This window comes from Loxodonta africana, chromosome 19, assembly GCF_030014295.1.
Source record: "Loxodonta africana isolate mLoxAfr1 chromosome 19, mLoxAfr1.hap2, whole genome shotgun sequence".
NCBI lineage: Eukaryota > Metazoa > Chordata > Mammalia > Proboscidea > Elephantidae > Loxodonta > Loxodonta africana.
Genome location: NC_087360.1, coordinates 80253891 through 80380369, shown reverse-complemented (window position 1 = coordinate 80380369; position 126479 = coordinate 80253891). Strand labels below are relative to the sequence as shown.

The 126479-nt window shown below is 41.9% G+C and overlaps 2 protein-coding genes across 2 annotated transcripts; both read left to right on the top strand.

Moving 5' to 3' along the window:
- Nucleotides 1-25786: 25786 nt before the first annotated feature.
- On the top strand, nt 25787-66065 carry FAM149A (family with sequence similarity 149 member A). The gene is made up of 14 exons (XM_010592567.3): nt 25787-25833; nt 28610-28720; nt 29194-29326; nt 39330-39472; nt 40732-40860; nt 42046-42216; nt 42770-42960; nt 44169-44314; nt 50961-51064; nt 52100-52306; nt 57863-57980; nt 60302-60430; nt 60526-60604; nt 63272-66065. Exons 1-14 carry the CDS (start codon nt 25823-25825, stop codon nt 63343-63345), a joined length of 1746 nt encoding a protein of 581 aa, XP_010590869.2. The 5' UTR covers nt 25787-25822; the 3' UTR covers nt 63346-66065.
- Nucleotides 66066-70575: 4510 nt separating this feature from the next.
- LOC100661067 (cytochrome P450 4V2) lies at nt 70576-113061 on the top strand. Its single transcript, XM_023551193.2, has 11 exons — nt 70576-71263; nt 78538-78650; nt 80275-80360; nt 81143-81333; nt 81714-81783; nt 99308-99434; nt 102569-102757; nt 105442-105544; nt 108859-108993; nt 109088-109267; nt 110284-113061. Exons 1-11 carry the CDS (start codon nt 70576-70578, stop codon nt 110454-110456), a joined length of 2055 nt encoding a protein of 684 aa, XP_023406961.2. The 3' UTR covers nt 110457-113061.
- The last annotated feature ends 13418 nt before the right edge of the window (nt 113062-126479 follow it).

Here is a 126479-nt window from a genome sequence, read left to right as displayed (position 1 = left end):
TAAAACACACAATCCCGAAGGTTTGTTTATTCAATAACAGACATGTCCATCCCCTTTCCCTGCCCTAAATCAGAAAATACATCTCTTGAGATCAAAACAGAAAGCTTCCTCCAAACATTGTTGTTGTGGTTAGGTGCCCTTGAGTCTGTTCCAACTCACAGAGACCCCACATAAAAAAAAAAAATACAACAGAACAAAACACTGCTTGGTCCTGCGCCATCCTCACAATCATTGCTGTGTTTGAGCCCACTGTAGCAGCCACTGTGTGAATCCATCTCATTAAGGGTCTTCCTCTTTTCCCCTGAACAGTAATGGATAAATACTGTCAATATCTTAGTTTTTAACCTTGCTCAAAATTGACACCGTACCCTTCCAGGCATTTACACTCACACTCTTTTCCTTTCACGTACATTTCTCCAGAGGAAGTAAAAAGCAGCTTAATCTGCTTAGTAAAAAACAAAGCTTCATACTTGTCTTCGGGCTTTTGTATCCAGTTAGTTCGATTGTAGTTTGGGTTTCGGTTATAAAGTCTCCAGGTTCACTCCAATAGATAATTAAACATTTACACTGCCATTTGAATTTTACTAGCTTGCCTCTTTTTTTTGCCTCACAGATCCCAACCTCCTTTCTAAGTTCTTGAATGAGGCACCTCGCGGTTGTTCTGTAGGTCGTCTACAGCGGCACACGGAGAAGACACTGGGATGGGGGAACTGCGCCGCTGTTTGAAGCCCTGGTGGCGCAGTGCTTAAGACCTTGGCTGCTAAACCAAAAAGGTCAGCAGTTCAAATCCACCAGCAGCTCCTTGGAAACCCCATGAGGGCAGTGCTACTCTGTCCTACAGGGTCGCTATGAGTCGGTACCGACAGGACGGCACCAAACAACAACGATCTGTATACACCTTTTATACTCACCTCCCATCATGTCCGAGAGCTGGCCATCTCTCTGACCCTGGCACATTCGACTTTGTCAGACTAGATAAATTCCAGAGCCTTTTGGAGTCAGGATAATCTTTCCCACCGCTATGCCCAAATCCCTCCCTACTCAGCGGAGAGCCTGGCGAACCTGGTGACCCTCAAAGAGAGATGGGGAAATTGGAAGACTGTTCCTTTAAGGCCTGAATCCAGGAGGGGAGCCGGTATCTACTGTGGGCACAGCCCGGAGCAGCAGTCCGCGGCCCAATTAGCAGTGAGCTTAGCAGGGTTTTTGTTTAGCTTAGCAACCGCCCGCGCGTCCCCGGGGCCCGTCGGGGTGGCTCCTGCCGAGCCGCTGTCTCGGCTCCAGCCGGGTGCGCTGGCAGCCACGCACGTCGCCTCCCCGGGCTGCCGGACCCTTGTCCCTCGGGGCACGGGAGGGCTTGCTCCCCCGCAGGGTGGCCTGCGCGCACACAGCCCTCCGGAGCGCACGGGCGGCGGGGAAGGTCAGTCCGGGCCGGTGCGGGGCTGCGGCGCCCCGGGTGGAGAGACAGCCGGGGGTGCTTGGGGCTCCCGGCTCCGCGGCGCGTGGGGGGCCTGCGACTCTCGCCCCTGCCCAGGGCCGCCGCGCCCCTGTCCGGGTGCATGGGGCCCCGCCGCCGGGCTCTCGGTGGTCTTGAGATTCCGGCAGCAGCGGGGACATTTCCAGGGCCGAGGCATGAAGGTCGCTGTGTTGGACCTTGGGTCTTTCTTTGCCAAAATCTTCAAGACCTCGACGGCGCCTCCGGCGGTCCCCTCGCCGGTCGCCTCCTCCAGCCAGTCCGGGGTCGGGGCCTCCGCAGGGCCGCTGGGCTCTGGCCCCGACACGTCCCGGAGCATGGCCCCGACCCTCACGCCCTTTCCGGCCCTGGTGCCCGGCTCCCCCTCGGTCTGGCGGGAGCCTCCCGCCGCGCTCCGTCCTGCGCTCACCGCCTCCGGCCTCAGGGCCTCGGCCGCCAGGCGCGCGGCAGAAGCAGTGGGGGCAGCCCTCTCTCTGCCCAGTAGTCCGAGAGCCGCCAAAGCCCAGCCCCTGCCCGTGCCCCTGCCGCAGCCCCTGCCGCAGCCCCTGCCCCAGCCCCAGCCCCTGCCCCTGCCCCTGCCCCTGCTCCCCGCCACCGAGGGCTGCAGCGCCACGGGCTCCCCCGCTCACCTTGCGGCCTTGGCGCGGCCAACCCCGGGAGCCGGCGGGGTCTGGGCGGCGCTGCCGTCCCTCGAGGACGTCGCGACCACCACCACCATCATCAGCAGCAGCAGCAGTTTAGCCACGAGCCCACGGAACCTCCGCCAGCCTGGCTGCGGAGAGCGAGACCCCAGCTCTTGGTTGCCCCCCGGCACCGGACCCAAAACCCTGTTCTTCACCCTGCCGGACATCGGCGAGGAGTGGGCCTCAGACAGTGACTCCGAGGATGGCGGAGAAGGGTGAGTAGGCGCAGGGTCCAGGGAAGTCTGTTTCTCTCGGGGACCTGCCACCCCTCGGTCTGCCACATCCACCTTGCCAGGCGCCCGCTGGAAAATCCGCTGTTTGCAATTCTTTCCAGTGACCACTCTGGGCGCCCTGCTGGCAGTTTTCCAGGGTCCTTATTCTTTGGCTTCCCGGTCTTTTCAAACACAAACTGTGACACCCGTTTGCTCAGTTTTCTGAGTTAATGCTCTGCTGTTTACCAGCAGAGAGGGAGGGGAGAGGAGGCAGGACTTGAAGGAAAGGAGGACAGAATTTTGTTTCTCTTCCAGCTGAACCAGGGACGCTTAGGTCGCTTGTTAGTCTGACTTTCTCAAGGACTTTTAAAGGAGCCCTAGACCCCTTCCTCCGCCGCAGAATATGGCAGGTGTGTGGGGTAACCGAATACACACGTTGGCAGCTGTGATTTTGGGACTCAGTGTGCCTTTCTCCTTTCGGAGGACCAGTCTCAATTCTTATAACAATGGAATGGGCTTGCTTTGTGCGACAGCTAGTTCATTGACATATACATAACGTCATCTGACACAAATGGAATTTGTAATCCTTAGGATGCCGTGAGTCAGAATCCACTGGAAAGCAGTGGGTTTGTGTGCTCATTTACCTCCAGGTTCTTAAATTCTTGCTAGAGCGCCCTTGGGTCCTCTAGAAACCTTGGCTGATTTGGTTGAAATGGTTCCATTTGGGATTGGAGCATACTTCCCTCAAGACACACACACACATATTCACACACAAACACACATGAGCACACACACACACCCATTCCCACACATACATACACCACACACACGCCCATTCCTACACATACACACATCACACACACACGTACACACACATACACACACACACGTACTTGCATACACATCCATACACACACAGACCACACACAGACACACGGGAACACACATCACACATGTGGACACACACGCACATACATTCACACACAAACACACATACACACACTCACACATGTACATGCATACACACACAGACCACACACAGACACACAGGAACACACATCACACGTATGGACACACACATACACATACACACTACCTTTTCTTCAAGAGCAAGGATGAGAACCTCACTGATGGGAAGTGTGCATTCTAGAACTGAGGTGCACACATTCGTAAGTATAAGCAAACTTTTCATCCTTCTGAATCTACAGAAGATAGTAAAATGGTCAAAGCAGACCAGACAGGCCCATTCCCAGGTGAAGTTTCTGCGCTGTAATCTGGTGAGGGAAAATTAACCAACCCTAGTAATAGAGACAACCCCCTCCCCCCAAAAAAGCCTTCCTAAAGAAGTTTCACATTAGTACTGACACTCACTCATTCACAATGTAAGTGATCACATTTTCACAGAACTGCTTGCCTGGCCCTCGTCTTAATGCTGAAACAAGCAGTTAAGTAATGGTAAGTTATTTATTTTCATTTAAAGCATTGTATTATGAAGTACATTTATTAACTGACTTTTTTCCCTAAGGAACATCAATTGCATTTGGTTAAGTGGCTAGAATATCTATGCCTCAGGAATTAGTCCTTTGTTACCGGCTACTGGTCCTTAACATTTATACAGTTAATGTTTTATGAGGAAACAGCTCTACGCGCTGACCTTAAACTCTAGTCTCAGTGCCTTTTACAAATATCGGCACAGCCAGTAAAAGGACTGGTGCTGGTTTCAATTCTTGACCACCTCAGCCCATTTTAAAAATTGTTTAGTAGCTATCTTCTGAATAGCACTGCATTTAGCATTATTCACATAAGAGACTACTCTGCATTTTAAAAACACTTTCATTCTTGCTGAGAATGGAGGCATTGACTCTTAGGTAATTGGCATGAGAGGTATCAGGAATATTCCTGACTCTGTGTGTGTGTGCACAGCGGGCCGCAGACAGCGGGGCCGCAGACAGCGGGGCCGCAGACAGCGGGGCCGCAGACAGCGGGGCCGCAGACAGCGGGGCCGCAGACAGCGGGGCCGCAGACAGCGGGCCGCAGACAGCGGGGCCGCAGACAGCGGGGCCGCAGACAGCGGGGGCCGCAGACAGCGGGGCCCGCAGACAGCGGGGCCGCAGACAGCGGGGCCGCAGACAGCGGGCCGCAGACAGTGGGGCTGCAGACAAGCCCTCCAGAAAGCATTTTTTCTTTTTAGATACACGAATACTCATTCCCGTTTTCTCCTTATACCCCATTCATTTTTTTTTTTTAATCACTAAAATTTATAAAGAGACAAGCCGGAAAGAAGGAAAAATTCAAGTGATTTTCCTCAGTCACTGTAGATTGTTTGCACGTAGAATTATGTCGATTCCCTCCTGAGTCTCTGTGGTGGTGATTTACAACACTGAATAAACAAACATCATAAAGACAGCAGACTTAAAGTATACCCGTAGCATCTCATCTTCAGTCAGCAGAGGACGCTGCGGTTAGCCTAAAAACAAAACAAGCAACGACGAAAACCTATTGTCATCTAGTCGATTCCAACTCATAGCGACCCTATAGGACAGAGGAGGCCTGCCCGCATAGAGTTTCCAAGGAGCGGCTGGTGGATTTGAACTGCCAGTCTCTGGGTTATTGGCCAAGCTCTGAACCCCTGCAGCACCAGGGCTCCATTGCTAAGGTCACAGTGGTGTGGAAGCATGGCGTGGCTCACTGCAAAGCTTGCCTGCTGGCTGGCAGTGCAATGAACTGGAGGGCTCACCTCTCAATTCATCTGACGTTCGGACAGCATAGAACAGTGGTTAAGCCGGTGGACTTTGGAATCAGACTAATTAGGTTCTAATCTCAAACCATCGGTTAGCTATGTAATTTATGGCAAAGTATTTAATTTTTCAAAGCCTGAGCATCCTTCCTAATACAATGGAGATGATAATAATACTTTCCTCATAGGGATGTGTCTTAGTCACCTAGTGCTGCTATAACAGAAATACCACAAGTAGATGACTTCAACAAAGGGAAGTTCATTTCCTCACAATAAAGTGGGGCAAAATTCAAATTCAGGGCATCAGCTGCAGGGGAAGGCTTTCTCTGTCAGCCTCGTCAATCTTCCCCTGTGCAGGGACCCTGGATCCAAAGGATGCACTCTGCTCCTGGTAGTGCTTTCTTGCTGGTATGAGGTCCCCAACTCTCTGCTTGCTTCCCTTTCCTTTTTATCTCTTGAGAGAGAAAAGGTGGTACAGGCCAAGCCTGAGGGAAATGCCCTTTACATTGGATCAGGGAAGTGACCTGGGTAAGGGTGTGACGATCCCACCCTAATCCTCTTTAACGTAAAATTACGAACACAAAATGAAGACAACCACACAACACTGGGAATCATGGCCTAGCCAAATTGACACGTATTTTTGGTGGGACACGACTTAATCCATGACAGGATGTTTCAAAAACTACCATATTACTAAATGAAGTGCCTAACACTTGAAAAAACACTTAAAAATGTTAGCTATGCTTGTTATGGAGCCCTGGTGGTGCAGTGGTTAGGAGTGTGGCTACTGACCAACAGGTGGGCAGTTTGAATCCACCAGCTGCTCCTTGGAAACCCTATGGAGCAGTTCTACTGTGTCCTATAGGGTCGGTCCTATAGCTGGAATCGACTCTGCTTATTGGCACAGAAGTGAAAATTGAGAGCACGTTTCATTAAAAGGAGCTTTCTTGGTAAAGAATAAGAAAAAATGATTCCTTTATCTTTGTAATGTGACTGTAATAAATGACATCTTTTAGTTCAGTTATTTAGGAGAACAAATTATAGAACTCTTTAATCTTTCATCATTGTGGTCCCTCCATGATTTATAGAAGATAAAGGTTGGCTCAGTTAGCATCACCAATGAGTGCTATATTAACAGTTAGAAGAAAATGCATCAACCACGGTCGGACGTAACCTAACTTTTAGAGACGATACAGAATAATCGGTGTATCTCAGACCATACATAATGGACCCTTTATACAGCTTTTGTCCTTTCCTACCCCTAATCCTGGGATTTATATTCACACCTTATGCCGTTTACTTCACTGTAAATGCTTTATTTTCCTCTGACACTTAGGGCAGCGCATGTCACAAAAGGCGTTTAATAAGTATTTATTAAATGAATGAACGAACGAGTGAATGAATGAAAATATTTTCTTCTCCATGTACTCCACCTTTCTGGCTCCAACTCCCTAATCTCGTAAAAATCTAGAGGCAATTCTGCGTGTCCTTCTTTGGGAATAATTGTCTTGGGCCTTTTTGTTTCATTGTCTTTGAGTTTTCCCAAAGTCAGTAGTGCTTTCTGCTGGGACGTTGCATTCCCCCAGGGATGGCTGGTAAGCTCAGTTTGCAATTCTGTGTGACTACTACTTTCTGTTGTGATCACATGACTGTTCCTGCCATTAACAACAGCGATGAATTTGAACTGTCTGTCCATGTCTAACATTTGCTTAAACCCATGAAAATAATTTTGTTTTATTCAATAATTTCTTAGCTTTAAATTACCCCCTTAATTTTGATAACTTAATTTTGGTATATTATTTAAAATTATTTAAAATCTCAAAAATTATATCCGGGCTAGTAATCGTATTTTTTTTTTTTTTGCTGTGTATATTTAAATAACACCTTTTTTTCCCCTAATAGCCAATGTTGTATCAAAACAAAAAACAAAAAAACACCTTTGCCATCAAGTCAATTCCGACTCATAGTGGCCCTATAGGACAGAGTACAACTGCCCCATAGTATTTCCAAGGAGTAGCTAGTGGATTCGAACTGCTGACCTTTTGGTTGGCAGCCAAGCTCTTAACCAAGGCCAGCCAATATGTATAACCCATTAAAAAAAAAAAATTGCCATCAAATTGATTCTGACTCATAGCAACCCTACAGGACAGAGTAGAACTGCCCCACAGAGTTTCCAAGGAGTGCCTGGTGGATTTGAACTGCCGACCTTTCGGTTAGCAGCTGTAGCCCTTAGCCACTATGCCCCTAGGCTTTCTGCCAACATGTATAAAAACCAAAAAAAAAAAAAAAAAAGATCCAAACCCACTGCCGTCGAGTTGATTTCAACTTATAGTGACCCTATAGGACAGAGTAGAACTGCCCCATAGAGTTTCCAAGGAGTTGACTTGAGAGCACAGGGTTTTTTTTTTACAGTGTCTCTATGAGTCAGAATTAACTTATTGGCAACAGGTTTGGTCTTCATAGTTCTATAATCGTAATTTATTGTTGGTGTGGTTGTTGTTAGGTGCTGTCAAGTCAGTTCCAACTCACAGAGATGCTATGGACAACAGAACAAAACACTGCCCAGTCCTGTGCCATGCCCACAGTTGTTGTTATGCTTGAGCCCATCGTTGCAGCCGCTGTGTCAATCCATCTCATTGAGGGTCTTCGTCTTTTTCGCTGACCCTGTACTTTACCAAGCATGATGTCCTTCTCCAGGGACCGATCCCTCCTGACAACATGTCCAAAGTATGTAAGACGCAGTCTTACCATCCTTGCTTCCAAGGAGCATTCTGGCTGTAATTCTTCCAAGACAGTAATCATAATAAAAAAAATCATAAAAGCTAGTCTGAATTAGTAATCAGAGCACAGATTTGGAATCAGGTTGATTTTGATTCAAATCTCACCCTATAATTGAAATTACAGAATACTAAGAATACCTATTAACATTAACTTTGGGTACTTAACCTCTTTAAGCCTTACTTTCTCAACCTGTTCAAAATGATAATTGTAAGGATTAAAAGAGATGATATATATGAATTTCTCTCTATGGTGCCTGGCACATTGGCACTCAATAAATAATACCTGTTACTATTATTAAGATTCCTGGGGAGCACAAGTGGTTTCTCTCAGCTACTAACCTAAAGGTTAGCAGTTTGAACCCACTCAGCGACTCTACAGAATAAAGGCCTGGACATCTGCTCCCATAAAGATCACAGCCTAGAAAACCCTATGAAGCCCTTCTACTTTGTAACACGTGAGACCCCCATGAGTCAGAATCAATTTGACGGCAGTGGGTTTGTCTAAAAGGCTGGTTGCTATTGTTATTTATGATGGTAATTACTCTAAGTATATTTTATATATCACCCATAATCAGCATCCTTTGTACAAAGTACAGTTTGTTTCTATGACTTGCAGTGAAGGTTAGTATATTATTTTCCAAACATTTATTTTCGGCCTGTATTTAGCAAATATCTATTATAAGGCATAAAACTATGTTTTTTGAGTGATCAGAGAAATAAATGGAAATGAATTTTATTATCAAAGAGTAGGAAAAATAAGATGAATCCCCAGGAGAGATTTCAGACGAATTGCCATGGGTGAGTAGTTCAGACAGAAATGAGCAGAGATTATGCTGCGGGGAAGGGGGGAGTGCGTCAGAGGTTTGGATTCTGTGTTTGTTTTCTGGTGCAGTTGTAACAAGGTACCACAAACTGAGCGCCTTACAAGAACAGAAACTTATTTTCTCACAGTTCTCAAGGCTAGTAGTCTGAATTCAGGGCATCAACGGGGCCATGCCCTCTCTCCAAAGGCTCTGGAGGAAGATAGCTTCTTGTCTTTCTCAGCTTCTGGTCACCTCAGACGTTCTTTTATAGGCAGCTGTAGCAAAACTCCGTAGTCACATGACTGTCTTCCCTCTGTGTGTCTCTTCTCTTTTGTATAGATACAGCTATGACTGGATTTCCCCTCTGTAACACATGGGGTCTCCATGAGTTGGATGTGGCAACAGGTTTGGTTTTTTGGTTTATGATGGATTAGGACCTACTCTACTTGGATAACCTCATGTTAACTTAACTGATAACATCTTCAAAGATCTTATTTTCAAACAAGATCATGTCCACAGGTACAAGGGGTCAGGACTTCAACATATTGTTTTTTGGGGACATGACTAATTCCACACCAGGTCCTGACAAATGTATAAAATGAGGACACACAGAGATTTAGGTTGGAGCTTGGGAGGACACTCTAGGAGAATAGAACTGTGTGAACAAAAGCATGGAGGTATAAAAACACATGTCATGTCAGGAGTTCAACTTTTTAGGAACACAGAATTTGCAAAAAGGGCTTATGAGAAAACCGAGGAGAGCCTTGGGTACTAGTCTCTGTTTAGTAAACACAGGAAAAGCCACTGAACATTTTAAGGAGAGAAGTGGCTGAGCAGAACTGAGCTTTAGAAGTGTTAAACTAATGCATAAGAGAGAGGAAAAGAAGAGGGGCAGTAAGGATCCTCCAGGAGTACAGTAGATGAGAGATATAGAACCCAGGAACAAAGATTGAGGAAATAGATATTGAGAAGATAAATATCACAGGATTTGGCAACACCTTGGTGAGATTGAAGAGAGAAAAAGGAAGGAGAGCTTAGGATGATTTTATAAGTAGATTTCCTGTGTTTGGGAGGAGAATGCCATCAATAAATTGGAAAACATAGAAGTGAGTTTGTCAGGTACGTAAGAAATTTACTCTGGGATACGTTGAGTTGAGGTCATAAGAAAACTTTTTGAGAATGTGTCAGGAAAGGAGCTAGATACTCATGAGTACAATTTGGGGGAAAAATGAGGACTGGAGATATATATAAATTCGTCAGCCTTCTATATTCAGCTGATGGTGAATATGTGTAGCAATTACAAATTACTGTAGCAAATTTGAGTGTTTAAGATACATAGTTTTTTTTTTTTTGGTTGCTACTGTGTTTTAAGATCTTCTAAAATTGGCTGTGTCTCCTCTCTCTACACTAGACCAGTGCTTCTCCACAAGTTAGTTACCTTCTATCAGTTACCTTTTACCAGTTCACGTTAAGTACAGAAAGTGAGAATGAGCATTACCACCACATAGCAATTGACAAAGTAACTTTGTCTATTGAATATAATAATAATTGCATTTGTACTTTGTAAATCTTTTTTTCTCCATTTTATTTTACTAGTGATTTATTTTTACTGTATTTTTTGAAGTATCTATCTAAAATGGGTTGGATTAAAAAAAAATGGTCTGATGCTACAGACAATTTGAAAAGCACTGAGGTAGATTTCACTTGGATCCCTTTTGACCACAAAGAGCAAAAAATTTCCAGCCACCAAAAGAGAAGAAACCAGACATATGATTAAACTGCCTTTTCACTCTCCTTAAAATACAGGGCTAAACAATATTCAAATGGTGTCCTATGATTGAAGACGAGATTTATTTAAATTGCTCAAATGATGCAGAGCTGAGAGCGATGTCTGTGTGCCAAGAATCCAGTTTCAAAGGAGATGTTTCTGGTGCTTATTATTGCTTTTCTCAGAGTTAAAATTGTTAACCAGCAACTGCATCGCATCACACCTCTCATAATTCATTCACAATCCTCAATGGTAGCTTCTTGCGTAACTTACCAACAAGGATAAATTCTAAACAAAGATGAACTGGTAACAGGAAACTTATAAACATGACATACTATCTTCTCTTTTGGCCAGTCTATAATCTATCCTTAGGAAGGGTCCTTTGCTTAAGGTTACTAAAAAAAAAAAATACTAGGTGATCATAATTTATTAATCCTTTCTGTATACCATAGATGAGATCAGTGGCCTCATGCCCTATGAGGGGATCTTCCCATATTTAAATTTAATTTCTATGTCAAGCTCACATTCCCTAAAGGTATTAGAAAATAACACTTAGTTACCTGGAGATTATCCCAGCTTTATGTTGAACGTGCAGACCTGGTGGCACAGTGGTTAAGAGCTCAGCTGCTAACCAAAAGGTCAGCAGTTCAAATCCATCAGCTACTCCTTGGAAGCCCTATGGGGCAGTTTTACTCTGTCCTATAGGGTTGCTGTGAGTTGGAATTGATTCTACACCAATGAGTTTTTTTTTTTTTTTAAATATTGACTTGAGCCCCATTCTGGTGGGCTTACCTAGGGCCAGGACACTCAGTGGTGGGGAGAGCCCACTGGTTCCGTTGCCTCTGTCCCTGCTGGCATCACTGAATCATCCATGACCCCATCTTGTCTTTCGTCTCCTGTACCTATCCATGAGGAGGGCCCTTCAAGCTAGGAATCTCCCCCTTCCTTCCTGGTACTTGTGGGGGCCCCTGGAATCAGCCTGCTGCTCCCATGCCAATGTGCAAGGACATGGGACCTCCAGGAGGACACCCACAGCCCTGTGTGCTTTACACACATGGATCCCACCACCTTATCCAAGCTCTACTGAAGGACCACGACACAAGTCTCCTGATCCCTTATCCACAAACCTATCTCAGGTCGGCCTCCACCTACCACCCCAGCTCACCTGGATTTTGTGCCTGTAGGAGGCCCTCTAGGAGCTCCCTGGCTCTGAACAGCTGACCCAGGACCCGGCTGGCCCACAGGGCACCGCTGCAGGATTGGAAAGGATGTTCCATCCTCTAGGAGGTCCATTCCTGTGCTGTGGTGCATACCAAGAGGAGGGCTGGCTAGATTTCAGCCCCCAGTGGACCTCTTGGCAGGGCGCAGTGGGTAGGACACCGTGGTCTCCATGGAGTGTTTTCTCTTGCAGTAGACTCTCAAGGCACACACCCCATTCCCTAACCTCCCAACCTCAGTTCAACCCACAGAGCCCAGATTCCCTTTCTTGGAGACCTAGAAAAGCCTGTGCCCACAGAATCTCTCCACTCCAGGGACTTCGGTTCTCTTCTGAGGGTAGTGATGCACGTTCCCTCTCTCGTGCATCCATCCCTTCCTCTTTGTTCTATGCAAAAAAAAAAAAAAAAAAAAATCACACAGCTCCTGTAACTTTAGCTTTTTTAAAAACATAAAAAGCGGGGGGAAAATCAACCCTGTTTTCTGAAGTAATAAACAAAAGAAACAAAAACTTTGCATTACTAAATGTGAGAAGGGATAGAGGAAAATGAAAACACTAGGAAAAATTAAACAGTTAACACTGAAGACACACTAACTCGTATCCTTCACACACAGAGCACCCTTGCTTCTCCCTTATGAGCACAGTGCAGATACTTCACACGCACAGAGCACCCTTGCTTCTCCCTTATGAGCACAGTGCAGATACTTCACACGCACAGAGCACCCTTGCTTCTCCCTTATGAGCACAGTGCAGATACTTCACACGCACAGAGCACCCTTGCTTCTCCCTTATGAGCACAGTGCAGATACTTCACACGCACAGAGCACCCTTGCTTCTCCCTTATGAGCACAGTGCAGATACTTCACACACACAGAGCACCCTTGCTTCTCCCTTATGAGCACAGTGCAGATACTTCACACACACAGAGCACCCTTGCTTCTCCCCTATGAGCACAGTGCAGATACTTCACATGCACAGAGCACCCTTGCTTCTCCCTTATGAGCACAGTGCAGATACTTCACACACACAGAGCACCCTTTCTTCTTCCCTATGAGCACAGTGCAGATACTTCACACACACAGAGCACCCTTTCTTCTTCCCTATGAACACAGTGCAGATACTTCACACACACAGAGCACCCTTGCTTCTTTCTTATGAGTACAGTGCAGATACTTCACACACACAGAGCACCCTTGCTTCTCCCTTATGAGTACAGTGCAGGTACTTCACACACACAGAGCACCCTTTCTTCTCCCCTATGAGCACAGTGCAGATACTTCACACACACAGAGCACCCTTGCTTCTCCCTTATGAGCACAGTGCAGATACTTCACACACACAGAGCACCCTTTCTTCTTCCCTATGAGCACAGTGCAGATACTTCACACACACAGAGCACCCTTGCTTCTCCCTTATGAGTACAGTGCAGATACTTCACACACACAGAGCACCCTTGCTTCTCCCTTATGAGCACAGTGCAGATACTTCACACACACAGAGCACCCTTTCTTCTTCCCTATGAGCACAGTGCAGATACTTCACACACACAGAGCACCCTTGCTTCTCCCTTATGAGTACAGTGCAGATACTTCACACACACAGAGCACCCTTGCTTCTCCCTTATGAGCACAGTGCAGATACTTCACACACACAGAGCACCCTTTCTTCTTCCCTATGAGCACAGTGCAGATACTTCACACACACAGAGCACCCTTTCTTCTCCCCTATGAGCACAGTGCAGATACTTGACACACACAGAGCACCCTTTCTTCTCCCCTATGAGCACAGTGCAGATACTTTACACACACACAGCACACTTTCTTCTCCCTTATGAGCACAGTGCAGATACTTCACACACACAGAGCACCCTTTCTTCTCCCTTATGAGCACAGTGCAGATACTTCACACACACAGAGCATCCTTTCTTCTCCCTTATGAGTGCAGCAGTGCAGGTATTTGTCTCATTCAGCAACAGCCAAACCATATACCTCTTTGAATGTACAACTTTACAACCTTTAGGCAACAGTTTCAAAAGTTACACAGACCCTTCATGGTACTGATAATATTATGTATTATACAGACACTTTTTTAATAGAACATGATTCATTAAATACTATGAGACAAAACACACAAAAGTTGCCCCATTTTTCTTGAGATGTAGAAATAGTCAATCAAGACAACATGCTCAGTGAAGCACAAAAATGAATAAAGCCTTTGCAATGATTAAAGATCCAGGTTAATTCCCGTTTTTAGGGAACTCAGAAAAGAAGCTGATGTTCTTTGGATATCATAAGAAAAACATCCAGACTAGGAGTTTCCAAAGTGTTTAATGAGCAGATTATGAAAGCTAAGTTGAATTAAATAAAATATTCCCCTCATAAGTAATAGATGTAAGCATATGAGGGGAATATTTTATGTAATTCAACTTAGCCTTCATATCTATATATTTTTTCTTCACAGAATCATTGTCCCCTTAAATTATTTCCAAATAGTGTGGAAGTTCTTTATAATGCCAGTAATGAGGAGGAGGACAGACCGCACCTGGGAAGCTCACTGTTTATATCATATTACTTTCACTATTTCCTGTTTGGAAACCCTGGTGGTGCAGTGGTTAAGAGCTATGGCTGCTAACCCTATGGAAACCCTATGGAAACCCTATGGAAACCCTATGGAAACCCTATGGAAACCCTATGGAGCTGTTCTACTCTGTCCTACGGGGTCGCTATTAGTTGGAATCAACTTGATGGTCGTGAGTTTAGGTCTTGGTTTATTTGCTATTTATTACATCATTACCACTAATAATTACATTTCAGGGAATGTCACCAGGCTCACAGAAGATTAAAATAGGTATTTATGTAAAATGCAACATTTAATTCAAATTCCTAATATTGTATAGCGATTTTGTAAAAATGATCCGTGTATAAGCAAGACACTTTGAAATCCAGTTAGAACAAGAGTCAACATTAAATAAAGTGAACCACCCCCCTGCCTAAAAGACAGTTTATTTCTAAATTAATGCTTAAAAAATAAATCCCAGGGAACTTTAATTTTAGTATGTGAAATAAACATTAAAGAAATAGGTGATATATTATCAAGATAAAGTTGACCTCAGTCAGATCTTTGCATTATTTACCAGTTTAGACATTTTTGTCGACATGTTTCACTGGCTGATGTGAGCTTTGCTCAAAGACGTATTATTCTACAAAGCCAACTTTGTGGGCATTTAAAATAACAGCTGATATTTATTCAGGGCTTACTACGTGCCAGATGCTGCTTCAGTGTTCCATAGACATTATCATGAATCCCCAAACTACCATATAAGATAGGAATTTTATTTCCATTTTACCAATTTGGAAACTGAGATTCAGCAATGAATTTAGAATTAGCCTAAATCCACAAAATGTGAGATTCAAACCTAGAACAGCTTATCTACTGTATTTTTGTGCAGATAATGCACATTTTCTATGTTTGTTTGCCAGCTGTGCCCTCCCCTCACAAGGTTTTTCATAATCGTGATGTTAACTTTTTTATTTTTAACAGCAACATGTAAAAAAATTGTCAGAGTGGCACTTGTGAAAATACCTTGTAGGGGAGGGCGTGGTTGGCAAGCAAATGTAGAAGATGTGCATTACTTGTGTAAAAATATGGCATAGCCTCTACACGTATGTGCAGTCAAGTTTTTTTTTTTTTTAACACATTGGTTAAGAGGATAATGAGGATTAAAATCGACTTATAAGGTAATTATGGTATTTCTTCCTAGAACAAACCTACCTTAAGGAATTATACTTCTTGTAGTAAAAATATGTTTTAAAAATAAACATCATGCTAATAAGTAATCTAGGAGCCTTGGTGGTGCAGTTTTTAAACATTTGGCTGCTAACCAAAAGGTCAGCAGTTCGAATCCACCAGCCACTCCTTGGGAACCCTGAGTGGCTGTTCTACTCTGTCCTATAGAGTCGCTATGAGTAGGAATCAACTTGATGGCAATGGGTTTGGTTTGGTTTTTAATAAGTAATCTAAAAGTATCTTCCTCAGAATAATGCTGTTATGGGCTGTACTTACAGTTCAGCTTTGTCATTCTGAGGTGCAGATAGCAAATGAACTGCAAAATCAGGACTTTGAAAAACACAACATTCATTTCATCAACCCTCTTCTAGTGTCATTATATAATTATGTTACTCATCAATTGTTTTGTGTATGTTCAATGGCAAATTGAATATTTTAGTCAGACCAGTAAGGCATGTAATGAACAAGCACTATCTTAATAGACAAACAGGAGAAGCAGCAATTAGATATGGCACTTGTGGGAGGAAAGGCTATATACCTGCACACTAGCATTTTTAATTAGAGGTTTCCACGTAAGGGTTTAGAAGAGCCTTATGATTAAATATTGACAACTATAATCGTTGCCAGGCACTAAGATTCATGTTTATCTAAAGAGTATGTGTCTTTCACATAACATCTAACATTTTGGACCTTTCTTGCCTAGTCTAGTGATATCTTACACAAGTGATGTAATTTCAAGGATTTAAGAAAATCTAGCAAACAGATATTTGTTATTTTAATGTTTCACTGAAGTGATAATTTTTAGATTAATTATTAACCTCAATTCCTTACAAAGAAATTCCTTGTAATAGAGTATATCAAAATTAAATTGAAAAATATCATTGGACTCTATTTTTAAAGAAACAAAAGAAGGACTGCTGACAATTACTGAATTCCAGTGTATGCAAACATTTATTGTGACCATTTTAACAGGCTGCCTTATACACACCCTACTCGGTCTCTAGTTACAGAAATGAACCTTGTGTGGCTGTCCTATGCCCAGCAGTTGTCTGAGAAGCTCTGGATCCCTTCCTGCCCTTGCTTCTCCCTCATTGAAGATGTACTTCTGATCCTTTAGTCTTTGCCCTGGCCTCTGTAGGGTTGCTATGAGTTGGAATTGACCCAACCACAATGGGTTTGTAGTGCAGTTTAAACTTGGACTTGATGAGTAAATTTGGCTTTAGATTTAATCCTCAAAGCCCTGAAAACCTGGCTTAAACACCCTTAGCCCCTGTGCTTATGATTTCTCCTCTTGGATTGTCTGTTAACTGTGTTGACCAGCCTAGAACCAGCCCCTGTGGTCCTACTGACCTCTTTGCTGATGCCAGAGGACTAGGTACAAATGCCAGTTTTCCTTTTTTACCCTTCATTAAATGACCACTCATTTCAATGATACCTTCATCTTAAGTGGCAATTCTGCCATAACAGAATCCAGTTGTGCTGGCTCACAGGAGCCGACTGTGTGCAGGTCCTTCCACTCCACACTTAGTGGCATCACACTGGTAGCTTAAAATCTACCCTGGTGGCAGTATTAGCACCCTGTTGTTGTTAGGTGCTATCGACTTGGCTCTGACTCATAGCGACCCTGTGCACAACAGAACAAAACACTGCCCGACCCTGTGCCATCCTCACAATCGTTGGTATGTTTGAGCCCATTGTTGCAGCCACTGTGTCAAGCCATCTCGTGGAGGACCTCCTTCTTTTTCACTAAGGGCCACAGTGGACATAATATCCATTATGTTTCCAGAGATCGTGGTTTTTGTGAATTCAAGGTTGATACTTCAGTCAGGTTAGAATTAGAATGTTTGTTAGCTCATTTGGTTAATACTGACAATTTGAGTTCAGTTTCTAACGTTGTGGTGTGTATGTGTGTGCATGGGTGAACCTGAACGCACCTCTCAGCCCTGTGTCTGCTGTCCTGGTTGGAAGCCTCTGTTTTTGCACCAAGCTGACCATGACGTAGGATGCAGCCTGCTCTCACCATGAAGAATTAGTGAATTATTCTTGTATTAAAGCATTAGGAAAACGTGTGTTTTACTGAAGGTTCCCCCTCAGGAGATGCATGGAGACTTTTATGTCATACACTCACAATATTTCCCTGCAAAAATCTGCCTGGTTTTATTTCCAGCAGTGGCATACTGGAGTGTTTCAGACCAACCTCTAGCTGAGAGCAGCTAGAAAAACTGGACCAAAAAATAAATAAGTAAATAAATAAAGGAAAAAGGAAACTACTGAAGCCCAGTTTTAAACCTCCTCAATTCTTGATTAGATTAAGGTGATCTGGTATTGTTGTAGCCCCTGGCCTAGTTGGCTGTAAGAAGCAAATTTAATCCCCTCTGAGTTTAAGCTGTCACCAACAACTGAGTATTGTTTACAACACACAATTTTTTTTTTTTTTTTTTGACTGTAAAGAACAAAAGTTTATTTTCTCACAGTTCAGAAGGTTAGGACTCTGAATTCAGGGCACCAGCTCTAGCGGAAGGCTCTCTCTGTCAGCTCTGGGGGAAGATAAGATCCTTGTCTATTTCCGGCTCTGTAGCCCCAAAGTTCCTCCTTTTCTTGGTGATCTTCATGTGGCATCTATCTTTCCCCGTTTATGCTCGCTTGTCTCTGTGTCTGTGCTGCTCCGTGTAACTTGATCAGGTTTGAGACACACCTTGTACTGAGACGGCCTCACTAGCATAACAAAGAAAACCCTATTTCCAAACAGGATTACAGCCACAGGTATAGAGGTTAGATTTCCAACCCACATATTTTTGGAGGACACAGTTCAATCCATTACGGCGTGTAGAGATGAGACTCCAACTTAGCCCTCCGCCAACTCCGAATAGCGACTCAGCCGAGTCCTCCTCAGCGGCTTGTAAGCTGGGCCCACACTGACTCTGGGACTAGAGGCTGCTTTGCCTGTTTGGTTGGTTTGTGGTGTTGATGTTTTTATTTTTTTAGTATGAGAAAGTTAGTAAAGGGAGATGGCTTTCCTTGTAGAAAACAAAACTGAAAACCGAACCACAACACACACAATTTAAATATAAAAATAAAGAAACATTCAAAACAGAAGTGTCTGTACATGTAAACATTAATTAAAAGAAAGCTGGTGTAGTTTTTTTAGAATCTGAGTAGACTTTAAGAGCATTTGTGGAGATAATGAGGACCAGTTCATCAAGATAAAAGGGCAAATCTACTAGGAGATATGAAAATTTTAAATTTATAGACACCAATAACACAGTTTCAAAAACATGCAAAGCAACAATTGATGGAACTAAAAGAAGAAATAAATCCAAAATTGTAGTAAAAGATTTTAACATTCAGCAGTAACTGATAGAAGACATCCAGACAAATTCGAACAACACAATAATTAATTGATATCAAATTTCATTATAAAGCTACAGTAAATAATACAGTCTGTTACATAGTTCAGTAACACATAATAGAGAAGCTAGGAACAGACCTGTGTGTAGGGATGGTTGATTGATACAAAGTTGGCATTGAAGATACAGGTGAAAAGATGGTCTTTTCAATATGTGCTGGAGAATCAATTTTATATCCATAAAGAAATGAGAAGCTTGATCACGTATGTAACGCTATACACAGAAATCTATTGCATGTGGGTTGTAGCTTGTGAGTCAGTTAAGGGGAAGGTAAAACAATGAAGCTCTTAGGAAACATCGGAGATTATCTTCATGGCTTAGGGCAGGCGAAGATCTCTTCGATAGGGCCAAAAAGTGCTATCAAAAAAAGATGGATAAATTGTGCTGAATTAAAGTGAAGAACTCCTGTTAATTGAAAGAAACCGTTGACTGGTAGATTTATAATTACCCCAAGCAGGCTTCATGAGTCCAGCTGGCCTTGGAATTGAAATTAATTATTGGAGAAGAGGTCCTTTGGACTTAGTTTTTGAGTTGAATTTTGCTTCTGTTCTGGCTTTATTTATTATCTCTGTAAAAGGTTGGAACGCAGAACCTTAAATAGCTTCAGGTTAAGGGTGAAAAATACAAACAGTGTTTTCTCAGCAGAGACCTAGTGATGTTAACTATTCATCAGATTACCTTGAAACAATATCATTTTCTTATTTATGCTGCATCTTAACAAACGGCAAATCTTTAAAGCCCTATTTTCCATTCTGGAATATTAAGCTATCACTATTGAAAAAAAAACTTTATTTCAAAATCAGGAGTTACTGAATTTGATTTACTCTCAGATGCTATTAATTGTAAGATACTATTATTTTGTATCCATTTAAAAAGAAAATGTTGCCATTTGATCTACCATCCAATGCTTTCTTATCACTTAGCATTTTATTCTTACTGAAAGGGCTTTTTAGATTTAATCAGATTTTTAACTCTGTGCCTATATGAAAAGAAAAATGTAGGTGAAATAAATTCCTAAAACTTGTTAATGTTCAAAGACTGACCCCTTTGAATCACTTTTTTCTCAGTATTGTTGAGGCCTTTGATTTTCCAGGTAGTATCATTTCCTGTGCCTTCAAAGCACAGCTGAAGCAGAGTTTTTAGTAAGAATCCATTAAGTTAACAGAATGTTATTGGTGCTGAGTTTTTAAGGTGGCTTTGCAGGCCCTCTGGGTGGTGTAACAGTTAAGGATCTAGGCTGCTAAGCAAAAGGTTGGAGGTTCAAGTCCACCAAGAGGTGCCTCGGAAGAAGCACCTGGCGACCAGCCATTAAAAACCCTGCGGAGCACATTTCTACAGACATGAGGTCGCCTTGATTTGGAGGAGGTCTTTTCATTAACATTCCCTAAGCAGGAGTTGGAGCCGTGGTGGTACAGTGGTTAATAGCTTGGCTGCTGACCAGCAGGTCTGCAGGTCCAATCCACCAGATGTTCCTTGGAAACCCTATAGGGCAGTTCTACTGTGTCCCGCAGGGTTGCTGTGAGTCGGCATTGACCCCGCAGCAACAGGTGTGTTGTGTGTGTTGCAGGAGCCAATGAGAGCAATTGTGGTTTGGTGATAGACCCAGGTAGTGGAACGAAGATACACTAAACACTAAATCTAGCAAAAAAACATTTCTTGCATCAAAATCCATTGCAGCGAGTTTTTTTTTTAAAGGTGGCAAAAGAGGGTAAAGGGTGCCATCTAGTCTCATAAAGGCAATATTACATGCCAACGTTTCAATCCCAAAGAGTCAAATATGGTGGCCCAATGGTTAAATACTGGCCTAAAGGATGGCAGCGACTGGAACCCAGCCAGAGACACCCTGAAAGGCAGGCTTGGGGATCTGCTCCTGAAAGGTCACACCCTAAAAAACCCTATGATGCAGTGCTACTCTGCACACGTGGGGTCACCATGAGTCAGAATGGATTCCACTGCAAATAACACCACCAGCGTGTACCTTGCTTTACACAGATTGTGCCTGTGAGAGGTTCATATAAGTCAACTTGATGTTATTACTTAATGTCAGGTATTAGTTACTATTATTTATTGGAATCCCGTAAACAGTTTCCTTATAGATTTCAGCACTTAAGTAATTTGTTCAGTTTTATGTTAAAATAATAATTCTATACTTTTTATTATTTTATGTAAGCTTCAAATTTCATAATTTACCTAATACTTTGTAAGTTTTTTATATGCTTACATTAAAATAAGAAAGCATGACATGGATTTATTGCCTTTTTCTGAAAGCAGTAACTGATTTATAAAATATATTTGTGTATATTAAAAAAGAAATAAACCAGTTGCCAGCAAGTTGATTTTGACCCATAGCAACCCTATAGGACAGAGTAGAGCTGCCCCCTAGGTTTCTACAGAGCAGCTGGTAGATTTGAACTGTCGACAATGTGTTTAGCAGCCGAGTACTTAACTGCTGCACAAAAGAGCTTAAAGCAAACATTCTTAAAATAAACTATTTATTGCGGAATAGTTTTAGATTTTCAGAAAAGTTGCAAAGCAAGTACAGAGAACTCCCATATACCCTACACTCAGGTTCCTCTATTGCCACCATCTTATGCTGCTGTGGTAATTTATTACAACTAATTAACCAACATTGATAAACTATTAACTAAAAGCCACATTTCATTCCAATTTCACCAGTTTCCCCCATTGTCCTTCCTCTGTTCCAGGATTCCATCCAGGACTCCATACTACACTGAGCCCTTATGTCTCCTTAGTTTCCTCTGGTCTGAGACAATTTTTCAGACTCGCTTTTGATGGCCTTGACATTTGGAGCCCTGGTGGCTCATCGGTTAAGAGCTCAGCTGCTAACCCAAAGCTCAGTGGTTCAAATCCACCAGCTGCTCCTTGAACACCCTCTGGGGCAGTTCTATTCTGTCCTGTGGGGTCGCTATGTGTTGGAATTGACTCGACAGCAACGGGTTTGGTTTTGGTTTTTTTCTGGTCATGAATTTTGTAGACTGTCCCTCATTGGGGTTTGTCTGAGTTTTTCTCATAATTAGACTGAGGTTGTGGGTTTTTGAGGGGAAAGTGACAGAGATAACATGCCATTTTCATCACATCACATCAACAGTACCAAAAACCAAACCTGTTGCCAACAAGTTGATTCCGACTCATAGCGACCCTATAGGACAGAGTAGAGCTGTGCCAAAGGGTTTCCGAGGGTGTAATCTTTACGGCAGCAGACTGCCACATCTTTCTCCCTCAGAGCGGCTGGTGGGTTTGAACTTAACCACTGCACCACCAGGGCTCCTACTGATATGACTTGTCACTGTTGATGTTGACCTTGATCACCTAGTGTTTTTCAGGTTTCTCCACTGTAAAGTGCCTTTTCCCCCTTGTGAAGCACAGCCCACACTCAAGGCTGGAAGCAGGGGTACTAAGCTCCACCTCCTGGAGGCTGTGGGCTAACGCAGAGACTCTTATCCTTATTTCAGGAGTTGAGATTAAGGTCTCCCCCGAAATTACTGTGATTACTAATCCCAAGGCCCTTCTGTTGGAATGCAAAACACTCAAACAATATTACAGAAATAGTTACTTGGCTTGTTCAGACTTCAAAAAGATTTAAAGGTGCCCCTCACAGATGCTCTCAGTTAAACAATGCCTTTAAAGATCTTGAGGGTGTTGTCCTACAGCAGCCTCAAAGGTGCCCCCAGGTAGAAAGGGCTAGTCTCAGGAAGAAAGTGACGTATGACCGATGGAGCTGACAACAACAAAATTCAGAGAAAACCACGGAGTTTGTCAGAGAATTACACGGTGGAGTGTTGGAACACAGACTTCTGGACCCTTCCTTCCCAACCTTCTCAGGAAAGAAGCAGGCTGAGGAGGTCGCTCTTTGGCAAACATGGGCCACCTCTTACTCCTGAGGGTGAGTCAGAGGGTGGGCCCAAGAACCCAGAAGAGATAGCTAAGCGCTGGGAGGGGCAGGGAGCAGACGTGGGCCCTAATCGAGGAAAACAACTTGAGTCTGCTTGGATTCCTTGGGCCTCCCGCTGCCCCCGTTTTTGAACAGTGTATCAGTCGCAGTTGTCCGGCCGCCCTCTCCGCTCGGTTTGTTGGAGGTGTGGGAGGTAGCTGCATTGCCCCTTTAGTTCACAGGACTTCAGATCCAGGGGAGGAGTCCCTGAGGAGCCACATCTGCACGTGATTTAGGTGGAACGTTTAGGGTTCTTGAGAGGACTGAGTGCTTTATGCATGTGGGAGTAATGAAAATAATTTGTGGGGCAGGTTATGACGGATTGAAGATGGCTGCAAATTATTTGACATGCTTCCCATTGAGAAACAAACAAACAAAACTCCAACTAGTTACCATCAATTCAACTCGGACTCAAGGTGACCCCATGTGTGTCAGAAAAGAGCTGTGCTCCATCCGTATGTTTTCCAATGGCAGATCTTTTGCAAGTAGATTGCCAGGTCTTTCTTCCAAGGCACCCCTGGGCAGACTTGAGCTACCAACCTCTCGGTTGGCAGCCAAGTGCTTAATTGTTTGTGCGACCCAGGGAAACTTCCCATTGAGAGGTGGGATCAATTTTCCTTCCCTTTGATTCTGGGGTGGGCCGTGACTGCTTTGACAATGAAGTGCAGTGGACCTGACAGGTCCAGGTCGGCTTTTACAAGGACTGGCAGCTTCCGCCTTTGTCTCTTGGAGTCCGGAGCTGCCATGTTGGAATTCTGACCACTCAGCTAGAGGGACCACTTGGGGAGGTCTGAGACCGCCTGGTGAGGGACTGTGTCCTGGCTGAGCCCGGCCTTCCAGCCATCCCCTCCAAGTTGCCAGATGCCTGAGTGAAGCCTTCTTGGACCCTCCAGCCCAGCCCAGTGGCCAGCTAAATACACCCACTGGCTTTAGCCCACGCCACGTGGAGTGGAAGGATCACTTATCCAAGTTTCGCCCAAATTTCTGGATTCTGTGGATTGGGAACAAAACAAAATGATTGTTTCAATCCACTAAGTTTGGGGCAGTTTATTATTTAAAAATAGATACCTGCAATAAATCACATCCTAGGTGTGTGACCTTGGACTTGTTGCTTACGGTCACTGACTTTCAGTATCTTCATCTATGTAGCACTGGGTATTAAAAAATTAAGCAAAATAATGTATGTAAAACTGTTGGTGTTATGTTTGGATCATAATGTCTTTTTCACTTTCTTGTGTTTTCCCATCACCTCCCCCCTCCCCTTTGCAATATAATGTTATAAGGTGTGTGTTTACTTCAGGTACTATCAGTTTTATATATGCAAATTAATAATAATAAATCAATGAGATTAAATGTTCACACATGTAATCTCATTATTTTTAGAATGTACAACCACTGATGTATAAAAACAGTGTATAAAACTGATTATTTATAAAAGTGGTGAAAAGCCCAGTATCCTTAGTTCCAGAAACAGATTACCGTTTTTGTTATGGGTGGTATTTACTTATCGTCATTTTAGCTGTTATTCCAGTTTGTCCATAGAAGTCACATGCAAAGTAAGTTAACTGGATTTTTCACTAACAAGTCAGGTGATTATGGTTCGCTTCTGTAAATTAATGCAGGTGCTGAACGGGAGAAATAGGTGGGCTTCTCTGTACCTGGATTAGACTTAGGTGGCCTCAGGTCCCCAGGCAGAATGTATATAGCAGGAAGGGGCTGGAAAATGTACTAGCATACATGTTACGAATTATAAATACCATTCCGTGGGGGCAAAGCGTGTCATGTGCAGCGTTAGCCCCTAGATACAGTCATTGAAAATGTGTACTTGGGGCAGTAGCAATGACCACAATCTCCCCCCTCACTATTTTTTAGTTTATGGAAATGATGGTTGGTGACTTTGCTATCCCACAAGGCAGAGTACAATGACTGTGGTTCCCGGTATACTGTAATTGTAAACAGGCACTTATTAATAAAACAAAATATTTAAACCAAGTAAGCTCTCTGTTTGCTGAAAAGTTGTCGAGTTGTATGAGATGACATCTATCTGAAGATGGAGGGTAGGACATGGAAGGATATGGATTTTTCGTGCATAATTAAGCCTAGATTTACCGGTAATGTAGTTTGCACCTTGCGCTCACCACTCCCAGGCTTCACTTACTTTATTTTTTAACCTCAATCTCCCAAACTCAACCTACAAATGCTTTGCTAGTATGGGGAGGGGGAGGGTGAAGCTAGGTGAAATCGTTGTGTATCTTCGCCTTTTTTTCCTGTGAATTAATGTTCTATTTAGAAGAATTAAGGGCGGCAAACACCTGCCTGGATAGACCCTCTCGCCCAGACAGACCCTGAGCAAGGGGTGGGAAGGTCAGACCCGCGCGCTGGGGGTCCAGACGGGGCTGGCGGGCGGGCACTAAGAGGCCGGCTGACCTCCGGCCAGAGCTCGGGTCAGTGGAAATCTGGCCTCGGGCGGGGAAGGTGGAAACTCGTGCTTTTCCGGAGGTCTGGGCCTGGGAAAGCCGCACCCGGAAAGAAGGGAGGGAGACGAGCCGAGGTTTGGAGGAGGGGGAGCCGGTGACCACGCAGCCGCCCAGCCCAGTGGCCAGGGCGCCCTAGCCAGGGGAGGGAGAGGAAAGGGGAGCGCCGAGGGGACGCGAGGGTAGCCTCAGCGCCGGAACCTGGCCTTGGAGAGGCAGCAGGATCTGGGGGGACGGCTTGCGGGGCGCCCTGCCAGCAGCCGCGCCCATGGGCCGCGCAGACCCGGCGGGGAGCGCCCCCGGCCGCGCCCCTGGAGGCTCGCGGTTCCCAGGCCCGGCTGGGCTGCCTGTGCAGAGCTAGCGGGGCTGGGGGCGCAGGGCCGGGCCGGCGAGGGGCCGAGCCCCCGGGGGCGCGGGGGCGCCCGGCCACCAGCTGCCTGCGTGGGGCCCGCGCACGGTGTCCCGGCCCGGGGGCGCCCAGGCCTCGAGGCGCGGAGAGGGGCCCCGGGGACGCGAGCCAAGGCCTGGGGCTGATGGTGATTGGGTAAGTGCTGGTCTGGGAAGTCGGTGGGATAAGCAGAGGCCCTGGATTTTCTGTCATGTCCTGTATTTGTAAGATGGGTGCCTGCTTGGTGCCTGCCTGCAAGCCGGAGCGCCTCTGGTCTGGGTTTCTGTGATGCATTCATGAAATCTTGCGAGCTGACATCATGGGGCCTGGCCTCAAGCGAAGTCACTCACTTGCTCTGAGGAGCCTTCACGGTGTCTGAATGACTCCTCCAGTCCTGAGAGTCTCGGTTGCTGGTGGTCGTGTTTGCATTAAGTCAGATCAATACTAGTGTTTTACGTGGAAAAGAGCGCGTCCTGTGGTCGCTCTGGGGTGCCCTCAGCGCTGTAGGCCACACAACCGGGAAAACCATCCTTCCCCTCAGCCCCTTCTCATTAGAGAACACATTCCAGAGTCAGGGCGTCCTTTCCAGCAGAAATGCAACATTTTGAAAACCGTGGTCGCGATTTATTAGTTGAATTGGTGTAGGGCAAAGTGTCAGAGGGTGACCGTTATCAAGAGGCAAAGAAAGTAAAACTGTATGAGCAGCCGGCTCCTTGACAAACAGAAAGGCGTGGTGCTGGGACAGTGTGACCCAGCCTCTGCTTTGATGCGCCCCAGGAGTGGTCAGATGTAGGTCAGAGGTTGTGTCTTCAGTCTAGAGGTAAGGGGACCAGGGGCCTGTCCCCAGAGGAACAACCTTAAATGTGCTGACTTGCAGTTTTTAATTTCATCTAAATTTACGCGACATGGAAGAGAACTCGTATAAAGGTGATATATGTCTATGCCTTATGTAAAATAAAATAAGCTGAATAGACATCAGAAACTCTGGTGGTGTAGTTGTTAAGGGCTCCTGCTGCTAACCAAAAGGTTGGCAGTTCAAATCCATCAGGTGTTCCCTGGAAACTCTATGGGGCAGTTCTCTGACCTATAGGGTCACTATGAGTTGGAATCGACTGGACGGCAACGGGTTTGGTTTTCTTGGTTTTTAATAGACATTACACTGCACTAGAGTTTTTATAAAGTATTTATAGGGCCCATCCTGTGCAATGTGAGTGCTTTCTTACACTGTATGGCTTGTAGAAGAGTTGGTAGTTGACAGGGAATTAAATATTTTCAGCATTACACACGGAGTAACAAACAGCACGATGCTTGGTTAGAAGATGGAGAAACCAAAGGACCAAAGCAAGATATTAAAAAATAGAAAAAATGTTAACTTCATAGCTTCTGTTTTAAATCCACAGTGTCAATGACTTGTGGTTCCTGAAGAGACTTGAGGTCCAGGTGGCCTGAGTCCCAGGACCATCTCCACCCCTAACTTTTTGTGATCTCGGGCTGTCATTGAGCTTTGGGGCTCCGTTTCTTCTTCACCCAGTTTCTTCGGAGTTACTCTGAGTTACTTTTTGAAGACAGTAACCTGTGTTATTATTCAGTCACATGTAAATTTTTTCTGTGATATCCTTTCTTGACCTTAGAATTACCTGGTTGTACTTAAGACATGTAAGCAATAAGAAGAGGAAAAAATAATATATTTCTGTTATTCTCTCTTGTACAAGACATGTCTGTGCAAGGCAGAGGTTCCCACTAACCTCTGTTCGTAGTAATTAATTTCTTTTTAAATATGCCTTTGTTATAGCATACTAAACGTGTATAATTAAGCGTAGAGCTTATTCTCTTGTGTTAATAGTTTTTAAAACTCCATTTAGATGCAAAAATACAAATGCTGAAAATCAGGTACCATTTTAATTGAAAGCAAAAGCAGACTTTTTTTTTTTTTTTAAATGCGTACTGGTGTGTCTTTCTTAGGAATATTCACTAGAGGTTCTTCAGTTTGCTGCCTTATTGTATTTCCCATACAAATAAAACGTATCTTAAAAAGTTAATATACGTTTCGTTTGTATGGGAAATACAATACCTATTAAAAGAATAGAAATTGTTTACTGTCAAATGTTAGGAAAGTATTTTGTCTAAAGGGAAGTAAATGTTTTAAGGGTTCATTGAAAGGGCACTCTAATGATTAACACTAACTGGGTTGACCAGCAAAGTTAATAGTTTATTTTAATCTAGAGAGTTATTTTGTTTTAGTTGCCATTAATTTTAATATTCTGAAACTCTGTAAAGCTCAGGATACATATCACACATGTGCAAACTGAGTTCAATGCCTGCGTGGCTTCAGTCACTTCCTTTATTATGCGCGTTTAGTGATTCAGAGGAATTTGATATACCTCGGAATTTATGTGGAACTAACAGTTTTTCAGGGAGAGCAGGTTGGTTTGGCAAATACAGAGTACAAGAGTGCCTGGTCATGGGGCAGGTGGGAGCCAAAGCCCACCTGTGTTGTCCTTGCCGAGCCCAGAGCTATGGATGGAGGCCGTGTGCACCTGGTGTTTTGCACGACTTTTCCTTCTTTGGCAAAGTCATGTACCATTTCACAGAAAGTTTTTGTGTTTTGTTTTAATTCATGTAAAGATGCATGTAGGTTCATGGCAACCTTGATTCTAAGAAAAATAAAACTGGTGAGATCCTAAGGCTCAGTTTCTTGAGTGTATAAGCGTTGTGTGTGTGTAGTATGTATATGGTGTGAGTGTGTGTGGTGTATGTATGGTGTATGTATGTGGGGTGTGTGGGGTGTATTGTGGTATGTGTGTACTTAGGGTGACGTGACAGGAGGAGAGGTGCAGCTTTATACAAAAGGAAATTTTAAAAAGCACTGACGAATAAAATTTTATTATCACATTAGAGAGACTCTTCATATTTCTGTTATTTTATTTTTCAGAAGAGGACTGTCAAAAGGGTCTGGAAAGCACAGTTTTGCTGTGAAAAGCAAAGATCCTTTACCTGTACATTTTACAAGAAATGTGCAGAAAGCCATTGATAAATATACATGGTAAGAATTAATCCATTAAATGCTTCTGATTACAAAATTAAAAAAAAAAGGCCGTAACTAATATTGAAGAGGCCCTGCTGGCACAGTGGTTAAAGCGCTCTCCTGCTAACTGGCGGTCAGCGGATTGCTCCCACCAGCTTCTCCACAGAAGATGTGGTAGTCTGTTTCTGTAAAGATTTTAGCCGTGGAAGCCCTGGGGGGCAGTTCTGTTCTGTTCTGTAGGGTCGCTGGGAGTCGGAATGGACTCCGCGGCAATGGGTAATATGGGAAGCACAATCAGGGATTGATTGGCCGTGGATTTTTAAAATTGAAAAGTGGTTTTATTCTTAGCCTAGGGAAAAGTGTACTCATAAATATTTTAAAATTAGTATACTGTGAAATCCACAAATGTGTTTAAAGAAGTAAGCCAGTTACAGTATAACCTCTCCCTGGTGGTCAGTGTTCCTCTTGTACACTAAGGCTTGTCCCTGCAGTGAATCCGTGTCATCGCTCTCCTCCAGTGGAGCTGCCACGCCCACAGACGCACACCACTCCTGGTCTGGGACACAGAGTTCTACCACTGGCTTGTCTACGGAAAGAAGCTCGATTTACTCTTGGAGAGATGATGTATGTATGATGTTACCAATTAGAAAAGCAAAGAGTTTTTACTGTTAGAAAAAATTTTACATGAGGAAAACATAAAAGGAAAAAAATCACTCATAACCCCATAACCCCTTGTTGTAGCTGTCAATAATTTTTTTTCCTCTCCCCTCACCCCAGCATCCCCAAGTATTTTATATATGATTTCTTATATGCTTTCTATGCCTGGAAATTCAGGATGTTGTTGTTGGTTAGTTGCCATCAAGTCAATTCTGACTCATGGAAATTCAAGATAGACCCAACAATGAGGAGCTCAAAAGTTTTGGGAAAGTAAAAAGTGTGAGATATCACCATGATTGGGTCTATTTTCCCCACTAGTCTAAGCCAGATATCTTACTTTCATCTTCTAACTCTTGCTGAAGCTATTAACTTTAACCCGTCTTTTGTTTTTTGTGGGAGTGGGATTCTCACCTGGGTGAACTTCAGTCCACCTCTCAGGCATTTGTGAGGAGCTGCACTGAATTCATGGTCTCCTCTCTATCCAGGGACGTTTCCCTGAGAACCCTGGGTGGGACTCAGCCTTGTGTGGGCCCCTGTCAGGGGAGCCTCTACTACAGCGAAGCCTGCTATTTTAACACCTTCTCGTTTGCATTCTGCTTTTCTTTGCCTTCTTTTTTATTTTTTAAATAATTTTTATTGTGCTTTAAGTGAAAGTTTACAAATCAAGTCAGTCTGTCACATAAAAACTTACATACACCTTGCTACTTACTCCCAATTACTCTCCCCACAATGAGACAGCCTGCTCCCTCCTTCCACTCTCTCTTTTTGTGTATATTTTGCCAGCCTCCAAGCCCTTCTACCCTCCCATCTCCCCTCCAGGCAGGAGATGCCAATATAGTCTCAAGTGTCCACCAGATCCAAGTAGCTCACTCCTCACCAGCATCCTTCTCCAACCCATTGTCTAGTCCAATCCATGTCTGAAGAGTTGGCTTTGGGAATGGTTCCTGTCCTGGGCCAACAGAAGGCTTGGGGGCCATGACCACCGGGATCCTTCTAGTCTCAGTCCAACCATTAGGTCTGGTCTTTTTGTGAGATTTTGGGGTCTGCATCCCACTGTTCTCCTACTCCCTCAGGGCTGCTCTGTTGTGTTTTCTGTCAGGGCAGTCATCGGTTGTGGCCGGGCACCATCTAGTTCTTCTGGTCTCAGGATGATGTAGTCTCTGGTTCATGTAGCCCTTTCTGTCTCTTGGGCTCTTAATTACCTTTATTCTCCTTTGATCCAGGTGGGTTGAGACTCATTGATGCATCTTAGATGACTGCTTGCTAGCGTTTAAGACCCCAGACGCCACTCTTCAAAGTGGGATGCAGAACATTTTCTTAATAGATTTTATTTTGCAATTTGACTTAGATGTCCCCTGAAACCATGGTCCCCAAGCCCCTGTCCCTGCTTCGCTGACCTTCAAAGCATTCAGTTTATTCAGGAAACTTGTTTGCTTTTGGTTTAGTCCAGTTGTGCTGACCTCCTCTGTATTGAGTGTTGTCCTTCCCTTCACCTAAAGTAGTTCTTATCTACTATCTAATTATTAAATATCCCTCTCCCACCCTCCCTCGCTCCCCTCTCTCGTAATCACAAAGGATTGTGTTCTTCTCAGTTTAAACTATTTCTCAAGATCTTATAAAGGTGGTCTTATACAATATTTGTCCTTTTGCAACTGAGTAATTTCACTCAGCATAATGACTTCCAGGTTCCTCCATGTTATGAAATGTTTCACAGATTCCTCACTGTTCTTTATCGATGTGTAGTATTCCATTGTGTGAATATACCATAATTTATTTATCCATTCATCTGTTGTTGGGCACCTTGATTGCTTCCATCTTTTTGCTATTGTAAACAGTGCTTCATTAAGCATGGGTGTGCATATATCTGTTCATGTAAAGGCTCTTATTTCTCTAGGATATATTCCAAGGAGTGGGATTGCTGGATCATATGGTAGTTCTGTTTCTAAAGTGGTTGCACCATTTTGCATTCCCACCAGCAGTGTTTAAGTGTTCCAATCTCTCCACAGCCTCTCCAACATTTATTATTTTGTGTTTTTTGAATTAATGCCAGCCTTGTTGGAGTGAGATGGAATCTCATTGTAGTTTTGATTCGCATTTCTGTAATGGCTAGTGATCGAGAGCATTTCTTCATATGTCTGTTAGCCACCTGAATGTCTTCTTTAGTGAAGTGCCTGTTCATATCCTTTGCCCATTTTTTAATTGGGTTGTTTGTCTTTTTGTGGTTGAGTTTTAGCAGAATCATGTATGTTTTAGAGATCAGGTGCTGGTCGGAGATGTCATAGCTGAAAATTTTTTCCCAGTCTGTTAGTGGTCTTTTTACTTTTTTGGTGAAGTCTTTAGCTGAGCACAGGTGTTTGATTTTTAGGAGCTCCCAGTTATCTGGTTTCTCTTCAGCATTTCCAGTAATGTTTTGTATTCTGTTTATGCCTTGTATTAGGGCTCCTAACGTTGTCCCTATTTTTTCTTCCATGATCTTTATTGTTTTAAACTTTATATTTAGGTCTTTGATCCATTTGGAGTTAGTTTTTGTGCATGGAGTGAGGTATGGGTCCTGTTTCATTTTTTTGCAGATGGGTATCCAGTTATGCTGGCACCATTTGTTGAAAAAACTATCTTTTCCCCAATTGACTGACACTGGGCCTCTTTCAAATATCAACTGCTCATATGTGGTTGGATTTATATCTGAGTTCTCAATTCTGTTCCATTGGTCTATGTGCCTGTCATTGTACCAGTACCAGGCTGTTTTGACTATTGTGGCAGTCTAATAGGTTCTAAAATCAGGTACAGTGAGGCCTCCCACTTTGTTCTTCTTTTTCAGTAATGCTTTACTTATCCAGGGCTTTTTTCTCTTCCATATGAAGTTGGTGATTTGTTTCTCCATCTCCTTAAAAAAAATGTCATTGGAATTTGGATCGGAAGTGCATTGTATGCATAGATGGCTTTTGGTAGAATAGACATTTTTACAATGTTAAGTCTTCCTATCCACTAGCAAGGTATGTTTTTCTACTTATGTAGGTCCCTTTTGGGACTTTGTAGTACCTTGTAGTTTTCTTTGTATAGGTCTTTTACATCTTTGGTAAGATTTATTCCTAAGCATTTTATCTTCTTGGGGGCTACTGTGAATGGTATTGATTTGGTGATTTCCTCTTCCATGTTCTTTTTTGTTAGTGTAGAGGAATCCAACTGATTTTTGTATGTTTATCTTGTAACCTGATACTCTGCTGAACTCTTCTATTATATTCAGTAGTTTTCTGGAGGATTCCTTAGGGTTTTCTGTGTATAAGATCATGTTGTCTGCAAGTAGAGATACTTTTATTCTTCCTTGCCAGTCTGGATGCCCTTTATTTCTTTGTCTAGCCTAATTACTCTGGCTAGGACCTCCAGCACAATGTTGAATAAGAGTGGTGATAAGGGGCATCCTTGTCTGGTTTCTGTTCTCAAGGGAAATGCTTTCAGGCTCTCTCCATTTAGGATGATGCTGGCTGTTGGCATTGTATAAGTGCCCTTTATTATGTTGAGGAATTTTCCTTCTATTCCTATTTTGGTGAGAGTTTTTATCATGAATGGGTGTTGGACTTTGTCAAGTGCCTTTTCTGCACCAATTGATAAAATCATGTGGTTTTCGTCTTTTATTTATATGGTGGATTACATTAATTGTTTTTCTAATATTGAACCATCCTTGCATACCTAGTATAATTCCCAGTTGGTCATAGCAGATTATTTTTTTGATATGTTGTTGAATTCTATTGGCTAGAATTTTGTTGAGGATTTTTTCATCTATGTTCATGAGGGATATAAAAAAAAATTTTTTTAGGGGGGGATATCGGTCTGTAATTTTCTTTTTTTGTGCTGTCTTTAGCTGGTTTTGGTATTGGGGTATGGTGGCTTCATAAAATGAGTTAGGGAGTATTCCATCCTTTTCTGTGCTTTGAAATACCTTCAGAAGTAGTGGTGTTAACTCTTCTGTCAAAGTTGGGCAGAACTCTGTAGTGAAGCCATCTGGGCCAGGGCTTTTTTTTGTTGGGAGTTTTTTGATTACCTTTTCAATCTCTTTTTTTGTTATGGGTCTGTTTAGTTGTTCTACTTCTGTTTGTGTTAGTTTACGTAGGTAGTGTGTTTCTAGGAATTCATCCATTTCTTCTAGGTTTTCAAATTTGTTAGAGTACAATTTTTCATAGTAATCTGTTATGATTCTTTTAATTTCAGTTGGGTCTGTTGTGATATGGCCTGTTTCATTTCTTATTTGGGTTATTTATTTCCTTTCCTGTATTTCTTTAGTCAGTTTGGCCAATGGTTTATCAATTTTATTAATTTTTTCAAAGAACCAGCTTTTGGCCTTGTTAACTCTTTCAATTTTTTTTCTGTTCTCTAATTGATTTAATTCTGCTCTAAGTTTTTATTTGTTTTCTTCCAGTGCTTGACAGTTTCTTTTGTTGCTTTCTTTCTATTTGTTCTAGCCGTAGGGACAGTTCTCTGATTTTGGCTCTTCTTTATGTATGTGTGCATTTATTGATATAAATTGACCTCTGAGCACTGCTTTTGCTGTGTCCCAAAGGTTTTGATAGGAAGTGTTTTCAGTCTCACTGCATTCTATGAATTTCTTTATTCCTCCTTAATGTCTTCTATAACTCAGTCTTTTTTGAGCAGGGTATTGTTCAGTTTCCAAGTATTCGATTTCTTTTCCCTGGTTTTTCTGTTATTGATTTCTACTTTTATTGCCTTATGGTCTGAGCAGATGCTTTGTAATATTTCGATGTTTTGGATTCTGCAAAGGCTTGTTTTATGACCTAATATGTGATGTATTCTAGAGAATGTTCCATGTGCACTAGAAAATAAAGTGTACTTTGGAGTGTCCTATATAAGTCTATGAAGTCAAGTTGGTTGATCATAGCAATTAGATCTTCCGTGTCTCTATTGAGCTTCTTACTGGATGTCCTATCCTTCACCGAAAGTGGTGTGTTGAAGTCTCCTACTATAATTGTGGAGGTGTCTATCTCACTTTTCAATTCTGTTATAGTTTGTTTTATGTATCTTGCAGCCCTGTTATTGGGTGCATAGATATTTAATATGGTTATATCTTCCTGGTCAATTGTCCCTTTAATCTTTAGATAGTGCCCTTCTCGAGCCTTTGTGGTGGATTTAACTTTAAAGTCTATTTTGTCAGAAATTGATATTGCCACTCCTGCTCTTTTTTGATTGTTTTTTGTTTGATGTATTTTTTTCCATTCATTGAGTTTTAGTTTATTTGTGTCTCTAAGTCTAAGGTGTGTCTCTTGTGAACAGCATATAGACGGATCGTGTTTTTTTTATCCAGTCTGCAACTCTCTGTCTCTTTATTGGTGCATTTAGTCTATTTACATTCAGCGTAATTATAGATAAGTATGAGTTTAGTGCTGTCATTTTGATGCCTTTTGTGTGTGTGTTGTTGACAATTTCATTTTTCCACCTACTTTTTTGTGCTGAGAAGTTTTTCTTTGTAAATGCATGTTCCTTATTTTCATAGTAGTTGAATTTATGTTTGCTGAGTCGTTATGTTTATCTTGGTTTTAATTTGAAGTATGGAATTGTTAGACCTCTTTGTGGTTACCTTAATATTTACCCCTATTTTTCTAAGTAAAAACCTAACTTGTATCGCCCTATATAGCCTTGGTTTCCTCTCCATATGGAAGATCTATGCCTCCTGTATTTAGTCTCTCTTTTTTTTTTTTTTTTTATTATTTTAATCTTTTACGTAATGACAGCAATGATTCCCTGTTTTGTGCATTTTTTAAAAATTAATCTCATTTTGTTTTTGTGATTTCCCTATCTGAGTTGATATCAGGATGTTCTGTTCTGTGACCTTGTGTTATGTTGGTATCTGATATTATTGATTTTCTGACCAAAAAATTTCCTTTAGTAATTCTGGTAGCTTTGGTTTGGTTTTTGCAAATTCTCTAAGCTTGTGTTTATCTGTAAATGTCTTAATTTCACCTTCATATTTGAGATAGAATTTTGCTGGTTATATGATTCTTGGCTGGCAGTTTTTCTCCTTCAGTGCTCTATATATGTCATCCCATTGCCTTCTTGCCTGCATAGTTTCTGCCAAGTAGTCTGAACTTATTGATTCTCCTTTGTAAGTGACTTTTTGTTTATCCCTGGCTGCTTTTAAAATTTTTTCTTTATCTTTGTTTTTGGCAAGTTTGATATTAACATGTCTTGGTGACTTTCCTTTGGGATCTGTCTTGTATGGGGTTTGATGAGCATCTCGGATAATCCTTTCATCTTTCATGATACCAGGAAAGTTGTCTGCCAACAGATCTTCAACTGTTCTCTCTGTATTTTCTGATATCCCTCCCTGTTCTGGAACTTCAGTTACACATAAGTTATTCTTCTTGGTAGAGTCCCACATGATTCTTAGGTTTCTTCATTTTTTTTTATTCTTTTATCTGATTTTTCTCCAACGATTTTTTTATATTGGTGTCAATTGCCTTATCCTCCATCTCCCCAACTATGCATTCCAATTGCTCTATTCTGCTCCTCTGACTTCCTATTGAGTTGTCTAATTCTGTAATTTTATTGTTAATCTTTTGAATTTCTGAATGCTGTCTCTCTGTGGATTCTTGCAGCTTACTAAATTTTTCACTATGTTCTTGAATAATCTTTTTGATTTCTTCAGCTGCTTTATCTGTGTGTTCCTTGGCTTTTTCTGTAGATTGCCTTATTTCATTTCTGAGGTCATCCCTGATGTCTTGAAGCATTCTGTATATTAGTTTTTTATATTCTACATCTGGCAATTCCAGAAATGTATCTTCATCTAGGAAAGATTTTGATTCTTTGATTTGGGGGTTTGTAGAAGCAATCGTGGTCTGCTTCTTTCTGTGATTTGTTATCAACTGCTGTCTCCGAGCCATCTATAAGATATTGTAATGATTTCTTTTATATTTGCTCACTGAGTCTTATCTTCTTGTTTTGTTTTGTTTCGATACGCCCAGATGAGCTACTAGATTGCGCTATCTTGATTCTTGTAGGCTTTGAATCACTTATGTCCTGTTACCAGCTGTTTTGAGCTGTTACCAGGTATATGAGCGTATGAGTCCATTCACTATTTTTGAATAGAATCAGCTCACGTGTCCTCATAGTGGGTCACCTAGTGTGTGGTGTAGGCTCTCACCTATTAACTTAGAGGAGTAGTGGTGATGGTTGTATGCACCAGTTTCTAGTAGTGGCAGGGGGTCACACTCTGAGGAGGGCAGGCTGCTGACAGCCTTCCATAAGTGCCAGTGAGGTAGGATTGTCTCTATTTTCTAGAGCACTCTGGTGGATGGGCTCTGCAGCTGTACCTTAGGCACCCAATGCTTGTACCTCTAAAGATTGGTAGGTGTCACTATCCTCAGACCCCTTTAGCAGGTGGCTAGGTGGTGTGGGTGGAGCCTCAGCCCTCAGTTCCCTGCTGTGGATCATTGAGGGCTGTGTTTAATAGGTAGAGAGGTATCTGACCTCCAAAACTTGCCTTTCCACTGCTCGGCTAAAACAATTATAGTCAGATCTCTTTCGGAATTGCCTTTGCATTGTAATAGCCACCTGGTTCCCTGTAGGGGTGAAAGCCAAAGACTGTGGATCTCTTCTGCCTGGATGGAGCTGGTTCTGTATTGTTATTCCAGTTTAGGGAAATCAGGGAAGGATTTTTCCCCTGATTGTTAATTGCTGCTTTTCTCAGGCCAGGAGAATGGGTTAGAAAAGAAAAAAAAGCAAAAAAATCTGCAGAGCACTTCAGTCCCTGCCCCAGGGAATTCCAATGTTAATGAAGCCAACTGGGGCAGGGAGGGGAAGGATTAGATAGCTAGAGGAGAGTAGTGCAGCAACATAGACAAAGTTACTTATCTTGTTTGGTGAGGACTGTTTTATCTGAGATTCCAGAGGGGTGTGTAGCCTGTGTGCACTGGCTGGGTCCCCGCCCAGATTGCCCCAGAGGGTTAGGGCTGCATCCCATGCTTGCGCCATCTCAGGAAGCCATGATCAGCCCCTCCGCACTTTGTCCAAAACCCAATGCCAAGGTCTCCTGGGTGGGTCGCTGTGCTCCAGGCTCTAAAACCAGTCACTGCTTCCCTGTGATTTTTTGTTCCCCTGTCAGCCACGTCGGTGTGCCGCCTGTGTGCGCTGGCTGGGTCCCCACTGAGGTTGCTCCAGGCAGTTAGGGCTGTGTCCCGTGCTTGCCTCATCTCAGTAAGCCGCGATCAGCCCCACCACTCTGGCACCAGGGAACCGCAAGGGCTCTAGGCTGTGGCTCAGCGTGCCAGCTCCGGAAGTGGTCACTGCTTCAGCGTGTGGCTTTTCGCTCCCCTGTCACTCAGGTCAACTCCTTAGTTCTGTGTTTGATGGTCAGGTTTCATAGTTGCTCATGTATGAAATTGATTACCTTGTTTTTTCAAGTCTTTGTTGCAAGAGGGATCAGTGGAAGCATCTGCCTAGTCAGCCATCTTGGTCCTGGCTCTCTTTGCCTTCTTTAAAATCATCTCTCCACTTCTCATAGTCCACCTGGGTCTACTTTCTCTTTTAGTCCTAACGGTGATTCTCAAATGGTCATAAGGGGAGTCTGGAAGGGGATCAGTTCAGAATCACTCAGAGGAGGTTTTTAAACTACATGTGACTTCCTTATTTCTGACAAACTGCTTCTATTCCACACCCTCAGCCCACTCACACCCTTATTTCTCAGGGATATTCTGATGGGAAGAAGACTGAAAACCATTATTTCACACTGTCCAAATTCTATAAATTTTCAATGTAATTACTCAGGGAGATTCTTATGACTTGCATTTGTAGCATCTAAAATATTCCAGACATCATAATTGCTTTTAATTTTTTATTTATTTTTTGATAGGTAATATTTAAAAAAAAACCAAAATGCTGAAGGTGGAGAAATGAAAATACCACCTCTCCCTTGCCCCAGCCACTCAGTTCCCTCCAGGACACACATGGAGTTATTAAAAAAAAAAAACTTTTTTTTTTTTTTGGAGTTATTAGTTGCCCCTTATTTGCATTTTAAAAGAGAGCATTCAACTCCTTTGTAATCTGGAAATTCAGTTTTTTATCAATTTGAGGAAAGATGTAGCATAGGAAATATTGAAAAACATTTCGATGAAAATTAGCCTGAATTGCCTATTTGGGTCACATCTGCTAGACTGAATATTTGCTTAGTTGTCTGGAGTCGTGGAGTAGATTTCAGGTCTCCAGGCCTGTGCAAGAAAGCTTGGCTGGGGTCCGTGCCTGCGTGGTGCTGGCTCTCCAACTGTAGTAATGTGTGTGTACTCCTCATGGGCTGTGACTTCCCTGAAAGGCCTGTGGGACTGTTACCTTTCAGCCAAGGAGAGCATCTAGACAGGCCAAAGGGTTTTCTTACCTACAGTTCACTGCAGCCCAGAGCAAGAGCCTCTTGAGGCCTGACAGGAAAAATGAACACTCTGACTTCATCCTAATCATTAAGCTATTATTTACTAATTATATTTCAATTTATATATTGTATCATTTAATTGATTCATAATTATCATAAGTATCAAGCAATCTAAAGTTATTAAGATAATTGGGGATTACTTTCTTCATTGATTCTTCATTCTACAAAAGTAATTACCTTCTCATTGGTGTTATCACAAGAAAAAAAAATACCTTGTATTCTACAGTCATGCTTAGGTATGCCAGACACGAGTCTAGGAAGGACAAGTGTGTGTGTGTATGTGTGTGTGTGTGCACATCTCACAACATGTGGTGGAAATTACCTCTTTTTCACAGTTAAAGAAACTGAGGCTGAGAGTGAAATGCAATTTATTGTAAGAGTAGGAATCTGAACACTGTTGTATCTGATTGCAAAGTCCACATTCTTTTCATCCTGTCATGCCCCCTCCTATGTAATGGGTTACATTAATGTGTAAGTGCCCTGATCCGAAAGCCTGTATTTCCAGTTTTCAGTCTTGTGGCTAAATATGCATTTCCGTTTCAGGAATTTGACAAAGCCAACACACAGAAAGTGCAGCAGCTCTTCTGGGAGGTCGAGGAAATGTTATTTGAAGGGAGAGTAAGCGCTCAGACCCAGAACCTCCTGGGTGAATGCAGCGAGTGGGCCGCAAGGTCCCTGCACCTGAGGTAGGGAACAGTTAGTAGTAATTCTCTGGTGTGGGTTTTGAACCACCCACGCCTGACTTGGATTTATAATCAATACATTGTGACTGAAAGTACAGTCAAAATATGCAGCCACTGAGAAATCACATCCTTTCTTAGGGTGTCTGAGGAAATGTGAAACATTCCAGTACTCAAGAGCATTTTAATTTCTGAGAAATAAATCTAGCTCATCCTCTGAATGGCGTTGCGTAGGTAACAAAAGCAAGAGCGACAGAATGAACTTATGTGAACAACAGATGCTGGTCCTTGGTGCTGAGAGCAGTTTAGGGGAGAATGATTGGACAGATGACTCTTACATTCCTTATGTAGGGAGCATAATGTACGATCCTTGTGTAGGAGATGCCATGTTTTTGATACCAAAGATAGAGAACGGAGATTTGGCATAAAGGGAAGCTTTTATTCCTTCAATTGGCTAGCCAACCTACTTAGGAGAAAATCCATCTCAGCTGTGCGAAGGTTCCATGTCTTATATTTGGGTGAACAATTTAGAACACTCATACAAATACAGATGAATGTTCTCGTTGGTTACCTCAACCGGGTAACTTTTTTTTTTTTATCTTGACTATGTACTTTTTCTTCTTTTTAATCCTGCCATAAACTCCCTGCCTTAAAGAATATAGCATGTCTGGGGGTTGTTCAGTGAATACTAATTGTCGATGCTTACTTGTCTGAGAATAACGTGTTCACCAAAATGCGAGGGTCAGACCTGCCCTGTCAGAGTTGTCTTACCCACTAAGATAAAAATGAAGGGGTGAGGGTGGAAAAAGAAAGATGGCAAGGTGCAGAAGCCCAGTGTATGTATTAATATCCTTTTCTTCATTATGTGTAACATTCGATAACATTTATAGAGCACTTCTGTGTGCTCATTATGGCCCAGACATGTGACATACCTTCTCTCTACGTACATCCTACCAGGTAACTATATTATTATTCCATTTTGCAGACAAAACCAAACAAACAAATGGAAACAGTGGCTAAGAGGAGCAGAGAGCTTTGCCTACTGTCAGTCAGTGTTAGGGACTGTTGGTAACAGGTCTGTTTCCCCCCCACAAAGCCTGTGCTGTCTGTGTGACACCACCTGCTTCTCATGGACCAGTCTGTACCTTATCACTTCACACATGCCATCAGAATCATTATTTTATCCTACTTTTAAAATCTCAAGACATCTTTCCCTTTTCCAGTCAAAATCATTAGTAGCTTTTTTTTGTCTTTTTACCTTGCAGAGTGTTAGGAAGACAGCTCATCCCGCCAGCTGATGAAGGCTTCCAGCATTTCCGGGGCTGTGGGCCTAGTAGTCCTGTAGCCCACAAAGCCTTGCTTGAGGCCTGTGAGCGCAGCAGCAACATCAGAGAGTACGTCTCACGAAAAGTGTTTCTAACCGTATTTATTTATGCTTTTTCATGTTTTTCTCACCCACAGCCTTGTCTCTGCCTATTTTGTTTTTTTTTTAGTTTTTATTGTGCTTTAAGTGAAAGTTTACAAATCAAGTCAGTCTCTCACATGAAAACTTATATACACCTTGCTGCATACTCCCAATTACTCTCCCCCTAATGAGACAGCCCACTCCCTCCCTCCACTCTCTCTTTTCGTGTCCACTTCCCCTGCTTCTAACCCCCTCCACCCTCTCATCTCCCCTCCAGGCAGGAGATGCCAACATAGTCTCAAGTGTCCACCTGATCCAAGAAGCTCCCTCCTCACCAGCATCCCTCTCCAACCCATTGTCCAGTCCAGTCCATGTCTGAAGAGTTACCTTTGGGAATGGTTCCTGTCCTGGGCCAATAAAAGGTCTGGGGGCCATAACCACTGGGGTCCTTCTAGTCTCAGTCAGACCATTAAGTGTGGTCTTTTTATGAGAATTTGGGGTCTGCATCCCACTGCTGTCCTGCTCCCTCAGGGGATCTCTGTTTTGTGCCCTGTCACAGCAGTCATCGGTTGTAGCCAGGCATCTCCACCTGTTTTTAAACTTAGATTAAAATGAAGGGCAGGTACATAGCATTTTTATCACAAGCTGCTTCTGATTCTAAATTTATCATAGATGCTAACTTTTGGTCACTTACCCAGTGTGCCACCGGGGCTCCATATGCATATATTTATTTGCAAAGAAGTTAACGTCATCTTCCATTCCAAAGGCGCTGTGAAAGGCAGGCTAGGTGCAGAATCAAAACCTGCCTCCTTGTGATGAGTCCTCAGCCTCAAGGCAGTAAAGGAAGAAGAAATAAGGCTGAGTCCTGCTTTCCTTTGCTCACTTAGAGATTTCGATGGATCTCTCTGTACTTGCACACACTTGTTTCCTGGTTTCCATCACTGCAAAGAGGATACGAACTCAGAATAATGTATGCTTTCAAGAAATTCAGTCATGTCTGTGTCAAAATGTTGTTTTTAAGGATGTGAATTTTGTCAAAAGTAACATTTAATGATTTTTAATTTGGGGTGCTACAATGTTTGCGTAATTTAAAGATCAGCCACGGCGGTGGTGATCCTATGTGATCACTGTGATGCTCCACAGCCTCCCATGTAGAACCCGCTTCCCCCCACAGACTCTGCATCTCCGGCTCACAGATCCTGCTGGCGGCACCCTCAGCTCCTGCTCTGCTGGGGGCTGAGAGCACAGGGATCCCTGACCTGGGGGTGTGTTCACTTCTGGAAGAAGAGGTTTATGATGTGGATGGAAAGATTGAGGAGTATTTCGCTTTTGATGGAAAAGAAGAGTAAGTAGAATTTGATTTGATGTTATTTTCTGATATAAAAGTAATATTAAGTTACTTGGCATTTATTTTTATTATATGCTCATTGAGGGTATTGTGTATCTTTTACTTACACAAAAGTCCACTCTTTTGAGTGTAATGTCCTCCTGAGAGTTTTTAGATTACCAGCAGGAAGTATATATTCGAGAGCACTGCATCTCCTCCTTTTTGACAACATGGCACAGAGAGAAAACGAGAATATGTGCCACCATGCTGGTGTCAGGGACTCAGGGACACTATGCCTGGCTTGAGGGCAGAGGGAAATTCCAGTCTTTGCACTGCTAAGTGAATATTTGGTTCTTAATCAGAATCTCTGAATATTTTTTAATAAAAATTTGCCACTTGATTGAAAACTGGTGTATTAAATAACAAGTTTCTAATTTAAAAAATAATGTATTTATTTACATGTATAGATGTATGTATGCGCATGCGTGTTAGATAGCTCGATTGACAGATAGCATTATTTTAACTTTAACCATTGATACTTTTAGTGATTAGAATGAGTCTTTATCCTCAGTGACGATGAACATCTTGGGCATAAAAAAGTTCACCGTGGAAGAAAGTGGTGTAAACATGGGCTTCCTCCCATCTCCCCTCACGACTGTGTCAGAGATGCGGTAGCTGCAGAGGTCTTTGATCATGTCTGGAGAAATGTGGTAGAGTTACTGGAAGGTCTGGTCAGAAGCCACTGGGAAACCACACTGCCAGGTACTTACATGTAGGATTTGGCAAAGAGAAAAGAAAAAACAAACCCTCCTCCTCAGCTTTTGCCATCCACCTTGGACTTGTCCAGGACATGATCGGGATGAGAAAGGAGGCAGGTTTTCTGATTAAAGATTCACAGCCCACCCTGGGGGTGCAGTGATAAAGAGCCGTGGCTGTGAACCAAAAGGTCAGCAGTTCAAATCCACCAGGTGCTCCTTGGAAACCGTATGGGGCAGTTCTACTCTGTCCTATAGGGTCACGATGAGTCAGAATCACAAAGTGATCTTTAATCATGTCGTAAAGACATTATTGCTTTTTTGAATTATAAAAAAGATACATATTCACTCGGAAAAATCTGTATGGCGTAGAAACACGTAATAAAGAAGAGAGAAGTCGCAGCCGTCTTCCAGGTGTAACCATGTTAACATTGTACGTCCTAAGCTCTTTAATAATATGTATTTTGACATGATTGAGTAAAATTGTACATATCATTGTGTAACCCACTCTTCTTTCTTAAAAAAAATTAATATTTAGTGAATGTCCTTAAACAAGATTTTTTAAAATGGCTAGATAATATTATATCATCGGAATTTATTGTAACTTGCCTAACTAATCCATAATAATGGGACATTTGTTTTTAATTGTTCATGGTAATTAATATTGCTGTAAATACTGTAAAGACATTATTTATAAGGCAAAATGCAAGCATAACTAATTTGATAATCACTTCATTTCAGCTTATTGACTGTTCTGTAAACTACTTAAAATTGAGCAGAAACCAATTTCACTCAGCGTAATGCCTTCCAGGTTCCTCCATGTTATGTTTCACAGAGTCATCGTTGTTCTTCATTGATGCGTTGTATTCCATTGTGTGAATATACCATAATTTATTTATCTGTTCATCCATTGATGGACACCTTGGTTGCTTCCAACTTTTTGCTATTGTAAACAGTGCTTCAGTGAACATGGGTGTGCATATATCTGTTCATGTAAAAGGCTCTTATTTCTCTGGGATATATTCCAAGGAGTGGGATTGCCGGACAGTATGGTAGTTCTATTTCCAGCTTTTTAAGGAAGTGCCAAATTGATTTCCAAAGTGGTTGTACCATTGAACAGTGAATTTTTTGAATGTATGTATTAGATAGCCTGATGTCTAACCTGATCTGTTTATCAAATGTTTAATTATAATATTTATTTTTATGTTGACACAGAAGGAAAAAAACAGAAAGAAAAATCAAAAGTAGCTGAAAATAAATCTCAACATATACTCATTTCTCGTTTTAACACTGATACACCAAGTGTTCCCCCATCCAGAAGTTCTGAAACTCGAAGCGTGTCTCATCTGATCCCACCTCAGGTAGATGCCTTTCCACTAGTCTCTCTTTCCCTCAATCATTATATCCCTTGTCTCAACCTGTCAAGAGAATTATTCTACTAAATTCTTTTTTAAAGATATTTGGGTCTATTGACCAAAAAGGCCATAATTTATTGTGATTATTTCGTGATGTTTAATAGAATTGCCATATTCTTTAATGTAGCAGGGACCCTCGAATTCGAGATTCTCTGCCTGTGTAGAGCTATTTCACCATTTTGGGTGAGAAAAAAAAAAATTGTTTCCTCCTAATATTTCTAGCCAGTTCAAAGATTATAAATGTTCTCCCTTCCTTCCACCAAAATGATAAAGTAATCGGTTAATAAGTATATATGAGGCTTATTCAAAATGGAATGTTTCTATTAAGTGTACTGAATTAGGTGTTTTACAATGGAAGCATATAAATGAATAAAACAGAAAGTGTAACCAAGGTCAGATATAATACATTCAGTGAGAGATGTGCAGAGAAGTGTTGTAGGACAATCAAGGAGGGAGTGGTTAGTCCTAACCAGAGCTCCAGGTTTGACCTTTTAGATTGGAGGTGAAAGTTCAGCGAAACATGAAGAAACAAAGAGAGATTTCATGGGTGGCAGAAGTCCGCAGAGGTCATTTCCGGCAGAGCAAAGGCTTGGAGGAGGGAAAGATGGAGGATGTCTGGTGAACAGTGATTGGCCTGAAGTGTTAGAGAGCAGCACACTGGGAACACCAGAGGCCTGGTGGCAACAACAGGGGATATGGAATCTGGAGACGTATGTGGAGTATTATTTTGGGCATGTTGTCTAACTTTTTCTAAAATTTCGCTTCCTTGCCTGTAAAATGAAGATAGTAACACTTAGTCCAAGTGATTGTTGTGAGGATAAAATCACATAAATACATGAAAGCTCCTTGCAGAGAATCTGGCATTTAGTAGACAATACATTTTCCTCACATCTCATCCACATTCAAAGATCTTTGAGAAGCTGGGGCTGGACAGAATGGGCTTGCACGTGGGAGGCTCCAGTGGTGCTCGGGAGTTGGACTTTTTGTTTTGCACAACCCATCTGATGTGGGGGAATGAAGAAAAGGGATTAGACAGGATTCCTGGTCTTGAGGTGCATACAGTCCAGTTGGCGGAATATGACTGGAGGGGCAAGCAATACCAAACAATGCAAGTTGCTACACACAGCCCACACACACCCCAAAAGAGGCAATGTAATAGTGTGGACGAGAGTCGGCTGTGGATACAGACTGCGGGTTTCGGAGCCTGATGTAATATTTACTGACTCGATGATCTTGAATCGGTCCCTTTCTCTCTCAAAACCTCAGTTTCATCATTTGTGCGATCTGTGAGGTAGGATGCTATGAGAACTAAAGGAGGTAAGGGGTTTGATAAAGTGCGTATCGTATAATAGACACTCAGTAAGTGTATTATTATAATCAGATGTCACTTAAGTTATTATGGGTTATATAATATGCTTCAGATCGTAACTGCTGTGAAGTTCAGAGGAAAAATAGTGTACCCTCACCAAGCGGGATAAGATGTGAACTAAACCCTAAGTAATAGGCAAGATTTGTCTAGATGAATGTTGAATAGACTTGTTTTTTACCCTTTAGGGCAAGGGCTTTACAATAAGTCAACTTCCCTTTTCCTATTCAAAAAAAACATTTTACAATTGTATTTTTGGATCTCATTTAAGTTTCTCTGATAGGTTCAGTACAGTGTTTTCCACTTTGTTTAATATGCAGTACAAATCTCATAAAAATGAGCAATTGATAACAATATGCAAAAGGATTTTAAATACCAAGGAAAATAAGCAGATCTGAGAAATGTGGATTTTTACAAGCTAAGAAGGTTTCTATAGCTATTTTATTGGTTTTCAACTATTTCATTTGGATAAATGTTATCTTGTTGTTAGGTGCCATTCAGTCAAACCAACTCATAGCAACCCTATGTACAACAGAACGATAAATGTTATAAGAAAATGAATAAACAGCAAAGTTAAAAGTAAAAGCAAAATAATCATAAGTGTATTTTGAAATAGTCAAAACTTTCTAATGGTAAGTATGTCGTTGTTAAGTGCCTTTCAATCAGTTCCACTCACAGCGGCCCTGTGTACAACAGAACAAAACACTGCCCAGTCCTGCGTCATCCTCACAGTTGTTATGCTTGAGCCCATTGTTGCAGCCACTGTGCCCATTCGTCTGATTGAGAGTCTTCCTCTTTTTCACTGATCCTCTACTTTACCAAGCATGATGTCTTCTCCAGGAACTGATCCCCGCTGATAACACATCCAAAGTACATGAGATGAAGTCTCACCATGCTTGCTTCTAAGGAGCATTCTGGTTGTATTTCTTCCAAGACAGATTTGTTCATTCTTCTGACAGTCCATGGTATATTCAATATTCTTTGCCTACACCATAATTCAAAAGCATCAACTCTTCTTTCGTCTTCCTTATTTATTGTCCAGCTTACGCAGGCATTTGGGGCAATTGAAAATACCATAGCTTTGGTCAGGCACACCTTAGTCCTTGTCATGGATTGAATTTTGCCCCCCTCAAAATGTGTGTCAACTTGGTTAGACCATGATTCCCAGTATTGTGTGGTTGTCCTTCATTTTGTGATTGTGATTTTTTGTTAAAGAGGATTTTAGAGTGGGATTGTAACACCACCCTTACCCACGTCACAGTTTCCCTGGGGTATGGCCTGCACCACCTTTTATCTCTCAAGAGATAAAAAGGAAGGGGAAGTGAGCAGAGAGGGGGACCTCATACCACCAAGAAAGCAGCACCTGGAGCAGAGCATGTCCTTTGGACTCAGGGTTTCCGCTCGGAGAAGCAGAAGACTGATGAAAAAGACCTTCCTCCAGAGCCGACAGAAGGAGAAAGCCTTCCCCCGGAGCTGATGACCTGAATTTGGACTTCTAGCCTACTAGACTGTTAAAGCCATCCACTTGTGGCATTTTGTTATAGCAGCACTAGATGACTAAGACAGTCCTCAAAGTAACATCTTTGCTTTTTAACACTTTAAAGAGGTCTTCTGCAGCAGACTTGCCCAGCACAATGTGTCATTTGATTTCTTGACTGCTGATTCCTTGGGCATTGATTGTGGATCCAAGTAAAATGAAATCCTTGACAATTTTAATATTGTCTCCAGTTATGATGTTGCTTATTGGTCTAGTTGTGAAGTTTTTTTATTTTCTTTATGAAAACTGTGGTCTTTGATCTTAATCAGTAAGTGCTTCAGGTCCTCTTTGCATTCAGCAAGCAAGGTTATGTCATCTGCATATTACAGGTTGTTAATGAATCTTCGCTAATCCTGATGCCGCCTTCTTCTTCATATAATTCAGCTTCTCAGGTTATTTGCTCAGCATACAGCTTGAATAAATAAGATGAAAGGATACAACCCTGATGCGCACCTTTCCTGATTTTAAATCACACAGTAATCTCCCCTTGTTGTGTTCGAACCACTGCCTCTTGGTCTATGTACATGTTCCATGTGAGCACAATTAAGTGTTCTGTAATTTCCGTTCTTCTCAATGTTATCAATAATTTGTTATGATCCACACAGCCAAATGCCTTTGCATAGGCAATAAAACACAGGTAAACATCCTTCTGGTACTCTCTGCTTTCAGCCGGGATCCATCTGACATCAGCAATGATATCCCTGGTTCCACGTCCTCTTCTGAAACCAGCCTGAATTTCCAGCAATCCCTATTGATATACTGCTGCAGCCGTTCTGAATGATCTTCAGCAAAATTTTACTTGTGTGTGATATTAATGATATTGTTTGATGATTACTGCACTCTGTTGGATCACCTTTCTTTAGAATGAGCACAAATATGGATCTCTTCCAGTCAGTTTGCGTGGTAGCTGTCTTCCAGATTTCTTGGCATAGAAGAATGAGTGCTTCCAGTGCTACATTCATTTGCTGAAACATTTCTATTGGTATTCTGGAGCCTTGTTTTTCATCAGTGCCACTTGAAATTCTTCCTTTGGTTCTTGTTCATATGCTACCTCCTAAATGGTTAAACGCAGACCAATTCTATTTGGTACAGTGACTTCGTGTATTCCTTCCATCTTCTTTTGTCATTCAATGTTTTGTCCATAGATTTTTTCAATATTGCAGCTCAAGTCTTCAATTTTTTCTTCAGTTCTTTGACTTTGAGAACTGCCTAGAATGTTCTTCCCTTTTGGTTTCCTAACTCCAGGTCTTTTCGCATTTCATTATAATGCTTTACTTTGTCTTCTCAAGATGCTTTTGAAATCTTCTGTTCATCTCTTTCATCATTTCTTCCATTCACTTTAGCTACTCTATGTTTAAAAGCAAGTTTCAGAGTCAGTTCTGACATCCATCTTGGTCTTTTCTTTCTGTCCTGTCTTTTTAATGGCTTTTTGCTTTTTTCATGTATGATGCCCTCATGTCATCCCACAACTTGTCTGGTCTTAAGTCATTAGTGTTCAGTGCATCAGATCTGTTCTTGAGATGGTCTCTTAATTCAGGTGGGGTATACTCAAAGTCATATTTTGGCCCTTGTAGTCTTGTTTTAATTTTCTTCAGTTTCAACTTGAGCTTGCATATGAGCAATTGATAGCCTGTTCTGCAGTCACCCCCTAGCCTTGTTCTGACTCATGATATTGAGCTTCTCCATCATCTCTTTCCACATATGTAGTTGATTTGATTCCTGTGTGTTCCATCTGGCAAGGTCCACATGTATAGTTGCCATTTACCTTGGTGAAAAAAGGTATTTCCAATGAATAGGTCATTGGTTTTGCAAAATTCTCTCATGCTATCTTTGGCGTCATTTCTGTCACCAAGGCCATATTTTCCAGCTACTGATTCTTCTTTGTTCCCAGCTTTCACATTCCAATCACTGGTAATTATGAATGCATCTAGATTGCATATTTGATCAATTTCAGACTGCAGAAGTTGGTAAGAATCTTCATTTTCTTCATGTTTGGCCTCAGTGGTTGGTGCATAAATTTGAGTAATAGTCATATTAACAGGTCTTCCTTATAGATGCATGGATATTATCCTATCACTGACAGTGTTGTACTTCAGGATAGATCTTGAAATGTTCTTTTTGACAATGAATGTGACACGCTTGGTCTTCAATTTTTCATTCTTGACATAGTAGATCACATGATTGTCTGATTCAAAATGGACACTACCAGTTCATTTCAGCTCACTGATGCCTAGGATATCAACCTTTAATCATTCCATTTCACTTTTTACAACTTCCTATTTTCCTAGATTCATACATCGTACATGCCACATTTTGATTACTAATGGTAGTTTGCTGGTATTTCTTCTATTTTGAGTAATGCCACATCAAAAAATGAAGGTTCTGAAAGCTTTACTTCATCCAAGTCATTTAGGTCAACTCGTTTTTAAAGAGGCAGCTCTTCCACGGTCATATTTTGAGTACATTCCAAACAGAGGGGCTCATCTTCTGGCACTGTATCAGCGTTCTGCTGCTGTTCATAAGGTTTTCACTGGCCACTTTTTTTAAGAAGTAGATCATCAGGTCCTTTTTCCTAGCCTGTCTTAGTCCGGAAGCTCTGTGAAACCTGTCTACCATGGGTGACCCTGCTGGTATTTGAAATACGGGTGGCATAGCTTCCAGCATCACAGCAACACACAAGCCACCACAGTAGGACAAACTTATAGATGAGTAAAGGATGATGATTATAATAGGCCTTATTTTTTTCCTCTAGCATTTGTTTCTATATATTTTTAATATGATTGAATATGTGATGTGTGGTTGCTACGTCTATTCACTAAATAGAAATAGAATTCTTGTTTCAGAAAATCCTGTTCACCTGAATAGTAAATACTATCAGTTGTAATGTGGAACTGAAGAAGCAGTTAATTAGCCCACATATGTTATGTCATTTAATTCTCATAATAACTATGAAGGAGGCATCATTATCCCCATTTTAAAGATGAGGAAGTCAGAGCTCCAAGAACAAAGTAATTTTTCCAAGATCACCAGCTAGGTAGCAATTAGAACTGGGATTTAGCTTTAAGTCTTGTGGATCTCATGCTTGGGTTATTTCACTGGGTATTGTGCTGCTCGTAGGAAGGTAACTTGGGCAGCTGTGGAGGGTAGAGTGGGGAGAAGAGTCCCGAGGCAAGCAGACCTTTAGGAGCTGCGGTAGCTCGTCTTGCTCCTCCAGGTCCTCTCTCTCCCTTCTTCACCGTGGGTGTACCCTGGAGGCTGACACACATTGACTACATCAGAAGGCTTCCTTGTCCTCCGTCTTCTGGTTGGGTGTAGGAGCTCAGGGCGCGGGGAAAGAATGAATCCTGGTTATAAATCCCCTGTCCCCTCCCTGCCAGGTCACAGTGGGTTGGTGCCATTTCTTTCCATGTAGCTACCCACCCCCCACCCCCACACGTTCTAGGAACTTCTCCTGACTCTTCAGGCCTGGGCATGGTAATGAGCCTCTACTGTGACAAGCCCTGGGGGATTAGGCTACTCCTTATTGGCTTTTCTTCCCCTGTCTTTATTAAATATAGTCCCTTTATGAACTTTTCCTCAGATTAGCCAGTCTGAATGTGCCACTGGTTTTCCTGCTGATTCCTCATAAGTGTTAGTCATGGGAACAGCACTGGATGCTTTTTAATTTTAATTTTTTTCACTTTTCTCAGATTCATCGCTTCTCCAACAATTTTTACAGTGATTTGAATGGTGTGATGACAATTCGAGCTAAACCACTTCAGCAGAGACCTACCTACTTTGCAGATAGAACACAGTATGTATAAGAAATAATTACCATGCCTCTTCCCAATCCAGGAAAACCTGAGCACTAAAGACTACAAGGGTCACGGATCTCATTTAATGCCATGTTTAAGATGGGCCCCAGCACCTCCTAGGAGAGGATAAATCTATGTTGAAGAATTCAAACGTAGTGTTCTGATAGCAGCCATTAAACAGTTACTGTTATTTACTAGGCTGGGGGAGACGAGAAAAGGAAAATATAACTGTGAATTCTTAATCTTGGGGGCGTTAGTAGTTGATTGCTAACAATGAGAAATTTCCATTTTTTTCCTGTGAATACTTCTTAATTGAAATTGAAGTGATTGTCCATTCAGTCAGTAGAAACTGAGGAATGTCTTCCATGTGTCAACACTGTTCTAGATTGTACTTGTTGTTCTTGTTAGGTGCTGTAGAGTCAATTCCGACTCACAGCGATCACATGTGAGGCAGTAGAACTGCCCCTTACGGTTTTCTAGGCTGTAATCTTTAGGGAGGAGCCCTGGTGGCACAGTGGTTAAGCGTTAGGCTGCTAACCAAAAGGTTGGCAGTCCGAATCCACCAGTTGCTCCTTGGAAACCCTGTGGTTTCTGTCCTGTAGAATTGATATGAGTCTGTTGCTATGAGTTGACTGGACAGCAATAGGTTTTTGAATCTTTATGGAAGCAGATTGCTATGTTTTTTCTCCCATGGGCCTGTTAGATGAATTTGAACTGCCAGCTTTTCAGTTAGTGAACAAGCACTTAACTGCCTACCACCAGGGTTCCTTAGGCAGTACAAAAAAAAAAAAAAAAACCTTTGCCTTCATGTTGGTCCCAACTTGTAGTGACCCTAGGACAAGGTAGAACTGCCCCATAGGGTTTCCAAGGAGTGGCTGGGCAATGCAAACTGGTGACCTTTTGGCTACCAGCTGAACACTTAAACTACTGAGCCATCAGGGCTCCAGACAGTACCTGGTGATCGACGTGTGTGTGTTCCCTGTTCTCACCGCACTGACGTCTGAGTAACTAACTTGATTTCCCTCCCACGGCAGTGAACAGGAGGACAGATCGATGGGTATAGTGGCCCGTGCTCCTTCCTCAGCACGGCACCAACCCAGAAGAACCTCAGATGCTCGCGGACTGCAAACTTCTGCCAAGAAAACTCCCACACACAGGAGGCTGCCTTCTCTCACTTCAGATTCACAGAGACTTAAAACTCCCAATGTGTACAGTGATGAAGTTCTTAAGGGAACAAAACTGTAAGTCTTGTTTCTCTCATGGTAAACTAAAAGTTACATAAGACAGACGCTTGTCAGTTAGGTACTACGGATTATTACGGCCCAAAGAGCCTCTAACAAATTGTATGTGGACTCTTTGTAATTAATTCATTTGAGTATTGAACATAATTATGTTTTAGTAGTATACTTAGCATATAGGGTCAGGCAGTGTACCTGTGCTGGTTTCCTACCAAAAAACCAAACCTGTTGCCATCAAGTAGATTCCAATTCATAGCGACCCTACAGAACAGAGTAGAAGTCCCCCATAGGGTTTCCAAGGAGCAGCTTGTGGATTCAAACTGCCGGTCTTTTGGTTAGCAGCCGAGCTCTTAACCATTATGCCACCAGGGCCCCTACTGGTTTCTTAGGCTTGTTATAACAAATTACCACAAATCGGATGGTTTAAAACACCAGAAATTTATTCTCTGACAGTCCTGAGGCTAGAAGTCTGAAGTCAAGGTGTCGGCAGGGCCACGCTCCCTCCAAAGGCTCTAGTAAGAATCCGTCTTTGCCTCTTCCAGCTTCTGGTGATTGTCGGCAATCCTTGGCGTTCCTTAGCTTGCAAGTGGATCACCCAGTCTCTCCCTCTGTCATCACATGACCTTCTCTCTCTGTCTGTGTCTGCATTTTCTCCTGCAAAGACAGCAGCCATTGGATGTAGGGCCCACTGTAATCTTGTATGGGGCTCTGGTGGCACAGAGGTTAAGCATTTGGCTGCTAACCAAAAAGGTTGGCAATTGGAATCCACCAGGCACTCCTTGGAAACACCATCCAGCAGTTCTCCTCTGTCCTATAGGGTTGCTATGTGTTAGAATCAACACAACAGCAACAGATTTGGTTTCATTTTTAATTTGGTATGACTTCATCTTAACTAATTATATTGGTAAAGACCTTATTTCCAAACGAGGTCACAGTACTGGGGGTTGGAATTTTGACACATCTTTTGGGAGACACAGTTCAACCCACAACAATACCTGTAGCACCGGCAGCTAGGCTAATGGAACTCTAATGACTGGGTGATCTTGGCTAGGTCACTTAAACTTTCTGAGACTCAGTTCCCTCATTTGCAAAAGTGGTAACTAATTAACACTTTTTAAATTAAATAATACTTTTATCCTGATATTTACATAAAATAATTATATAAAATGCTTGTAAAAATAAAAAGAATATATACCTCTTAGTTTTTATGTATATCTAAGGATTTTTCATTCTATGCAGGGAGCTTCAAAAAAACTTCTGGCTTTATGGATCATTGCCCAGTTAGAAAGGAATTTGTCTCTTTTCTTACAGAATTATGAAGGAATCTTCTAGTTTTCTAACTTATCCAAATATCAGGCAATGCTGTTATTGTTAGGTACTGTCGAGTTAGTTCTGACTCGCAGTGACCTCATGTACGACCTAAACACTGCCCTGTCCTGGTCCTGCACCATCCTCTCAACCTTTGCTTTGTTTGAGCCCATTGTTGCAGCCACTGTGTGAATCTAATGTTGGCAATACTAATATTAATAATAGCAGCTAATGTTTATTGATTGCTTTCTATGTTACCAGCACAGTGATAAGTGAATTTTATTTATTATCTTATTTATTCCCTACCACAAACCTTCTGAGTTGACACTGATATTATCCCAAATCTAAGATGAGGAATTGGTGACTGAAGGAGGTTGAATAACTTACCACAGCTGATCCCACCAGTGAGGGGCAGAGCTGGAGCTCACTCACAGTGTCCTCTAGCTGCAAAATCCACCCCTTTGACCACTCCACAAGAGGGTGGAGTTATTGGAGGGGCTGGACTTCTGTTCTCTGCTGGGATGGGAGGAGTGACCAGCTTCCAGTGGCTAAACAGTAACTGGACTTTTTCAAAATGTATTCATAGCACCATGTTCAGCTTTTTGGTAGGTATATGTCTTTGTTATTTTTTCCCCGCGATTTAGGACTAATATTACCAGCTATATTTGAGTTTGTTCTGTTCATTTTTTCAGAGTGTCTCCCCCTACTCCATTATCACTGTGACCAGTCTAGGTTGGACCTGTTCACCCCCTGCCCCTGTCCATTTTACTGGCTCGCTCCTCCTTCTCCCAGCCTACCTGGGCTCCGGTATCAGACTTCCATCAACCTTTTCTCTTTCCTACTGAAGCAAATTCAGACTCCTCCAGCCATACCTTCCCTGCATATTATGGCCCCTCCCTCTCAGTAGACCAGTGTTTCCCAACCCTTTTTTCATTATGCCACACAAGGAGCATTTTCTGAATTTTTTTTTTTTTTTTTTTTAATCACTCCTCCACCCCTGGAATTGTAGTGCCACAGATATGCTGTATATCTGTGTTGATATTTACCGTGTATCTGTGTGGATAGATGCTGTATATCTGTGTGGATAGCTGCTGTATATCTGTGTGGATATGTACTGTATATCTGTGTGGATATATACTGTATATCTGTGTAGATATGTACTGTATATCTGTGTGGATAGATGTTGTATATCTGAGTGGATAGATGCTGTATATCTGTGTGGATATGTACTGTATATCAGTGTGGATAGATACTATATATCAGTGTGGATAGATACTGTATATCTGTGTGGATATGTACTGTATATCTGTGTGGATAGATACTGTATATCAGTGTGGATATATACTGTATATTTGTGGATAAATACTGTATATCAGTGTGGATATATACTGTATATCTGTGTGGATATGTACTGTATATCTGTGTGGATATATACTGTATGTCTGTGTGGATATATACTGTATATCTGTGTGGATAGATACTGTATATCTGTGTGGATAGATACTGTATATCTGTGCAGATAGATGCTGTATATCTGTGTGGATATACACTGTATGTCTATGTGGATATATACTGTATATCTGTGTGGATATACACTGTATATCTGTGTGGATATACACTGTATGTCTGTGTGGGTATACACTGTATATCTGTGTGGATAGATGCTGTATATCTGTGTGGATATACACTGTATGTCTGGATGTGTACTGTATGTCTGTGTGGGTATACACTGTATGTCTGTGTGGATGTGTAGTGTATGTGTGGGTATACACTGTATAGCTGTGTGGATATACACTTTATGTCTGTGTGGATGTGTACTGTATGTCTGTGTGGATATATACTGTATATCTGTGTGGATAGATACTGTATATCTGTGCGGATAGATGTTGTATATCTGTGTGGATATACACTGTATGTCTATGTGGATATATACTGTATATCTGTGTGGATATACACTGTATGTCTGTGTGTATATACACTGTATGTCTGTGTGGATGTGTACTGTATGTCTGTGTGGGTATACACTGTATGTCTGTGTGGATGTGTACTGTATGTCTGTGTGGGTATATACTGTATAGCTGTGCCGACATATACATAAAAAGAGTAAGATACTTGTGTTCCTTTCCAAGAACCAGTTTGACCCTCTTGGGGGATCTAGCACCCCCTTTGATTATGTATCACCCGCCTTCGCATGGTCAGCCTTATCTTCCTTCTGACCCCCAGAACACACTGGCTGTGCTGCCTTACTTCCACGATTTTGTTCGTGCTCTTCCTTTCACTTTTTTTGAAATAAGGTGTTTTTCTAATTATCAAAGTTACAAGTTGACTGGAGTGCCTCAGTGGTGGAAATGGTTAATGCGTTCTGCTGCTAACCAAAGACTGAGGGGTTGAGTCCACCCAGTGATGTCCAGGAACAAAAGCCTGGCAACATACTTCTGAAAAACCAGCCCCTGAAAGCCCTCTTGAGCACATTTCTGCTCAGACACACATGAGATCACAATGAGTCGGAGCTGACTAGATGAAACTGGAACTGGGTAAGTTTGCCATGGAACATTAGGGCAACACCAAAATATGAGTAGAAATCAGAGATCACCAGTGTGCCCATCACAGAAAAATAGGAAATGTATACCAACGTACCGTTGGTATATTTCTTACCAATTGTCTCTATGATTATATTTTTTCTTTTCTTTCTATTCTTACCCTTGTGTAATGTAACACTTTTTCATATACTTTTTTCATTTATCACGACATATTTAAATTATGTCATTCATATTTTCCATGTAATTAAATATTTTGGAAGCATAATTTTAATGACTATAAAATAATCATACAGGTGTATGATAATTTATTCAGTAGTCTCCAGTTTACTGAAACTTTCCTTTTTCCTATCTTTTCACTATTATAATTTTAGATAAATCTTAATAAGGATGTGATTAAATTGTTTCCTGGTGGTACAGTCTTAGAAGTAAAGCTATCAGGTCAAAATTATGAATATTTTTAAGGCTCTTGATCTCTTTGGCAAATTGCTTCCCAGAGTGGTATACTAATTTATAATCCCATGGGCAATACTTGAAATTATCTCTTTATTTGCACCCTCTAAATTTTAGGTACTTTGTGAATTTCAAAACTGATAGTTTCATAGGTCAAAATAATGATATATTAACTTTCAAATACTTATTATTAATGAATAAATGAATTAGAATCTGTTTCTGGAATATCTACTTCTACTCTTACGCAAGAACCAAACACTTTGATTTTTGTTACTTAATATCTGATAGGGGAGGCCTGAGGCCTCCTACCATTACTTCTCCTTTATTACAATTTACTCTCACCCATCCTGACAAATAAGCTTTAAAATCAATTTTGTCATATTACAAAAAAAAAAGGCATCTCAATGGGCCTCATTTGCTTTTATCACATTAATCTATTAAAAAAAAAGGAAAAATTAACATCTCAACATTTAATATTCTCATTAAAGAATATATTTTTCATCTATTATTTATATCTCCTTCAGATCCTTTGTAAAGTTTTATTTTTTTCTCATCTAGTCCTTGCACAGTTATTATTAATTTTATCCTTATATATTGTGCCTTCACTGGAAATTCCTTCCCCTTTCTCCATCCTCCATCTCCAGAATCCTCTGTTTTTTTCTATCCCTCACTGATGGTACCATTCTCTAAATTTCTACAGTGCTTACATTCAGAACTGACACATAGCATTTTAATATATACTGTGTTGTATTGCTCTCTAGTTACTTTATGTGTTTTAGTCTTGTTTTCAATAACTCAGAAACTCCTCCAGAGCAAGAACTAGGTCTTCAGTTACTTCTGTGTTCCATACTATTCTGAGCAGAGCTGAGCACTCAGTAATCCTAGACTGACAGTCACTGCTCAGAGCAAGAACTAGGTCTTCAGTTACTTCTGTGTTCCATACTGTTCTGAGCAGAGCTGAGCACTCAGTAAATCCAGACTAACAGTCACTGCTCAGAGCAAGAACTAGGTCTTCAGTTACTTCTGTGTTCCATACCATTCTGAGGGTACCTGAGCACTCAGAAAATCCAAATTGATAGTCACAGCTCAACAAGGAGAACAGGTGGGCTCGTCCTCACATTTGTCTTCCTGATGCTTTGCTCGTTCTACTTTAGTATTTCTTTCTTAAGCCAATTGCAACTAATAGCCCAGATCAGGAGCTTTGGGGCAGGGTGTATCTCTCTGCATCTGGGTGCTCAGTTACATATTGTTGTGCTTACAGGCAAACTGGCACAGACCACACGCCTTCCCAGGTTCAAACCTCACGGAGCAGGTTACCCCCAATAGGCTCAGAGACCGGTGAGCAGAACGCAGCAGCTCCAGGATCCCGCCCTGTTTCTGTAAGACAGAGTTCATTATACTTAAGTGTGCCACTTAGCTAGTCAGCTGGAAAACAGACAGACAAGATAATGGTGGCACTTCCAAGTGAAATCAATAACGTAAAAGAATGATCTGATTCACCATATTCAAAATTCCTTCATAATCAGCCTTCTATAAGTAAATAGCTGGTGTGAATTTACAGGGGGAGGGGGACTAGTTCAGTTTTTTGTGAAATAAAAACATGGCTTGAACTAAATTGGGAAGTCCAGGTGTCAGGGGAGTATGTGATGAGCAGGACCATGTAGGGAAGAACAGATGTAGGTTAGCTCAGGAGGTGGGCAAGACCGTATGGAGAAGGACAGACGTGGGTTACCTCAGGAGATGAGCAGGGCTGTGTGGGGAAGAACAGATATAGGTTAGCTCAGGAGATGAGCAGTATAGTGTAGGGAAGGACAGACGTGGGTTAGCTTAGGAGACGGGCAAGACTGTGTGGAGAAGGACAGATGTGGGTTAGCTCAGAAGATGGGAAGGTCTATGTGGGGAAGAACAGACGTGGGTTAGCTCAGGAGATGGGCAAGACTGTGTGGGGAAGGACAGACATGGGTTAGCTCAGGAGATGGGCAAGACTGTGTGGAGGAGGACAGACGTGGATTAGCTCAGAAGATGGGAAAGTCTGTGTGGGAAAGGATAGACATGGGTTAGCTCAGGAGATGGGCAGGACTGTGTGGGGAAGAACAGATGGGGGTTAGCTCAGGAGATGAGCAGTACAGTGTAGGGAAGGACAGATGTGGGTTAGCTCAGGAGATGGGAAGGACTGTGGGGAAGAACTGATGTGGGTTAGCTCAGGAAATGAGCAGTACAGTGTAGGGAAGGACAGATGTGGGTTAGCTCAGGAGATGGGCAGGACTGTGTGGGGAAGGACAGATGCAGGTAAGCTCAGGAAACGAGCAGTACAGTGTAGGGAAGGACAGATGTGGGTTAGCTCAGGAGATGAGCGGTTCAGTGTAGGGAAGGACAGACGTGGGTTAGCTCAGGAGATGGGAAGGACTGTGGGGAAGAACTGATGTGGGTAGGCTCAGGAAATGAGCAGTACAGTGTAGGGAAGGACAGATGTGGGTTAGCTCAGGAGATGGGCAGGACTGTGTGGGGAAGGACAGATGCAGGTAAGCTCAGGAAACGAGCAGTACAGCATAGGGAAGGACAGATGTGGGTTAGCTCAGGAGATGGGAAGTTGTGTGTTTGAGTCCTGCCACACATACTTTACATGATTTGGTACCAGTTACTTCAGTCTCTCTAAGCCTTCATTTTCTCATCTATGAAAAAGAAGTCATGATTTCTACCTCAAAGAATTATTATAGGTATTACATGAACTAATACATGCTAAATAATTCTGGGCATAAATAAAGAGCTCAATAAATTACCCTTTTCATTTTCATTAGCTCTTATGTTTAAAGTCAACCTGCCAGGTTTATGTAATGCAGAACCCTGGTGGTGCAGTGGTTAAGAGCTCAGGCTCCTAACCAAAAGGTCAGCAGTTTGAATCCACCAGCTGCTCCTTGGAAACCCTCTGGGGCAGTTCTACCCTGTCCTGTAGGGTTGTTATGAGTCAGAATCAACTCGATGGCAATGGGCTTGGGGTTTTTTTTTTTTTTTTAGAGGCAATATCTCCTTTACCCACAGTCAGCTCAGCCAGGCAATCAATCGTGAAAGGTCTGGGGAAAGTATGATGCTGGTGTAGACATAACCATGTCTCCCCACATTTGCAACGACACCTCACTTTACTGCCATACAGGTATCCTCAGTGCGTCTTACAGAACGAAGGAAGACCCCAGCTGTGGGAACATGAAGTCCTAGAGGGAATGCCCTCTAGGCAAGGTTTTCTCTTGCCTTTCATTTGCCACTGTCGAGCTTGCACTGGAAAAACTGTTAATGGCAATAGAGCCCATTTCCAGAGGGCGAGAGTTGCCAAGCGTTAATGTTTAACGTCAGAATATTGTGGCTTGGAGTGAAATAATAAAAGAAGGCCAACATCACATAAAAAGAGACTGGTGCTTCACTAGTGCAGAATTACATTTCTGTTACAATTCAGTATTGAGAATTGATTGGGCTTAGATTGTTTTTTTTAATTCCTATTTACATTTTTATGACATTGCCTTTTTATTGGATTCTATAGTGTTGCATAATTAAAATATATTTATATATTTGTCCTTCGTAAGCCTTATACTTAGCAGCATCTAAATTAATATTTTCAAATAAATGAGTGAATGAAGCCTATGTAGATTTTTTTGTCTTTTTAAGGATTGCATTTCTTTTAAACAAGACTGTGTTGTCCCTCATTTAGTACAGAGGGCGGAATCCACAAAATCGCATGCTAAGTGCAGTTCCTGACAGTATAGAGCGGTCACCTCTCAGAGAAAGAACCATCACTGTGGACCAGTTTTCAAGGCCCAGCACAACCCATACGTTCCGGGTAGGTCCTCTGCTAGCCATCAATCAGATTTTAGAAAATATTTGGGCAGGGGGTGGGGGGGGAGTCATTCCATTATTTTATTTTCCTTTCAACAGTTGGATACGCCTCGGAAAAGTTCACTGACGCCAGTGGAATTTGCTGGTCACACGTGGACTGGTCAAAGCTTTCTGACAGGTCAGCATTTCTTTCTTTTAAACAAGATGATGTTATTTGTGAGATCTCAAGTTTATGAAAGAGAAACAAGGTTTTCTGTTGTGACAGACCTCTTTTTGACCATGAAAGGTGAGGTAGCAGGAATTTGAGGTCTACGGCCAGACCTCAGACGCCTCTACGAAGAGCAAAACCGCACTGACAAGCACTTATCTGCTTTTGCGTCACCAAGGGGAAAATGCCGCCATGCTCTTAATTAACCTGGGGGCTCAGGCTCCTACAGGGAAAGGGTGTCTTATGGGAAGTCACTGTCTTTCTACTACAGAGTTTACAAGCTTTTCTGCGACATGAAATTCTAATATTAGATTCTCTCCAAAAATCTAATTATTAAAATGCATGAGAAGGTTACTAGGAATTCACTGATTCTTTTATTACGTGTACACCACACCTGTTGCTATCAAGCTGATTCCAACTCACAGAGACCTTATAGGACAGAGTAGAACGTCCCCATAGGGTTTTCAAGGAGCAGCTGGTGGATTCAAACGGCCAACCTTTTGGTTAGCAGCCAAACTCTTAACCACTGCACCGCCACGGCTCCTTTATAACACAAGTTTACAGAGAAATACTTGTTCTCAGCCTGGTGTGCTGTTTGGAAAGTAAAGTCCTAGTTTGCATACAGAGCAGTTACCAACATTTGGTTCAAGGAAGCAGCACAGCATGGGCGCGAGGTGTGCAGCTCTGGAGTCAGAAGCCCGGTTACGATCCCGCTCTACCACTTACCGGCTGTGCAATCCTTAGGAATGCCTGATACTCTCTGTGCCTCAGTTTCTTCCTTGAAGATAGGGTGGGCAAGTAAAATAATTATTGGAATATGTATTGAAAAGGATCTAGCTCAGTACTGGGCATATGGTTCTTGTTGTTAGTTGTCATTGAGTCAGTTCCAACCCATGGCAACCCCAGTGTGTAGAGTAGAACTGCTCCATAGGGTTTTCAAAGGCTGTGACTTTTCGGAAGCAGATGGAGGTACCTCTGGGTGGGTGTGAACCACGAACCTTTCTGCTAGTAGTCGAGCACTTAACCATTTGTGCCAGCCAGGGAACACCAATCATACATTACTCAAAAATTGTGAACCATTTGTATTATAGATAACTGGAAATTTAAAGGATATTTACTGTTTTGATGGAAATTTTTAATATATTATGATTAAAAATAAATTTAGTAGAATTTAAACATTTTGGTAGCTCATGTTTATCACTTTTTATGTCAGTCCTCATCCTGTTCTATAGTATGGTGATGTACGGGATTATTTAGCCCTTTAAGATTTCCCCCTTAAGCTAATAGCTCCAGACAGCTGTACCTTTTTGTTGTTTTTCTCTTGTATGTTTCCTGGCAGTGTTAGCTGTCATGTCGGTGACAACAGTTCTTTCTCTAAAAGTTAGTCATGATACATCATCATGTATGGCTCTTACATAATTGTGTATTGGAGGTGGGAATTAGGCAGCCAAGTTTGTTTATTATTCACTAACTGTGTATCAAGTGCTTACTCTGTACCAAGTTCTGGGCTGAGCGTGGGATTCAAGAACTGTGGAAAGTATGATCTTTGCCTCAAGGAATATTCAGTCTGGTGGAGACGATTGAAAGGGGTGATGAGAGTGGCTAGCAGGACCACCCAACTCAATATTCAGGTGGTGAAGTAGGTAGAGAGGCTTTCTGGAGGAGGCCTGAACCATGGATTTAGGATGAACATCACCTGGGATATGAGAGAAAGGAGTGAAGGCTGACGAATTCTGTGGATGGTCAATAGATGGTGGTACTGAAGGGAAGCTGAGGAGCTTTGGTGAATTCCATTTTGGACACGTGGAATTCAGCATGCCAAGCGGAGATGTCTAGTAGGTTGTTGGGCTCACAGATGTAGAAGTTTGGAGAGGGAACTGATGTTTAATTTGTGTTAAATCTGCCGTCCTAATTTTTCACCAGATACCACTTTCATAGCCCTGTTCAATCTTCTCTACCAGACTGAATGTTCCTTGAGGCAAACATCATACCTTCCTTGGTTCTTGAATCCCACTCAATGTTTTCTCTTAATTATTTTGTGACAACTGTTATTCTTGATTCTCAGAGGCCATTTTTAATTTCTATAAAAGCCGCCCAGGGGACACAAGGGACACGTTCCTATATTTCTAAGGATTTCTTTTCCTTTCCTCTGACAAGCAGGCATGTGGCCTCTTTCCTGCCTTTGCTTATAGGTCAAAAGCACCAGTAGCTACTGCCATATAGGCATTTGTTGTGTAGCTGAGGAAAACACTGAATAAACTGAGAGAGTATTCTGAACAGTGGAGAAGAGCTCTTAAGATAGCTACCATTGTCCCTGCTCCAGAGTTCCCTTGCTCATCATCCTGGGCTTTAGGGGTAAAAGATGTTACCTCTGGGTAAAAGATTCCTATAAATCTACCAGCTGTAAGGGAATACACGGCCAGCACCTCGGCTTTGGGGTAGAGCACCATTCTTTCTTATCTGGGCTCACAATGGCAATGTTTGCATATGATGTTTTTTGGTTTGTGTGCAAGTGACATTAAAATAGATTGATTTTTCTACTTAAAAGTATCATCCTATGGAAGATAGAAAACAACCATTTTGAGAAGTTGCATTTTTAACCATTTAATGAGAATTGCTTTTCGGTTGGTGTTTTAGGTTCACAGTATCCACCTAAATCATTTCAGAGGACAACCTTGACTTCAAGAAAGAGATTCCAAGTGGCGTCTTGATTTTACTTCGCTGGAACTCTGAACTACAGCATTGATTGGTGCGTTAGAAAAAGAAGCACACCGTGTATCGCTTGAAAAATGGGAGGACAAGTATTATCCTATGCATCTGTTCATCTAACAGTCCGAGATTTAGATTGTATCTACCTGAGAGAAATGTAAACAAATGAACAACTTCATTTTGAACCTGGGAGTGAAGTAGCTTTGCACTATAAAGGGAATACAAGTCAAAACATCAGCCTTCTTTGCTGGAGGCGTCCCCAAGGCTCTTGTGACTTTACACAGAAGATGCTAATATGTGTTTATGATTCACCATTGCGGCAATTATACACACACGTAATTCCACTGTGTATGTATTCACACACTAGAGTATACTAGCAAGAAATATCTCCTTTTTGTAACTTCCTGTCTCAATGATTTTTGTACTTCTTTCTATTAATAACGCCATCAAAATTCTAGTCCCTAATAGTTATTAGTTCCTTCTTCAAAAAACAGCACTAATCTTTGATACGTCAGTTTGAATAAGGGCTCAGATTATTCTAGTCATTACGCTGATTTATATATACATTTTTTTTTTTAAACAGTTCTTTAGTCCTGAACGCTTTGAGAAATATCAGTGGGTAATTCTCCCAAGTTGACTTTGTCTTACTAGTTTTCATTTTCAAATTCTGGCAATCCATTTAAAATTATCCCAAATCTGTTGATATTTGAAGTTGAATATAAACACCAGGAGTGAAACATAGGACATATGGTTGCGTGCTTGTTGTTACAGCTGAAGTATTCGTCTGCTTGCAGCAACCCCTCCTGGTGTCATCATGGTCTGATCTTCACAGAAATGTCTTCTCTGCAGTGAAGCCGTTCCTGACCCTTCCGTCTAAGCTAGCAGCTCTCTTCTCTCTCTGTCCTTTTGCCCTGCTTTTTTTATTCATTTTTTTCCATAGCATGTATCCTTTCTGACATTGATGTAGAAAATGGAGCAGAGAATGTGGAAGAAAAATTATCAATCAGAGGCAAAGCTGTAGGTGATTTCTTTTGTCCTCCATTGTTTTCTTCATAGTGATTTAAATCCTGAGACTCATTGTGATGCTCTCAGTTCACCTGGTCAGCACGCTTTCTGCCTTTCTATCAGATAAATTCCTGTATTCTATCAACCCAAGTTTTACTAATCCAAAATGAAAACGTATACATGTATACCGTATAAGTATGTAACAGACTATTTCCAGGCTTACTTCCGGCTGTAAGAAAAGGAATCATTGACTACTTACCGGTGTCTGTAAATTCAAAAGTGTGTTGGGACTAGAATTTGTGTTGTTCTTTATCACAGAGGGGCAGAACAAAAATACCCTAGGGTTTTGTCTCTGATTGATAATGTCTCCTTACGTCCCCTACGCCGTTTTCTAAGTTAAGGAGACGTTTTAGGGAGTAGGCGTCAAGGTGAGCACTGTCCATACCTCTTTTATCAGCCACAGCCCCATAACACTAGGGCATATTTCTAATGCTTAGCTACCCACACACAGTACAGACCAAAGCATTTTGAGAATTTCCTAAATTATTCCAAAACATTGGAAACTTTTAAAGAGAAAAGGCCACCTTAATTAGCAGTTATCACACTTGGCGGGGGTGGGGGGGTTCTTGCCATATAAGCACTCCAGAAGCCCTGCTCCTCAGGGTTACCAATAAGGTGATTTCTGGTCCATAATTCCTGCTAAACGTGCCCTTTCTACCCACTCTGCACTTTCAGAGATGTTTAGGGTATTTATATCAATTTCCAGGGCCTGTCCGGATCCTTCCTTATCAGCCCAGACTGCTTAGAAGGGAAAATGACTGACATGCAGCCTAAACTAGCATGAAGTTAGGGTAAACAAACAGAAAAAACCCATTGCCATCAAGTCAATTTCGATTCATAGCAGCCCTGTAGGACACCGTAGAACTACCCCATAGGGTTTTCAAGGAGCGGCTGGTGGATTCCAACTGCCGACCTTGTGATTAGGAGCCAAACTCTTATCCAAGATAAATTATTTTTCCTTAGAGGAGGACCACTGAATACATTTCTATGGTAGTCTTACTTTGTTTGACTTGAGTTTTGCAAATATAAACCTATCATTATATATATTGTTAAAATGATAGTTTAAAAAATGTAACCAAGTACAGTGATCTTGAATCATATATTCTAAGCATCTTTGATGGAGAGATAAAATACCATCTTATAGCGTGCATAGGGACTTGGCCCTGCCACTGATTTTAAAAATGACTTCCTCATAGCACCTACCTGGACACCCATATTACGAATAATTAATTTTTAGGTTGAGATGGTGCTATTAAAACTGATTAGGTAAAAATTAGGACAGTATTTTTTATAATAATCTGCTTTGACAAATGAGTCTGATCTGAGAATTTTTCTGTTAAAAACTGAAAATATCAAATTGAATTATATCTGAAATCAGTTTTTAAATTCAAGTTGTGACTACATTGATTAGAATGTTTGTTATTTCATCCAAAAATAAGAATGAAGGAACTTAAAATTAATCTGGCTAAGAAAATGTAAAATACCCTAAGAAACTGCAAGATTTTGCAAATTTAATATAAAAGGAAGTATCCATGTTAATGTTATTATGAACTAAGATGGGATTGCTATACAATTAAGGTGTACATTATGTAATATAATGAATCATTTGGGTATTATGTTTTTTATTGTCAGCGTTTTTTTATGGCTACAAATCATTGTTCAGGTTTTTAAGTATTTTTTTATTTTTAATAAAAGTGTTTAAAGAGTTTTCAAAAGTTAATTGCATTAATATAAACTTCCTTAGATAACTAATTTTTGTATAATTTTGTGAAAATGTCTCTCTTCTCTGCAGTGTCTAATACATGGGTTAGTCATTCATTTCTAACTTGCGCGAAGACTCTCAAAGAAGATGAATTTGAGCCATGTAGATGTTGGGGAAAATCAATTCTAGGTAAAGGAAAAAACACACAGGCCTACAATAGGAATATTGCTGGAAGATCTGAAAAACAACAAAGATGCCGGGGGGACGTGGAATGGGATCAGCAAGGGGGTGAATAATAGGGTTGAGATCAGCAAGGTAACTGGATCCAAGGGATTAAGGTCTTTTACGGCCTTGTGGGAAGGAGTAAGTAACCTGAAATAGGAAGCCACGGGAGAGTTTTGAAGTGATGCTATCTGACAAGAGCCGACCGCGTTTCACACCAGATGGTGGCGGTACAGGACGTGAGAAGTCAAAGGGTTTGGGGTAGGGTTAGGGTTAGAGCCAAGAGATGTGCTGTTGGATTAGATACGGAGCATGGATAAAAGTAAAGTCAAGAATGACTCCAAGGCTTTTGGCCTAAAAACTTTGGAAGGATGGAGTCGACTTTATCTGGAATTGGAAAGACTGTACAAGAAGCAAGTTTGAGGGCGTTTTGGGATATGTTGTCTGAGTTGCCTGTTAGATGTCTAGGGCAGTGATGGTTCAGTGGTGGAATTCCCTCCTTCTGATATGGGAGACCCGGGTTCAATTCCTGGCCAACGTGCCTCATATGCAGCCACCATTGGAGGTTTGCGTGCCACTACGATGCTGAACAAGTTTCAGTGGAGCTTCCAGACTAAGCCATATTAGGAGGAAAGTCCTGGCATTCTACTTTCAAAAAACCAGCCAATGAAAATCCTGTGGATCACAACAGTCTGATGTTCTGTTGTGCATGGGAACCTCTTGAGTCAGGGACCGGCTCGACAGCAGCTAACAACAAAAAGTGGAAATGTTGAGGTATTTGGGTATCTGAGCTTAGTGTTTAGAGAAGAGATGTAGACTGGAGATATAAAGTTGGGAATTGTCAGCATGAAGATGGTATTTAAGTGAGGAGACAGATTTCATCACCAAATGAATATAGAAAAAGGGAGGAAAAAAAAAGTTCTGAGCCCTGGGCATCCTAGCATCTAGAGGCCTGGGATGTGAAGAAATACCAGGATAGCAGACTGAGAAAGAATGGCATGTAAGGAAGAAGGAAAATCAAGAGAGTGTGGAATTCTCAAAGTCAAATGAAGCAAAAAGTGTTTCAAGGAAGTAACCGAGACTTTCAAATATGTTGAACGCTGTTGACAAATCAATTTAGATAAGGTCTGAGAATTGCCCTAAAGATCTACCCACATAGCCTTCATTGATGACCTAGACAAGATCATTTCCAATGGAAGGAACAAGACAAAAGACCACTTGTGATGATTTCAGGAAAGAATGAGAGGAGAACAAGTAAAGACAGGAAGTATACACAAATATCGTAAGGAATTTTTCAGGAATGGGGAGCACAAAAATGAATCTAGAGGGAGATAGTATTCAAGAATAGACTCCAGATGGGAGAAACTGCAACATGTTATATTCTGTTGGGGAAAATCCAGAAGAGTGGAAAAATTGATAATACAGGAGAGGGGAAAGTTGCTAATGTTCTCTGGAGAGCCCAAGTGGACGGGAGGATTTGAGATAGAAACATGTTCAGTTGAAAACCAAATTTGAATCATTTACAAGTCTTTTTACCTAAAAATACGATAATTACTTGTTCTAACATAACTGGGGGGGATGGAAGCTTTATACCCCACCTCACATATCTTTTCAGTAGACTCTCCCTTGAAGCTTTCTATAGAGAAACTTCAAGTTTTAGAAATAGAACTCTCCTATGATCCAGCAATCTCAATTCTAGGTATATACCCTAGAAATCTAAAAGTAATGAGACGAACAGACATACGCACAGCTGTGTTTATTGCGGCTTCATTCACAATAGTAAAAAAATGGAAACAACCAAAGTGTCCATCAACAGATGAATGAATAAGCAAAATGTGGTGATATGTACAGTGGAATATCATGCAACCATAAAGAACAATGATGAGTCAGTAAAACATGCTGCAACATGGATAGACCCGAAGGGCATAGTGCTAAGTGAAATAAGTGAAGGGCCTAAGGACCAGTATTGTATGATCCCTCTTTTGTAAGAAGACAAGAATAGGTATATAGAGAGACTAGTGTTCACTGATGGTTACCAGGGAGAAGTTATAGTCTAATTTAAAGATCTTTTTTACACTGGAAGTAATTCTTGACCCTATTACACTCTTGCCAGCTTCAGAGTATTTCTTGGCTCCTGTCATCACCTGTGCCTACATGGAGCACATCCTTTTCTCTGCTTCTCAATGGCAGCAGTTGCATTATATTCCTTCGCTTTGCCCACAGATATTAGCAGGGAATAGGATACAAATCTAATACTTTTATAGCTGTAACAGACCTTGTAATGGAGCCTTGCTGGCGCAGCAGTTAAGCACCCAGCTGCAAATCAGAAGATTGGTGGTTTGAATCCACCCAGCCACTCCACGGAAGAGAGATCTGGCAATCTGCTCCCGAAAAGATTACAGCCAAGAAAACCCTATTCTGTCACATGGGGTTGCTATGAGTTGGAAATCAACTCAATGCCACATAACAACTACAATGGACCCTTCAGAAAAGAGGAAACTAAAGCCCAGAAGATACACCTAAAGGTATTAAATAAGTATATTTGTTTAGAAAAAGGTTAGATGTAAAGTGATTAAATAATACAGAAGTGACTGAAGTACAGATTCTCTTCTTTGGTCTCAATCCAGATTTGATCAGCATCTTCCCAGACTTTTGTCTAGCTGTAGAAAAATGTTTTCTCCTAAAGGTGGCATTATGTTTTACATTCTGTTCTGCGACTTGGTTATGTTTGTTTTCACTTAATATTTCACCAACCTCCTTCCCCGACAGCATGTACACATGATTTTAAAAATTCAGTAGAAGAAAAGCCCTGGGCTTACTTTCCTCTGCATCAAAGAGGCCCTGGAGGTAGATGGCTGTGAGCAACCCAAAGAGTAACTCCCAGTAAGTTAATCTATTAAGCAAAGCGGGGATCAAAGCCTTCTCGTGGCTTCCATCTTCCAGGTCACTTTAGCTACAGCTTTGTTGTTGTGTGTTCTCCAGTCTAATGTGAGTCATAAAAAATCCAAAGCCCACCCACTGGCCTCGGGTCCATTCCGACTCATAGCGACCCTATAGGACAGAGTAGACCTGCCCCACAGAGTTCCCAAAGAGCGCCTGGTGGATTCCAACTGTCAATCTCTTGGTTAGCAGCCACAGCTCTTCACCACTACACCACCAGTGTTTCCGGCCTTACCATCCCCACCCACCACTGCCCTCGAGTCCATTCTGACTCATAGCGACCCTATAGGACAGAGTAGAACTGCCCCACAGAGTTCCCAAAGAGCGCCTGGTGGTTTCCAACTGTCAATCTCTTGGTTAGCACCCATAGCCCTTAACCACTATGCCATCAGGGTTTCCTTCCAATTCATAGCGACCCTCTCTGACAGAGTAGAACTGCCCCATAGGGTTTCCTAGGCTACGATCTTCGTAGGGGCATATAGCCAGGTCTTTTCTCCCACAGAACAGCTGGTGCTTAGGGACCTGCTATTAGGAAAGGGACCCTCCTTGCCTAGCCGCTTTGTAAGAAGTATCACCTGTAGACAACACAGCCGACTCAGGACCGGGCACCTCCACCTGGAGAGGAAGAAACTGGTAGTCAGGGACACAGCCCCCGGGCAGAACTAGGGCATCCTTCTCACTGTCGTTTCCTTTTCTAAGTGGTTTGTCTTCCTAGAAGAGGGCGCTCGCGTTAATTACCGGCTTCTTATCAAATTCTCGGCTCACAGCACCCCCCCCCCCGCCCCCTTTCAGGGACCCTAACCCTTCACCCTGTCTTAGCGTCCCTTTCTAGTTCTCTTAGGGCCTGCCTCTACTTGGTCCCTAGGAAATTTGAAGGGCATCTCGATCACAACTACCTAATTTAGCTCTCCGGTGTCTCAGTCAGAGTCCTCTGACACCACATGAGAACTGGGTTCCTTGGGGTTGTGTACTCAAGGCTACACTAGGTCAAAGCAGGAGACTGCTCAATGGCCCTGACACAGACTCCCGGCCACAAGCCTCCGGGCCCAGCACTGCCAACTGCGCGAGCAAGTGTGAGGGTAGATGCGCAGCTGGAAAAACAGGCTTCAAAGGCTGACTTTCAGTCCAGACGCCTCTTTATCTTAATTTTAAAGCGGACTTCTCACCCCAGCTGATGTTCCCCATGCCCAAGCTCAGCACCCCAGGCCCTTGGGGCGCCCGAGGCTGGCTGCTTGCGAGAAGTCCTAAGCCCACCCCAAACTGCCCCAACATTTAACCTCCCTTCTCCTCCCGGCCACCCCAAATGCCTTCATTTGTGTTCACCACGGCCCGTGGAGCCGCAGAGGCTGCTTTCGCTTTCGCTTGGAGCGAGCTCCGAGGCCCGGGCGCAGGGCCCAGTAACTCCCCCGCGGGATGCGTCCTCCGCCAGCCTGCGTGGCCAGAGCCTGTCCCCAGGGCCGCGGCAGCCCCGGCAGCCCGAGTCGCGGGTCCCGAGGCTGCGCCCACGCCAGCCCCTGGATGGAGGCGTGAGCGCGCCTGGCGCCCCCGGCCCCCGAGGGCCAGGACTGCCCGCCACCCGCCACCTGCCACCGCCCCGCGCCCGCCCCCGCGTCCCGGCCACCGCCCCGTGATCATCACGGAGCCCGGGGGGCCGGACCCTGCCGCCGCCCCACCCTGTCCGGGGTCCCCGCCACCCTGCCCCGTGCCCGCCCCTGCGTCCAGCAGTCGCCCGACGCCCGCCCCCGGGTCCCTGTCCCCGCGCGGAGTGGGCCGCGACGCTATGGTGGAGCCCTGGCTGGTGCCCCTGGGGCAGAAGCTCCTGTGGGGCGCAGCGAGCGCCGTGCTCCTGGCGGGCGCCACCCTACTGCTGACCCTTCTGCAGATGCTGGCGAGCTACGCGCGGAAATGGCACCAGATGAGGCCGGTCCCGACCGTGGCCCGCGCCTACCCGCTGGTGGGCCACGCGCTGTTGTTGAAGGCGGACGGGAAAGGTAGGGACCACGCCCGCGCGGGGAGCCCGCAGGCCGCCAGGTGCCCCTTCTGCAGCCGGGTCCGCACAGTCCCGCTCGCCTTCTTACCCTCCCGCAACCCTGCCACTTGAGGTGTTAGCTGCTAGCAGAGGGAAGGTCTGTTACTTGTGGATTTTGCTAGGGCCACCCTCGCATCCCCTCCCATTCCCTCCCATCCCGTCCCATCCCGTCCCATCCCGTCCCGTCCCGTCCCATCCCAGACTTTCTCTTTGTGTATACCAGAGAATTGCAGTCTTTCCAAACTTGTCCATCTCCTTTTCCCAACTCATAGTTGTTCTGGTCTCAGAACCCTGCCTGCCTTTTCTCCTCTGTTGGCTTTAAACAAAAAAACCTTAACCCCGGAGCCTTTCTGCAACACAGCAAATGCTTTAATACTTAGTTTTGCTCTCCTTCCCCGCGCTTCTACTTGTGAAGGTAAGGGACTCACATCCTTTGGAGGCCCTTTTTTTCCCCAAGACATCACAAGACCTGACCACCACTTTCATTTCTTCTTAGCTTTCGTATTTTAGTCTTAAGGAGATTGCAATATAGCAGTGAATAAACCATGCTGGCAGGACCTTTTGCAAAATTAAATGACAAGTTTCTAAAGCCTTATGTACTGAAGAGTGATTTTTTTTTAATTGAAATTATCTTTTTGAAAGAGATAGACTTTTACTGTGTTTTGGTGATGAAAAAAAAATCACTTTAAGTTAGAGAGCTCTCAGAAGTACCTGATGTTTGCATTCCCGGTCATGGAGGAAGAATCCCATCACAGTTCTTCATTTTCGCAGTTGTGTAAGTTGAATTAACACAGAGCTGAAAAGATTTGCCCAACATTCATATTTTAAAATGGACCCAGGACCAGAACCCAGTTCTTCCTCAGATTAATTACTAATAACTCCAGCATTAATCAACAGCATTAACTCTAGAGCTTGAATTATTTGACACTTTCCCACTTCTGTTCCCCCAATAAAAATAATGCTATCATTTCAAAGATGACAGGAATAAGATGAGGGCTTATGGGAATGTGTTCACAAAAACATTGAAAATGTTTTCTGGGAGAAGAAATCCAAATAAACTTTTCACCAATCAAGCATGCATATGACTCAAGTTTCCAGTGATCCAGCAACACATTTAGAAATACAAGACTCACGTTTGTAAAAGTTATCTTGCTTAATTAACACTAAAAGCAGGGCTAACCTCCCTTTGTAGCCTGAGTCTTCACGGTGTTAAAATACAGCTGTGTAGAATTATAGGTATCCCCCCCACCCACCCACCCGGGAAGTGATATTCCTAAGAAGTCTCATATTCTTTGGGGGAATTTTTTCAAGAAATATCTAGTGAACAAGACTTGTCTCAAAACCTGTGAGCTGGTGGGAGGATCTAAACTAATTCTTTTCGGAGTTACTTTCTGAGTGAAAAGGATGACAGTAGACTCTTACAAAGGTGGACTTTTCAGCAAGTACTGGGTTTGGGCATCAAGACAAACCCTTTGCTCAGCTTCCAGCTTTGCAACTAACGAGATGGTTGACTTTGAGCTAATAGCTTAAAACTGCCTGTCAAAGTTTTTTTTCCTTACTTGTAAAAGTAACTGTACTGCAGAGTTATTTTAAGGATTAAATTTAAAGTGTGTAAATTTCCCAGACCACTGTCTAGAACTTGGTTAGAACCAGTTATTTAGGTTAATTAATTAGGTTAATAAATCAAGCATTTATTGAGCCTCTGCTTTGTGCCCCACCGAGCAAAGTTAGGACATGAGAATATTTTAAGATATATTCCTTGTCTTCAATAGTCTAGTCTCTTACACAAGAGACCGTGCCCATCATTTTACAGATACTGTTCAAATTCTGTCCTCAATAATCTCACCTGGAATATTAACACTGGCTTCCAGTTGGCCTCTCAGACTCCATTCTCTTGGTCCTACAGCCCATCGTGTCAGCTTCTGCCTTCCCCAGCTGCTACCAGCTGTAAGACCTGACATTTTCACACCGCTGATTCAGACTCCCCTGTCCCCTGACAGACAAGACCAAGGAAGGCAGCCCATTTGCATGATGCGGGATATTTTGACACTGGTGAATTTAACCAGCTATTTTCACAGCAGTGTTGACTACTGTCTTGACCAGGAGACAGTATGGTGCAGTGGCTAAGATGGCAAGTTCTGGCATCTGATTGCCTTTAGTACAAAACCAGTCTCCACCCTCTGCTAACCCATTGCCCTTGAGTCGATTCCAACTCATAGTGACCCTAAAGGACAGGGTAGAACTGCCCCACAGGGTTTCCAAGGAGTGCCTAGTGGGTTTGAACTGCTGACCTTTTGGTTATCAGCTATAGCTCTTAACCACTACGCCACCAGGGTTCCCCCCACCCCGCCGCCACTAGCTGTCTGCTACTGGGCAGTCACTTAACTGTGCGCAGTTTCCTTAACTGTTAAATGACGTTGATAATAGTACCTTGCATATGGCTGTGGTGAAGCATAAAAAGTACAAACCAAAAAAAAAAAAAAAAAACCATTGCAGCTAAGATGATTCCAACTCATAGCAACCCTATATGTAATAATAATGCATCTAAAATACTTAGCACAGAGTCTGACATCATAACCAGCCACAGCAAAGAAATGTGACATAATAAATGGTAGCTCTTACAGGATGTGAACTCAAACATACCAGTGATTATGAAGAGGACTGGGTAACACTTCCTTCTGTTATACATAAGGTCGGCATGAGTTGGAGCCAACACTAGCAAAAATTATTATTGGATTTTAATGTGCCAAACTGTGCACTTCTTTTTGCCATTGTTGTTTCTTTATTATGTGCAGTAGTCATCCCTGAGTCTCAGCCCATCTCCCTCTGTACTTTGAGCAGCCTTCCTGAAACCCAGGGTTGAGGAACAGGGACAAGGTAAGCTTGTCTCTTGTGCACATTTATTGATACTGAAAGAGGACTGAAAATTTTAATGTTAAAAAAAAGAATACAATTTTTTTAATGATTTTTATTGTGCTTTAAATGAAAGTTTACAAATCAAGTCGGTCTGTCACATATAAACATATGTACACCTTACTACATACTCCCATTTACTCACCCACTAATGAGACAGCCCGCTCCCTCCTTCCACTCTCTCTTTTCGTGTCCATTTTGCCAGCTTCTAACCCCCTCTACCCTCCCATCTCCTCTCCAGGCAGGAGATGCCAACATAGTCTCAAGTGTCCACCAGATCCAAGTAGCTCACTCTTCATCAGCATCTCTCTCCAACCCATTGTCCAGTCCAATCCATGTCTGATGAGTTAGCTTTGGGAATGGTTCCTATCCTGGGCCAAAAGAAGGTTTGGGGACCATGACTGCCGGGGTCCTTCTAGTCTCAGTCAGACCATTAGGTCTGGTCTTTTTATGAGAATTTGGGGGTCTGCATCCCATTGTTCTCCTACTCCCTCAGGGGTTCTCTGTTGTGTTCCCTGTCAGGGCAGTCATCGGTTGTGGCCGGGCACCATCTAGTTCTTCTGGTCTCAGGATGATGTAAGTCTCTAGTTCATGTAGCCCTGTCTCTTGGGCTCATAATTACCTTGTGACCTTGGTGTTCTTCAGTTTCCTTTGGTCCAGGTGGGTTGAGACTCATTGATGCATCTTAGATAGCCGCTTGCTAGCGTTTAAGACCCCAGACACCGCACTTCAAAGTGAGATGCAGACGGTTTCTTAATAGATTTTATTTTGCCAATTGACTTAGATGTCCCCTGAAGGCATAGTCCCCAAACCCCTGCCCCTGCTTTGCTCACCTTTGAAGCATTCAGTTTATTCAGGAAACTTCTTTGTTTTTGGTTTAGTCCAGTTGTGCTGACTTCCCCTGTATTGAGTGTTGAATACAATTTATTTTTAGAGCAGTTTTAGGTATAGATAAAAACTGTTCAGAAAGTACAGAGAATACCCACATATCCCTTCTTCCCCTTGCTCGCAGTTTCTCCTGATATTAACATCTTACCTTAGTCAGGAGGGATCAGTCCCTGGAGAAGGACATCATGCTTGGTAAAGTAGAGGGTCAGCGGAAAAGAGGAAGACCCTCAATGAGGTGGATTGACACAGTGGCTGCAACAGTGGGCTCAAGCATAACAATGATTATAAGGACAGCACAGGACTGGGTAGTTTTCGTTCTGTTGTGCATATTGTGCATATGAGTCTGAACTGACTCCAGAGCACCTAACAACAACAACAACAAACACAACCTTAGAGGGGAACATTTGTTACAGCTGATGAACTGATACTGATACATAGTTGGCTGAAATCCATGGTTACATGAGGTTTCACTGTTGCATTGTAGAGTCCCGGGGGTTTTGACAAAGGCACAGTGTCATGTGTCCACCATTATAGTATCATGCAGAACAGTTTCACTGCCCTTAAAACGTGCAGCTAAGCTAAGTCCACTTTCAAATAGCAACGCACAGCTTCAAGGGCAGTGCAGGTACCTTATAACAGAACATTTCCAATTTCTCCCTTCTGTCCCTAGTAACATTTCTGTCATACATTTATTTCACTTATCCATAAGGTATGACCGTCTGCTGTATTATTGCTACTGTGATGGTTTGCTTTTCACGCTGTGTCAGTGTGTGCCTGGTGCCCAAATTACCATGTCAAAACAGCCCTGTCAAAATCTCAAGTACCATTGTAGTGGCTTCACCATGGGATTGGAGTTAGCCTTGTTCTTTGCCTGGAGAAACCCTGGGCACCCATACGCCTACCAGTCACCCCTCCCTGCTAGATTTCACCAGCTGTGTAGTGAGACTTCTGCCCTGTTTCCTAATGTGTTATCATTTCCCCGGCTCGGGCTTGAATCCTCCCTTGACCTCAGTTTGTTTAACTTGGCCCTGGACAACCTTTCTAACTTTGCTAGGTCTTTCCTCTGATATCCGGACCTGTACCCCAGTCCTTCAGTCTCTGGGTGCTGTCGTGTGTTTCCATCCTGGTGGCACTAGTCGGTGCAGCATTCTCTGATTGGGAGTGTCCCCATTGCTTCACCACACCCACTGCCAAGCTGCACCCCCAGAGGAGGCCTCATGCATGTCAACACAGAAGGACTTGATGGCCGACTTTTCTACACCACTGTGGTTGCTCTAGTTGGGAATGACGGTCACCATTTCCCCACACCCAACACCAGGGCCAGCCATGACATAGGAACAGGGCCATAACCTGTCTGCATTGAATCCCAGCCTTTTTCTTACTCACAGAAGCCTTCGGTGGTCCCAGCATACCCAAATTATATGCATTGTCTTAGACAGTTTAGTGTCTTGCTGCTCCTCAACAGAAAGTTTCAGCTATTCTCCACAGACGATAAAAGAAACCAAACTCCCACAGCCGTGCCATGCTCCAGCTTCGTCTCCTACTGTTACCCCTCCTGCCCCACTCCTACGCTTTGGCCACGTCACACTTATGGTGACATTTTAGACCTTCATGCTTCTGCTCAGCTGTTTCTGCTGCTAGGTTTGCATTCTCTCCCCAACCCCGACTTCCCTTTTGCTGCCTGTCAAAATCCAGATGACATCTTCATTGTGAAATCTCTCTAGTCCTCTCAGTCAGAACCAATAACTCCTCAGACTTAAACTTCTACTCCTGCACCCATTTCATTCTGTCTGGTATTGTGATGAGTTACGGATATGACTGTCTCTGGAGATTTTAAGTTCCTTGGGAGTAGGGATCAGATCCTTTAGAGGTTCTCGTTAGATGTTAGTGGAATGCATGTGTGACCTAAGGTACTTCTGTCATAGTCATTCTTGATTTCGGGACATGTAACAGAAAACTTGTCTGATTAACTTTAATATTCCTCTTATCTAATCCCTATATTGCCTTCCTTGTTACTCGGTAACCCTTTTTGGCTCAATAATTCTTACATTCACGTCCACGTTTTTGTTATATTTCCAAAGCCTCAATTTTACCTCCTGAAGTCTTAAATTATGAACTTTTTCCCCCTGTGTTAAACAGAATAGAGAGACCAGCCAGTCATTTATGTATTTGTGATGTGTGTGCTCCCCTACAACTTAACATGTTTTTTAACTTACTGCATTCTTCCTACCCTCTAGCTTCAGAAAAACAAAACTCCCTTCTTTATAAAAACATTTTTTGTTTGTTTTGAAATAATTTTAGATTTACAGAAAAGTTGCAAAAGTAGTACAGAGAACTCTTGTATACCCTTCACCCAGTTTTCACCAACCCGAACATCTTGCATAACCATAGTACAGTTATCAACAGCAGGAAATTAACGTTGGGACATATACACATAATATAAATAAACAAATAGAGAAAGCTCTTCCTTACAGGAGAATTGCAATTAACAATTGTAGGCAAAGTGAAAGAAATACAAAATTACCACTAGGTAAACACTACAGGATGCTTGGTTCATTTTATTGGAGAACAGTTTGTAACATCCGAGACCTGGGTGCTAGCACAGGACAAGGAGCCAAAAATCTCGTTTGTAGTATCAGAGACGTCTTCCTGGGGAAACCATATTTAAGATGACACTTAAAGAATCAGTAGGTGTTATTAGACAAAAAGCAGGGAGAACAGAGTTTTCCACAAAGAGAAGAGGTTCTACAAAGGCTCCGAGGCCCTTGAGAGGTAGAAGATAGATAGTTGTTGTTGTTAGATGCCATCAAATCAGCTCTGACTCAGAACGACCCCATGTACAACAGAATGAAACACTGCCCCATCCTCCATCATCCTCATAATTGTTGTTATGCTTGAGTCCATTGTTGCAACCACTGTGTCAATCCATCTTGTTGAGTGTCTTCCTCTTTTCCGCTGACCCTCTACTTTATAGAGAGTTGAAGAGAAGCACGTTCTAAGGCTGGAGTCGGAGGACGGCATTTTCCTTCTGTGGAAGGACAGCATAAGGCAAGGCCCAGAGAAATGAACCAGCCCCAGGGGTTCCTGGGAAATGCACACAACGCCATTGCTACTGTCATAGCATCGTCCCCTCACCAAGCTGCCAGTGTTTGACATTTTCACAATTAACCAGCTATTTCATGCATGCTATCTCATTTAACACTCATAATTAAATCGTTTGATAAGGATCAGTTGGTTTACCTTTAAGACGTGAGAGACCTGGGAGACATTAAGTGATTTACCCAACGTAAGTGTCCTTCCTTTCTTCCTCTTCCTTCCTTCCTTCTTCCCTCCCTTGCTGTCTTCCTCCATCCCTCCCTCCCTTCCAAAACGCATAATAAGGAACTTCGTACAAAATTATCACCTTGATTGAATTTAAAATTGAATTCCTCCCAGAATATTTTCAGCAGATAATTCAGTACTCTGAAGAATACCGATACATGCCACTGCTGAAACTCTGGATGGGGCCAGTGCCAATGGTGGTCCTTTACAAGGCAGAGAACGTGGAGGTGGGTGTGTGATGAATATGGCCAGTATTTCACCGGATATTAGGTGCTGTGAGAATCTCATCAGAATAAATGTTTTTAAAATGTCTTTTTATTTAATTGAATTCAGGATATAGAGCTTTTCATTAAAAACTTTAGGCGATGTAGGTGTCATGCAATGCTTTCCAGACGTTGTCCGAATCCTGGAGAAGATAACACCTCCAGATAACCTGTGCACATTTGTTACCAGGTCCCAGTATATTGTTTTCCTTTTGGAAAATCTGCAAAAGGATATAGTTTTATGAAACCATAAATAAACTATAAACAGATTATTCTACAAGGTGAGACTATGCCATGTTACAAGCACCATTTAAGGCTTCAGAAATACAAGATTACTAAGACGGGGTGTTTCCCTCAAGGTACCCAGAGTCTATTATTATACCCATTATAAATTTATTGCTACAAATTAATTTTGCCTAAAGGAGAATCCTAATCTGATATTAATAGGACAGGTATTGTTAATTCATGCTATTGAAATTACTCCACAAAAAAATGCATTTCTTAGAGTAAAAAAATTAGTATTATAGAATATAATCTTAATATATATCTTGCATATATTTCTCAACTCAGAGAAAACTGTATGCTTCATTGCATGCTTTATCTAATGAGCTGAAGTATGATTTGGAAAGTTAGAACATTGAGCAAAAGAAGAGATTCATCATGTTCTCTTCATCATCATTATGCCAGGTTTCTCCTAGGAAGAAACACTTCTTATTTGAATTATTGTGACACTGGGGAAATTATTTTGTGGTCTGATGAGAAAAGGATTTGAATCAGGGGGTAAAAATGAGATAAACAGAACTTCTCTTAGTGGAAAAAAGTTAAAAGCAAAATTTCCTAGGGAATAATCTTTCCAGTTATGGTGGTAAAAGTGTTGGGGTTTCTCTTGTACAACACTCCAGAATCCCAATCCCGAGAAGATGGTGAGGGGACTAGGCATAGGATCTCAGCTACTGCTGACCCCGTATAAGTCAGGTAGGTACGTGTGGGTAGAGCAGTGTCCAGAGTAGGGCACTCAAGCCAGATGCCAGGAACGTTCTGTGCTCAGTCCTGGATGTGCATCTCTTCCCCACTTCCCTTTGACTCCAGGTGGTCCCATCCACACCCATGGCTCCCAATGGTATCTGTACACTGGACCCATGTGAATGTTTATCCCCAGCTCAGGGCTTTATCCTGAGCTTCTGTCCTACTTTCAAATTGTGACAACTGGAATTCCTGAAAATCAACGTACCTGAAAATGAGCTATGATTTCCGTCCCCCCAGATGTGATCATCTGCCAGATTCACTTCTACCTACTAATGGTCCGTTTCCTAGTTGTTCCCTAGTTCCAGTCATCTTGGACATTTTTTGTTCTCACATCTTCATTTTGCCCCCAAGACTGAATGACAGTTGTATGTTCAAAAACTAATTGAATTTCTTTTAGATGCAGAAATAAAAATGAATCTCAGAGAAAATACTGTCTTCAAATTCATTAAGAAAATTTTACCTTAAAGTAGTTGTATTCTAGCCAGGTATGCTTATAACTGAAGTCTTTTTTTGCTATCTGCAAATCTCTCAAATTAAAAAATTTTTCTTTTCTTTTTCTAAGGTAATTTTAACTAGTTCAAAGCAAATTGACAAATCGTCTATGTACAAGTTCCTAGAACCATGGCTTGGCCAAGGACTTCTTACAAGGTAGGCCAGCATAAATTTGTAAAGCTGTCTCTTGGAAACAATTACTTCCATGTGTAACCAGATGAAGTTGACACAGGTGGCTTTCCTGTAGCATGACTGTGCTAGCCAGAAGTAGGGGAGACGTTGGAGGAGACGTCTGGCAAACAGTGGAGCTTTGACAGGGAGTTTAGACAAGCTGGAATCCAGGGTGTTTGGTAATCTCCAGCCACTGGATTCAACGTGATTACTACCAGTGCTCAGAATTAGAAAGTCCTGATGTATGAGTGAAGTAAAGCAAAGGAGAGTTTGAAGCAGGGAAATCTTGAAAACCCAAACAAAAAGGTAGTCAGCAACAGAGAATTATACTAAGCACAGTGAACTCAGTCTTTGAGCTGGCATCCAGAAATAGGACTCCATCCTCTGAGAGAAGATCTAGCAAGAGAAAGGCCAGGACCCTCCTAGGGAATCTGGAGAACTCCAACTCAGTGGAGATCCAGGTAGAGTTATGGAGCATATGGGTCATGATTCATGCTTCTAGAAACTTACATACTTAAATTCTTTAGTTGCTGTGAATGTTATTTTCAATATTAGTAATATAGAACAAAGTCCAAAATATCCACATCCTGTAACTATATGAATATTGTATGTGTGTTCTTTTGTCATTCTGAGCAAAGCATTTGAGAATCTGTAGATCATACCATTTCAGGAAAATTTGTTGACTTGGATATATTTATGCTTTGCTTGCTTTGGATGTTGTGTCTTTTTTTTTTTTTTTAATTTATAAATGCGTATTTTATTTCTAGTACTGGAAACAAATGGCGCACCAGGAGAAAAATGTTAACACCCGCCTTCCATTTTACAATTCTGGAGGATTTCTTAGACGTTATGAATGAACAAGCAGATATATTGGTTAATAAGCTTGAAAAACATGTTAACCAAGAGGCATTTAACTGCTGTTTTTACATCACCCTCTGTGCCTTGGATATAATCTGTGGTAAGTCTCATTGTATGGTTTCTAAAGCTACGGTGTAAAGATAAAATGGCCCAAATAGAAAATAAACGTTGGCAAATGAGGAGACCTGGATTCTTCAGGGAGGTCCCACCACTAAGTCAGAAGTCTGAGAAGCAACAGCCACTCCTGGGGGAACGGACAGAGCAGGCACAGGGCCAAAGTGCCAGGGAAGAACAAAGAAAGAAAGAACAGAAATAGGGAGCAGGAGAGGCAGAAGGTACGAGAGGGAAGAGCGGGAAGAACAATTATAAATATATACAACCAGAACAGAGTTCATGTCTTCTTAAAAGTGCCTGCCACTGCAAACATAAATAAAGATATGTGCATGAGTCAAGTGAATGCCTCTCACCTGTGTTTTATAGAAACAGCTATGGGGAAGAATATCGGTGCTCAAAATAATGGTGATTCCGACTACGTCCGTGCTGTTTATAGGTAAATGAAGTTCTTTCAATTATTTTTTAAATTATTATTGATATGGGCTTTAAAAAGTTATTGCTGATAATTTTTGCCTGAGTAGTGCCTTTTTTATTGCTTCAAATGAGATATTAGCCTAGTCATTTAGGAGTATGTTTTAACAGTGGAGAAATGGTAACGTAAATTATGGCATGTGCAGAATACACTGTAATTCAAAATGACTATTTTGTAATATATTCAGAAGTACTTAGAAGGTGGGGCCAAGATGGCTGACTAGGTAGAAGCTACCTCAGATCCCTCTTGCAAAAAAGACTCGGAAAAACAAGTGAGTCGATCACATACATGACAATCTACAAACCCTGACCATCAAACACAGATCTAAAGAGTTGACCTGAGTGACAGAGACTGAGAACGAGCAACCACGGGGAAGCAATAACTGTTTTCGGAGCCTGGAGCCAGCGTCCCAGTTAGAAAACCTTGGTGCCAGGCTTTGGACTGGGTGCAGGAAAGCTGAGCATGGCATCCTGAGACGGCGCAAACACGGGACGCAGCCCTAGCCCCCAGAAGTGACCTCAGGGGAAGTCCAGCCAGTACACGCAGGCAGTGCAGCAACGCGGCTGACAGGAGGAGGAGTCACTGGGAGGCAGCGACTGGTTTTGGAGCCTGAAACGTGGCATCCCAGCCGGGGAACCTTGGTGCTGGGCTTTGGACTAGGAGCTGAAGAACTGACCACGGCTTCTGAGACAGCACAAGCACAGGACGTGGGCCTGACACTCGGGGACAATCTGGACCCAGCCAACACGCACAGGCTACACATCCCTCGGGAATCTCAGATAAAACAGTTATCACCAAACAAGATAAGTAACTTTGCCTATATTCCGGGGTGCTACTCTCTCCTATCTACCTGATCCCTCCCCTCCCCTTCCCAGGCGGCTTCATTAACTTTGGAATTTTCTGAGCCAGAGAGTGAAGTGCTCTGCGGTTTTTGTTTTATTTTTTTGGTCTTTTCCTAACCCATTCTCCTGGCATGAGAGAAGCAGCTACAAAAAACCCAGGGACCAAAAATCCTTCCCAGACTTCCCGAAATTGGACTTAAAATACAGAACCAGCTTCAGCCAAGCATATGTGATCCACAGTCTTGGGCTTTCATCCCTACAGGGAACAAGGTGGCTATTATAATGCAAAGGCAATTCTGATAGTGATCTGACTGTAATTGTTTTAGCAGATTACTGGAAAGACAAGTTTCCCAGGTCTGATATCTCTGGGTAATAAACAGAGCCCTCACTGACCCACAATGGGGAACTGAGGGCTGAAGCTCCCCCTAGACCACCTAGCTTCCTGCCTTAGGGTTCTGAGGATGGTGACACCTACCAATCTGTAGAGGTACATGCATTGGGTGCCTAAGGTACAGCTGCAGAGCCCACCCACCAAAGTGCTTTAGGAATAGAGACACACCTACCTCACTGGCACTTGTGGGAAGCCTGTCAGCATCCTGCCCCCCCGGAGTGTGACCCCCTGCTGCTACTAGAATCTGGTGCATACAACTAGCACCACTACTCCTCTAGGTGGATAGGTGACAGTCTGCACCACACCCCTGGTGACCCAAAATCAGATTCTACTCAAGAATAGTGAATGGACTCTTAGGCTTATATATCTGGTAACAGCCCAAACCAGCTGGTAAGAGGACATAAGTGATTCAAGGGCTACAACACTCAAGACAGTGCAATCTAGTAGCCCATCTACGTAAATTGAAAGAAAACAAGGTAAGACTCAGTGAGCAAATATAAAATAAATCGCCACAATATCTTATAGATGGCTCGGAGACAGCAGTCGATATCAAACCACATAAAGAAGCAGACCATGACTGCTTCTACAACTCCCCAAATTAAAGAATCAAAATCTTTCCCAAATGAAGATACAATCCTGGAATTGCCAGATGCAGAATATAAAAAACTAATTTACAGAATGCTTCACGACATCAGGGATGACCTCATAAATGAAATAAGGTAATCTACAGAAAAAGCCAAGGAGCATGCTGATAAAGCAGTTGAAGAAATCAAAAAGATTATTCAAGAACATAGTGGAAAAATTAATAAGCTGCAAGAATCCATAGAGAGACAGCATTCAGAAATCCAAAAGATTAACAATAAAATTACAGAATTAGATGACACAATAGGAAACCAGAGGAGCACACTCGAGCAATTGGAATGCAGAGTGGGAGATCTAGAGGACCAGGGAATTGACACCAAAATTAAAAAAAAAATTTTTTTTTTTTATAAAGCTGAAAAAAATCAGATAAAAGAATTTTAAAAAATGAAGAAACCCTAAGAATCATGTGGGACTCTATCAAGAAGAATAACTTGCGTGTGATTTGAGTTCCAGAACAGAGAGGGATAACAGAAAATACAGAGAGAATAGTTGAAGATCTGTTGGCAGAAAACTTCCCTGACATAATGAAAGATGAAAGGATGTCTATCCAAGATGCTCATCGAACCCCATTCAAGATTGATCCAAAAAGAAAATCACCAAGACATATTATCATCGAACTTGCCAAAACCAAAGATAAAGAGAAAATTTTAAAAGCAGCCAGGGATAAAAGAAAGGTCTCCTACAAAGGAGAATCAATAAGAATAAGTTCAGACTACTCAGCAGAAACCATGCAGTCAAGAAGGCAATGGGATGACATATACAGAGCACTGAAGGAGAAAAACTGCCAGCCAAGGATCATATATCCAGCAAAACTCTCTCTCAAATATGAAGGTGAAATTAAAACCTTTACAGATAAACACAAGCTTAGAGAATTTGCAAAAACCAAGCCAAAGCTACAAGAAATACTAAAGGAAATTGTTTGGTCAGAAAGTCAATAATATCAGATACCAGCACAACACAAGGTCACAGAACAGAACATCCTGATATCAACTCAAATAGGGAAATCACAAAAAAAAAATTAAGATTAATTTTTAAAAAGAAAAAAATGCTCAAACAGGGAATCATTGAAGTCAATATGTAAAGGATCACAATAATCAAAAAGAGAGACTAAATACAGGAGGCATAGAACTGCCATATGGAGAGGAAAACAAGGCGATATAGGACAATACAAGTTAGGTTTTTACTTAGAACAATAGGGGTAAATATTAAGGTAACCACAAAGAGGTCTAACAATTCCATAACTCAAAATAAAAACCAAGAAAAACATAACAACTCAGCAAACATAAATTCAACTACTATGAAAATGAGGAACACACAATTTACAAAGGAAAACGTCTCAGCACAAAAAAGTAAGTGGAAAACTGAAATTGTCAGCAACACACCCAAAAAGGCATCAAAATGAAAGCACATACTTTTCTATAATTGCGCTGAATGTAAAAGGACTAAATTCACCAATAAAGAGACAGAGAGTCTCAGACTGGATAAAGAAACACGATCCGTCTATATGCTGCCTACAAGAGACACACCTTAGACTTAGAGACACAAACAAACTAAAACTCAAAGGATGGAAAAAAATATATCAAGCAAACGACAAGCAAAAAAGAGCAGGAGTAGCAATATTAATTTCTGACAAAATAGACTTTAAAGTTAAATCCACCACGAAGGATAAAGGAGGACACTACGTAATGATTAAAGGGACAATTGACCAGGAAGATATAACCATATTAAATATTTATGCACCCAATGACAGGGCTGCAAGATACATAAAACAAACTTTAACAAAACTGAAAAGTGAGATAGACACCTCCACAATTATAGTAGGAGACTTCAACACACCACTTTTGGAGAAGGATAGGACTTCCAGTAAGAAGCTCAATGGAGACACGGAAGACCTAATTGCTACAATCAACCAACTTGACCTCATTGACTTATACAGAACACTCCACCCAACAGCTGTAAAGTATACTTTTTTTTTCTAGCGCACATGGAACATTTTCTAGAATAGACCACATATTAGGTCATAAAAGAAACCTTTGCAGAATCCAAAACATGGAAATATTACAAAGCATCTTCTCAGAACACAAGGCCATAAAAGTGGAAATCAATAACAGAAAAATCAGGGGAAAGAAATCAAATACTTGGAAGCTGAACAATATCCTGCTCAAAAAAGACTCGGTTATAGAAGACATTAAGGAGGGAATAAAGAAATTCATAGAATGCAATGAGAATGAAAACACTTCCTATCAAAACCTCGGGACACAGCAAAAGCAGCGGTCAGAGGTCAATTTATATCGATAAACGCACACATATAAAAAGAAAAAAGAGCCAAAATCAGAGAACTGTCCCTACAACTTGAACAAATAGAAAGTGAGCAACAAAAGAATCCATCAGGCACCAGAAGAAAACAAATAATAAAAATTAGAGCTGAACTAAATGAATTAGAGAACAGAAAAACAATTGAAAGAATTAACAAAGCCAAAAGCTGGTTCTTTGAAAAAATTAACAAAATTGATAAACCATTGGCTAGACTGACTAAAGAAATACAGGAAAGGAAACAACCCGAATAAGAAACGAGATGGGCCACATCACAACAGACACAACTAAAATTAAAAGAATCATATCAGATTATTAAGAAAAATTGTACTCGAACAAATTTGCAAACCTAGAAGAAATGGATGAATTCCTGGAAAAACACTACCTACCGTTTTTTTTTTTTTTTACCTAAACTAACACAATCAGAAATAGAACAACTAAATAGACCCATAACAAAAAAAGAGATTGAAAAGGTAATCAAAAAACTCCCAACAAAAAAAAGCCCTGGCCCGGACGGCTTCACTGCAGAGTTCTACCAAACTTTCAGAGAAGAGTTAACACCACTACTACTAAAGATATTTCAAAGCATAGAAAATGATGGAATACTACCTAACTCATTCTATGAAGCCACCATATCTCTGATACCAAAACCAGCTAAAGACAGCACAAGAAAAGAACATTACAGACCTATATCCCTCATGAACATAGATGCAAAAATCCTCAACGTAATTCTAGCCAATAGAATTCAAGAACATATCAAAAAATAATCCACCATGACCAAGTGGGATTTATACCAGGTATGCAAGTCTGGTTTAATATTAGAAAACCCATTACTGTAATCCACCATATAAATAAAAGAAAAGACAAAAACCACATGATCTTATCAATTGATGCAGAAAAGGCATTTGGCAAAGTCCAACACCCATTCATGATAAAAACTCTCACCAAAATAGGAATAGAAGGAAAATTCCTCAACATAATAAAGGGCATCTTTATACAGAGCCAACAGCCAACATCACTCTAAATGGAGAGAGCCTGAAAGCGTTTCCCTTGAGAACGGGAACCAGACAAGGATGCCCTTTATCACTGCTCTTATTCAACATTGTGCTAGAGGTCCTAGCCAGAGCAATTAGGCTAGACAAAGAAATAAAGGGCATCTGGATTGGCAAGGAAGAAGTAAAATTATCTCTATTTTCAGATGAGATGATGTTATACACAGAAAACCCTAAGGAATCCTCCAGAAAATTACTGAAACTAATAGAAGAGTTTGGCAGAGTCTCAGGTTATAAGATAAACATACAAAAATCACTTGGATTCCACTACATCGACAAAAAGAACATCGAAGAGGAAATCACCAAATCAATACCATTCACAGTAGCCCCCAAGAAGATAAAATACTTAGGAATAAATCTTACCAAAGATGTAAAAGACCTACACAAAGAAAACTACAAAGTACTAGTATAAGAAACTAAAAAGGACCTACATAAGTGGAAAATCATACCTTGCTCATGGATAGGAAGACTTAACATAGTAAAAATGTCTATTCTACCAAAAACCATCTATGCATACAATGCACTTCTGATCTAAATTCCAGTGACATTTTTTAAGGAGACGGAGAAACAAATCACCAACTTCATGTGGAAGGGAAAGAAGCCCCAGATAAGTAAAGCATTACTGAAAAAGAAGAAGAAAATGGGAGGCCTCACTCTACCTGATTTTAGAACCTATTATACAGCCACAGTAGTCAGAACAGCCTGGTACTGCTACAACAACAGGCACATAGACCAATGGAACAGAATTGAGAACCCAGATATAAATCCATCAACATATGAACAGCTGACATTTGACAAAGGCCCAGTGCCAGTTAATTGGGGAAAAGATAGTTTTTTTAACAAATGGTGCTGGCATAACTGGATATCCATTTGCAAAATAATGAAACAGGACCCATACCTCACACCATGCACCAAAACTAACTCCAAGTGGATCAAAGACCCAAACATAAAGACTAAAACGATAAAGATCATGGAAGAAAAAATAGGGACAACCTTAGGAACCCAAATACAAGGCATAAACAGGATACAAAACATTACCAAAAATGACGAAGAGAAACCAGGTAACTGGGAGCTCCTAAAAATCAAACACCTATGCTCATTTAAGACTTCACCAAAAGAGTAAAAAGACCACTAACAGACTGGGAAAAACTTTTCAGCTATGACATCTCGGTCCAGCGCCTGATCTCTAAAATCAATATGATTCTGTTAAAACTCAACCACAAAAAGACAAAAAACCCAATCAAAAAGTGGGCAAAGGATATGAACAGGCACTTCACTAAAGAAGATATTCAGGCAGCTAATAGATACTTGAGAAAATGCTCTTGATCATTAGCCATTAGAGAAATGCAAATTAAAACTATGATGAGATTCCATCTCACTCCAACAAGGCTGGCATTAATCCAAAAAACACAAAATAGTAAATGTTGTAGAGGCTGTGGAGAGATTGGAACTCTTATACACTGCTGGTGGGAATGTAAAATGGTACAACAACTTTGGAAATCTATCTGGCGTTTTCTTAAAAAGTTAGAACTACTGTACAGCTCAGAAATCCCACTCCCCGGAATATACCCTAGAGAAATAAGACCCTTCACACGAACAGATATATGCACACCCATGTTTATTGCAGCTCTGTTTACAATAGCAAAAAGCTGGAAGCAACCAAGGTGTCCATCAACGGATGAATGGGTAAATAAATTATGGTATATTCACACAATGGAATACTACACATCGATTAAGAACAGTGACGAATCTGTGAAACATTTCATAACATGGAGGAACCTGGAAGGCATTATGCTGAGTGAAATTAGTCAGATGCAAAAGGACAAATATTGTATAAGACCACTATTATAAGATCTTGAGAAATAGTATAAAGTGAGAAGAACACCTCCTTTTGTGGTTACGGGGTGGGGGGAGGGAGGGAGGGTGGGAGAGGGTTATTTACTGATTAGTTAGTAGATAAGAACTACTTTAGGTGAAGGGAAGGACAATACTCAATACATGGAAGGTCAGCTCAACTGGACTGGACAAAAAGCAAAGAAGTTTCTGGGATAAACTGAATGCTTCAAAGGTCAGCGGAGCAAGGGCAGGGGTTTGGGGACTATGGCTTAAGGGGACTTCTAAGTCAATTGGCAAAATAATTCTATTATGAAAACATTTTGCACCCCACTTTGAAGTGTGGCATCTGGAGTCTTAAATGCTAACAAGTGGCTATCTAAGATGCATCAATTGGTCTCAACCCACCTGGATCAAAGGAGATTGAAGATCACCAAGGTCACACGATAACTATGAGCCCAAGAGACAGAAAAGGCCACATGAACCAGAGACTTACATTGTCCTGAGACCAGAAGAACTAGATGGTGCCCGGCCACAACCGATGACTGCCCTGACAGAGAGCACAACAGAGAACCCCTCAGGGAGCAGGAGAGCAGTGGGATGCAGACCCCAAATTATCATAAAAAGACCAGATTTAATGGTCTGACTGAGACTAGAGGAATCCCAGCGGTCATGGTCCCCAAAACTTCTGTTGGCCCAGGACAGGAACCATTCCCGAAGACAACTCATCAGACATGGAAGGGACTGGACGATGGGTTGGAGAGAGATGCTGATGAGGAGTGAGCTACTTGTATCAGGTGGACACTTGAGACTGTGTTGGCATCTCCTGTCTGGAGGGGAGATGGGAGGTTAGAGAGGGTTAGAAACTGGCAAAACCGGCACGAAAGGAGGGACTGGAAGGAGGAAGTGGGCTGATTCATTAGGGGGGAGAGTAAGTGGGAGTATGGAGTAATGTGTATATAACCTTATATGTGACAGGCTGACTTGATTTGTAAACTTTCACTTAAAGCACAATAAAAATTATTTAAAAAAAAAAAGGAGTACTGAGGCGGAGCCAAGATGGCGGACTAGGCAGACGCTACCTCGGATCCCTCTTACAACAAAGACACGGAAAAACAAGTGAATCGATCACATACATAGCAATCTACGAACCCTGAACAACAAACACAGATTTAGAGACGGAGAACGAACTAATACGGGGAAGCAGCAATTGTTTCCAGAGCCTGGAGCCAGCGTACCAGTCAGGTACGGCACAAGCACAGAGACCTGCTCCACCCCCCTGAACTAACCCCGGGAGGGGGACCAGCTGGTTCCACGGGCGGCGTGGGACGCAGCCGGTAGGAGAAGTCCCCGGGAGGCAGTGACTGATCTTGGAGCAGAAAGAGCAGCATCCGAGCCGGGGAACCGTCCTGCAGGGATTTGGACTGGACGCAGGTACGCCATAAACACGGAGAGTTGCTCCACCCCCCTGAACTAACCCCAGGAAGGGGACCAGCCGGGTCGCACGGGCGGCATGTGACGCAGCCGGTAGGAGAAGTCCCCGGGAGGCAGCGACTGGTATTGGAGCGGGGAGAACAGCGTTCCAGCCGGGACACTCGGTCACGGCACAAGCACGGGGAGCTACTCCACCCATCTGAACTAACCCCGGGAGGAGGCCCAACTGGTTCTCAGGGGCGGCACGGCCACGTGGCTGGAGGGACGAGAAGTCCCCAGGAGGCAGCGACTGATTTTGGAGTCGAGAGTGCACCGTCCCAGTAGGGGAGCCTTGACGCTGGGCGTGGGGCTGGAAGCGGAGGATCTGACCGTGACTCCAGCAGGCCAGACCCCCTGGGGGCAATCTCCACACAGCCAGCACACATAGGCGACGCGCCCGCGGGAATCTCAGATATAATAGTCATTCCAAGCAAGACAAGCAACTCTGGCTATATTCTGAGGTGCTACTCTCCTATCTCTCTGTTCCCTCCCCCACCCTCCCCAGGCGGCTTCATTAACATCTGAAGAGCCTGAGCCAGAGGGAGAACTCTGATAGGGATCTGACTGCAGTTTTTTTTTAGCGGATTTTCTGGAAAAACTAGTTTCCCAGTGATGGCTCGGAGACAACAATCCATATCAAACCACTTAAAGAAGCAGACCGTGACAGCTTCTCCAACCCCCCAAACAAAAGTATCAAAATCTTTCCCAAATGAAGATACGATCTTGGAATTATCAGATACAGAATATAAAAAACTAATTTACAGAATGCTTAATGATATCACAAATGAAATTAGGATATCTGCAGAAAAAGCCAAGGAACACACTGATAAAACTGTTGAAGAACTCAAAAAGATTATTCAAGAACATACTGGAAAAATTAATAAGTTGCAAGAATCCATAGAGAGACAACATGTAGAAATCCAAAAGATTAACAATAAAATTACAGAATTAGACAATGCAATAGGAAGTCAGAGGAGCAGACTCGAGCAATTAGAATGCAGACTGGGACATCTGGAGGACCAGGGAATCAACACCAACATAGCTGAAAAAAAATCAGATAAAAGAATTAAAAAAAATGAAGAAACCCTAAGAATTATGTGGGACTCTATCAAGAAGGATAACCTGCGGGTGATTGGAGTCCCAGAACAGGGAGGGGGGACAGAAATCACAGAGAAAATAGTTGAAGAACTTCTGACAGAAAACTTCCCTGACATCATGAAAGACGAAAGGATATCTATCCAAGATGCTCATCGAACCCCATTTAAGATTGATACAAAAAGAAAAACACCAAGACATATTATCATCAAACTCACCAAAACCAAAGATAAACAGAAAATTTTAAAAGCAGCCAGGGAGAAAAGAAAGCTTTCCTTCAAGGGAGAATCAATAAGAATATGTTCTGACTACTCAGCAGAAACCATGCAGGCAAGAAGGGAATGGGACGACATATACAGAACACTGAAGGAGAAAAACTGCCAACCAAGGATCATATATCCAGCAAAACTCTCTCTGAAATATGAAGGCGAAATTAAGATATTTACAGACAAACACAAGTTTAGAGAATTTGCAAAAACCAAACCAAAGCTACAAGAAATACTAAAGGATATTGTTTGGTCACAGAACCAATAATATCAGATATCAGCACAACACAAGGTCACAAAACAGATCGTCCTGATATCAACTCAAATAGGGAAATCACAAAAACAAACAAATTAAGATTAATTAAAAAAAAAAAATACACATAACAGGGAATCATGGAAGTCCATAGGTAAAAGATCACAATAATCAAAAAGAGGGACTAAATACAGGAGGCATTGAACTGCCATATGGAGAGTGATACAAGGCGATATAGAACAATACAAGTTAGGTTTTTACTTAGAAAAATAGGGGTAAATAATAAGGTAACCACAAAAAGGTATAACAACTCTATAACTCAAGATAAAAACCAAGAAAAACGTAACGACTCAACTAACATAAAGTCAAGCACTATGAAAATGAGGATCTCACAATTTACTAAGAAAAACGCCTCAGCACAAAAAAGTATGTGGAAAAATGAAATTGTCAACAACACACATAAAAAGGCATCAAAATGACAGCACTAAAAACTTATTTATCTATAATTACCCTGAATGTAAATGGACTAAATGCACCAATAAAGAGACAGAAAGTCACAGACTGGATAAAGAAACACGATCCATCTATATGCTGCCTACAAGAGACACACCTTAGACTTAGAGACACAAACAAACTCAAACTCAAAGGATGGAAAAAAGTATATCAAGCAAACAATAAGCAAAAAAGAAGAGGAGTAGCAATATTAATTTCTGACAAAATAGACTTTAGACTTAAATCCACCACAAAGGATAAAGAAGGACACTATATAATGATAAAAGGGACAATTGATCAGGAAGACATAACCATATTAAATATTTATGCACCCAATGACAGGGCTGCAAGATACATAAATCAAATTTTAACAGAATTGAAAAGCGAGATAGATACCTCCACAATTATAGTAGGAGACTTCAACACACCACTTTCGGAGAAGGACAGGACATCCAGTAAGAAGCTCAACAGAGACACGGAAGATCTAATTACAACAATCAACCAACTTGACCTCATTGACTTATACAGAACTCTCCACCCAACTGCTGCAAAATATACTTTTTTTTCTAGCACACATGGAACATTCTCTAGAATAGACCACATATTAGGTCATAAAACAAACCTTTGCAGAGTCCAAAACATCGAAATATTACAAAGCATCTTCTCAGACCACAAGGCAATAAAACTAGAGATCAATAACAGAAAAACTAGGGAAAAGAAATCAAATACTTGGAAACTGAACAATACCCTCCTGAAAAAAGACTGGGTTATAGAAGACATCAAGGAGGGAATAAGGAAATTCATAGAAAGCAACGAGAATGAAAATACTTCCTATCAAAACCTCTGGGACACAGCAAAAGCAGGGCTCAGAGGCCAATTTATATCAATAAATGCACACATACAAAAAGAAGAAAGAGCCAAAATCAGAGAACTGTCCCTACAACTTGAACAAATAGAAAGCGAGCAACAAAAGAATCCATCAGGCACCAGAAGAAAACAAATAATAAAAATTAGAGCTGAACTAAATGAATTAAAGAACAGAAAAACAATTGAAAGAATTAACAAAGCCAAAAGCTGGTTCTTTGAAAAAATTAACAAAATTGATAAACCATTGGCTAGACTGACTAAAGAAATACAGGAAAGGAAACAAATAACCCGAATAAGAAATGAGAAGGACCACATCACAACAGAACCAAATGAAATTAAAAGAATCATTTCAGATTATTATGAAAAATTGTACTCTAACAAATTTGAAAACCTAGAAGAAATGGATGAATTCCTGGAAAAACACTACCTACCTAAACTAACACAATCAGAAATAGAACAACTAAATAGACCCATAACAAAAAAAGAGATTGAAAAGGTAATCAAAAAACTCCCAACAAAAAAAAGTCCTGGCCCGGACGGCTTCACTGCAGAGTTCTACCAAACTTTCAGAGAAGAGTTAACACCACTACTACTGAAGGTATTCCAAAGCATAGAAAATGAAGGAATACTACCCAACTCATTCTATGAAGCCACCATCTCCCTGATACCAAAACCAGGTAAAGACATTACAAAAAAAGAAAATTATAGACCTATATCCCTCATGAACATTGATGCAAAAATCCTCAACAAAATTCTAGCCAATAGAATCCAACAACACATCAAAAAAATAATTCACCCTGATCAAGTGGGATTTATACCAGGTATGCAAGGCTGGTTTAATATCAGAAAAACCATTAATGTAATCCATCACATAAATAAAACAAAAGACAAAAACCACATGATCTTATCAATTGATGCAGAAAAGGCATTTGACAAAGTCCAACACCCATTCATGATAAAAACTCTTACCAAAATAGGAATTGAAGGAAAATTCCTCAACATAATAAAGGGCATCTATGCAAAGCCAACAGCCAATATCACTCTAAATGGAGAGAACCTGAAAGCATTTCCCTTGAGAACGGGAACGAGACAAGGATGCCCTTTATCACCGCTCTTATTCAACATCGTGTTGGAAGTCTTAGCCAGGGCAATTAGGCTAGACAAAGAAATAAAAGGTATCCGGATTGGCAAGGAAGAAGTAAAGTTATCACTATTTGCAGATGACATGATTATATACACAGAAAACCCTAAGGAATCCTCCAGAAAACTACTGAAACTAATAGAAGAGTTTGGCAGAGTCTCCAGTTATAAAATAAACATACAAAAATCACTTGGATTCCTCTACATCAACAAAAAGAACACCGAAGAGGAAATAACCAAATCAATACCATTCACAGTAGCCCCCAAGAAGTTAAGATACTTAGGAATAAATCTTACCAAGGATGTAAAAGACCTATACAAAGAAAACTACAAAGCTCTACTACAAGAAATTCAAAAGGACATACTTAAGTGGAAAAACATACCTTGCTCATGGATAGGAAGACTTAACATAGTAAAAATGTCTATTCTACCAAAAGCCATCTATACATTTAACGCACTTCCGATCCAAATTCCAATGTCATATTTTAAGGGGATAGAGAAACAAATCACCAATTTCATATGGAAGGGAAAGAAGCCCCGGATAAGCAAAGCACTACTGAAAAAGAAGAACAAAGTGGGAGGCCTCACCTTACCTGACTTCAGAACCTATTATACAGCCACAGTAGTCAAAACAGCCTGGTATTGGTACAACAACAGGCACATAGACCAATGGAACAGAATTGAGAACCCAGACATAGATCCATCCACGTATGAGCAGCTGATATTTGACAAAGGACCAGTGTCAATTAACTGGGGAAAAGATAGCCTTTTTTACAAATGGTGCTGGCATAACTGGATATCCATTTGCAAAAAAATGAAACAGGACCCATACCTCACACCATGCACAAAAACTAACTCCAAGTGGATCAAAGACCTAAACATAAAGACTAAAACGATAAAGATCATGGAAGAAAAAATAGGGACAACCCTAGGAGCCCTAATACAAGGTGTAAACAGAATACAAAACATTACCAAAAATGATGAAGAGAAACCAGATAACTGGGAGCTCCTAAAAATCAAACACCTATGCTCATCTAAAGACTTCACCAAAAGAGTAAAAAGACCACCTACAGATTGGGAAAGAATTTTCAGCTATGACATCTCCGACCAGCGCCTGATCTCTAAAATCTACATGATTCTGTCAAAACTCAACCACAAAAAGACAAACAACCCAATCAAGAAGTGGGCAAAGGATATGAACACACATTTCTCTAAAGAAGATATTCACGCAGCCAACAGATACATGAGAAAATGCTCTCGATCATTAGCCATTAGAGAAATGCAAATTAAAACTACGATGAGATTCCATCTCACACCAGCAAGGCTGGCATTAATCCAAAAAACACAAAATAATAAATGTTGGAGAGGCTGCGGAGAGATTGGAACTCTCATACACTGCTGGTGGGAATGTAAAATGGTACAACCACTTTGGAAATCTATCTGGCGTTATCTTAAACAGTTAGAAATAGAACTACCATACAACCCAGAAATGCCACTCCTAGGAATATACCCTAGAGATACAAGAGCCTTCATACAAACAGATATATGCACACCCATGTTTATTGCAGCTCTGTTTACAATAGCAAAAAGTTGGAAGCAACCAAGGTGTCCATCAACGGATGAATGGGTAAATAAATTGTGGTATATTCACACAATGGAATACTACGCATCGATAAAGAACAGTGACGAATCTCTGAAACATTTCATAACATGGAGGAACCTGGAAGGCATTATGCTGAGCGAAATTAGTCAGAGGCAAAAGGACAAATATTGTATAAGACCACTATTATAAGATCTTGAGAAATAGTAAACCTGAGAAGAACACATACTTTTGTGGTTACGAGGGGGGGAGGGAGGGAGGGTGGGAGAGGGTTTTTTTTATTGATTAATCAGTAGATAAGAACTGCTTTAGGTGAAGGGAAAGACAACACTCAATACATGGAAGGTCAGCTCAATTGGATTGGACCAAAAGCAAAGAAGTTTCCGGGATAAAATGAATGCTTCAAAGCTCAGCGGAGCAAGCGCGGGGGTCTGGGGAACATGGTTTGCAGGGACTTCTAAGTCAGTTGGCAAAATAATTCTATTATGAAATCATTCTGCATCCCACTTTGAAATGTGGCGTCTGGGGTCTTAAATGCTAACAAGCAGCCATCTAAGATGCAGCAATTGGTCTCAACCCACCTGGAGCAAAGGAAAATGAAGAACACCAAGCCCACATGACAACTAAGAGCCCAAGAGACAGAAAGGGCCACATGAACCAGAGACCTACATTATCCTGAGACCAGAAGAACTAGCTGGTGCCCGGCCACAATCGATGACTGCCCTGACAGGGAGCACAACAGAGAACCCCTGAGGGAGCAGGAGATCAGTGGGATACAGACCCCAAATTCTCATAAAAAGACCAAACTTAATGGTCTGACTGAGACTAGAGGAATCCCGGCGGCCATGCTCTCCAGACCTTCTGTTGACACAGGACAGGAACCATCCCCGAATACAACTCATCAGAAATGAAAGGGACTGGTTAGCGGGTGGGAGAGAGACGCTGATGAACAGTGAGCTAATTATATCAGGTGGACACTTGAGATTGTGTTGGCAACTCTTGTCTGGAGGGGGGATGGGAGGATAGAGAGAGAGGGAAGCCGGCAAAATTGTCAAGAAAGGAGAGACTGAAAGGGCTGACTCAAGACGGGGAGAGTAAGTGGGAGTAGGGAGTGAGATGTATGTAAACTTATATGTGACAGACTGATTGGATTTGTAAACGTTCACTTGAAGCTTAATAAAAGTTATTAAAAAAAAAATTGAAATAAAAACATATAATCTGTAATAGTATCAAATTAATGCAGTACTTAGCAAAACCTCATAAAAATGTAAAAGGCTGCATATTATTAAAAATTCCATAATATTGCTGAGAAAAATTTGAGAATAATGAGGTAAAAGGTATATATATTATTAAAGAGTCAGAAGACTCAGTATTGTTGATATGGCAATTTTTCCAACACAGATCTATGGATCTAATACAATTCCAACTAAAATCCCAGAAGGTTTTTTTTTTGACAACAACAACAAAAAAAAAGGAGTACTTATATCATGATGCTAAGTGATAAAAGAAAGATGTAAACAATTTTATGGAATATGACCACTAAGTATAAGAAGTATTCATAGAAAAAAGATGGGAAGATACCATACCAGAATGTTAGCTGTGATTGTCATTGATTTGTGTATATACTTCTTTTTCATTGTGTATCATTTGTTCTTTATTCTACTTTCCTGTATTTTCTATACTGAGTATATATTGTTTTTGTAATTTAAACAATCAATTTTACTTTAAAAATTGTTCATAGTTATTCAGGTATTAAGAAACAGGGCCAAATATCCTATCTTTGAACCCTCTCCTCATTTTACTTCATTTCAATAAGTATTTATTGAGTATCTAAAATGTGCCAATCATTGCACGAGGTAGTTACTAGTTGTTGCATTGATTACGACTCATGGAGACCCCATGTGTGCAGAGTATAACGCTCCATAGAGTTTTCAAGGCTCTGACCTTTTGGAAGCAGATCACCAGGCCTAACTTCCAAGCCACCTGCGGGTGGATCACCAACCTTTCTGCTAGCAGTTGAGTGCTTAGCCATATGCTCCCACGTACTCTACTAGTTATATGTTGTTGTGTGCTGTTGAGTCAATTCTGACTTACAGCAATTCCAGGACAGAATAGAACTGCCCCATAGGTTGTAAATCTTTACGGGAGCAGATCACCAGGTTTTTTCTCTCACAGAGCCACAGGTGGGTTCAAACCCACTGGTTAGCAGCTGAGCCCTTAACTATTGTGCCACCAGGGCTCCTTCCAATAGTTACATAGTGGTACATAAAACAGACAGAGTAGTGTGGGAGATAAGCAATAAACAAATATATATAAACTTACAAATTGCAATAATTGCTTAGAAAGAAAAGACCAAGTTGACATTAGAGAGAAAACCAGGAATAAGTCATACAGGTTGTGTGGTGTGGGGAGGCCTCTCTGAAGAGCTGGCTTCTAAACTGGTGCTGAAGGAGGAGACCATGCAGGTTCTTCCTGCTCCGTCACTGGAAACGATGAGGGAGGACTAAGGAAGGCCATGGGACAGGTAAAAGAGGGCAGCCAGGCGTTTTCTTTCACTCCAGGAAAGAGACCAAAACAAATGAATGTGCATTAGAAAGAAGTGAATAAGGCAATCACAACATGACAAATACTGTATGATTTCACTAATATGAAGTACCTGGAATATGCAAATGTATAGATATCAGAGCTTAATAGTGGTTACAGGGGAGGAGAAATGGAGAAAGGGGGAAATCGTTGTTTAGGTAGCATGGAGTTTTTGTGAATGGGGGTGGAAAATTTGACTACTGATATTGGGGATGGTTGCACAAGGTAGATAATAACTGTCTTATTGAATTGTATGCTTGAAAAATGTTAAATTGGCGAACGATGTGTTATCTATATTTTTATGACAACAAAAAGAAGTAAATTTCGTCTTGATCTTTGGTCCGGGAGCCCTGGGAAGTGTTTGAAGGTGTCATTGAAGAAACAGAAGCAGAGATCAGGTGGCTAGCTAGTAAGGATGGTTTACAAAGGACTCTTCATCCTTCTAAAGAGCCCATTGTTTTTTTTAAAGCTTTACGGCTAAGCAATAGCACGTGCCCTCGTTGCTGAGCATCCAGCATGGGGCTCCTTGTAGCCTCTAAGACTCGTCATCACCATTCCCATATATTACTTTTATAGAAGCCAAGCACCAAATAGTAGAAATACACATTTTGATGTAACAGCTAATGTATTTTCACCGTATTCATAGGATGAGTGACATGATACTTCGAAGAATAAAGATGCCCTGGCTTTGGCTTGACCTTTGGTACCTGATGCTAAAAGAAGGAAGGGAACACAAAAGGAGTCTGAAGATCCTACACACTTTTACGGACAATGTGAGTCCATGATTTTTCTGTTTTGTTAACATACCCTGTGTAGAACCACAGAGCCTGTGTCTTACAAAATAAAAGCTTAATTGAATAATAGTGGAGAAAACTGAGAAACAAGATTACATTTAAATTATTTATTCAACAACTATTAATTTATCACTTAAAACCAAAAAAACCCAAACGCATTGTTGTCAGGTCAATTCTGACTCATAGCAACCCTATGGGACAGAGTAGAACTACCCCCTAAGGTTTCCAAGGAGCAACTGGTAGATTCAAACTGCCGACCTTTTGATTAGCAGCCAAGCTCTTAACCACTGTACCACCAGGGCTCCGAAGCTGTATTACAAACCAAAAAAAAAAAAAAAAAAAACCCCAAACCTGTTGTCCTAGAGTCGATTTGGACTCATAGTGACCCTGTAGGAGAGAGTAGAACTGCCCCCTAGAGTTTCCAAGGAACAGCTGGTGGATTTGGACTGCCGACCTTCTGGTTAGCAGCTGAGCTCTTAACCAGCTATGTTTGGTCTGCTCATTTCATGCACTAATTATGTCTTATTAGCTCCAAACCCTGAACCAAGGATTGGAAGTAATGAGTAAGAAAAGTATGTTTCTACCCTAAAAGAGGTTTGTCTGGTACAGAAATTTGTCTATAAATCAGTAAGATACAAAATGTACTACAAGCTATGAATACTCCCTAACAGTGCGCTGTGTTAAATGAAGAGACAGGGATCTGTACTGTAAGAGCGTTCTGAAAAATGGATTAAGCAGTAGTTTTCAAAGGCAAAGGGCATCTTTTATAGCAGTATCTTAACTTGGAAAAAATTAAAGTTTTACTATTTAATAACAAAAAGAAATTACTATTCTATTTCCCATTCAAGAACAAACAAACGAGGAGATAGTTGTTTTGTATATGGGATATCAGTCTCTGTACTAAAGGTCTGTTTATGAAAAAGCAAGATTCAGTTGAAAAGATGTCAAATTATAATTAAATTACTATTAAAAGTACCTATTTATATATATTTGCTGTAAATTTTGGTTTAAAATATTTTGGGATTGCTTCCTTACAGTGAAGAACACCTACCAGCAACAGATCAAGTGGTTAGTCAGTGGATGTTAGAGCAACGAGGTGCTGGTTGTGTTGGCCACGGTGGGGCAAAACCTGGTGGTAGGAGAATAGCCAACAGTTTGTATGCTATGAACATAATTGCATTTTTCCTCACATTTTGTGTATTTAGTATCAACAATTAGTAAATTCCAGATTGAATGAACAATACTATTCATTTAATAAATATTGACTAATTGTGCACCAAGAATTCCACCCAAAATAAAACATGGTCTTTTTGCCCTTAAAGCACTTAGGATCCATTTCCCTTAAGTAACTTAGTTGCAGATTTGGTCAGTTACCTGATTGTTGTTGTTGTTGTGGTTAGGTGCCTTCAAGTTGCAGCTGATTCATAGCGACCCTAGGCACAACAGAACAAAACACTGCCTGGTCTTGCACCATCCTCACAACTGTTGCTGTGCTTGAGCTCATTGTTGCAGCCACTGTCAATCCACCTCATTGAGGGTCTTCCTCTTTTCTGCTGACCCTGTACTTTACCAAGCATGATGTCCTTCTCCAGGGGCTGCTCCCTCTTGACAACACGTCCAAAGTATGTAAGACGCAGTCTCGCCATCCTTGCTTCTAAGGAGCGTTCTGGTTTTACATCTTCCAAGACAGATTTGTTCATTCTTTTGGCAATCCATGGTATATTCAATATTCTTCGCCATCACCAGAGTTCAAAGGTGTCAATTCTTTTTCAGTATTCCTTATTCATTGTCCAGCTTTTTCATGCATGTGAGGCGACTGAAAACACCATGGCTTGGCTCAGGTGCACCTTAGTTCTCAAGGTGACGTCTTTGCGTTTTAACACTTGAAAGCAGTCTTTTGCAACAGATTTGCCCAATGCAATGTGTCATTTGATTTCTTGACTTCTGCTTCCATGGGTGTTGATTGTGGATTCAAGTAAAATGAAACCCTTGACAACCTCAATCTTTTCTCCATTTGTCATGAGGTTGCTTATTGGTCCAGTTGTGAGGATTTTTGTTTTCTCTATGTTGAGGTGTTATCCATACGGAAGGCTGTGGTCTTTGATCTTCATCAGTTGCCTGATAGGAGGAAAAAAGTTGAAATGTATAACCAAATTAAGTTTATGGACTTTAATTCTTTTATTCACTTAACAAAATCTATTGAGCATTCTTAAAATGCCAGGCAATGTTCTAGAGGCTGGAAATATATCATGAACAAAGCAAACTCCTTGCCATGTGCACAGCCCATTCAAGTTGGAGTAGAAAGACATTAAGTAATAAATATATGTCAGGTGGTGATAAATCAAATGGAGAAAAATAAAACAGGGTTAGGAAGATAGAGAGTGCTGGCGACTAGGGTAGCAGGCATCAGGGAGGTGTCTCTGACAGGTAAGCAGAGACCTGAAAGAGGGGAGGGAGTTGGCCAGGCAGGCACCTGAGGATGGAGCATTTTAGGCAGAAGAAACAGAAAAATGGAGAAAATGACTAAGTGTTCTTGTTGTTTCTTTCCTGCAATGCAACATGCAACTAAGAGTGGCCTATAATAGGTCTATGATATAATGATTGCATTCTCTCCACTACTTGAACTTTTTCCTCAGTACCCATCTATAGGGTACTATTTAGAAGACTGTTACTGTATTCTCACATTGGAAAGACTGCAAGAATAGCACTTGGAAATTATGAATTTACCTGACATTAAATTTGTTTTTTCAAAGTTTCACCATATTTGGTGGAATGCTTTGGAAAAGGATTGGGAGGGTGGTTGCACAACTTAAAGACTGTAATCGGTGTCACTGAATTGCACACGCAGTCGTCGCTGAGTTAGCATATGCTTTGTTATGTATGTTTTCACCACAATTAAAAAAGAAAGTTTCACCAAATCATGCTCTGAACCTTAGTAGGAAGCTTTACTATATTTTTGTAAGATCCTAAGTTATTGTTGAGATAGGAAGGACAGGGAAAGTTTAGAAAAAGTAAATTAAAGAAGCTAATATGTTTTTCTTGGGAAAGATGTTACTAAGCTATACCCTATCCCAAGTGAAAGCACGTGCCTGTTGTCTAATCGTATCACACAGGTCATCGCTGAACGGGTCAGGCAAATGAAGAGCCCTGAAGAATGCAAAGACCGTCATGAGAGGGACTCTCGCCCCACCAAAAATAAACGCAGAGCTTTTCTTGACTTGCTTTTGAATGCAGCTGGTGATGATGGGAACAAGCTAAGTCGCGAAAACATTCGAGAAGAAGTTGACACCTTCATGTTTGAGGTAATTTATATTACCGTGTTATTTTCAGGTACCATTAAACAAATTCCAGGTGTTTATAGAATCTGTCTAACATTATTTTTGAAATATATAAACAAATTTTAATGTAGCTTAATATAACAGGATGATTCATTATATTAAGAAATTACAGAAAATTTAAGAACTGGGTTAAGTACCAGACCAACTTCCTTCTTTGGAGTAATGTTTTGACCAGTGTTGGGTACAGCGATAGACATGTTTTCCCGCAAGAAATCTCAAGTCTGTCAGACTTTTTCCAAGCAGAAAATCAGCAAGAAATTACTCTCAGTTTTCCTTATCATTTCTTGCTTCCTTTTAACCTCCCAGACCCACAAGTCTATTTCTCACTTCCTCCTCTTTGAAGTTCTAGCAGATAAGTGCTTAGCTGGGGCTGAAAAAGAAGATAATAAAAACCCTCCGATGAAGAATTTAACCAGTTTGTGTTCTAAAGGGATTTCTGTTCTTCAAATAAGAAGTAGTTTTTACAAAGGTAATTATGAATATTACACTAAATATTACAAAGAGTGACTCTCAATATATGTGTTGTTGCTAGGTTCCATCATGTCGGTTCTGACTCATAGCGACTCTGTGTACAACAGAACAAAACACTGCCCGGTCTTGTACTATCCTCACTATCATTTTTGTGCTTGAGCCCAGCGTTGCAGCCACTGTATCAGTCCATCTTGTTGAGGGTCTTTTTCTTTTTCATTGACCCTGTACTTTACCAAGCATGATGTCCTTCTGCAGGGACTAATCCCTCCTGTTAACATGTCCAAAGTATACGTAGGTTACCAAATAAAGTTAAAGAAGTATTTTTAAAAAGCAATATGTGGTAATATCCTCAAAGTGGAGGACAGTGAAAGACAGCCGTGGTTTTTGGTGGCTCACTGCACGCTGGACCAGGTGTTAGCTGCTCTGCACACAGCAGCCTGCTGCAGCGCCGGTGCGTTCCTCCTGGGGGAGTGAGACTCCACGATCCAGTACAGAGCAAGCGGGGCAAGGAGTCTGGACCTGAGTTCTAGGTCTGGCTTTGCACTCATCAGCCGTGTGACCTGCTCAGACGAGGCCCCTGTCACAGGTTCCCTACATGCAAAGAGAGAGATGGGCTAGTGCAGGGGTTTTAAACTTTTTTAAAAAAGCAAAGTACTTCATTGAAAATAAATTTTATGCAGAAACTGAACACCTAAGCTAGCTAAAAAGTGAAGTAATGCAGTGTTAAGCAGCTCTGTGGTGTGCTAGAGGTGTGTGACCTGGGCACCTCAGCAGGCCTTTCTGGGGCTCCGTGTCCTCATTGTCGCATCACAGGCCTCATGGAATGGTGGTGACGATTAGACTAGATAAAAGGTGAACGTGTGCTGAGAATCGTGCCAGGCACACAGCAAGCTTGTAGCAACTATCAGCTATTATTATTTGATGTTGGAGTGGAGAGGCCTACTCATATGCCTGCTCTGTGTGCAAGTGTGTAGACACTACACACACACCACGTACACACACACACTCACATATGCAGGTGTATACATACATGCATCCATACACACATACACATGCATACGTACTTACACACACACAGGTGTACAGACATCTCCAAAAACCAAAACCGAACCAGCTGCAGTTGAGTTGACTCTGACTCATAGTGATCCTACAGGACAGAGTAGGGTTTCCAAGACTGTAATCTTCATGGAAGCAGGCTGCTATGTCTTTCTCCACAGAGTGGCTGGTGAGTTCAAACTGTTGACCTTTTGGTTAGCAACTGAGTGCGTAATCGCTGTGTCACCAGGGCTCCTCTACAGACATATACATGTGTGTATATAAATATATATATACATACATACATACAAATTCATATACACATACACAAACCCGTACACATACACACACACAAAAACATAAGCATATACACATACATGCATGCATACGTACACACATGTACACATATACACACACATCCAGGCACACATACACACACACACATACATTCTGCACACATGCACACATACATACACACACGTACATACACATATGTACACATAAGCACACGCAAGCACAGGCACACACATTCACACATGCACACATGCACACGTACACACAAGCACACATATACACACATACATACACACATGCACACATATACGTACACACGCACATACATACACACACATATGCACTCACACATACATGCACACATATACGCACACACACGCACACGCACGTACATCCCCCAGGAGTGACCTCCTACTCCCATGAAAACGACCAGACTAGATGATCTCTTTCTCCTGGCTTTGAGATGTTAACCTTTTCCCTTTACACTGAGTGGAGGCATGTGGTGTAAAGCTGTAACGCTGTGCCTTCCTCCACCACAGGGAGATGTAGCTAATATTAACCTACCCGTCATGCCCCGGGTCCTGGTCCCCAAATATTAAGGTTTTCACCCCTCCACTGCGCCCGCAGTGTGCTTCGGTAAACTGCTTTCTGTGTTTAGCAGGCACAGTGGAATAGTAAGTTCACTGGGCTTCTCTCACGTGTTTGGATCAGCCTTCCACTCTTAAATTCTAGAAAAGCTGTTGAAAACCATTTAGCAGGAGAATTTCCTTATGTGACTCAGTAAACAAGTGAAAAGACACCTGAATATAACTCTGCTTTTTAGGCTTTTTTTTTTCTTACATTTTCAGGGCCATGATACGACAGCAGCTGCAATAAACTGGTCATTGTACCTCTTGGGGTCTTATCCAGAAGTCCAGAAAAAAGTGGACATGGAACTGGATGAAGTCTTTGGTAAGAGTGGCTCCTTCACCAGTTACACTTTGGTCCCATGTCCACCAAAGCGAATGTCGGCCTTGCTCGTTAAGGATAAGCAGTAGGATCTGTTCTAAAGACACCATGATGAGCAGCAAGGCTCCCATATGGGATCCCTTCCAGTTCCAGTCTCCTTGGCAAGACGTCATCCATGTGTTTTTCTAATCTAAATGCCTGCATCCAGACATTTACCAGCCACCCGACGTGGGAGTGCACTGAGCTAGATGCTGCAAATACAGGGTAAATGTTATTGTCCTCAGGGCCCTAAGTGCTCAGCAGGCAAACCAGACACAAGTACAGGAAGCGTTCCATCGTGGGGTATGTTTGAGTGGATGAAGAAGGTGCTTTGGGGGCGCACACAGGAGCAGGTGAAGGTAGTTAGGAAAAAAAAACCAAACCCGTTGCCATCAATTCCAAGCCGTAGAGACCCTATAGAATAGAGTAGAACTGCCCTATAGGGTTTGCAAGGAGTGGCTGGTGGATTCTAACTGCTGACTTTTTGGTTAGCAGCCAAGCTCTTAACCACTGAGTCACCAGGGCTCCGAAGCTGGTTAGAGGGGTCAAGAAAAGCTGTTTGATATAGGATTGCATCTGGCCACAGATGAAAATAAAAATGGATTAAGTTGATAGGAGATAAATTTTTTTCATACAATAAGCAGTCTGGAGATAAGGAGTCCTGGCCTGGTACTTAGAGTTCTTACCTAGGGCCCCAGGCTCTTTCTTTGTTCTCTCTATCATCTTTACCAGACAGCCTTTTGTTTTCTTGATTGTTGTCACAAGTATCAGGTTCATCTTCAAGCAAGAAGAGAGGAGGAGGGGATGGAGGTTGTACTCGTTTCTGTGGCTGCTGTAACAAGTTACTACAAGCCCGGGGGCTTAAAACAAAAGAAATTTATTCTCTCACAATTCCGGACACCGGAAGTCTGAAATCAGCTTCACTGAGACTAAGCCAATGTGTCAGAATAGCCACACTCCCTCTGGAGGCTTCAGGGAAGAAAGTTCCTTGTTTCTTCTAGCTTCTGATGGCTGCCGGCATTCCGTAGCTATGGCTGCGTCGATCCAATCTCTGGCTGTCTTCATGTCACCTCCTTGTGTGTGTGTGTGTGTGTGTGTGTGTGTGTGTGTGTGTGTGTTGAGTCTCCCTCTGTCTCCCTTTTCTAAGGACACTTATGATGGCTTTGAGGGTCTTACCTGCGCAGTCCAGGAAAATCTTCCCATCTCAAAATCCTTAACCACGTTTCCAAAGACGCTTTTTCCAAATAGAGTAACATTTATAGGTTCCAGGGATTAAAACCTGTTGCCATCCAGTTGCTTCTGACTCATTGTGACCCTATGGATGGGGTAGAACTTCCCCATAGCGTTTCCAAGGCTGTAAATTTTCACGGGAGCAGACTGCCACATCTTTCTCCTGCGGAGCAGCTGGAGGGTTAGAACCACAGACCTTTAAATGACCGCTTAACCATTGCACTACCAGGGTGCCTTCCAGGGATTAGAACCTGTAGTTAGTTAGAACCCTATATGTTTGGGGCCATCATAAGCCTACCACAAGGGTGTCTTTCTTTTTTTAAATCCCATGTTACATGGCTCCCCATAGCTAGAAGGAGAATAGGAAGAAGGGGCTACGGTTTGATTCAGCCCACTGACAACGTGGTATCGAATGCATCTTCATGAAGAGAAGAAGGAAAGGAGTAAATATAAAGAAAAAAAGGAGGAGAAGGAAGGCATTGTAGAGAGGAGGGAAACTAGATGAACAGTGGCACATCTTACTGTCCTAATGCTACAATACCACAAAATACCACAAACTGGGCAATTTGTAAGAACAGAAATTTATTGCCTGCAGCTCAGGTAGATAGAGGTCCAAATCAGGACATCTTCTGTGTTGATTCCTTCTGAGGCTCTGAGACAGGAACTGTCCTATCTTCTCTTCCAGCTTCTGGTGGCTCCAAGCACTCCTTGGCTTTCAGCTGCATTGTCACACAGCGTCCTTCCTCTGTTCTTTCCATTTCTGGGTACCTTCTCCTCTTCATAAAGACATCAGTTACATAGGCTCAGGACCAACCCTACTTCAGTATAACCTCCTCTTAACCTAACTGATAATATCTTCAAAGAGTCTATTTCCAAAAGTCACATTCACAGGCACAGGGCTTAGGACTTCTTTTGGGAGACACAACTCAGTCCACAACAGAAATGGAAAGGTTTCCATTTTGGAGGGTGATAGGGAACCGTGAGGGGCAGCCAGAATGAAGGACATTTGGTAGAATGTATTGAGAGATGAGGCTGGAAACACAGTTTGATGTTCAGATTATGTGAAGGGTAGAATTTCACATCAAGAACTAAGACTATTTTGTAGAATGGAGACAAACTAAACTTTTTGGCTCCTTCCCTTTTATTTTTTTCTGTATCATTTTTAATTTCTCTCAGATTGTCCCTGGTGTGTAAATTTGTTCTTCTAAAAGCTCGGAGGTCTGTTAGAATAGGCTCACACCTTTTGCATCCTCATTACTGGTCTCGCAGATGCTCTTTGATCTCACATAATTAGCAGTGCAATAATTTACGACTACAACCTTTGTTCTGGGCTTCTCAGGTTTTATGCTTATTAGGCCTCAGTCTTCTACTCCCAACATTAGTTCTAAAATGTTTTGAGGCCATTAATCTTTGGATATTGAAGTGCGAGTATTGACTCCTTATGCTGTTTTTTTCCTTAATGAGGTAAAATTCACGTAACGTAAAATTAAACATTTTAAAGAGCACTGTTCACTGGCATTAAGTACATGCAAATTTGTTCCGTGTTACGTCTGTCTAGTCACAGAACATTTTACCCCCCCAAAGGAAACTTCATACCCATTAAGCAGTTACTCCTCGTTCCCCAGGCATTCCTCCCAACTTCTGGCTGCCACTAACCTCTTTTCGGTCTCCAAAAATTTACCTCTTCTTTGTATTTCATATAAATGGAATCATACAATATGTGATGCTTTGCGTATGGCTTCTTTCACTTAACATAGTGTCCCATGTTGTTTTGATTATAAAACCCAATTCTCACTCATGGACAGAGTAGAACTGCCCCATAGGGTTTCCAACGAGTGGCTGGTGAATTTGAACTGCTAACCTTTCGGCTAGTAGCCATAGCTCTTAGCCACTGTACCACCAGGGCTCCATTTTGATTATACATGTTAGAAATTCTCCTTTAGAGCTGTAGGTGTTTAGCATTTAGTTGATTAATGCATTCTGTGAGGCCCCCACCCCACACCTGAGCAGCTCTTGAATCGCCTTGGTCTTATGTACTATTTACTCAGGAAAGTCTGAGGGTCCTGCTACCTTAGAAGACCTGAAGAAACTCAGATATCTGGAATGTGTTATTAAGGAGAGCCTTCGTCTTTTTCCTCCTGTTCCTTTATTTGCCCGGACTCTTAATGAAGATTGTGAAGTCGGTAAGTAGTCTAGAATTAGAATATTAGGGAGAACCTATTTTTTAAAATATCTGCCTTGCTCCATTCTCATGGCATCTTGCCTGTTCGTTGACAGCGGGCTACAAAATTTCGAAAGGCACTGAAGCCGTCATCCTTGCCTATGCTCTGCACAGAGACCCAAGATACTTCCCAGATCCTGAGGAGTTCCAGCCAGAACGGTTCCTTCCAGAGAATATGCAAGGACGCCATCCGTATGCGTATGTGCCCTTCTCTGCTGGCCCCAGAAATTGTATAGGTTCGTATCCAGCAGAACTGGCTTGAACTTTGAGGCCTGCATGGGAGTGGGTTTCTCACAATAATTTCTTTGAGCTGTAACGTGACATTGCCCGTACATGACAGTCTTAAAAACAGTGTTCCTTTTTCTGCCACTGTACTATTCATTATAGTTTTAAAATATTACTATCACAAAGCAGTGATTGAGAGCTACGGCTGCTAACCAAAAGGTCAGCAGTTGGAATCCACCCGTCGTTCCTTGGAAACCCTATGGGGCAGTTCTACACTGTCCTGTAGGTTGCTATTCGTTGGAATAGGCTGGACGGCACTGGGTTTGCTTTCGTTTTTTTTTATCATAAAGCATAATCAGTTTCAAAGTGGAGTTTAAAATGTTTCACAGAGTTTGGACTGCAGGGGAGTGTAGTTTGTTCTGCTGGAAGACTTATTTGTACAATTAGGTTATGTCTAACTGAATTTTTTTCTTTTCTGCTTTTAAGGACGGCATTTTGCAAAACCAAAACAAAGACTGCCTACTGCATGGCCAACTGAAATACTTAAAACGAATGCACGTCACTGCCCATTATAAACACTGTGGGCTTTCGTGTCTCCAGCATTTTATTATCTATGTAAATTTATCATTCGTATAAAATGTAAATTATAAAAATGCAGACATTAGTAAAATGAGGCTAGATGAAATGGGTAAATAAGAAGTATATTTGGTGACTCTATAGAAAATTAAAGGCCCAATAAGAAAGCTATCTACAGTAGTGATTGTCAGGCTTGGGTGAGTCTAGGATTCATCCTGGGTACTGCTAAAATACAGATTCCCTGGCCCCTCCCCAGCTGTTTAGATACCTGGGAGAGATGGAGCAGGTGCTTAAGGATCTTCATTTTTAGCAAGCATCCCAAGTGATTCCGATTCTCCTAGGGCCTTCTTTTGAAAAAATAAAATTGCTTGCTTCCTCTAATAAGGCCTGTTATTTCTCACATTTGAGAAATATCTACCATTAAAATGATGGTATTTATTTTTATTTAAAGGTCAAAAGTTTGCAATTATTGAAGAAAAGACCATTCTTTCTTGCATACTGAGACGGTTTTGGGTTGAATGCAACCAGAAAAGAGAAGAGCTCGGTCTGACAGGAGAGCTGATTCTTCGTCCATATAATGGCATCTGGATCAAGTTGAAGAAGAGAAACTTCAGTGAATCCTAACTATTTTTTTTTGGGTTATGCCCTTACTGTGAAAACAGAGAAACTTGGCATTTAAACTTTATAGATCATTCATGCAGTACTCTTAATCCCTGACCTCATTTTTCATGTCCCTACTTACCTTGGAGTCAAGTCTACCAAAGCAGGCGTTCTTGTATTTTAATCATCGCCATAGTTGCTACCCCTGGTCTCAGCCCCGCGTGCTGAGTTGATTTAGCCGATCTCAGTATCTGGATAAGAAGATAACAGATTTCTCCGTAGCGGGATCATAGGCTATTTCAGTTTTACTTGAAGGACCCAAAGGATACAATTTAATGGAAGCCCCAGATCTTTCTTAGAGTATTCCGACTGACTCAGAAACTTATATATGTGTATACACATATTAACCCATTACCTTAGAGTCGATTCAACTCGACTGCAGTGAGTGGGTTTATATACATATTACATAAAATTTGAAAAGGATGAGTAATTAAGTATTTTGACTTAAAGCCTGAAGTTTCTTAATTATATCAGTGGCATCAGTTATGAGAAAAATGATTATTATAGCACTTTTCAGATTTTATTACCTAGAGCAGATGATTTACAGGTTGATTCATAAATTCTTTTCAGTTTTTCTTTTGACTGTGAACTTACAGCACTCATTTCATTTTTTGTAACATCACCTGTACCCATTGCCATCAAGTCTATTCCAACTCACGGCGACCCTGTAGGACATAGTAGAACTGCCCCATAGGATTTCCAGGGAGCGGCTGGTGTATCCAAACTCCAACCTTTTGGTTAGCAGCCTGAGCTTTTAACCACTGTGTCCCCAGGGCTCCCATAACATCACAGTTACCTTTATGTATCATATCTTATTGGGAGATGTTCCTTTTGGTAATCCCCACTCCTTCGCAGTGCCTCCAGGCTTTATTAATGGTTCCTGGAGCTAATCTGGGGCCTGGTGGTGCGGTGTTTAAGCGTTTGGCTGCCAACCAAAAGGCCAGCAGTTCAAATCCACTAGCTGCTTCTTGAAAATCCTATGGGGGCAATTCTACCATATCCTACAGGGTCGCTATAAGTTGGAATCAACTCAACAGCAATGGGTTTATCTTTTGTGTTGTTTTTTGGAGCTGATCTAGTTATACTTTTTTGCGTTAGAAGTAAGATAATGAAATCAAAGAGAAACTAAGTTTTTGCTCAAAGTAATGCCACTAGTTGGTGACTAACCTGGAATTAGATAGAAGTACATACGCTTAATCTCTCCACTCCAAATCTGATACACTTTCTGCAACAATATGCTGCTGCTTTGTAGAGCTCAAGCCTGTAACTAGATGTTTCAGTAGAACTTGGGCCTTTTGTCTCTGATCTAGCCATATTTCTTCTAGAATTTCTCATCTTTAAAGAGAAAAAGAAGCCATTCATCTATATTTAATAAATCCAATTATCCAGAACATGCTTATAAATCTGATAACTGGTACACATTCTTGGAATTTTAATTCCACAGACAATACCTCTATTGCCTCATTCAGTGGCTTTTAAATAACTTCTTTTAATCAACAATTCTAAGAAGATTGATTTTTTAAAAAATTTCCCAAGGCAATAGCAAATAGAACAGCAATAGTGTGGGATATGTGTTCTCTAATAGCTACCAAAGGAAGAGGTTAGGAAATTAAACCCACTACAGCCAGTGGTATCTACGACAGTCAGCAGCTTCAGATACTCCGTTGTCCCCAAAAGCCACAGTGCAGACGACCTAGTCCCAGAAATAATGATGAAAGTCGAGGAAGTATAGGATACAGTTGGAAACGTTTTCCATCAAATAGTTAACCTTGTTGTCTAGATAATGGATATATGTAGAAAATCTTGTTCCCAGGTGGTTTTGGATAATTGTGGTCTTATTGATGAAAATTAGTATTATTTCTAAGTTTTATGCATTTCAGTTTAACCTTTGCCTCTTTCTTTTTCTGTGACCCTACAGTAGACACTAAATTAAATCAAAATAAAGCATTACTTTGGGGTTGAATTTTTAGCCCCAGGATAACTTTGATTCATGTTTTAACTGGTAATTCATTTAAGCAGTGTCAAAATTAAGGTTGAAAAATTGTGTGATGTTCTGCAGTATCAAAATGCAGGTCCTGATTTTTTTTTTAATAAGAGGATGGTGAAATACCTGCTTGTGTCCCTTCTTACCTGTGCCATTCCTGCTTGACAGAGATCTATCAAGAAAAATAAGTTACATTTTAGACAGGGTGCTACATTTTATTCTAAGAATCGATGTCAGTTTGAAATACAGATAAAAGGTAGATTAATGGGTGGCTGATTCTTAATGGATAATAAAAGAAATAACACTTTTGAATGGATGTCACTGATGACACTCCAGCTTTCTTACAAAATGTTCCTTGTGCCTAGACTCTGAAGAAGAAACTAGAGAAAGAGAAGAAACACCAGAGCGTTTTGCTCAGCTCATAGCAGATAAAGGGAAATCCAGGGCTACCTGGGAATCCATAAAACCAAGAGCATCATTGGGTCCCAGCATTTGTAGTCAGGGGACTCCTCTGGGTGTTGGACTACTGAACTGGTGTCCCAGTCATCAGCACAGACAAGTGACGAATGTCAGTTTCTGGACCAACTGACCAGTTTCATAAATAACAGATGCTGATCGCAAAAAAAAAATCAATTTTTACCCTAGAATGTATATACAAAAAAAACCAAACCCATTGCCATCAAGTCGATTCTGACTCATAGTGACCCCATAGGACAGAGTAGAACTGCCCCATGAGGTTTCCAAGGAATGGCTCGTGGATTTGAACTGCCGACCTTTTGGTTAGAAACCAAGCTCTTAACCACTGTGCCACCAGGGCCCCTAGAATGTCTATAAAAGGTCAAATGTCTTTTTTCCCATCATCTAATAAGAAGAGTGAAGTAGGTACATTTTTAAATGCTTGGTCTACTGCAAAAAAAAAAAAAAAAGGTTGCCATCGATTTTGACTCATAGTGACACTATAGGGCAGAGTAGAAATGCCACATAGGGTTTTCAAGGCTGTAAATCTTTACGGAAGCAGACTGCCACATCGTTCACCCACAGAACAGCTGGTAGGTTTGAACCACCAACCCTTTGGTTAGCAGACGGGTGCGTTAGCTACTGTGCCACCAAGGCTCCTCTCCAGCATGTACATGCTGTAAATATGTAGTTATGATTGGAGCTACCAAGTTCTTAGGTTATCCCAACCTCTTAAGTTGACTGACCCAAGCAGGGTCAAATCAGAGCTCTTTCCCTGGGGTCTTCCAGCTGGCGCTGAAGAAGAGAGTTAATCTCCTTTGGTGGGAACTTCAGGCTGTGACGCTCTGGGGCAGCTGACAGGAGAGGGAATGCAACAGCTGAGTAGAGAAGAAGGAGAGATAAGAAATGAGGAGAATCCTCAAGGAGTCCGAGTGCCACGTGTCAGGTGACGCGGAGTTCAGCTGCATTTCTGACTTGTTCACTGTGCAGACATTCATTCCTAATTGGAACTCAAGAGCCAGTACAGAGCCGTTTTGCTTAAGCTAATTGCCTGTCACTTATAACCAAAACAGCTTAATGTAGGTCAGGTCTGCGGCAGAATGAAGACAGAGACCCCACTCTTCAGACAAGACTTTAGATCTGTACGTTCGTTTCTTTGTGCTGTTCAGTGGTGCTCCTTCAGACGGGTTATCAGCACATTCCCATGACTGCCAGCCATGTAAGTGCAGCGCAGTTCGAGAAAAGGCAGGGTTTCCATGCTTTCTAGACAGCAGGCAGATCAAATGCACAGTGCTTCGATTCAGAATACAGATAGGTGCAGCCTAACAAAACAATCTCATTTCTTAGACCCGCCTTGGTGTGTCCCCAGGTAATCAGTGGCAATTTCCCGCTCTAATTAAACCGGGCTCCTCCTGATTTTCCTTCGTACTGGCTGTATTGCAAATTTCAGGGACAAATCTCTCAGCTGTAATTACCGTCTGGTCGCATTCTTTTCTCAGTTTCTTGTCCAGAAATCCATCAAGTGGGTTATTTCTTTTTTGACCAAATTTAATTGATAGGTTAGGTCCCAGCCTTTAGCCACTCCTACTCCTGCTCGTCTTTATCTCACTGTCGTTAGGTGCTGTCTGTTTTTATCCTAGAAGGTACATGCTATAGGTGCTTGCTTTCTCCTTTACGTTGTTGTCCCTCCTCTATACCCATAATTTCTTCCTGTTGGGGTTCACATTTACTGTTCCCCATCCTTCCTGTATTAGTCAACTTATGTTTCATTGAAGGAGCCCTGGTGGCGCAATGGTTAGGTGCTCAGCTGCTAACCAAAATATCATTGAATCCATCAGCCACTCCATGGGAGAAAAGACCTGGCCATCTGTTCCCATGAGGATCACAGCCTAGGAAACCCTATGGGACAGTCCTACTCTGTCGTATAGGGTTGCTATGAATCAGAACTGACTCGACCAAACACAACATATTTCGTTGAAACTAAAATTCATATTTCTACATGATGACCCATGATAAGCTTTCTGATTTTCTTCCAAAAGGGGCTTATAGACATTACAGACCTAATCAGAAATTTTAAAAATCACAGTATTTAGACTTCATAAAGTGTCATTTCTAGAATGTTTTAAGTTTAAGATACTGTAACTAGAACCAGGAGAGAGATGTGGCAATCTGCTCCCTTAGAGATTACAATCTTGGAAACCCTGTGGGCAGTTCTACTCTGTCCCTGTGGCGTCGCTATGAGTTAGAATTGACTCCACAGCAACAGATATGTATAAAAACCGAAAAACAAAAAACAAAAACAAAAAAAACCCAGTGCCGTCGAGTTGATTCTGACTCATAGCGACCCTATAGGACAGAGTAGAACTGCCCCATAAAGTTTTCAAGGAGCACCTGGTGGATTTGAACTGCCGATCCTTTGGTTAGCAGCTGTAGCACTTAACCACTACGCCACTTGTAGGATTTATTTTCTTTCTCTCTCAAATACATCCAGATTTTTAAGTTTCGTGCTTAGGAAAGTACAGTAAATTAAGACTTTTACACCACTCAGGTGCAATTAATTTTCCATGTGGGCACATCGTGGTAGAACGTAATCGCGCTTGAGTGTTCTCAGCCTTACGTGCCTTGATTAATCATTGCTGCCACGGGCAGTGTGGACTGTGAACGCCAAGGATTGCAGTGCATCAAGCTGATGCAGGTGGATGGAGCCTCAAGAAGACCTCTACTCCCACCAACCGACATTCAAGGGAATTACGACCTGTCTGGCTTCTTATCCCCAGTAGTCCTTTTCAGTGTCATCTAAGACCCAGAGCTGATCTTACCTCCCAAGGCTGATTTTAACTCTCACACGATAAGGAGATGGCCCACTGCTGTAGGCAAAGGGACTCACCTGGCCTCAATCTGTTTTGCCTTTGTTTTGTTAAAAAACAAACAAACAAAAAACCTTCGAGTCGATTCTGACTCATAGTTTTGTAATATATCCTTTATATTTGTGGACAGTGACCCAGTAAGAACATTTAATTCATTACTCACTTTTCAGTCATCATTTCACGCACCTCATTCACTAAAACTGTGCCAGACTCTGTCCTGTGCCCTGGGGAAAGAGAGCACGCAAAGTGAACTTGCAGCCCTCCGGCTATAATCCTGTTTTTGCAAGGTGGTAGGAGTAGTGGGTGGCACAGAAATAATACATAAGTGAGCAAACAGCACTATGTCAGGTAGTGATAAGTGTTATTAAGAAAAATAAAATATGTTAAAGAGGGAGCATGATGGGGAGTGCCCTTCGGATGGGATATCTAAGGATGGCACCTCTGAGGGGATGGCACTGGAGCAGAGGTCACACAGAGCCAGCTGTGTCTCTGGAAGAAGGGCATCCAGGAGAGGGGACGTGCAGACCTGAGCTGGAGAACCTCTGATGGCTCAGAGCCGCGGGGAGGCCAGAGAGGCTGGATCAAGGCCAACGAGAGGGGATTGGGAGGGAGCAAAGGAAAAGAGGGAACCAAGTGTGTGTATGTGTGTGTGTGGGACTGTGAGTGCGTGTGACTGTGTGTAAGTGTGTGGGTGTGTGTGTGGGTGAATGTGAGTGTGTGTGACCGTGTGTGTGAGCCTGTGTGTGTGTGAGTGTGTTGGAGTGTGTGTGAGTGCAAGTATGCGCAGATGTGTCTAAGAGTGTGTGTGTGTGTGTGTGTAGTGTGTGTGTGTAGGGGCGTGGTCTAGATCACGTAGATTCTTATAATAATCACTGGGCTTTCTTAGAAGATTATTTAGGATTAATTGCCTGGACTTCCACTCCATCATGAGCATGTAAATATTATATGAATGAGGCTCACCAATCCCATTTCTTCTACCCCAAAACTCCAGAAGACATTTCACAGCCCCTTTTGCAGTCAGGCTGGGGTGACTGATTCCTGGCCATGGAATCTGGGCAAATGTGATGCAGGCCATTCCAGGCCTGGCGTGCTTCTACTTTGATTGTGGAGGCGAAATGTTGAAGGTGGTGGCATCACAAGGTAAAAGGAGCTTGACCCCCTGACTCACCGCTTAGAGGGAAGTCAACAAAGTGCCACCAGCCCATGCTGGATTGTGACACTGTGCAAGAAATAAATCTTTCCAAATTGAGTGAGATACCGTGGTTGTTACTTGTGGTTGTTTGCTGCTTACTCCAACATGGGATCCACATAGAAGGAATTATCAAACACCGTTTTCTCTCCCATCTTTTAAATTAAAAAAAAAAAAAAAAACTGTTTAGGTGACTTCACAGTTGGGATGCAATAGAGCACAGAAGGAGGCCCTGGTGGCACAGTGGTTAAAGCCCTCAGCTTTTGGCCACATTATTCTACATTTCTCATAAACACCGTTCTGTGTTGCAGTAATACACATAAATTATTTGTTTAAGAATCAACTCCCTAAACATCTGATTTCCTAACCAGGATGATGTACCAAATTTTGGAGACCAGTTAGAAACCAGAGAATATTTGTTTTGGTGTTATTATTGGCCAAGTGATTATGGTCTTTATATATTTAAAGAAGCACAGAAAGGAGAATATATTATTTTATGTGGATCTAGTAGGTAAGTCTAGGACTAAAGGATAGGAGTTGTAAGGATGACTTTTTCGTAAAAAAAAAAAAAAAAAAAAATAGTAATAATAAAGCTCCCTGAACAAGAGTTTGCTCCCTGGACAGCTATTACATTTCACCCCAGTTGAGAGTCCTGACAGGGAAGATTAAATCCAACACTAGGAGTGCTGTAGGTTAAAGGTCAGTCAACTTTTTATGTAAAGGTCCAGATAATAAATATTTTCATCTTTGTAGGCCATCAGTCTCTATTGCAACTACTCAGCTCCGTAGTAGAAGGTAAAAACAGTCACCAACAATGCGTAAATGGGTGAGGGTGTGTTCCAATAAAACTTTATTTACAAAAACAGGCACCAGGTCAGATTTGGTCCGTGGGTTGTTGTTTGCCCACCCCGATATAGCGCATTGCCTGCATTGGATGGGAGGAGAACCTAAACACTGATCAAGTCCCTTTCAAATCTAAAATTTCAGTGTTATATATTTCTTTGACTGGGGTCAAGGAGGGCATACCAAAAAAAGACCAAATCCAGTGCCGTCGAGTTGATTCCAACTCATAGTGACCCTATAGGACAGAGTAGAACTGCCCCATAGAGTTTTCAAGGAACGCCTGGTGCATTCGAACTGCCAACCCTTTGGTCAGCAGCCGTAGCATTTAACCACTATACCACCAGGGTTTCCAAGGAAGGCATAGATGGCATTTATTAAGAAGCACTTCTGAAGTGAACTATCCATACCAAAACCTGTTTGTGTTGAGCCAATTCCATCTTAGAGCAACCCTATAAGACAGAGTAGAACTGCCCCATAGGGCTTCCAAGGAGCGGCTGGTAGATTTGAACTGCTGACCTTTTGCTTAGCAGCCGAGTTTCTAACTACTACGCCACCAGGGCTCCATGCCCACCTCTTGGTCAGTTGTACTCCAGGTAACTCTAATGGAAGAACTCCAATTAGATGAGCTTTAAGCTGCATCACTCCAGATGACTGAGGATGTTAGGAACGTTGTAAAGAGTGGAAACCGGCTCGTGAATTGTTAAGAGCTCGGCTGCTAACCAGAAGCTCAGAAGTTGGAATCCACCAGTCGCTCCTTGGAAACCCTATGGGGCACTTCTACTCTGTCCCGTAGGGTAGTTATGAGTCAGAATCGACTTGACGGCAATGGGTCTGGTTTTGTTTTGATTCTCATCAAATAGTTAATCTATTAAAAAAGATCAATGAACACAGGGTTGGGAGGTTCATGGAATATGCTGACAGGACAAAATGCTGAAACCGTTGGCAGAAAACCAAAGTCAATAATGAAGCCAAGCAGATATTGCCCGCAGTACCACGTTAGGAAAGCTAGAAGACCATCCAGTTTTGAGTGGCGAGAAGACACTCTCACTCCAGAGCCACAGAAGCAGCTGTGCTTTCAGGTAGAGAATTTCTACTATTCTGATTGCTTCCAAATAAAGTGTATTTTTTAAGAATTTAATTTTTTACTTGATGAAGAAGCTATTATTTTATGTTCTAATTTCCTGAGTATTTAAAGAGTCCAGACGGAGCAGATTTTCCTATATGTGAAAACATTTAAGTATAAGGTATTTTAAAACCAAAGCTAATATGTGACCAATTTAAAAATTAGAAATGGGCTTGAATATTCTCAGAGCTTTGCTTAGGGGTTCAAGACTGTATTATTGTTAGTATTTATAATAATTTTATTTTTGGTAAAACCCAGTGGTTTCACAACTGTTTTCTTCCTCTCCACCCATTTAATTCCCTTCCCAAAATTACCAATGACATAGGACGCAAATCAACACAAACGTGTAGCAGTCTAGAGGTCTCAGTTTGCGTCTTGGGAAGCACTCTAAATTTTTTAAGTCTCTAGGCACAAAATATATGGAAAACTCTTCTTCATGACGCTGGTAATTGTGTACTTAGATTTGCAATTCAGACATTTATATATATTTAAAAAATCTATTACCTTAACTTTCATGTTAAACATGGTCTCCAACCAGCAGAATCATGTAGGTGTTGTTTTCTTTTTTAGGATGATTTCATTCTGGCAAACGGCTTATTTCATTTCCTTATTTGCTACAGTCTCCTGTGGTAAGTGGATTATCCGCAAGGTGTGGACGTAAGATGATTGCTCACTTACCTCTCAGATGCATGGCTAAAATAAACATCTCTTGGGTGAGGTTTACATTTGTAAGAGATTTCACTTCCTCAGGGAGAAGTTTTCTGAAGATTTTTTCCCCCTAAATCATAACTCCACTTCATTTGTCCCTCACTCCTAACTGCTCTTCTGAACCGTAATCAGCAAAATACAGACCCACTCAATGTTGAGAAGGAGTAGAAGCCAGGCATACTGTGGACTATGACCACTGCAATTCCGTTTCTTGGCAAAAAACCATTCATGATCATGCTAGGAAGATTAGTGCAAATAAGCAGGAAACAAGAAACTATGTGTTATCTGTAGTCCCCTAATGCAGAAATAGCCACTAATAAAAATCTTTTGTTTAGTCTTTCTGACATTTTTGTACATGTACCTATTTACACATTTTACAAAGATGTTAATTTTTTTATAACTTATGTTTTCCTGTTTATGACTATCTTTTAATGCTTATATACCTATATAGATAGAGATAGATAAATAGGTATAGAGATAGATAGAGTAAGAGATGGAGATAGGTATAGGCATAGGCATAGGTACAGGTACAGGTGCAGGTACAACTACAGGTACAGGTACAGGTATAGAATGCTTAGTGTTCTTCCATGTTATGGGTTGAATTGTGAACCCCCACCCACAAGGTACCTTTCAGTCTTAATCCCCACACCTATGACTGTGACCATATTTGGAAATAGAGTCTTTGCAGCTGTCATCAGTTAGTTGACACGAAGCTGTACTAGAACACAGCGAGCCCTAACCCAGCATGACTAATGTCCTAAGAAGGGAAGAGTCACAGAGGGAAGACAGCCACATGAAGATGGAGGCAGATTGGCTTTATGCTACCACAAACCAAGGAATGCCCGGGATACCAGATGCTGAGAGGAATAAGGAAGCGTTTTACCCTAGAGTCTTAGAAGAGAGTATGGCGTTGCTGACACCAAGGATTCAGATTTCTACCCTCCAGAACTGTGGGAGAATACGTTTCTGTTGCCTTAGCCCCCAGATGTGTGACTCCTTGCTCTAGCCGCCATAGGAGGCTAATACGTTTCTTCTTTTTGCTGTTTTGTATGCACATCCTTACACGTACACTCACTTATTTCTGCTGAATAAATATTTAGGGGGAAAATTTAAAAAACCTAGATATAAAGGTGTGGATATTTTGGAAGGTTTTATTACCCTTATCATGAAATTATCTTCCAGAAACGTTATTGCAAAGTTGACGTTCTTCAGCTGCATATGAGGTGCTCACTGACCCACGCTCAGGCCAACTCTCACAGCCTCTGTTGCTCTGTGGCCCAGCACACACCTGCCTTTCTGGAAACAATGTCCTGACTTACTTTTGGAAGCTGCTTGCTTCCCAGTTTTGGCCTTTGTGGTTCTGGTGGCCACACCCCACTACCAACTCTGAGGCTAGGGCAGTAGCCCACCAGCCTGAATGGGAGCACACATCCCCCTGGCCATGGTGACCTGATCAGAGCCAAAGCCTTTCAACTGGACTTTCGCTCAGACTTCTAGAAATAATTTTTTTTTTCCCAACTGAACTTAAAACATGAACGAATGCAGAGGCCTGGGCTCCTGCTACCATCTTGCTACTGCTTGGCATTTGAGAACAACAGCAACACGTACCCATTGCTGTCAAGATGACTCCTACTCTTAGCAACCCCAGAGGACAGAGCAGAGCTGCCCCACACAGTTTCCGAGGCTGTAAATATCTACAGAAATAGACAGCCACATCTTTTTCCCGCTGAGCGGCTCTTGGGTTAGAATTGCTGACCTCTAGATTAGCAGCTGAGCACCTAACTACTGTGCTACCAGGCTCCTTAGCAACAGCATGGAACAGAGCGAAAGGATGAAGACAAATTGCATTCTGTTGGGATCATTTGAACACTACAACCAGTCCAGTTACTGCGGAAGCCGGGTCCACCGTGGGCCTTTTGGTTTCTGAGCCAGCATATTTATTCATATCTTTTTAAGCCACTTTCAACTAGGTTTTCTACTATTTGCAACCAAAACCAGTCCCTCAACATTGGTTATTTATATAATTTTTAATTTTTGCTAGTCTTGTAGGTAATACGGCATCTAATTGTTTTAACTTGCCTATATTTGTGATTTTTTTGTACCAGTTTTCATATATTTGTTGTTATGTACCGTCAAATCAATTTTTGACTCATAGTGACCTCATGAGACAGAGTAGAACTGTCCATAGAGCTTTCTTGGCTGTAATCTTTACAGAAGCAGATTGCCAAGTCTTCCTCCCTCAGAATCCCTGGGTGGGTTTGAACCAGCAACCTTTTGGTTAGCAGCTGAGTGCTTAACCATTGTACCACCAGGGCTCCTTATATACTTACTAGTTACTTGCATTTCTTTTGTAAATCATCATGTACTTTACCCACTTTTTAAAAATTAGAGTGTTTTTCTTCTCCTTATTAAAAAAAAAAAAAGCCAGTGCCGTCGAGTCGATTCCGACTCATAGCGACCCTTATTAGTCATGTAATTATTTTCTTTAGAATATTTTTAGAATAACCCTACCAAAGTCCATGGACACTGGGGCCAGGTGAAAGCTGTGGACATTGTAGGAGAATTTATGGAACAGGGCTTTACACACACTCTAAAATACAGCACAAACAAGCCACCATCACCATTATCATCACCACTACCAACTCGTGATAAGCAAGAACATTCATTAGACTTACTTCCCAGTCAGCCCTGAAGCTGGAGTGTCTCTAGTCACGCCTCTGTCCCTGCTGATTCACATGGCAGTTCACCAAGGCTCAGCTGCACAGGGGGGTACTCCCAGGTGAGCCCTGGCAACTGTCTGTACACTTGTGTGTGCACTGGGGTGGGGGTGGGAAGTGGAGACTTGATTTTGAATCAGCCAAAAACACCAGTTGTCTACAAAACAGGTGTCTTTACAACTAGCATTGCCTCTGGATCAACTACTCAGTGTTTTGTTTACATACAAAATCTATATAACTCACTTGGGCAGTTGTATTTCTAGAAAATCCTTCCTGAAGATATCTGTGCTCTTTCCAAATATAAACCTTACCCAAGAGGTAGTCATCTTAGCCACACCTCTGAGAGAAAGATGAGAAATCCTGCTGCGCTCCGTAGTCACAACAGGGCTCCGGGCCAGAATCCCTGAAGGGGTAGAACTGTGTGGAGAAAATTTTAATGTGCAATGTTTAGTGACATACACGTCGAAGCTGTCCATTGCCTGGAAGGCATTAAAATTGAAGAGTGATTACTGCCATAGGGGACGGACAAGGTTGTCATTGGGATGTGGTGTGGTTAATGGACAGTCAGCTGTCTAAGGAGACTGTGGCACATGAATGGAAACTTTTAAAACACTTGCAGGTGGGTTTTTCAAGGTAAACCCAAATTCATCTACCAAATACAGTAAAAAACTAAACCAAATCCTTTGCCGTCAGGTCAATTCCAATTCATAGCGACCCTATCGGACAGAGTAGAACTGTCCCATAGGGTTTCCAAGAAGCAGCTGGTGGATTCGAATGGCCGACCTTTAGGTTAGCAGCCAAAAGCTTAACCACTGCACAACCAGGGCTCTAAAGATAACACTTAATTCTCTAATAACGTGTGGACTGCATTTTAGAACTGTGAATAATTCCAAAGAGCAAATAGTTTAAAAATTGTTTTTAATTTGGCATTAGCAGGCATTTACTTAAACTATCTAAAAAATGAGCTTATAAAAACGAGACATATACTCGCTCCCCATGTGTCTGTCAGTTTGTCTTACTGTGGGGGCTTGTGTGTTGCTGTGATGCTGGAAGCTATGCCACTGGTATTCAGATACCGGCAGGGTCACCCATGGAGGACAGGTTTCAGCTGAGCTTCCAGACTAAGACAGACTAGGAAGAAGGACTCGGTAGTCTACTTCTGAAAAGCATTAGCCAGTGAAAACCTTATGAATAGCAGCAGAACAGTGTCTGATATAGTGCTGGAAGATGAGCTCCCCCAGGTTGGAAAGCACCCAAAAGATGACTGGGGAAGAGCTGCCTCCTCAAAGTAGAGTCAACCTTAATGACGTGGATGGAGTACAGCTTTCAGGACCTTCATTTGCTGATGTGGCACCACTCATAATGAGAAGAAACAGCTGCAAACATCCATTCATAATTGGAACCTGGAATGTATGAAGTATGAAGCTAGCAAAATTGGAAATCATCAAAAATGAAATGGAACACATAAACATTGATATTCTAGGCATTAGTGAGCCGAAATGGACTGGTATTGGCCATTTGGAATCAGACAATCATATAATCTACTACGCTGGGAATGAAAACTCGAAGAGGAATGGTGTTGCATTCATCTTCAAAAAGAACGTTTCAAGATCTATCCTGAAGTACAACACTGTCAGTGATAGGATAATATCCATACGCCTACGAGGAAGACCAGTTAATATGACTATTATTCAAATTTACTCACCAACCACTAGGACCAAAGATGAAGAAATAGAATATTTTTTATCAGCTGCTGCAGCCTGAAATTGATCGAACCTGCAATCGAGATGCATTGATAATTACTGGTGATTGGAATGCGAAAGTTGGAAACAAAGAAGAAGGATCAGTAGTTGGAAACTATGGCCTTGGTGATAGAAACAATGCTGGAGATCGAATAATAGAATTTTGCAAGACCAACGACTTCTTCATTGCAAATACCTTCTTTCACCAACATAAACGGCAACTATAAACATGGACCTTGCCAGATGGAGCACACAGAAATCAAATTGACTACATCTGTGGAAAGAGACAATGGAAAAGCTCAATATCATCAGTCAGAGCAAGGGCAGGGGCCAACTGTGGAACAGGCCGTCAATTGCTCATATGCAAGTTCAAGCTGAAACTGAAGAAAATCATAGCAAGTCCACGAGAGCCAAAATATGACCTTGAGTTATCCCGCCTAAATTTAGAGACCATCTGAAGAATAGATTTGACGCATTGAACACTAGTGACCGAAGACCAGACGAGTTGTGGGATGACATCAAGGACATCATCCATGAAGAAAGCAAGAGGTCACTGAAAAGACAGGAAAGAAAGAAAAGACCAAGATGGATGTCAGAGGAGACTCTGAAACTTGCTCTTGAGCGTCAAGCAGCTAAAGCAAAAGGAAGAATTGATGAAGTAAAAGAACTGAACAGAAGATTTCAAAGGGCCTCTCGAGAAGACAAAATAAAGTATCATAATGACATGTGCAAAGAGCTGGAGATGGAAAACCAAAAGGGAAGAACATGCTTGGCGTTTCTCAAGCTGAAAGAACTGAAGAAAAAATTCAAGCCTCGAGTTGCAACAGTAAAGGATTCCATGGGGAAAATATTAAATGAAGCAGAAAGCATCAAAAGAAGATGGAAGGAATACACAGAATCATTATACCAAAAAGAATTAATCGATATTAAACCATTTCAAGAGGTGGCGTATGATCAGGAACCGATGGTACTGACAGAAGAAGTCCAAGCTGCTCTGAAGGCATTGGTGAAAAACAAGGCTCCAGGAACTGACTGAATATCAATTGAGATGTTTCAACAAACAGATGCAGTGCTGGAGGTGCTCACTCGTCTATGCCAAGAAATATGGCAGACGGCTTCCTGGCTAACTGATTGGAAGAGATTCATATTTATGCCTATTCCCAAGAAAGGTGATCCAACCGAATGTGGAAATTATAGAACAATACCAATAATATCATATGCAAGCAAAATTCTGCTGAACATCAGTCAAAAATGGCTGCAGCTTAGGGGGCCAAGGTGGCTGACTAAGTAGAAGCTACCTCGGATCCCTCTTGCAACAAAGACTTGGAAAAACAAGTGAATCGATCACATACATGACAATCTATGAACTCTGACCATCAAACACAGATCTAAAGAGTTGATCTGAGTGACAGAGACTGAGAACGAGCAACCACGGGGAAGCAACGACTGTTTTCAGAGCCTGGAGCCAGTGTCCCAGTCAGAAAACCTTGGCACCGGGCTTTGGACTGGGAGATGGGGAGCTGAGCATGGCATCCTGAGACGGCATAAACATGGTATGCAGCCCTAGCCCCCAGAAGTGACCTCGGGGGAAGCCCAGCCAGTTCACGCAGGCAGCGCAGCGACGTGGCTGACAGGAGGAGAAATCACGGGGAGGCAGCGACTGGTTTTAGAGCCTGGAGTGCAGCGTCTCAGCCGGGGAACCTTTGCACTGGGCTTTGGACTGGGAGCGGAGGAACTGACCACGGCTTCTGAGACAGCACAAGCACAGGACACGGGTCTGACCCTCAGGGGCAATCTTGACCCAGCCAACGCACACAGGCTACACGCCCCTCGGGAATCTCAGATAAAACAGTCATCGCCAAGAAAGAAAAGTAACTTTGTCTGTATTTCTGGGTGCTACTCTCTCCTATCTACCTGATCCCTCCCCTCCCCTTCCCAGGTGGCTTCATTAACATTGGAATTTCCTGAGCCAGAGAATGAAGTGTTCTGCAGGTTTTTTTTGTTGTTGTTTGTGGGTTTTTTTTTTTTTTGGTCTTTTCCTAACCAATTCTCCTGGCATGAGAGAAGCAGCTACAAAAAACCCAGGGACCAAAAATCCTTCCCTGACTTCCCGAAATTGGACTAAAAATACAGAACCAGCTCCAGCCAAGCATATGAGATCCACAGTCTTGGGCTTTCATCCCTACAGGGAACAAGGTGACTATTATAATGCAAAGGCAATTCTGATAGGGATCTGACAGTAATTGTTTTAGCGGATTACTGGAAAGACAAGTTTCCCAGGTCTGATATCTCTGGGTAATAAACAGAGCCCTCACTGACCCAGAACAGGGAACTGAGGGCTGAAGCTCCACGCAAACC

Coding starts and splice junctions, on each gene's coding strand:
- FAM149A (XM_010592567.3), top strand. Junction 42,217..42,769: donor GCTTTTGATGGAAAAGAAGA/GTAAGTAGAATT, acceptor CTTTATCCTCAG/TGACGATGAACATCTTGGGC. Junction 42,961..44,168: donor CTGGGAAACCACACTGCCAG/GTACTTACATGT, acceptor ATGTTGACACAG/AAGGAAAAAAACAGAAAGAA.
- LOC100661067 (XM_023551193.2), top strand. CDS start 70,576: ATGCCTTCATTTGTGTTCACCACGGCCCGTGGAGCCGCAGAGGCTGCT. Junction 81,784..99,307: donor TACGTCCGTGCTGTTTATAG/GTAAATGAAGTT, acceptor CCGTATTCATAG/GATGAGTGACATGATACTTC. Junction 108,994..109,087: donor TAATGAAGATTGTGAAGTCG/GTAAGTAGTCTA, acceptor GTTCGTTGACAG/CGGGCTACAAAATTTCGAAA.